Raw genomic sequence first — 119,918 nt, forward strand, 5'->3', positions numbered from 1 at the left:
ACCAACTGAAATGAAATAAAATGAAACTAAACGTGTTTATTGGTAGCATTTTAATTTAATTTTGTAACAACCACATTCCTTGGTTTGCTTCTCACTAAAATTTGTGCTTTCAAAACTATCTAATGGTTTTTGCAGCTGTGATGAGAGAAAGATAGAATACCAGCAGTTTGGAAACCTGCTACAACATTGTAGTATTCCTTGACATAAAGATGTCATGTTGAAAGTAAGCTTCGGTTCTTTGCAGCATAAATTCAACTTTTGTGATAACATAACTTGTGCATTCCTATGGCAATTGCGTCGTCATGACCCATTCAGGTTTATGCCATCGTTCTTGTGAAATCTACAAAAAGCGATGACATAAATTTACATTTGAGTGTGTTAAAAATGGAGAAACTTGTAACATGCCAATGGTAATCCAATTTTTGTGTTTCTATTCTTGATATTTTGAAAACTGCCAATGCGCAATGTATTGCCAGCTTCACACTTTTTTTACCACAAGCCTACACGTCCATGTCATTGAGGGGGGGGGGGGGGGGGGTTAACTCTACTTACTTTAGCTAAATGAACACAGTTGGAAAATAGCATATCAATTTTTGTTGTTGGCTCCCTATATTTGTCCCGAAAATCAACGTTTGAACACGTCATGTTGATTTTGGTATCGACATCATTCATGGGTGCACGATGCACGTTTTGTGATTTGATTAAAAATTAGTGGAATGTTTCTCAGAATAACATTTACAGATTTTGATCAAGTTTGGTACGCAGGCATGATTTGTATGATCTGTTCCATTTTTATCGAAAAAAAAATGTAAAATCACAATGCAGTCTGAAACGGGAACTTGTGGATTTACCTCACTGCATGTTTTTGACTCCTGTGTGCAAAGCACAAAAAGGGAATCTTTGCAGTGTGTGTGTGTCTGTCTGTTCCACTGATATCTCAAGAACCATACATTGATTTTTGATGAAACTTGGTGCATAGATGCTCTGGGGCCAATGTGCAAATTTGATTAGGTTTTGGTAAAAATCCATGCATATTAATTACCTAATTTGCATGATAATTAGCTGATTTTTAGCTTTTCCAGGACTGTTCCACTGATATCAAAAGAACCACTCATTGGATTTTGATGAAACTTGGCACATATATGCTCCAAATTAATGCACAGATTTGATTAGTTTTGGGAAAAAATCTGCAATATTTATTACCTAATTTGCATAATGATTAATCAATTTTCTGCTTTTCCCACTGATATCTCAAGTACTAATCATCACATTTCAATAAAGCTTGGTACATAGATGTCATGGGACACTGCACAGACCTGATAGTTTTTAGGGTAATATCAGTACATATTAATTACCTAATTTGCATAATCAATTTTCGGCTTTTGATATCTCAAGTACTAATCATCACATTTCAATAAAGCTTGGTACATAGATATCATAGGGCACTGCACAGACCTGATAGTTTTTAGGGTAATACGAGTACATATTTATTACCTAATTTGCATAATGTTTAATCAATTTTCGGCTTTTGAATATCTCAAGTACTAATCACATTTCAATAAAGCTTGGTACACAGATGTCATAGGGCACTGCACAAACCTGATAGTTTTTAGGGTAATATCAGTATATATTAATTACCTAATTTGCATAATTAATTTTCAGTTTTCGATATTTCAAGTGGTAATCATCACATTTCAATGAAATTTGGTACATAGTTACTTAAGGACTGTGCAGACCCCTGATTAGTTTTTGGGTAATTATTTGTGCATATTAATTACCTTATTAGCATAATTGGTTAATTTTCAGATTTTTGCCTGATATCTCCAGTACTGATCATATTTCAATGAGACTTGCTACATGGATCTAGGACTATGCAGAGACCTGATTAGTTTTAATTGGATATTAATTACCTAATTTGCATAATGTTCCACTGATATATAAAGATCCACGAATTGGATTTTAATGAAACTTTTAAAGAGAACTATGCAGAGACCCAATTAATTTTTGGTAAATATTTTTGCTTCTTAATCACCAAATTAATATAATTAACACTGATATCTCAATTACTGATCATCACATTTGAATAAAATTTGGTACATAAATGCTCTAGGACAATAGACAGGCCTAATTAATTTTGGGTTAAAATTTGTTCATATTAATTCTTAATTAGCATAATAATTCATAATTTTTTTGTTCTGTTCATATTAGTTACCTGATTTACATAATTAGTTTTCAGCTTTTCCATCAATTCCTCGTGTACAAGTAATTTTGAATTAATTTTTAAAGGGAACCTCAATCCAAACAACATAATGGCCTCTAAAGAAAAAGCTCCACAAATGTATGAGAATGCAATTTATAGTTTTTTTGTATCAGTTTTCATTCTCTGGATATTCAACTTTTCATCATTATGTCGTCAGCCATCTTGATTCTCAAGCAAAGGATTATGGGTAAAGTATGACATAGAATCTGTTGTCAGAAATTGAGAAAATTATTTCATCTATAACATGAGAAATACTGATGCGAATTAGTTCAAAAATTATTACAAGGTGAAGATATTGTTAAAAACATAAAAAAAATAAAAATCAATATTTTAGTTATGAAATATAGAATGTCACTTTTTGTCCCCTTTTTGCACTCAACATGTAATATATCACCTATATAACCTACTCACATTGGTAAATTGTATACAATATAAGGAAATTTTAGCATTTGGTAGAAAAACATAAAAATTAATATTTTCAGTTCTGTTTCCATAACAACTATTTTATGGATGGCACCAGTACATGTATGCTACCACTTTCAGCCAATTTGAAGTTTAACTTTTGAAGTTATAGAAGAAATCATTTTCTCAATTTCTAACAACAGATTCTATGATGTCGTCATACTTTACCCATAATCCTTTGCTTGAAAGTCAAGATGGCTGACTACATAATACTGATGAAAAGTGGAATATCTAGAGAATGAAAAGTGATACAAAAAAACTATAAATTGCATTCTCCTACATTTGTGGAGCTTTTTCTTTAGGGGTCATTATTAGTCCCCGTTCGGACGCAGTCCGAAAACGGGGACTTATGTTTTGCCTTGTGTGCGTCCGTCCGTCCGTGCGTCCGTGATCACCTGTATCTCGAACATGCATGGACCGATTAAGTTCAAACTTCACTCATACATCACACATTATATGGGACATATGCACATGCATTTCTTTCATGATCCGATTAACGATAGCCGAATAGCGGCCATTTTAAGGCCGAAAATGCATCAAAATCGCACATTTTCACCATTCCGGACCCGGATCTCAGTTATGCATAGACGGATTTTGTTCAAATTTGGTACATACATTAAACATAATAGGACCTTGATGCACGTCATTTTTTTTTTGGATCGGGTTCGAAATGGCCGACTGGCGGCCATTTTGTTTTAAAGAATTCAGTTCTGGATCCGTATCTGAGACATACTTGAATTGATCGAGTTCAAACTTCACACACACAAGGTACATCATGTCACAAATATGTATGTGCATTTGTTTCATGATCTCATTAACGATAGCCAAATGGCGGCCGCTTTAAGGCCGAAAATGCATTGAAATCGCACATTTTCACCATTCCGGACCCGGATCTCAGTTATGCATGGACGGATTTCATTCAAATTTGGTACATACATTAAACATAATAGGACCTTGATGCACGTCATTTTTTTTTTCGGATCAAGTTCGAAATAGCCGACTGGCGGCCATTTTATTTTAAAGAATTCAGTTCTGGATCCGTATCCGAGACATGTCTGGATTGATCAAGTTCAAACTTCACACACACAAGGTACATCATGTCACAAATATGTATGTGCATTTGTTTCATGATCTCATTAACGATAGCCGAATAGCGGCCATTTTAAGGCCGAAAATGCATCAAAATCGCACATTTTCACCATTCCGGACCCGGATCTCAGTTATGCATGGACGGATTTCATTCAAATTTGGTACATACATTAAACATAATAGGACCTTGATGCACGTCATTTTTTTTTCGGATCAAGTTCGAAATAGCCGACTGGCGGCCATTTTGTTTTAAAGAATTCAGTTCTGGATCCGTATCCGAGACGTGTCTGGATTGATCAAGTTCAAACTTCACACACACAAGGTACATCATGTCACAAATATGTATGTGCATTTGTTTCATGATCTCATTAACGATAGCCAAATGGGGGCCGCTTTAAGGCCGAAAATGCATTGAAATCGCACATTTTCACCATTCCGGACCCGTATCTCAGTTATGCATGGATGGATTTTGTTCAAATTTGGTACATACATTAAACATAATAGGACCTTGATGCACGTCTTTTTTTTTTTCGGATCAAGTTCGAAATGGCCGACTGGCGGCCATTTTGTTAAAGAATTCAGTTCTGGATCCGTATCCAAGACATGTCTGGATTGATCAAGTTCAAACTTCACACACACATGGTACATCATGTCACAAATAGATATGTGCATTTGTTTCATGATCTGCTTAACAATAGCGGAATGATGGCCATTTTAAGGCCGAAAATGCATCAAAATCACATATTTTCACAATTGCAGAACCGGATCTCAGTCATGCATGGATGGATTTTGTTCAGATTTAGCACAATGTGTTGTACATATGCAGGTGCATTTCGGTCATGATCTGCTTTGAATGTATATGTCACTCAAATATGAACGGAACGGGGACGTGTCATTGACAATGACTTGTTTTGTTTGGGTTGAGGTTTCCTTTCATGTGTCGTCAATACTCTCAGCACACAGTTCTTTCTAAGCTTTCTTTGATTCTACTTGTATCTCGGACATGCCTGGACCGATCACATTGAAACTTCATACATAAATCATGTCAGTATACCTTGCAAGTTCACAATCTGATTCAAGATGGCTGAGTGGAAGCCATTTCAAAGCTAAAATTCATAAAATCAAAACATTTCTGCCATTCCTGAAGCAAACCTTATTGCCAGTCATTTTTACCTTGCCCGTACCATCAAAGATGGAAGGGAAAGGTATATTAAGGGAAAAATGTTGTCCGGCGTTGTCGTTGTTGTTGTCGTTAATAATTGTTATTGTGTGCATAATAACTTTACTAATTCTATTCCAAACTTTATCAAACTTGGTCACCTTATTCATCAGTATAAAGTCTTCCCTGAGTTTGAACAACAGATGTCCTGTATGAAAATATCATGCAAAAATTGAGAAAATCTGATAAAATATTTTGACTGTTTCTACTTGACTGATCACTGGTGATACACATCAAAGGTCACTGATCTCAGTGGAAATATGCATTGTTGTATGTGTTCAATGAAGCAAATCATTTATCTTGTAATAATATCCTTCGTAATGTATCTCAGAATCCCATACTGGGTTTCAAAACCAACTCATGGAGAGATTGCACAGTCTGATACACATTTGCAAACCTACCAATAAAATCTTTACAGAAAACAAGATGTCAGAAAATCAATATAAGCACTCCTATGAACTGGGTGCCTAACTTTGATCAAGATCTGAAGCTAATAGAAAATCTGTTTAGCTCAAAGTTATCAAATCAAAAACAATACATAAAAAATACATTAAAAGCAAAACATTTCATCCACATTTTAAAAAGAAAAATATTCTAAAATATATGTATTCTGTATTTGACAAACAGTTCATTCAACAAATGAAAACTCACAGGAATATGTTTCAGCTATTAGAACAGAATGATAGAGTTTTTATAATACTAGTTATAAAAACGCACTTCAAAGATTACAGTGTTTGAAGATGTAGATTCTCAGGAGGCAACAGTACTGTTGACTTCTCCCTCCACTGGACACCAACTAAGTATTTAAGTTGATTTGCATACAAAGCAGAGCTTGCAACATGATAGCTAATATAATAAGGCAGTTCATATTTGTCTCAGTGAATCATTATTTTTTGACAGACACCTGTACAAAATACTTGGACTAAAGCCAGCTAAATTTTTCTGTTATCTTGCATGTTTTATGAATCTATTCACATCTAAATGCATCACTTTTTTTTGCAATGAGACATTTGTTTTTATTCTAAAATATCTGAATTACTTTGAATAAAGCTGGAAATTATGTTCCTTAAAATAATTAAACAAATAAGGCATGTTTTTGTAAGATATTTACATCTTTTAATGACATCCGGTAGACTGATTCCCCACTGTTGGTTCAACCCCAAAACTTGTTTGTATTCAAAATTAATTATGACAATGCATATTTATATTGAAACAAACTATGATAAAGGGAATTATATTATATAACAAAGGGCAAGGTCACCAGAGTTCAACTATGAGTTTTTTTAAATTTGATTCAAAATGGCTGGATATCCGTCTTGCACAGATGTTGTACATGGACATTGATGCAAGTCCAAAATAATTTGTTTTGGTGTTTGCTTGTTCGTGTCCATCATCCCATACCTGAACCAATTTTGCTCAGTCATAAAGGGATACATTATGCACTGGTAGCCAAGCTGGAAATTATGTCCCTTAAAATAATTAAACAAATTAGGCACCAATGTTTTTGTAAGATATTTATCAAGGATATTCAGTAGACTGATTCCCCACTGTTAGTTCAATCCCAAAACTTGTTTGTATTCAAAATTAATTATGACAATGCATATTTATATTGAAAACAAACTATGATAAAGGGAATAATATTATATAACAAAGGGCAAGGTCACCAGAGTTAAACTATGTTTATTTTATTGGTAACGAAAGTATATTTTCGCTGGAATTAATTTTCGCTGAAAAGGCTTTTGGGTCATTTTTTATGGAATTTATTTTCATGGATTTTTGATGAGTTTAATGTGAAATATAGGAAAAAAAGTATATTCGCTGGATTTTATTTTCACGCAATCATCCCTTCAGCGAAAATAAATTCCAAGCGAAAATAAAGTATTCTACAGTACATATATTTTAGAAAAATGTTCCTTTCAAAATGTGGATGCAACGTTTTGCTTTTTATGTATTTTTTATGTATTGTTTTTGATTAGCTCCGCTGTCGACTTTGTCGAGCGGAGCTTATCATATGAGTGATTGTCCGTCGTCGTCCGGTGTCCGTGTCAATGTTTTACATTTTCGACTTCTTGAAAACTACAAGTCTGAATGCTTTGATACTTGGTGTATATGTACCTTGGGTAGACCTCTCTCAAATTTGTTCATTTCATGATCATATCTTCAATTCTCTAATTTTGGTAAATATTTTTGTCATTTTTGGTAAAAAGTGATATTTTCAACTTCTTGTTAAAAACGACAAGTCCAATTGCTTTGATATTACATATATAGGTACTACATGTGAATCTCTCTCAGATTTGTTCATTTCATAATGATATTTTTAATTTTCTAATTTTGATGAATATTTTTGTCATTTTTGGTAAAAAGTGATATTTTCTTCTTGTTAAAAACCACAATCATTTATGGTCAAACATGATATTTTTGAATTCTTGTTGAAAACAGCAAGTCCATATGCATTGATACTATGCATATTGTTCATTTTCTATTGATATCTTCTGTTCTTTAATCGAAATGTGCATTACTAACAGCAGAGCTATCTCAGCCGAGAGGCTGCTTGTTTGATTTTCTATTAGCTTCAGATCTTGATCAAAGTTTGGCACCCAGTTCATAGGAGTGCTTATATTGATTTTCTGACATCTTGTTTTCTGTAAAGATTTTATTGGTAGGTTTGCAAATGTGTATCAGACTGTACAAAAAATCTCTCCATGAGTTGGTTTTGAAACCCAGTATAGTATTCCCATGAGATTTGGGAGATACATTACCACCAATATTATTACAAGATAAATGATTTGCTTCATTGAACACATACAACAATGCATATTTCCACTGAGATCAGTGACCTTTGATGCGTATCACCAGTGATCAGTCAAGTTTCTCATTTTTTGCATGATATTTTCATACAGGACATCTGTTGTTCAAACTCAGGGAAGACTTTATACTGATGAATAAGGTGATGAAGTTTGGAATAGAATTAGTAAAGTTATTGTGCACACAATAACAATTATTAACGACAACAACGATGACGCTGGACAAATTTGTTCCCTTAAAGTGTAACTGAATTGGGCCAATTGACTTTTTTGTGTGCAAAATTTATTTATAAACAAGTGAAAAGGGTATATAAATTGGGTAAACAGTCAATGAAATTCCAAAACCAGGCCACGCCCCCCTCTCCCGTCACCTTCGAGTTTTTTCGGCATTACGAGTGTTGCCGAAATGGCACCACCAACGGGAGATTGCTAGCAGACAAGATTGATTACCATTTTCCATACGCAAGCAATTAGTAAACCAGCATACAGTATAGTTCTCGCGAAAGCTTTGGCTGCTTCATTGTGACATCAGCTTCGCATCATTGAAAATTGAAGCTGTGCTCGCCTCGCTCATTTTGTGGCATGATCATGGTCTCAGCTTCGCAGTCTCATGGCATCAACATGGCATCAGCTTCAAAGTATTGTGACATGAGTAAAATGACATTTTACTAAAAAGATATCTTTTTGAATTATTTTAGTGTTGCGAGTATTGGGCACCAAAAACTTTGTGAAGTACATTACAATCGGCAAGGTGACAAGTGTCGTATTGACTGCAAGGAAAATTGTGATAAATTTAAATCACACGATGAAATAGTCGTTCGGATACAACAAAATTTGCTATATACGAAATGAAACTGTCCTCGTTATAAAATTACCTTTTTTTCGCTCATTTTATTTTCTGGTAAGAAAACCGATCCCATGGCCAGACTACTAATACATGCACAACACACGTACGCTGCCTGGTGCGTCGGTGTTGTTGCCTGTCATCTTGATACAAAGTTCCAAAACAAGTGCATACATTTCTAACTATGATTGGATGGTTGTGATGGCTTCGGTCTGGTAAAATTTGACATCCAATTTTCAAAATTAAGTCTTGATCTGACCTTGATCTATACCTACTTTAAAAGTATTCTCACAAAAAATATTTTCAAATAAAAACCACATGCCCTGTAAAAAATCGAATAGCGCTTGACATGCAGAAATAATTTATTGGTCTTCAGAAGAAAAACGTGTCCATTTAGTTGTAGCTGTAAATATTTGGTGACCAGCCGATGAACAATTTGAAAATCAAAGAAAGCTTAGAAAGAACTCCCATGTGCTGAGAGTATTGGAGACACATTAAATATAATTCGAAATTACTTAGCTGAAAACTAATTATGCAAATCAGAAAATTAATATGACCAGATTTGAGTGTAAAACTAATGAGGTCTGCGCAATGTAACAGAAAATCTATGTCTCCAAGTTTAATTGAAATGTGATTAGAACCAAAAAATTATGAATTATTATGCTTATTAGGGAATTAATATGAACAGATTTTTACCCCAAACTAATTAGGTTTGTACATTGTCCTAGAGCATCTTTATACTAAGTTTCATTGAAATGGAATAATTAGTACCGTGAAAACTCCAAAATTTCGACCCTCTGAAAATTCGGCCGCCTATTTATTTGCCGGTTTCTGTGTTTTATTTACCTACAAATTTTCGACTCCACTAAAAATTGCCGACTCATTCTTATTCGAAAATTGCGACCAGTTTTAGTTTTCCCCCAAACGAAAAAAAAACACGATGTGAGCGTTCAAACGGGACCTTCCTCGAAGGCATGAATCCGGGTTTCTGATTGACTGAGAGATTTTTATTTTATTGGTAACGAAAATATATTCTAAATAAACGAAGTTTCAAATAAAAACGAACACAAAAATCTCGGCATGCTGCGTTTCTGAATTGTTGATTATTACTGTACTCAGTAGTGATTATAATAATGTACACAAAATAAATTTGTTGAATGGTTATGAAATACAAATAAAAGTCAACTTAGTTTCATCGTAAGCGAATGATTCCGGTCTCGTATAAACGTTTGATGCTGTAGGATATCCGCCATGTTCTCTTAGGTCAAATAGGTCAAATCGCTAATTAACCAATCAAAAAGCTGGATGATGCCAACGTGTTCAAATTACCATAGCTTATTTAAATATGTTAATGTTATTGAACGCAATGCGAAGAGATTGATGTTGTAGTACGATATTTTGGCTTGGATTTTGATGCGAAAACGGCATGATTTTTTTTAAATAAAAAAATTAGTTGTTTTTAAAAAATAAACTGGTCATCTGAAGAATAATTTAACATTGTTCACAGTGATAACAGCTCATTCTCGAAAGGAAGCTTACCCGCTCACGCTAGTCACGATAAAAATCATACACGTGTACTCTTGAATAGACAAACGTCAATGACTACGGTAAAACTCTATTTTAGCCGGCAGGATTGATTGAAATGTATGAAAAATGACGCCAAAATACACCTTAAAAGTCCCATTTTATTTTCTTAAATCCCATTTTATTTTTTAATCCAAGGGCGAATTTACGGCAGAATTTGGTCCCTCAAATAAGGGACACGTGAGCTTTGATTCTAACCGGATACATTGCACTGGGTCGGGGAGATAGTTTGCTAAACTTCCATGCATCTTTTGTCCAATGGGTACCTGTACTTCGAACATTCGCAAGTTTTTCTAGGTAGTGCGAGACAGCTTTGTCTTTTGACCTATTAGTTTTGTGCTGACCTCTTCTCCGCGTCTTGATGTTTTGTTTTGCTTGTCATAATACTCACTGATTGATGACTTTGTTTAGATTTTGAGTTACAACTCTGCCACGACCTTTGCTTTTACCGTGAAACATGAGGAAGTTTACGTCAATTGACGGACATTGCATTTTTTAAAAACTAATGAAGCACACTGTCTATCATTCCCATTTTTTCATTTGCTGATTTCTATTCTGAAAAATTCGACCGTCCGAAAATGCACCTTAATTTTGACTATAAAAACACGTCACATATCGAACACCAATTATTTAAAACCGGTCGAAATTTTGGAGTTTTTACGGTACTTTAGATATCAGTGTGAAAGCTTAAAATTGGTTAATTATGCAAATTAGGTAATTAATATGTACAGATTTTAACCCACAATTATTCAGGTCTGTCTATTGTCCTACAGCATCCATGTACATTCATTGATATGTGATGTATAGTACCTGAGATATCAGTGTGAAAGTTGGTTAATTATGCAAATTAGGTGATTAATATGCACAAATATTTACCGGAAACTAATTGGGTCTGCATAATTCTAGATTCATTGAAATGTGATGATTAGTACTTTAGATATCAGTAGAAAAGCTGAAAATTAATTATGCAAATTAGGTAATTAATATGCACAATTATTTACCCTAAAACTAATCAGGTCTCTGCATAGTCCTAAAGGATCTATGTACCAAGTTTCATTGAAATGCGATGATTAGTACTTGAGATACCTGTGGAAAAGCTGAAAATTAACTAATTATGCAAATTAGGTGATTAATATGCACAAATATTTATCGAAAACAATCAATCTCTGCATAGTCCTTGAGTATGTAAGTAAATTAACGAGCATGGATTTTTACCAAAACCTAATCAAATCTGCGCATTGGCCCAGAGCATCTATGCACCAAGTTTCATCAAAAACCGATGTATGGTTCTTGAGATAGCAGTGGAACAGTCGGACACACATACACACACACACACACACACACACACATACACACACACATACAGACACACTAACTGCAAAGACTCCCATTTTGTGCTTCGCACATGGGAGTCAATCATGATTCACATGGAAGTCCATCGATACTGAAAATCGTCGACTTCAGTCTGGTTTACCTTATTTCCCAACTTGCAAAACTGATTTGTATCTCAGCCCTGTTTTTTTTTAACTGATGGTACGGGCAAGGTAAAAATGTATTTGGAAATATGACATTGGGTGACATTGTAATGAAATTTCAGGCGGTCTACTTTTTAATTCAGCAAGAAAAAAAAATTTATAACATTTTAGATTAGTTTCTGCAATACTGTCTTTCGTCTTGGGTGGCCCAACTGACGGCGTTGAAAGTCTGTGTAGCTGAAGTCCCCAAAATATTTTTGATGATTATGTTTCGAAATTTTGAACCCCAAATAACCCCACCATCCGTGAATTCGCCCAGGGCGATTTTTCGGATGGGCGAATTTACAGCAGAATCCGGTACATGTAATTGAGAATTAGAATAAATTTTTTTTTTTATGTAATTCCTAATTCATTGTCCGTGTACATTTTTAGTCTTAATTTTTCCCACTAAAATGTAGCCACTATTTTCCTAAATATATTTTTGTGTTGTTTCTGGCCTTTTATACTTAGATGGTACAAGGCAGCAAGTGCATCATTAATCTATCCATTCATTTATTTGATCAAGGTTGTAATAGTTATGCTATGTTTGAATATATCGGCATAACCAAGCATGCAAAACACTCACTAAATATACCATTAATGAACAACACTCAATTATGTATTGGAAAAATGATTTTATCTGAAAATGTTACTTGAGAACATCAACAATATGAGGATTGCATGTATACACATACAATAAATAAACAAGTAACTTCATTGGTAATATCTTTATGCTTCAGACAGCTTAGCAATAACAATAGGAGCTGTGGAAAGAACAAATGAGGAAATTAACAAGGCAAAGACTTTGGGCATCAAGGCAATATTACCTTATTCTATACTTGTGTGCAGTCCATACATACATTTGGACTCGTAAATAAATAAAACATTCCCTAGAAAACAGTTTTGTTAAGTTTACGACATTGTCATTCATAAGATACGCACACGGTAGCACCAAAGCAGCAGCAGTTAACATGTACTATTAGAAGCACATCTCCATTGCATTTGGTGTATGAACTAAACCATTAAAATATTTACAAGTGTATGCACAAATAATAGAGCAAATATGGTATGTGCATATATGGGCAGCAAATCTGATGTGTATGTTCTTATGGATATAGCAATGTTAACATGTGTATATGAATGAGCATGAAGGACCTATAGTTGTGTTCCCGCACAGCTCCTTAGCACGGGCTAAGAGGTCAAATTCCTTAGCCCGTGCTAAGAAAATGTGCGTGAACGCTTAGCACAGGCTAAGGAATGCTAAGTACGGGTTAAATCTGATCCGAATTTAAGACGCGGTCTAGACCTTAGCACGGGCTAACGAAGTATGCGCGAACGCTTAGCCCAGGGCTAAGCGCCCTCTGCGGCGACCTTTGGGTGTGAAAATTGTCCCATGTTCGTATAACGACACTATTCCACCAGTCATTACTCTGTGCTTGCTTCCACACTAATCGGGTCACTGTAGTATAGCGTACAGCAGCTCCAATCGTAGACAAAATAAATTTGGTTTGCTGTATACGACATGCATTAATAAAACTCTGTATTCTGTTACGCCCGTTGTATACTGTTTATGTGCATCCAAATAAGTGGTCAGTCTTCTCTCGCGTTCCTGTGCACGTCGCTTCAAAATTAGAACGAAACATGCCAGTAGCAGAAATAGAACCTCGCGCGTGTCATCCATTTTTCGTTCGTAAATAGCGGCTTACCAAAGGTCACTGACTAATGGCATCCCTTAGCCCGTGCTAACGACTGGCCCTCCCTGTGCATGGACGCAATTGGGTCTAGCCGAAATGCAAATATGCTAGATAAGCCTAAATCAGCTTAAATCTTAGCCCGTACTTCGTGTAACGTGAACAACAACTTATGTTGCCAGCATGTGCATATACATGGGGGGGGGGGGGGGGGCAAATACTCACTAAGTCTTAATACAGCAACAAAACCAATAAACATTTTAACTGAACTCCATACAGCTGCTCGTTGTTTTCCTTGTTCTTCTGCCAAATCTACTTTATCTACCTCTTTTCCTCCTGCAGGTGCCAGTCGCATCATAGTGTATCTGTAAATAACCAATCCTAATGAGAACCTTTTATTTATTAGATTGCACAGGTCAAACTAGCAACCTCCATACAGAAAAATACAATATGGAGACCAGTAAACAAGTCATTGGCTCACAACTTTGCTGGTTTTCCTTGCATGACAAAACTGAAAAGTTCTGAAACTGTAAATAACATATCTAAACGTGAATAATTCTGACTGTAGATATTTTATGGTATTCTTATTGTGCACTGCTCAGTCCCTGTTGTTTATTTGTTGTTTTTGTATTGTTTGTTGTAAATTGAGTAATATATAACAAATATTGGTATGTACAAAACAAGCATTTACAATGCTAAGTCTCTTTTCTGTATTCCATCACTAGCAGGGATCTACAAGTATGGGTATACATATGGTTAGATGCTGCTGTGATGCAATCAGTCATTACTGACAATGTACTGTAATTGGCTGAACATATTTGGTTAAATCACTAAAATATGTAATGTTCAACCAAAATCCAGTAATCCAAGTTTGAACAAAATTATGCAGCCATCACAAACATCAGTTTTTAAAATGATGAGCATCCATGACCCAGTATGTATGAAATTCTGGACACAACTGATCACTATTTTAGGAATTTAGACAAAGTTAATTATTAATTTTGGCAAAGTTCAAGCACTGCTGATGAATGTGTGAAGTTAAAACTTGATGGTTCAATAGTAAACAGAACTGAAAAGCCATTTTGAATCATAACATGAAATGACTGACATGATATTCAATGAAGTTGTAAAGTTGTTATTGCGATAATTCAGAGACATAAAAAAAACATTATTGTTCAATTATATACCAAGATGGACAATAGCTGTCTATGTATAACCAAGATCTGGGTCTGTTCGGCCATCTTAAATCTGATGGTCAAACAAATACATGTATGGATATGAAAGCATGAATGGATGCACAGATGTATACAAACATACAGAGGTCACCCCCTGTTTTCAAAACTAAATTAGCTAATACATGTAACATGAAAAAATCCAAAAAAAAGGTAGTACAGCAACATATCTAAGCATATGTTGGTAACAAAAATAATAGCCAACGAGGTATGTGTGAGGCTCGAAATCGGTACTCTGCGCCACCAAAATAAGCATTATGCACCACCTAGTTGTGCCACCATTCTGCGCCATCGAGAAAATTCATACTGTGCCCCATGTGGGGTTCAAAATGAAGTTACGGCAATGATTTTCAATCCTGTTTATCAATGCAATCGGGATGGTGTTGTGTGAAATACTGTACATTTGTAGGGGCATCGAAAAGTACAAAATTATTGGAAACTAACAAATCATTCTGCTCTCATCATTTGCATACAAACTATTTTTGTATTCAATCTAGGTCAATTGTAACAAAGTTTAAACAATTTTCCATTCTTGATGATTAATTTTACAGTCCTTTTTTTTATCAAAATTGCCCACTAGTTTGGCTGTCATTCTGCGGCATCAAAAAGCATTGTGATGTTGTTTTATATAGCGCAATCTAGGTCTACCGTTACATAGTTGAAACAATGTTTTCACTTCATTGTACTCATTCCACCGGCCACTTCTTTTGTATTTCATCATGGAATTTTATGAAGTTCCGATGCCAACAAAATCCAACTCCACCACACTTGTGTGTCTTTGCACTGTCTATTAATTTACAAAAACAGACGTGCTCATAGCTTCACACACACTACTGTAATTCGCACGGTTTCATACTCGTAGTCACGCGATGAGTGCAACCCAACAAAACGTAATTGTAATAATAAATGTAATTGCTTTGTCAGGTGTTGATGTTGGTTTGCTTGTGAAGCTACCAACAAAATTGTAGCTTTCTGGTTTGCTACAATAAACATTGTTTTGAAACATTCCTGACGCATCCAGACTTCAAGTCACCGAAGCTACTATAATCCACTTACATTCATTTTCATGGTTTTGTGACCTTAGAATTAACCGTTGAAATCCTGTGTTAACAGGGCTATGTCTCTGACACTGAGTCTCCTCCTTGTTTGTTTCACAGATTATTCATTTGCGTGTCAATATGTCCGACTCAATGTTATTGTGGGGCGCGATACGTTGCGGTTATGGAAATGTAACGAAATATAGTATGCAAAATTATCTGCTACACAATCAGCACCAATCACCACAGAAGAACAACTTAATGAAAACTCAGAATTTATTCACTAACGGAAAACCCGCTGGAAATCCGGAGACTTACAACTCGATATCAACGATATAACACAAATTGTAAGAATGATACAGAATTGGCAGTATGCCCTTGATATACATCGATAAACTCTTGACCGTGTAAGAAAATTAGTGGGAAAACTTCTAATTGGATGAATATAAAAATTGAAACAAAAGAACACACTGCGGTGGTTTCTACCACGTTCGCATTCATGTCGTCGTCTCACTTCAGAATCCGTATTTTGCAACAATGTACAAGTCAGAATACAGTATTATTGAACTTGTATAAAATGAAATGAATAAAGCGATTAACAAATATTGCATGTTTCAATTACAATGCTTCACAGATAAATGATTCAGAAATTACTCCGACAGTTGTGCTTCCCATGGAGCTAAAAAAAAAAGATCTTTTTTTAGCTCCGTGCGCTACCCCTTTGGAAATTTGCTTGTTTCCAATAGCTCCGTACTTATTTCCCAGAAATCTCATATAACAGTATTTCATGCAAATCATCCAGATTGCGTTGATAAACAGGCTTGAAAATCATTGCCGTCTACGAGTCTATGATTTTACATTTTTAAAAAGCTTGAATTGGGGCACAGTATGAATTTTCTCGATGGCGCAGAATGAGGAGCACAGAATACGGTGCAGAATGGTGGGAAATGCGCCGGTGCATTTCGGTGGCGCAGAGTATCGATTTCGAGCCTCACACATACCTCAGCCAACACGATTCTCAATTAATAATATGGCTCGGCTTCGACTGGCTTCCATATGAGGTAGTATTCTTGTGTTCTGTTTTTTCTGTTCTTGATATAGAGAAGTTGCTATTTATGTTTTTAACGTCTTTCATATCTTGTCTTGTAAGAGTGTCCAGTCCGTGATTTGAACTTGCAATCTTTGAGTTCCCAGCGCACTGTCTTGTCCACTGTACCACGAGTGTCTTCACACATATTTAGCTTTATTGCAAATTAGTGTTTGCGAGAACAGACGGGCAGACGTGGGAATTGAACCCCTGTCCTCCTGATCACTATGTAGAATACTGACCCACAAAGACCACGATGGATTGACTGGTTGTGTTTGCATTTGATGAGACTATATACTGTAGAGGGGGTAATTATTCACTGGGTTTTAATTTAGCTTATTTCGCTGACTGGAAAAATGCGCTAAATTAAAACACAGTGAATATGTAAAATTTAGCATAGAACACATTATCTAAATGACGAAACCGTGAATTTAAAACCCACTGAATATGCCCGAATTGGTAAATCAGTGAAATTTAAACCCAGTGAAAATTAGTCATTTTACAGTAGTGTGTATATATTTAGAAATACAACATATTTCTATTATTGACTTACAATTGTCCAATTTGCATTGCCCATACCTGACCTAACCCTAACCCTAATGCCAAGACATGTTCCTGTTAATAATTCCATTGCCCATACCTGACCCGACCCTAACCCTAATGCCAAGACACGTTCCTGTTAATAATTCCGTTGCCCATACCTGACCTAACCCTAACCCTAATGCCAAGACATGTTCCTGTTAATAATTCCATTGCCCATACCTGACCCGACCCTAACCCTAATGCCAAGACACGTTCCTGTTAATAATTCCGTTGCCAATACCTGACCTGACCCTAACCCTAATGCCAAGACACGTTCCTGTTAATAATTCCGTTGCCCATACCTGACCCGACCCTAACCCTAATGTCAAGACACGTTCCTGTTAATAATTACGTTGCCCATACCTGACCTGACCCTAACCCTAATGCCAAGACATGTTCCTGTTAATAATTTCGTTGCCCATACCTGACCCGACCCTAACCCTAACATGTTCCTGTTAATAATTACGTTGCCCATACCTGACCTGACCCTAACCCTAATGCCAAGACATGTTCCTGTTAATAATTTCGTTGCCCATACCTGACCCGACCCTAACCCTAACCCTAACATGTTCCTGTTAATAATTCCGTTGCCCATACCTGACCTAACCCTAACCCTAATGCCAAGACATGTTCCTGTTAATAATTCCGTTGCCCATACCTGACCCGACCCTAACCCTAATGTCAAGACACGTTCCTGTTAATAATTCCGTTGCCATACCTGACCCGACCCTAACCCTAATGCCAAGACACGTTCCTGTTAATAATTCCGTTGCCCATACCTGACCCGACCCTAACCCTAATGCCAAGACACGTTCCTGTTAATAATTCCGTTGCCCATACCTGACCTAACCCTAACCCTAATGCCAAGACACGTTCCTGTTAATAATTCCATTGCCCATACCTGACCCGACCCTAACCCTAATGCCAAGACATGTTCCTGTTAATAATTCCATTGCCCATACCTGACCTGACCCTAACCCTAATGCCAAGACACGTTCCTGTTAATAATTCCATTGCCCATACCTGACCTAACCCTAACCCTAATGCCAAGACATGTTCCTGTTAATAATTCCGTTGCCCATACCTGACCTGACCCTAACCCTAATGCCAAGACATGTTCCTGTTAATAATTCCGTTGCCCATACCTGACCTAACCCTAACCCTAATGCCAAGACATGTTCCTGTTAATAATTCCGTTGCCCATACCTGACCTGACCCTAACCCTAATCCCAAGACACGTTCCTGTTAATAATTCCGTTGCCCATACCTGACCTAACCCTAACCCTAACCCTATACCTGACCCGACCCTAACCCTAATCCCAAGACACGTTCCTGTTAATAATTCCGTTGCCCATACCTGACCTAACCCTAACCCTAACCCTAACCCTAACCCTAACCCTAACCCTAACCCTAACCCTAACCCTAACCCTAACCCTAACCCTATACCTGACCCGACCCTAACCCTAATCCCAAGACATGTTCCTGTTAATAATTTCGTTGCCAATACCTGACCTGACCCTAACCCTAATGCCAAGACATGTTCCTGTTAATAATTCCGTTGCCCATACCTGACCTGACCCTAACCCTAATGCCAAGACATGTTCCTGTTAATAATTCCGTTGCCCATACCTGACCTTAACCCTAATGCCAAGACACGTTCCTGTTAATAATTCTGTTGCCAATACCTGACCTGACCCTAACCCTAATCCCAAGACACGTTCCTGTTAATAATTCCGTTGCCCATACCTGACCTAACCCTAACCCTAACCCTATACCTGACCCGACCCTAACCCTAATCCCAAGACACGTTCCTGTTAATAATTCCGTTGCCCATACCTGACCTAACCCTAACCCTAACCCTAACCCTAACCCTAACCCTAACCCTAACCCTAACCCTAACCCTAACCCTAACCCTAACCCTAACCCTAACCCTAACCCTAACCCTATACCTGACCCGACCCTAACCCTAATCCCAAGACATGTTCCTGTTAATAATTTCGTTGCCAATACCTGACCTGACCCTAACCCTAATGCCAAGACATGTTCCTGTTAATAATTCCGTTGCCCATACCTGACCTGACCCTAACCCTAATGCCAAGACATGTTCCTGTTAATAATTCTGTTGCCAATACCTGACCTGACCCTAACCCTAATCCCAAGACACGTTCCTGTTAATAATTCCGTTGCCCATACCTGACCTGACCCTAACCCTAATGCCAAGACATGTTCCTGTTAATAATTCCGTTGCCCATACCTGACCTGACCCTAACCCTAATGCCAAGACACGTTCCTGTTAATAATTCTGTTGCCCATACCTGACCCGACCCTAACCCTAATGCCAAGACATGTTCCTGTTAATAATTCCGTTGCCCATACCTGACCTGACCCTAACCCTAATGCCAAGACACGTTCCTGTTAATAATTCTGTTGCCCATACCTGACCCGACCCTAACCCTAATGCCAAGACACGTTCCTGTTAATAATCCCGTTGCCAATACCTGACCCGACCCTAACCCTAATGCCAAGACATGTTCCTGTTAATAATTCCGTTGCCCATACCTGACCTGACCCTAACCCTAATGCCAAGACACGTTCCTGTTAATAATTCTGTTGCCCATACCTGACCCGACCCTAACCCTAATGCCAAGACATGTTCCTGTTAATAATTCCGTTGCCCATACCTGACCTGACCCTAACCCTAATGCCAAGACACGTTCCTGTTAATAATTCTGTTGCCCATACCTGACCCGACCCTAACCCTAATGCCAAGACACGTTCCTGTTAATAATCCCGTTGCCAATACCTGACCCGACCCTAACCCTAATGCCAAGACATGTTCCTGTTAATAATTCCATTGCCCATACCTGACCTAACCCTAACCCTAATGCCAAGACATGTTCCTGTTAATAATTCCGTTGCCCATACCTGACCTGACCCTAACCCTAATCCCAAGACACGTTCCTGTTAATAATTCCGTTGCCCATACCTGACCTGACCCTAACCCTAATGCCAAGACATGTTCCTGTTAATAATTCCGTTGCCCATACCTGACCTGACCCTAACCCTAATGCCAAGACATGTTCCTGTTAATAATTCCGTTGCCCATACCTGACCCGACCCTAACCCTAATGCCAAGACATGTTCCTGTTAATAATTCCGTTGCCCATACCTGACCTAACCCTAACCCTAATGCCAAGACACGTTCCTGTTAATAATTCCGTTGCCCATACCTGACCCGACCCTAACCCTAATCCCAAGACACGTTCCTGTTAATAATTCCGTTGCCCATACCTGACCTAACCCTAACCCTAATGCCAAGACACGTTCCTGTTAATAATTCCGTTGCCCATACCTGACCCTAACCCTAATCCCAAGACACGTTCCTGTTAATAATTCCGTTGCCCATACCTAACCCGACCCTAACCTTAATGCCAAGACATGTTCCTGTTAATAATTCCGTTGCCCATACCTGACCTGACCCTAACCCTAATGCCAAGACATGTTCCTGTTAATAATTTCGTTGCCCATACCTGACCTGACCCTAACCCTAATGCCAAGACATGTTCCTGTTTATAATTCCGTTGCCCATACCTGACCCGACCCTAACCCTAATGCCAAGACATGTTCCTGTTAATAATTCCGTTGCCTATACCTGACCCGACCCTAACCCTAATGCCAAGACATGTTCCTGTTAATAATTTCGTTGCCCATACCTGACCTAACCCTAACCCTAATGCCAAGACATGTTCCTGTTAATAATTCCATTGCCCATACCTGACCTGACCCTAACCCTAATGCCAAGACACGTTCCTGTTAATAATTTCGTTGCCCATACCTGACCTAACCCTAACCCTAATGCCAAGACATGTTCCTGTTAATAATTCCATTGCCCATACCTGACCCGACCCTAACCCTAATGCCAAGACACGTTCCTGTTAATAATTTCGTTGCCCATACCTGACCTAACCCTAACCCTAATGCCAAGACATGTTCCTGTTAATAATTCCATTGCCCATACCTGACCCGACCCTAACCCTAATGCCAAGACACGTTCCTGTTAATAATTCCATTGCCCATACCTGACCTGACCCTAACCCTAATGCCAAGACACGTTCCTGTTAATAATTCCGTTGCCCATACCTGACCCGACCCTAACCCTAATGCCAAGACACGTTCCTGTTAATAATTCTGTTGCCCATACCTGACCCGACCCTAACCCTAATGCCAAGACACGTTCCTGTTAATAATTCCGTTGCCCATACCTGACCTGACCCTAACCCTAATGCCAAGACACGTTCCTGTTAATAATTCTGTTGCCAATACCTGACCTAACCCTAACCCTAATGCCAAGACATGTTCCTGTTAATAATTCCGTTGCCCATACCTGACCTGACCCTAACCCTAATGCCAAGACATGTTCCTGTTAATAATTCCGTTGCCCATACCTGACCTGACCCTAACCCTAATGCCAAGACACGTTCCTGTTAATAATTCCGTTGCCCATACCTGACCTGACCCTAACCCTAATGCCAAGACATGTTCCTGTTAATAATTCCGTTGCCCATACCTGACCTGACCCTAACCCTAATGCCAAGACACGTTCCTGTTAATAATCCCGTTGCCAATACCTGACCTGACCCTAACCCTAATGCCAAGACACGTTCCTGTTAATAATTCCGTTGCCCATACCTGACCTGACCCTAACCCTAATGCCAAGACACGTTCCTGTTAATAATTCCGTTGCCCATACCTGACCTAACCCTAACCCTAATGCCAAGACATGTTCCTGTTAATAATTCCGTTGCCCATACCTGACCCGACCCTAACCCCAATGCCAAGACACGTTCCTGTTAATAATTCCGTTGCCCATACCTGACCCGACCCTAATCCTAAGACACGTTCCTGTTAATAATTGCTCAATAATGATACTCTGTTGTGCACTGTTTGGGGGTAAGTTGCATTGATGTCAACTGATTAAAAAACTCTCGTTTAATTATTTTACACTGTTACAAGTTGTTAAATTGAGAGAATAAATGTGTGGACAAATATTTGAGACTTATTTTGGTGTAGACAACTGTCGTTTAATAATTTTACACCATTACAAGTTGTTAAATTGAGAGAATAAATGTGTGGACAATTATTTGAGGCTTATTTTGGTGTAGAAAAGTCACGTTTAATTAACTTCCACCAATTACAAGTTGTTAAAGTGCCTGTGCAATGCCCACCCACACGCTTTCCATTTTAGACCTGTGCCCCACTGTAATGGGCAATTATTGATTTTTTTGCTGAAAATGATTACTCGTATCCAAGTAAATTTGAGATATTTCCCGTGCTGTAGCCACGCCCACCTATCCTTAAACGGTCGACTGTTTCCGGATTTCTGACTCTCGCCGAAAGTGTGCCACTAAATGCTAAAATATGAGAAGAAGCCATACCCCTGGGCCGTACTTTTATATCACTGTGTCATTCAACGTACAACTGTACTTTTAAACGATATACATTTTTTAATCGGCGTTTCTTTTTTTTTTGTCTATTTTATTTTATTTTTGAGAGAGCGAATTTTCAGAAGTTGTTTTCATAACAAACTTTTATGATGGTTAAACGTTGTGTTGTGGGCGGTTGCAGTAATGCGTATAGTCATAGTGTAAGTATTTACACGTTTCCAATCGATCCGAAGGTGCGAAATCAGTGGACAAAAGCCGTGAAAATAACAGGGAAAGGTTGGGGTGGACAGCGTCATATGCAGTGTCCACTTCACCTCAGATTCATTTTTTTTTGAAAAACTGTCCTTGTCCATGACAAAACAACTAGATTTTAACGAGAAACGCCGACAATACAAAACGTTTTCGAAAAAATAGATTTCGGACCAGCCCATGATCACTGAGACGAATTTCAGAAGGGAGAAAGACGTCGAGTATGTGTTTCAAATGATTTGATTTTTTTGCGATCCTGATTATCGATTTATAGAGACCACCTGTGTTATGTAAAAGGTAGCAGTAATTTTGATAATGACACGAAAACGAAGCATCGGACAAACAGGAAATTACGCAGCCCTCAGGCTGTTTTCATTTTCGCAGGCTAAAAGTGTCTGAATTGTTCGGTTATTGGTGTTGAATATCGAATTCACACCTTTGTTGCCTTTACTTGCAGCTTGATCGGCATAATAATTTACGGAATAAGAATCTGGGCTTGAGCTGTCAATGTATTTTTTTAATATGATGTCATAATTATGAAAATCATGCTAAATCCACTCTGAATTTGTCTGTATGTGGAGTCACTCTCAATTATTTTTATTATCCAATTAAACGCCGCCATTCACACACTTGTCCCCCTCATGACCCAACGCGTTCACAACGCGGCAGTCATTTATTTAGTAACTGGGTTTTGTCGTTTTTTTTTAACTATTTCTCTATTTTATAAATCAACAGTGTCTAGTAACCTGCTAAATAACAAGACGATTCCGGCGTCAAATTTGATTTTGTCCAATGCCAGAGTCCAGCGACAGTGTACAAACGTGCTCCGGTGACTAGCTACACCAGACCGGACATATTTCGCATCTGACTCAACCCCATGCAACAAACTTGATAATATGTATTCATTATGGTCCATTCTTCCTCGACGAACAAGTACACAAGTTGCAATTTAGTCAAAGATGAGAAAACAGCACAAGAAATTTGCTTTATTTACACGTATCGGCAATGCAAGCTACTCAGCAACTTCCCCTGCTGACGTCACAGGGGGAATTTCTGTATGCAAATAAGAAGCTAATGAGAAGTCTCAGTTTAAAATACACAAAAAAAAAGTTGCCGTAGACCGAGTTTAAAACGCATTTTTTCACATAAAAAAAATAATTTATGCTTAAAAACATAAAAATTAATAATATTATGTATCAAAGGATAATTTTAGGTGTGAAAATAACAGCCATTTCACAGGCACTTTAAATTGAGTGACTAAATGTCTCAACAAATATTTAATACTTATTTTGGTGTAAACAACTCGAGTTTGATTAATTCCCACAATTACAAAGTGTTAAATTAAGAGAATAAATGTGTGGACAAATATTTGAGACTTATTTTGGTGTAGACAACTGTCGTTTAATTAACTTTCACCATTACAAGTTGTTAAATTGTGAAAATAATTGTGTGGACAAATATTTGAGACTTATTTTTGTGTAGACAACTTTCATTTAATAATTTTACACTATTACAAGTTGTTAAATTGAGAGAATAAATGTGTGGACAAATATTTGAGACTTATTTTGGTGTAGACAACTCAGTCTCGTTTAAATATTTTACACCATTACAAGTTGTTAAATTGAGAGAATAAATGTGTGGACAAATATTTGAGACTTATTTTGGTGTAGACAACTCAGTCTCGTTTAAATATTTACACCATTACAAGTTGTTAAATTGAGAGAATAAATGTTTTGACAAGTATTTGAACCTTATTTTGGTGTAAACAACTCGCGTTTGATTAATTCACACAATTACAAGTTGTTAAAATAATGAAATAAATATACTGGTATCATTGGATATTTGATTTAATTGTGAAACTTTCTAACAACATGTTAACTACTGACTTTGAACCCTCAATCAACAATTCCGCAGACACAGTATAAATTCCACAACACCACAGAAGATATTGGTCTATTGCCTGAATTGTTTTGCGTAATATAGGGAACGCCATCGACACTTTAACAAAACTTACCTTGACTTGGGTCTTGTTTATCTCTTGTCACAACCTGGAAACTGTTGAACAAATTGCGCGTCGTCCAGTTTAAGACGCAAGTTATTTTATTTGTATTCATTCAGTTTTGCATGGTGGAGTTTTGAGAGGTTTATTATTTTTTTTGCGACGTTTTTAGTTTATTTGTTACGGTTTGAGGGATTTCATTTTATTTGATTAACGTTTTTAAGGTAGCTCTGAGCAGGACTCGAACCCACTGTCTTTTCACGCTTATTTTGTTTTATCTCGATGGCACGCTTGTGTACCATGCCATGACGTTGGTCGTTGAGTGGTGTTCATTTTTCTAACTACTCCAATGTACCGATGAGTTGAACGGGAAAGCCAAAACGATTGTTGGTTTCTGATTGCTTCGGTTCTGGTGAGTGTGTATCTAGTGTGATTCGAACCCATGTTGTTTGTATTGGGCGTTTTTTTATTTCCCATGTTGGCTATGCCGTAATATGCAACCACTTCCCCGTTTTATTGTGCTTTTGTGATTGTTTAATGATATCTTCCTCACCCGTCACGCCATGACCCAGTTTCAACCACACGGCCATTTTGCAATGAAGTGCGTGACCCTTGGCGTGACCCGACTGACTATATGATTGTTCTGTTCAACTGTTAAGCTAGGATTTATTACCGTTATTATCATTATATTGTCACGTGATTTGTTTTACCTTATGTGTAATGTCTTAAGTATCTTTATTGTAATTTGTATTTACCAATTCGTATATACATGTACCAAGGAAACGACCCCGATTGAAGGTCATGTATTTTATGACGTCACCAATTCGTGTGTAGGTACAGCTTCTAGAACCGTGCCAATTATACACATACTCTATTAATCTAAATTTCCCTTATAGTGTAAAATAACATAATGCCCTAAGTAGATTGTCTGAATTAAAAATTGGGATGGGACAATTTATCCTGAACTCCAAGATTCGGGTAATTTGTTTGACTTGAATACAACATTAAAGTTTATGAAGAGCATTAGTAAATAATGTTGTCCATATTTGAGTATTTCATTTGATGGAAAGAGTTCCTTTTGCACTCCTACACTCCAGCACTGCCCAATTTACTTGTATGTGATATATGCTCCTCCTTAGAACACGTAGAGGGAGCTTATACAATTGAATTGTGAATGGTGCAAAAGGAACTTTTTCCGTAAACTGTAGATACATGCACACGTACATGTATGCTGAAATTCCTATTGATAACGACACCCTGCACAAAATCGTAAGGCTTCGATTTGCACTACAATGCCATAGGCCTGGGTTTGGGTACACTGATGTAACATACATATCATGGAGGTAAAATAATATATAAATATAAAGTGTACTTACCAACAATACTTCCAACTTACACAATACTTTAAATACGCACATGCACTCCGCAAATGTTAGTGCTCAGCTGATCTATCAGAAACAACTCTTCGTATTGGGTGAGACGGTACGCATTCTTTGACAATTAGCCAATTACAACACATTTCTCATCATGCTTTTGGTCGAATACAAGACTGCCTAAGTTACTGTAGACAGATTAATTGTTGTTTTATCTCAAATAAATATTTCTAGTCAGTTTTTCACCTTTTCGGCTTGACTGCGAACTCCCGTCTATCGCAACAAAAGAAATCCCCGACTTTGTCAGTCAGCTAAAAACCTGCACCATATTTACCAATGACCAGAAAATTGTCGTTGGGGGCGATGTTCGAGAAATTTTTTGCACTAGGTCGCTCCTCAATGGGTAGGTTAGAGGGCCCGATGATTATTTACATACCGAGGGTAGAGACCACTGCTGAAGTTTACGTTCTGTCTATTAAACTCAGTATCTGTTCAAGGTGAGCACGTTTTAATTTATATCTATGTATGTTATAGGCAGATATAGAATGAATGCTGAAGTCGTACAGAGGGATTTGAATGAACTTTTCAATCAATTGAATTTATTTAATATATGTTTTAAAGTTCCAAACTGGCAATGATACTAGTCTGAAAGAGGCCAAGTCTGGGGGATCAGAAAAATGAACAATTATATCTCTCTTTTTTTGTGTCTGTGGTTTTGTCTCAGAATCACTTAAAATCTTTGCTAACTTAAGTTGCATTTATTTAAATAGATATACATAAATTAGTTGTGTACAAGGTAAAGAGAATAATGATTCAGTATAAGTGTGAGCGGAAACATTGGAGACTGCAGATTCATGTGGGCATTTTTTTTTTGCTCTTTCTTACTCAGACAGTCTTACAATTCAAATCTCTCCCAATAGGTCATTAGTGGAACATACTGAAAAAACAGTGATCACAAAGTCACAAACATTCTCTTTTGAATGCTTAGAATGATTTATACAAGGCTTTACATAAGTACTAAAAGGAAAACAAAATATTGATGTTAGAATCCCTATATTATGTGTACTATATTGTAACTTTTTACAAAACGATAATTGGTTTAAATTTGTAGCTGTTAGTGTAACAACCAATTCACTACGTTCAATTACCCACCATGACCTCAAGCTTCCCTTTCCTTACGTCACAAACCACACAAACCATGTGACCGAGGCCATATGGTAGCGCCATTAATGGCTAGGCAATCACTCTTCTAACATCCTTGTCCTCGTCGGGAATGATTCTGAGCGGCTCTGCCTGGCTCGTTTGCTTTTTCCTGTCTGGGTTTTTAGCATGGGTTATTGCTACAGCCGCGGCATTCGACATTCTAGCTGGTAGGATAAGTTTTTGACTCCCATGTGCGAAGCACAAAATGGGAGTCTTTGCAGTTAGTGTGTCTGTATGTGTGTGTGTACTGTATGTGTGTATGTGTGTATGTGTGTCCGACTGTTCCACTGCTATCTCAAGAACCCTACATCGGTTTTTGATGAAACTTGGTGCATAGATGCTCTGAACATATGCACAGATTTGATTAGTTTTTGGTAAAAATCCGTGCATATTAATTACCTAATTTGCATGATAATTAGCTATTTTTTAGTGGTTCCATGACTGTTCCACTGATATCTAAACAACCACTCATTGGATTTTGATGAAACTTGGTACATAGATGCTCTGAACTAATGCTAGGTTTTGATTAGTTTTTGCTAATAATCCGTGGATACTAATTACCTAATTTGCATAATGATTAGTCAATATTCGGTTTTTCCACTGATATCTCAAGTACTAATCATCACATTTCAATGAAACTTGGTACATAGATGTCACATATGACACTGCACAGACCTGATAGTTTTTATGGTAATATCAGTACATATAATTACCTAATTTGCATAATTAATTAATTTTCAGCTTTTGATATAAGTAGGAAGCATTACATTTCAATGAAACTTGGTACTTACATACTCAAGGACTATGCAGAGATTGATTGTTTCGGATAAATATTTGTGCATATTAATCACCTAATTTGCATAATTAGTTAATTTTCAGCTTTTCCATGGGTATCTCAAGTACTAATCATCGCATTTCAATGAAACTTGGTACATATATCCTTTAGGACTATGCAGAGACCTGATTAGTTTCAGGGTAAATAATTGTGCATATTAATTACCTAATTTGCATAATTAATTCTCAGCTTTTCTACTGATATCTGAAGTACTAATCATCACATTTCAATGAATCTAGAATTATGCAGAGACCCAATTAGTTTTTGGTAAATATTTGTGCATATTAATCACCTAATTTGCATAATTAACCAATTTCCAACTTTCACACTGATATCTCAGGTACTAATCATCACATATCAATGAATGTTTATACATGGATGCTGTAGGACAATAGACAGACCTGGATAATTGTGGGTTAAAATCTGTACATATTAATTACCCAATTTACATAATTAACCAATTTTAAGCTTTCACACTGATATCTAAAGTACTAATTTCCATTTTAATGAAACTTAGTACAAAGATGCTCGAGGACAATGTACAAACCTACCGGTAATTAGTTTGGGGTAAAACTCTGTTCATATTATTTCCCTAATTAGCATAATAATTCATAATTTTTTGGTTCTAATCAATTAAACTTGGTACATTTTGTACATAGAGTTTTTGTTACATTGCGCAGACCTCATTAGTTTTACAATCAAATCTGTTCATGTTAATTTTCTGATTTGCATAATTAGTTTTCAGCTAAGTAATTTCAAATTATATTTAATGTGTCTCCAATACTCTCAGCACATGGGAGTTCTTTCTAAGCTTTCTTTGATTTTGTCTTTGTGTGTAATATTTTTTCACAACAAAGAAATTAAAACCCGGCACCTTTTACAACTGTATTTCGTTTCCCTCATGCCGGGTAGACCAGATGCAGTCGGAGCGAGCGGTCTCCACTGTGGCCTCTCAGTCAGCAAGCAGGAAGAAACACAGGAAGCACCACTCGCATTCTAGACATGTCTCTTCTGGGGAACCCCCCGTTCCCAGCCGTGACAACCCCCCTGATGGGGGAGGGGGGGCTCAGGCTAGTGGCATCGGGTCTCCTCTGGGACTCTGACACAGAACACCAACGGGAATGCTGGCAGCCAAGGCTCCGATCTCTGGGCAGGGCTTTCGGGACAGGGCACACATTGCACAGACACACACACACCGCTTTCAACCAGCCAAGGTTTCCTGCGCGGTACTGGTCTCAATAATTCAAGTCCAAGCTCCGCTGTGGGTTTCGACTCCCTTCTCGCCGACCAACAGACCTTCCCAGAGCGGAACCGACCCTGTCATGAGACGCACTCTCGAAGACGTTCTCGCCCACATATTTAAGTTGAGAGGAGGCAGTTCGTCCGCGTCGGATACAGTGGGTACCTCGGACGGTCTCTCAGAGTCTTCCATGCGTAATGATTCAGTGAGCCACGCCGTTGGGGTGATGTGGAATATTATCAATCCAGGTGACACGATGTATATTCCCCCACCCTGGATCCTAAAGCAACCACTCACGGCTGCTTCTACGTTTATGGGATCGCAGACGCCGGGATCCAGATCGACCCCGCCCACACGTCTCCCCTGGTCCAGCAGAGTGCTGAGCATGGCGGATGGCGCGCAGACGGTGCTGAGGGGCGGCCGTTGGTCAGCCACGGAGGAGGTAACGCCAAAGGTCCCTGCCTCGAGTAATCTTTTGCTGGACCAAACGCTACCCTATCGGGTCAGATTCGGATCCCAACTCGTGGGACGAAACCAGATGCCCCGACCGGACCCCAAGGCTCCTTCCCCAGACCCCGGTACCACGAATTTCTGTTTTGCTAACTGGGTAAAGGTGGACGGCCGCATTCCATGGTCATTCTCACCGACTCAGTCTGAAACTATCCAACACGCCCTGAGGGCAGAATAGCGACCCATCAATTTTCTAGAATTCGTGGGCGCCAGAGGCCTCAGAGGCAGAACGCACCCGCCTCCTAGACCAGGCGACACAGTTAATGGTAGGCCATCGCACGGCTATGTGCGATATCCTCCAGTGTCATATGGCTCACTTACCCGGGGCTACTACAGTGCAGCGAGACGCGGTTTTAGACGCGTGTGTTTTTGGCGGCAAACTGAGACAGAGGGTACGCCACCGCCTCAGTTATGCAGACTGGACATCGGCCACCCTCTTTGATTGGGAGATAGCGGATGCAGTCGCAAAGCTTCGGGGTGTAAAGAACCAAATGGTCCAAGTCGGATCCGCTAGCCAGTTGGTTGCTGCAAAGGGTAAACGGAGGGCGCCCCAGCACAGAAAACGCAACGCCCTAAGACTAACTCTGTTAGCCAGAGTCAGCCAGGAGGCAAGCACAAGAGCTAACCGCATACCACCTTCCAGGGATGAGGAACAGTCTGGCAGACGCTCTTTCGAGGTGGTTCCGTCTCCAGAACATGGAGTGGCAGATACCCCAGTGGGTAGCCTCCAGGCTGTTTCGGCTGTGGGACGGTCCAAAGATACTGTGGAATACTTTATTTTCGCTGGAATTAATTTTTGCTAAAAATGCTTTTTGAGGGTTTTGTATGGAATTTATTTTCACTGATTTTTGATGAGTATATTGCTGGATTTTATTTTCATGGAATCATCCCTTCAGCGAAAATAAATTCCAAGTGAAAATAAAGTCAGGTCTTAAAATTAATACAGAAAAAAGTGAAGGCATGTGGTTAGGTAAATTTAAGCATAACAAATCTAAACCGTTGGGTATTGTATGGCCAAATGACATAATTAAAATTGTTGGTGTGTTCTTCTCATACAACTCAGGTGCATCATTGAAATTAAATCTGGCGAACGTAACGGAAAATTTGAAGAAAACACTCAATTTCTGGAAATCTAGAGACCTTACACTCTTGGGTAAGACCCAAATTATTAAAACTATGGCAATTTCAAGACTTCAATACATTATTAATCTAGTGGACATCCCAACCAAATATCTGAAAAAAATTAACACAATGTTATTTATATTTCTGTGGAGGGGCCCAGATAAGATTGCAAGGAATACAGTTATAGGTGACACAGACAAGGGTGGTTTTTCAATGTCAGACATCTATGCCATTTATGCAGCCCAAAGAATTAACTGGTTGAGACGACTGAGTGACAATAAAGTGTCACATCCATGGAAAACTATCATTTTAGACAAATTGAAACCAATTGGTGGACTCTCAGTTTTATTGAATTGTAACTTTGACCCTAAAGTCCTGCCAGTGAGGTTACCACTGTTCTTTTCAAATATTTTACAAATTTGGGTAAGACTGAATTCAGACGTAAGCCCAGCAAATGAAAAAGCATTTCATGAGCAAATAATTTGGAATAACAAACTGATTCTTCTGGGAGGGAAATCAGTCTTCATTCACGATTTTGTTGATGCTGAAATTTTGTTTGTTAAACAAATGTATGGGGAAACTGGGAAACTACAGGCATGGGAGGAGATTCAGAGTAAAGGAGTACCTGGGTCATGCTTTCTAAAATGGTATGGCCTGATACAGTGCATACCTCACAAACTAAACAACTCTGATTTTGACGAGAATGTTAACCCTTTGGATAAACCAGTTAAATTTAAACACGGCAGTACATCGGTTGATTTACAAAATTGTACTACAAAAACCACGGCTAAGGGTATTGTGAACAACAAATTTATCTCGCCTAGATCTGAGACCTATTTTACTGTATTATTGAATATCGCACTTGATGTTTTGGTTGCCAATCTACCAATTACCCTTTCGTACTACAATTGATACTCGTCTCAGAGAATTTCAACTCAAAATAATCCATAATATTCTGAACACAAACAAAACATTATTCAAGATAAACCCTCCCATTGTGATCTGTGTACTTTCTGTTCATCATGCTCTGAATCTCTTATCCATTTGTTTTACCAATGTCAATGCACCCAAGATTTTTGGGAATCACTGTACATGCTTGGGGGGGGGGTAAGCTTGGCTGAGGGCATTCCCGAATGCACAACAAATCCTTCTTGGGGATGAAAACATTACATGTTTAGTCAACTTCCTCTTTCTGGTAGCAAAAAAATATATTTAATTGTGTAGACATAAAAATCAAAAGCCAGAGAATTAATGGCATACAAAGATATGTAAAATATTTCCTGGAGATAGAGTACTTTATTGCTCTCCGACGGAATAGGTTGACTTCTCATAACAAGAAATAGGGATATTTTATGAAAAATGTTACCCAGTCCACTTCCCATTATGTAGATTAATTGCAACTTGTAATGTACAAACAAGGTATGTAAGATGTTAATTTCAGTGCAAACTCCAACAAACCTAAGTCCTGGTTATGTACAAAGACCTGAATTAACAAAGAAGTCAAGTTATTAAAGATACATCAAGGTTTACTCAGATTTATGATGCCGTTTCTTGAGCATGTATGAGACATAGTTTGGTTGCACTTGTGTACTCTGGGATTTTGGACATGGGTCAATGGAAGTTTTCAGTTATCAGTACAATACTAAATTAAGGGAAATCACTTTATGATGAGTTGTACCCACATAGCGTACATATTAATTCACCTGACGGGGACTGTGACATTCATGTCTTATTTAGCCTGTATTTTCTGTGGAAAATTGTTAGATACAATTTAATATATTATTGCATTGTTTTAGCACTTTTACTCACCTTTGCTATGCAAAGAAAAAGATATTGATTGGTTAATTTGTTATCAATCCATACTTTTGTTATATAATTAGGTAATTTCGTTGACTCCCTACATTTTAACATAGTTTTTTGAGTATTTCTCACTTTTGTCTGGGTAAGAAAAACAACAAAAATTGCCCATAATTAGGGTTTGTTTTTTACTCACATTTTCTTTTGTAAAATTTAAATATGTATTTTGTCACAAAAACATGTTTACTGGTTACTCTTTCTCTGTGTTTTTAGCTCCGAAGTCAACTTTGTTGAGTGTAGCTTATCATTGATTGTTCGACATCGGCAAGTCCGGGGCTAATCTGCACTGGCTCGGAAGGTTGTAAATGATTAGCTAGTTTGAATTTGCATAACAATACTGACAATGAACGTGCATTCAACGCCACAAGTTTTTTGTTTTTTTAGCCAATCAGAATTCATCTTCCGAGCCAGTGCAGATCAGCCGCAAGTCCGATTGCCTCGATATTACATATATAGGTACTACATGTGGACCTCTCTCAGATTTGTTTATTTTGTAATGATATATTCAGTTTTCTAATGTTGGTGAATATTTTTGTCATTTTTGGTAAAAGTGATATTTTCGACTTCTTGTTAAAAACCGCAAGTCCAATTGCTTTGATATTACATATATAGGTACTACATGTGTACCTCTCTCAGATTTGTTCATTTTGTGATGATATCTTTAATTTTCTAATTTTGGTGAATATTTTTGTAATTTTGGTTAAAAAGTGATATTTTCTACTTCTTGTTGAAAACTGCAAGTCCAATTGCTTTGATATTGTACATATAGCTACTGCATGAGGACCTCTTTCAGATTTGTTCATTTCATGATGATATTTTAAATTCTATTATTTTGATGATTATTTTTTGTAATTTTTAGTGAAAAGTGATATTTTGAACTTCATGTTGAAAACCGCAAGTCCAATTGCTTTGATATTACATATATTGGTACTACATGTGTACCTCTCTCAGATTTGTTCATTTTGTGATGATATCTTCAACTTTCTAATTTTGGTGAATATTTTTGTAATTTTTGCTAAAAAGTGATATTTTCTACTTCTTGTTTAAAAGCGCAAGTCCAATTGCTTTGATATTACATATATACCCGGTAAGTACTAAATGTAGACCTCTTTCAGATTTGTTCATTTTGTAATGATATCTTTAATTCTCTAATTTTGGTGAATATTTTTGTCATTTTTGGTAAAAAGTGATATTTTGGACTTCTTGTTAAAAACCGTAATTCCAATTGCTTTGATACTACATATATAGGTACTACATGTGGACTTCTCTCAGATTTGTTCATTTTGTGATGATGTCTTCAATTCTCTAATTTTGGTGAATATTTTTGTAATTTTTGGTAAAAAGTGATATTTTCGACTTCTTGTTAAAAACCAATAGTTCAATTGCTTTGATATTACATTTATAGATACTACATGTAGACCTTTCTCAGATTTGTTCATTTCGTGATGATATCTTCGATTCTTTAATTTTGGTGAATATTTTTGTCATTTTTGGTGAAAAGTGATATTTTTGAATTCTTGTTGAAAAGAGCAAGTCCTGTTGCTTTGATACTATACATATTGTTCATTTTCTAATGATATCTTCTGTTCTTTAATTGCAATGTGCATTGCTAACAGTGGAGCTATCTCAGCCGATAGGCTGCTTGTTGTAATTATTATTATTATGGTTTTATTTCAGACATAGTCCATATATAAAGAAAAAGATACAAACAAATATGTAATAAAATAAAATGACAAACCATACAGCTGTGATAGTAAACTCAGTAGACTACTTTTGTCCAATGCTGCACTAAGGTAGACTTCCATTTCACATCACTATTGAGCAAGGCACACACAAGTGTATTGTTTGATGTTCGTAATCGATCCATAAAAGCATAAATTAGCTTTCTATATAAACTGGTAAATGTGTTTGTGCGGTTTTCAATGAACATAGTGCTTGCGCTACAGTCACGGGCGTACCCCCACAGTTTACGGAAAGCATTATTATAACTGACCCGAAGGGCATTAACGGTAGATTTTCTATATATACACCATAATTGGCAGCAATACAAACCAGAACAGAATGTTTTAAATAGCAAAAGTTTGACTTCGTTGCTGCAGTTCTTAAATTTACGTAGCATAATGTTTGCCCTCACACAGAATAAACCGGTCCTACTATTTAACGCCCGGACACGCGAGGGAGTGTCCGGGCACGCGCGGAGGCGAACAGGGGGGAATACCTAACGCGCGGGGCAGCGGCAGCAATCCTTGTACTGTATAATATTCGTTTATGCTCAAAATTTGAACCGGAGTGGCGAATTCAAGCAGCTATCCACACTTTTTATGATCGACGCCCGGGCATTCCGGCGAGTCGAGTCCGCCATGTTGTTTACTAATTTTGGTTAGCGTTTAACAATAGGACAATACCATTCGATCCATGGGGGTGACAGTCCTACGAATGTGCCGACATTGTCGAAGGACAAGGACAGGACAAGTTTGTGCAAGTGTGGCGAGACTCCCGTAGTATTGTTTAGTAAGATTCATTTAAAAATGACCATGTAAGACGTCTGTTACGCAGAAATTATTCACCCCATGTTGTTTTCTCATTGTTATGTGTCCCCGTAAACACAGCATTGTATGCAGGTGACAATGCTACGTACACTTGCAATGAAGTCGGTAGCCTAAGAATATCGTAACGTCTTTGTGTTTCCTGTTGCAGTGCAAGTTTGTATACGGTAAATATCGTGAACGGTACAGAGTTCGGTAAATCTCGTGTACGGCACAGAGGGGATATTTTCGTCCAATGTTTTTATACTTTGTAATGTAATTCAAACAAATAAAAAACGTATATTCGTAGCCATGGACAAGATTTAAAATGTAATCAACCGTTGTATTCATCCATGATTTGTACAAAGATCGTATATTTTGTAAGTGTATAAAGCATTTTCCACATTAAGCTTTCAATATAGATTCTTAAACACAAAATATCAAATATATCTTTAAGTGTAAAAATCGATTTTTTTATTGTAAATGGTAACTTCCTGTAAAAACTCAAGATGCATTTTTTATTTCCTGTACCAGTCACCCACCCCATGTCCCCACTTTTACAGCATGCGGTAAATTTCTTATTGTACACGCAGTTTACGGTAAACCTGGTTTATACCTCTTGTCGAAAACACAGAGTTTGGTCAATCTCGTGCACAGTATAGCGTACGGAATATATTACGTTTCGTCCACATATTTCAAAGGTTGACGCCACGACACGTATTCAGCTGTGATTGACACTCTATTGTACAACTACAACAGAGAGGGGAACATACACTGTCCCTAATTCAGTTCAACCACGGTCACTATTTTTTAGTAATCGTGGTTCAACCCAAGCAAGGCACGTTTTTTTTTTTCAAATAAACATGACATACCAAATATGATGAACTTGTGTAATTCAGAAAAAAAAGGTTGTCATTTGTTCCGGCTTGGAGCCTGGTGGTAAGGGAAAACATTTACATAACCTGGGCGAGTTTCGTCGAGAGACAAAGCATTTGTTGTTTCTGTCTGGAGCTATAACAGGTAACAAAAGGTCTTGAATAAATTAATGGCGTGATAAACTCCACTTGTATTTCTATTTTATGGAATCTCTTGTAGTTTGTTTGTGCAGTGTATAGTTACAGTAGCATATTTACAAGCTGATCCCAGACCAATGTGTAACGGCCGGGCTCGTAACACGGACCACATGGTCCCCGAGCAGGGTGTGAGTCCGGTATGTGAACTACTATAAAATCGCGATGCGACGGCTATGACCTCTATTCGCACACATGCTTCCGGTGCGCTAGTGTAACCTGCCGTTAACAATGAAACTGAAACTGAATGACGTTCCCACTTTTATTAAATATAGGTAGTTATAAAGAGAGTATCACAACGCCTTGGAAGCGACACATCGAAAGGTCAAGTTTAGTTCATCGCCCGCTGTACGAATTCACGTTTGCGAATGAATGACCACGACCACTTGACGCGATGGAGAGATCCCAAGCCCAGTTGGCGTATACGCGTTTTCTGTATACGCGCCCCGTGATCGATCTTTTCCAAACCCGTGTGCTATCGGCGTTTTTTTTTTTAAATCAGTGTATGACGTTGCTTTTAGTTTGAACAATTTAACTTGCCGACATGATAACACCTTCTTTTCAGAACTATTACAGAGTTATGACATTGTCTTCGGTGTGGACGATTGAACTTGCCGACATGTTAATGTTTTTTTTCAGAACTATTACAGAGTTATGCCATTGTCTTAGGTGTGAACGATTGAACTTGCCGACGTGATAATGCCGTTCTTTGGAACTAATGGGAGGCATGCACAATTGTACTTCCCCGTTAATATTTTAACTTGGAGTTCTGATACTGCATTATAGCGACAACGAAAAACACGTTTATCATAGCATTGTCAATTTCGAATAATTTTGAATAAAAATATTTTCCACAAGGGCGGGGTGTCTGTCTATTTACTATACATGTTTTAATTTTCGTTTTAGTTGACTTGTACTTTGAATAATTTTGAATAAAAATATTTTCCACTAGGGTGGGGTGTCTGTCTATTTAAAACGAAAATTAAAACATGTATAGTAGTTGACTTGTACTTATTTTTAATAAAAATATTTTCTAAAAGGGCGGTTTGTTAACTATACATGTTTTACAGTGGGCGCAAACAAAGCGAGACTTTCTTAGCGGCACTGTTTTGAAAACGATTTGCTACATTTTGCGACAATCTCACTTTTTCTTGCAACACTCGATTATCGACAAATTATGTTTGGTCTCGATACGTACTACTAGTATTATGGCTGAGTGGTTGTCTGTTTTCACATTGTAACATTATAACACAACCACGAAGCTCTTGGATGCTAGCCCTGAATACAGTGCTGTGTGTACGGGAGCGCGTTTGGTTGATAGACGACCCCACCACAGCCCGGCGTACCTCCATAGACTGTACGCAGGACTACCTAGATCCATGATACGATACAATATAGCACAACAATGAGAAACATGCTTTTTTTCACATGAGGTAAATAATTTCCGCGTAACTACGGGAGTCTCGCCACACTTGCACAAACTTTTCCTGTCCTTGTCCTTCGACAATGTCGGCACATTCGTAGGACTGTCACCCCCATGGATCGAATGGTATTGTCCTATTGTTAAACGCTAACCAAAATTAGTAAACAACATGGCGGACTCGACTCGCCGGAATGCCCGGGCGTCGATCATAAAAAGTGTGGATAGCTGCTCGAATTCGCCACTCCGGTTCAAATTTTGAGCATAAACAAATATTATACAGTACAAGGATTGCTGCCGCTGCCCCGCGCGTTAGGTATTCCCCCCTGTTCGCCTCCGCGCGTGCCCGGACACTCCCTCGCGTGTCCGGGCGTTAAATAGTAGGACCCGAATAAACGTTTCTGACAATCAATGTCCGCATCGTCTTTCAGGTCACGAGTTATTTTATGTCCTAGATAATTAAACTGGTCAACAAATTCAACATTATTATTATATAAATACAGTGGAGGGCAAATGTCCATGCAATTACGACCATAGAAATGCATAGATTTAGACTTGGTTGAGTTGTAGGTAATGTCATGCTCTTCAGCGTATAACTCACAAATATGTAACATTTTGCGCAAACCTTTAATAGAGGGCGCAATTACACACATATCATCTGCGTAGCTCAAATTGTTTATAATTTTATCGCCAATAAGACAGCCACAAGGCATGCTATTGAGTGATACACTGAGATTATCCATATAAATACTAAACAGTGCTGGGGACATTACTCCTCCCTGTCGAACTCCATTAGAAACATTAAAAAATTGTGAGATAGTACTTCCCCATCTAACACAGTACAACTGGTTGCAATACCAATTTACAAGAACACGAATGATATACGCTGGAACATTACGTTCAATACACTTGTTAAATAACGTCCAATGGTTAACTTTGTCGAACGCCTTGGACGCGTCAAGAAAACACACAAATACACTGCTACCAAGGCTATTATACTGGCGAATGGTTTCTTTTAAGAGCAGAATACAGAGATCTGTGGAATGTTTCTTTTTAAAACCAAACTGGTTGTCTGTAGTTTCAAAAAACTTATCACACCTCTTGAGTAATATATGTTCAAAAACTTTTGACAAAACAGATGTTATTGCAATAGGACGATAATTGTCTGTGCTGGTAATATCTCCAGTTTTATTTTTCAAGAGTGGCACTATAACAACTTCCATCATAGAGCGAGGGAGTGTGCCGTGCACAAAGAATGACGACATACACATTGACAAATGCGTACTAACACTGGGAGCCGCATACTTCAAGTGTTCTGCACATAAACCATCCATACCACTAGATTTCTCTAGTGGCAGGTTTTTAATAATCCCATCAATTTCCACAGAGGACACAGAATGAGCATTTTCGTGAATTTCAGTAATATTATTTAGCACCTTGGACTTATATGTGTCATTCGTGATGGAGTTCAGAGATGATTCAAAATATTTCGCCCACATTTTTGTAATGTCCGTCTCACCAGACGCATTCCCAACAACGGACGGAATGAAAGTGGCGTATGATTTCGTGACTTCTTTCCAGAACGAGCGTTCATCTTTATTTAAAAGGTGAGTGGCTAATTTGTCTGCAGTCATACGAGAATGTGCAGATTTGCAGTTGCGCAGTGTAAGTTTGAATTTGGCCCTCGCTGACCTCATTGTGTCATGAACCGCGCCCTCTCTTGGTTTGCCAGCAAGACGCCACAACCAAAAGCACTCACGTGCAAAGCTATGCGCATCCTTAACAATGTCATTCCATCCGGGGACTGGTTTAAAAGACGCAAAAGCCTTCTTGCGTACGAATGTTAAGTCCGTCGCTTTTTTAAGAGAGTTGACAATATTCATCAGTATATGATCAGTATTCTGACAGTTAACATGCGTACAACCCAGGGCGTCCACTGGTAAAACAATATTATGCAGGCCAATATCTGTGTTGTGAGCGTATTGGTTCATTTGTTCCGTCGTGATGTTGGACCAGTCAAGACGTATTGATCGCTCCTTACAATTCCCAATTATTAAGTCGCATGATTTCATGCTACTACACTGGAAGGCAATGGTCATAAGCATATGATCTGATGCAACATAGTCATACATAATGTTAATACCAATTATTGCACAATATGCAGTATTAGAAGCAATGCAGTGATCTAGCCATGAGGTCGTGTGATGTGCTTCACTCACATATGTAAAGTTGTCACCTGAATTGTCTAGCATTTCAATGTCCGCGATTCGTAATTCGGCAGCATTGCAGAAATCACGTAACTCGTTACCGAAATAGGACTTCGAACGAGGATCAGTATTCCAATCACCAATAACAAGAATATTAGGCGTACCACTTTCCTGAATGATGGCGTTAATTTTTGCTAGATAGTCCACAAAGTCGTCTCGGTTTTCAACATTATTCGTTGGAAGATAAACACACAAAATGAAAAGCCTATTGTTGTCCTCCAGAGTGATTGCCGCACCAAGTAATCTGGGGTCATTAAATGTTCTAATTTTAAGCGCACTTCCAAGTGTTTTATTCCATAATATAGCTGTCCCTCCATAAGGCCGACCAGAAAGTATATCACTGCTTGTATCAATGGTCGAAACACCAAATGCATAAAAATCACTGTGAATCGTAGATAAGTACCCTAGGTCGTCATTTGTTAGCCAGTGTTCCTGAATTAGACAAATATCACATTCATCACATAGCTTATTGACAATTGGTCTACTAGACTTTATAGACCTACAGTTATACGTTACGATGTTAAGGTTCTGCATTAGTTACGACGAGGAAAGTACTTGCGCACCAACACTCCTTCCGGCCAGGCACTCGCATCCATGATTTTCTGAAAATTAGGCACTGTAGTTGTAATACAAAATGATGAATATGTACTAAACTTAGTATCAAGACGATCACATTTAATATCGCTGACGTTCATGTTGGTTGATATATATTTATCTAGCATTTCAGCTGTAGTATCTGGACCCAGTCTGGACACGAAAACACTCATTCTTTTATGAACTACAGTCATCTGGTCGGCGGATTTACGAGTACCAATCAAAACTTTACGGCAACTTGGCGTATGTTCGCACGACTATCAGCGGTCTGCTCATTAGACTTATGTGGGTATTTTCGTAGCTTAGGGAATGAGTCCGGGTCTGCAGATGAATCATGTATATGTATATCTGGATTCGTTGTTCCGTCGACAAGTGCACGTGCATAGCTACGGTGTCTATATCGGTGACGACGACTGCGTTGTATTGTGAAACCGTGTGAACCATCATCATGTTGATCATCATTTACCAGTGTTTGGGTGCACTCCTGGCTATCAGTAATTACATGTACCTCATTACGTAACTGGTCGTTAACATTAGGTCGAGTTGGCGGCAAGGTAGCTTGAGTTTCAGGCTGACAGTCAGGATAATGCGAATTTGGATTGGTGGACACTGACAGACACAGCTTGTTTTTTATATCACGAATATCATTAAAGACATCCATGAAACACTTGTTGATCACACCTACAGATTGCTTAAGTGCCTGAATATCACACTTCGACTGGCTATTGTCTTTCAGCAACAACGAGAAATCTACGTGATCCATAGTAATAGGCGGTAATTTCGACAAGTTTCTAGCAACAAAACATGGTATATTGCTAGGATCGATCTCCTGGAGCAAAACAATAATATCTTGTACATTGTTGAGTGATTTCTTAGCACCCTGTCGTCTGATCAAACGACGAGAGCTGTGGCATCCACAGTGTTCAAACAAAAGGCATTTTGCATTGTCAATTTCAGACTCACCAAACGTATCCAAGCACAAGTTTACAATAACATCATTTGGCAAGATATCCATTTTATCGACAATAAAACAGAGCATTTCATTTATCACTGGTATAGATGTTGTGGCAGTGTCATTGCTGTCACGGCTCGATCCAGTAGCATCGAAGGCCAGGGTAGAGTCAATTTGGCCATTGTCTTCGGAGATACTCATGGTCAACGTAGTTTTGAATCGCTTATTTCTACACGGTCCACATAAATCAAGATCACCTTGACAAAGAGAAACTCCATTAAATGTTCCACAATCACAGCAGCGAATATCATTCATCGTAGACTAAGTCGAGTACAATGTGCATTGCTAACAGCGGAGCTATCTCAGCTGACAGGCTGCTTGTTGCAATGTGCATTGCTAACAGCGGAGCTATCTCAGCTGACAGGCTGCTTGTTGCAATGTGCATTGCTAACAGTGGAGCTATCTCAGCCGACTGGCTGCTTGTTATTTTTATTTTGAATGTGTTTTTTTACTCAGAAAATCGATGAAATAAAACAGTGTAGTGACGTGCCTAGTAACCTGCTAAATTACAAGATGATTCAGGCGTCAAATTTGATTTTGTCCAGTGCCGGAGTCCAGCGACAGTGTACAAACGTCCGCCGGTGACTGTGACGACCACGGTGACCATCTACACCAGACCAGACATATTTCGTATCTGACTCAACCCCATGCAACAAACTTGATACTATGTGTTCATTATGGTCAAATTTTCTTTGATGAACAAGTACATGATTGGCAATTTAGTCAAAGACGAGAAAACAGCACAAGAAATTTGCTTTATTTACACGTATCGGCAATGCAAGCTACTCAGCAACTTCCCCTTCTGACGTCACAGGGGGAATTTCTGTATGCAAATAAGAAGCTAATGAGGAGCCTCGTTTTAAAATACACAAAAAAAAAGTTGCCGTAGACCGAGTTTAAAACGCATTTTTTCACTTAAAAAAATAATTTATGCTTAGAAACATAAAAATGAATAATATTTATGTATCAATGGATAATTTTAGGCGTGAAAATAGCAGCCATTTCACAGGCATTTTAATTTACCTTTCCATCCCCTGGACAAGTTGTCAGGGCAACACTCACTCCATATTCTCCTGGTTGGGTTCTGGAGGAAAAAATTAATTTTGGTATGCTAACATTAAGGATTTTTTGGGAAGGGCTGATGGTCGGGAAAGTACGGCAATAGTATATTAGTTAATGATGATGAAATAAGAAGGTATAGTGGTTACAATGTCTGACATCTTTGCCAGCGTTGTCGTCACTAATACTTCTTGTGGCAAGGATAATTTTTGTTGACTCTTTCTCAAACTTTAAAATATCATAAATCAATGTTTTCATTTGAGTGCAGTTTTAGGTTTGGTGTGACTGGCTAGTATATTTTGAAGATATTGATGAATATGTGCCTCATTAGCTTAAACAGCAGTTAGTAATCAATTGTAACTAATTTCTGTCTCTGAGTGGAAACTTGGAACCAACACAAGTGTAATTGAATGCAATTGGATACTTATTTTTCTATTCTTTGGTTTTGTTTTATTATAGTTAGTAAGATTGCAAAAGATGCAGTCCTTGGTTACATTTGGTGTCTTTCTTGTCATGGCAACAATATTACTGTCATTAGGTAAGTGACATATACCATATGAGGGTTTTTTACAGAATGCAACTTTTCATCAAAAAGAACACTGTTATCTTCAGCATTTGTTTGTACATTCTGTCTGCCTTCTCTTTGGAATTTGCTTTTGTCTGCAAATGCTTACTAGTTTTGGACCAAATTTTAAATTCTTGTTTGCTCTAAGAATTGATCAGCATTTAAATATGGGAAAATGATGCAGTTTTATTTGGCTTAATTGTTTAATGTTAGTTAGCAATAACTAATAAATGAATACCTTCATTGCATAGTATCCGCTCAAGACTGTGATACTGAGTGGTCTGGGTGCAACATAGATGGTCAAATCTGTAAATGTGATATCATCAAGTCATGTGATAATCCCTTCAAATACAACGATAAAACCAAATGTCAAATGAGCATGTATGGTAAGTTTACATATTGTAGTACTGTAAAAATAGTCTCTATTAATTGGCACACCCAGTTAAACAAAGCTTTCAGTTGCATAATTCTGAATTTCTCAATTGATCTAAATATATTATAGATTTTTTAGAGAAAAACAAGAGTATCGTACCTAGTTTTTCAAATGTCCAGTTTTGGGGTCACACAGGGTTTATGGCAGATGTGCATCTGTCTGTATCTATATTCATCTGATAAAAACACAAATCACTGTTTATTGAATCAATTAAAAATTATTCTATTATTTCACACACACAACATTTTCAATTTTTATCCTATTAATTCCTGCTTCAGAAAAAAACAAATATTTTTACTACCGGAAATTAATAGTTTCATCTGTAATAGTGGAGGAATCATGTTAGTTTTATTACACTGGTACAGCATATACACTACCATATTTGCATTTGACATCACAACCTGTGTTGTTTGTAATAAGAGGATCAAAGACTGACAATTAATGAATAGTGCACTTTAATTTTTTGTTTAATGGAATCACTAAATCAATTAACTTGAATGTGTAAGGAGTTGCCGAGTGTTCACACACAACAATTCATAACATGTTTTGTATTATATTCAATGCAACACACTGCCTTAGTCGTCTATAAACTATTTAATATGAGAATTGTGTTTTCAGCTGATGTATGTGAACCCAGTTCCTGTCAAAATAATGGAATTTGTCTACAGTTGAAAAATCAAGAATATATCTGTCAATGTAGTGGTACCGGATACTATGGAAAACACTGTGAAAATAGTAAGTAACTATATTAATGTATTAGAATACACTGTCAACTTACATTGTACTAGATAACTAAGAGAATTTAACTGATCAAAATCACCTTGTTAGGAAATCAGCACACTATTAACACCTGGATAGGTCAGCATATTCATCAGAAATCAGCACACTATGAACACCTTGATAAGCCAGCATATTCATCAGAAATCAGCACACTATGAACACCTTGATAAGCCAGCATATTTATCAGAAATCAGCACACTATGAACAACTTGATAAGCCAGCATATTCAACAGAAATCAGCACACTATGAACACCTTGATAAGCCAGCATATTCATCAGAAATCAGCACACTATGAACACCTTGATAAGCCAGCATATTCAACAGAAATCAGCACACTATGAACACCTTGATAAGCCAGCATATTCTTCAGAAATCAGCACACTATGAACACCATGGTAAGCCAGCACACTGTGAACACCACGATAAGGCAGCATATTCAACAGAGATCAGCACACTATGAACATCTTGATAAGTCAGCATATTCATCAGAAATCAGCACACCATGAACACCTTGGTGAGCCAGCATATTCTTCAGAAATCAGCACAATATGAACACCATGGTAAGTCAGCATATTCTTCAGAAATCAGCACACTATGAACACCATGGTAAGGCAGCATATTCTTCAGAAATCAGCACACTATGAACACCATGGTAAGGCAGCATATTCTTCAGAAATCAGCACACTATGAACACCATGGTAAGACAGCATATTCTTCAGCACTCAGCACACTATGAACACCTTGGTAAGCCAGCATATTCTTCAGAAATCAGCACACTATGAACACCCTTGGTAAGCCAGCATATTCTTCAGAAATCAGCACACTATGAACACCTTGATAAGCCAGCATATTCTTCAGAAATCAGCACACTATGAACACCTTGATAAGCCAGCATATTCTTCAGAAATCAGCACACTATGAACAACTTGAGAAGCCAGCATATTCATCAGAAATCAGCACACTATGAACACCATGGTAAGACAGCATATTCTTCAGAAATCAGCACACAATGAAATTCCTGGTAAGCCAGCATATACATCAGAAATCAGCACACTACGAACACCATGGTAAGACAGCATATTCTTCAGAAATCAGCACACAATGAAATTCCTGGTAAGCCAGCATATTCTTCAGAAATCAGCACACTATGAACACTTTGATAAGCCAGCATATTCTTCAGAAATCAGCACACAATGAAATTCCTGGTAAGCCAGCATATTCTTCAGAAATCAGCACACTATGAACACCATGGTGAGCCAGCATATTCTTCAGAAATCAGCACACTATGAACACCTTGATAAGTCAGCATATTCTTCAGAAATCAGCACACTATGAACACCCTTGGTAAGCCAGCATATTCATCAGAAATCAGCACACTATGAACACCCTTGGTAAGCCAGCATATTCATCAGAAATCAGCACACTATGAACACCTTGGTAAGCCAGCATATTCTTCAGAAATCAGCACACTATGAATGCCATGGTAAGCCAGCATATTCTTCAGAAATCAGCACACTATGAACACCCTTGGTAAGCCAGCATATTCATCAGAAATCAGCACACTATGAACACCATGGTAAGACAGCATATTCTTCAGAAATCAGCACACAATGAAATTCCTGGTAAGCCAGCATATTCATCAGAAATCAGCACACTACGAACACCATGGTAAGACAGCATATTCTTCAGAAATCAGCACACAATGAAATTCCTGGTAAGCCAGCATATTCTTCAGAAATCAGCACACTATGAACACCCTTGGTAAGCCAGCATATTCATCAGAAATCAGCACACTATGAACACCATGGTAAGACAGCATATTCTTCAGAAATCAGCACACTATGAACACCTTGATAAGCCAGCATATTCTTCAGAAATCAGCACACTATGAATGCCATGGTAAGCCAGCATATTCTTCAGAAATCAGCACACTATGAACACCCTTGGTAAGCCAGCATATTCATCAGAAATCAGCACACTATGAACACCATGGTAAGACAGCATATTCTTCAGAAATCAGCACACAATGAAATTCCTGGTAAGCCAGCATATTCATCAGAAATCAGCACACTACGAACACCATGGTAAGACAGCATATTCTTCAGAAATCAGCACACAATGAAATTCCTGGTAAGCCAGCATATTCTTCAGAAATCAGCACACTATGAACACCCTTGGTAAGCCAGCATATTCATCAGAAATCAGCACACTATGAACACCCTTGGTAAGCCAGCATATTCTTCAGAAATCAGCACACTATGAACACCTTGATAAGCCAGCATATTCTTCAGAAATCAGCACACTATGAATGCCATGGTAAGCCAGCATATTCTTCAGAAATCAGCACACTATGAACACCCTTGGTAAGCCAGCATATTCATCAGAAATCAGCACACTATGAACACCATGGTAAGACAGCATATTCTTCAGAAATCAGCACACAATGAAATTCCTGGTAAGCCAGCATATTCATCAGAAATCAGCACACTACGAACACCATGGTAAGACAGCATATTCTTCAGAAATCAGCACACAATGAAATTCCTGGTAAGCCAGCATATTCTTCAGAAATCAGCACACTATGAACACCATGGTAAGACAGCATATTCTTCAGAAATCAGCACACAATGAAATTCCTGGTAAGCCAGCATATTCATCAGAAATCAGCACACTACGAACACCATGGTAAGACAGCATATTCTTCTGAAATCAGCACACAATGAAATTCCTGGTAAGCCAGCATATTCTTCAGAAATCAGCACACTATGAACACCCTTGGTAAGCCAGCATATTCATCAGAAATCAGCACACTATGAACACCATGGTAAGACAGCATATTCTTCAGAAATCAGCACACTATGAACACCTTGATAAGCCAGCATATTCTTCAGAAATCAGCACACTATGAATGCCATGGTAAGCCAGCATATTCTTCAGAAATCAGCACACTATGAACACCCTTGGTAAGCCAGCATATTCATCAGAAATCAGCACACTATGAACACCATGGTAAGACAGCATATTCTTCAGAAATCAGCACACAATGAAATTCCTGGTAAGCCAGCATATTCATCAGAAATCAGCACACTACGAACACCATGGTAAGACAGCATATTCTTCAGAAATCAGCACACAATGAAATTCCTGGTAAGCCAGCATATTCTTCAGAAATCAGCACACTATGAACACCCTTGGTAAGCCAGCATATTCATCAGAAATCAGCACACTATGAACACCCTTGGTAAGCCAGCATATTCTTCAGAAATCAGCACACTATGAACACCTTGATAAGCCAGCATATTCTTCAGAAATCAGCACACTATGAATGCCATGGTAAGCCAGCATATTCTTCAGAAATCAGCACACTATGAACACCCTTGGTAAGCCAGCATATTCATCAGAAATCAGCACACTATGAACACCATGGTAAGACAGCATATTCTTCAGAAATCAGCACACAATGAAATTCCTGGTAAGCCAGCATATTCATCAGAAATCAGCACACTACGAACACCATGGTAAGACAGCATATTCTTCAGAAATCAGCACACAATGAAATTCCTGGTAAGCCAGCATATTCTTCAGAAATCAGCACACTATGAACACCTTGATAAGTCAGCATATTCTTCAGAAATCAGCACACTATGAACAACTTGATAAGCCAGCATATTCATCAGAAATCAGCACACTATGAACACCCTTGGTAAGCCAGCATATTCATCAGAAATCAGCACACTATGAACACCTTGGTAAGCCAGCATATTCTTCAGAAATCAGCACACTATGAATACCATGGTAAGCCAGCATATTCTTCAGAAATCAGCACACTATGAATACCATGGTAAGCCAGCATATTCTTCAGAAATCAGCACACTATGAACACCTTGGTAAGCCAGCATATTCTTCAGAAATCTGTACACTATGAACACCTTGATAAGCCAGCATATTCAACAGAAATTAGCACACTATAAAATTCCTGGTAAGCCAGCATATTCTTCAGAAATCAGCACACTATGAACACCTTGATAAGCCAGCATATTCTACTGAAATCAGCACACTATGAACACCATGGTAAGCCAGCATATTCATCAGAAATCAGCACACTATGAACACCTTGGTAAGCCAGCATATTCTTCAGAAATCTGCACACTATGAACACCTTGATAAGCCAGCATATTCAACAGAAATTAGCACACTATAAAATTCCTGGTAAGCCAGCATATTATTCAGAAATCAGCACACTATGAACACCATGGTGAGCCAGCATATTCTACTGAAATCGGCACACTATGAACACCATGGTAAGCCAGCATATTATTTAGAAATCAGCACACTATGAACACCTTGATAAGCCAGCATATTCTACTGAAATCATCACACTATGAACACCATGGTAAGCCAGCATATTCTACTGAAATCATCACACTATGAACACCATGGTAAGCCAGCATATTCATCAGAAATCAGCACACTATGACCACCTCGGTAAGCCAGCATATTTATCAGAAATCTAAACACTATGAACACCTTGGTAAGCCAGCATATTTATCAGAAATCTAAACACTATGAACACTTTGTACAGGACGACGAAGCTGAAATATCCAGGTACTCTAAATATTCAAACATATTTTAGTTTAAGGTAGTAATCATTTTTCCTTGCCAAAATTGCACACAACTTTGAAGGTGACCCAGGTATTGTTACTGCTGGGATAATTGCACACAACTTTGAAGGTGACCCAGGTATTGTTACTGCTGGGATAATTGCACACAACTTTGAAGGTGACCCAGGTATTGTTACTGCTGGGATAATTGCACACAACTTTGAAGGTGACCCAGGTATTGTTACTGCTGGGATAATTGCACACAACTTTGAAGGTGACCCAGGTATTGTTACTGCTGGGATAATTGCACACAACTTTGAAGGTGACCCAGGTATTGTTACTGCTGGGATAATTGCACACAACTTTGAAGGTGACCCAGGTATTGTTACTGCTGGGATAATTGCACACAACTTTGAAGGTGACCCAGGTATTGTTACTGCTGGGATAATTGCACACAACTTTGAAGGTGACCCAGGTATTGTTACTGCTGGGATAATTGCACACAACTTTGAAGGTGACCCAGGTATTGTTACTGCTGGGATAATTGCACACAACTTTGAAGGTGACCCAGGTATTGTTACTGCTGGGATAATTGCACACAACTTTGAAGGTGACCCAGGTATTGTTACTGCTGGGATAATTGCACACAACTTTGAAGGTGACCCAGGTATTGTTACTGCTGGGATAATTGCACACAACTTTGAAGGTGACCCAGGTATTGTTACTGCTGGGATAATTGCACACAACTTTGAAGGTGACCCAGGTATTGTTACTGCTGGGATAATTGCACACAACTTTGAAGGTGACCCAGGTATTGTTACTGCTGGGATAATTGCACACAACTTTGAAGGTGACCCAGGTATTGTTACTGCTGGGATAATTGCACACAACTTTGAAGGTGACCCAGGTATTGTTACTGCTGGGATAATTGCACACAACTTTGAAGGTGACCCAGGTATTGTTACTGCTGGGATAATTGCACACAACTTTGAAGGTGACCCAGGTATTGTTACTGCTGGGATAATTGCACACAACTTTGAAGGTGACCCAGGTATTGTTACTGCTGGGATAATTGCACACAACTTTGAAGGTGACCCAGGTATTGTTACTGCTGGGATAATTGCACACAACTTTGAAGGTGACCCAGGTATTGTTACTGCTGGGATAATTGCACACAACTTTGAAGGTGACCCAGGTATTGTTACTGCTGGGATAATTGCACACAACTTTGAAGGTGACCCAGGTATTGTTACTGCTGGGATAATTGCACACAACTTTGAAGGTGACCCAGGTATTGTTACTGCTGGGATAATTGCACACAACTTTGAAGGTGACCCAGGTATTGTTACTGCTGGGATAATTGCACACAACTTTGAAGGTGACCCAGGTATTGTTACTGCTGGGATAATTGCACACAACTTTGAAGGTGACCCAGGTATTGTTACTGCTGGGATAATTGCACACAACTTTGAAGGTGACCCAGGTATTGTTACTGCTGGGATAATTGCACACAACTTTGAAGGTGACCCAGGTATTGTTACTGCTGGGATAATTGCACACAACTTTGAAGGTGACCCAGGTATTGTTACTGCTGGGATAATTGCACACAACTTTGAAGGTGACCCAGGTATTGTTACTGCTGGGATAATTGCACACAACTTTGAAGGTGACCCAGGTATTGTTACTGCTGGGATAATTGCACACAACTTTGAAGGTGACCCAGGTATTGTTACTGCTGGGATGATTGCACACAACTTTGAAGGTGACCCAGGTATTGTTACTGCTGGGATGATTGCACACAACTTTGAAGGTGACCCAGGTATTGTTACTGCTGGGATAATTGCACACAACTTTGAAGGTGACCCAGGTATTGTTACTGCTGGGATAATTGCACACAACTTTGAAGGTGACCCAGGTATTGTTACTGCTGGGATAATTGCACACAACTTTGAAGGTGACCCAGGTATTGTTACTGCTGGGATAATTGCACACAACTTTGAAGGTGACCCAGGTATTGTTACTGCTGGGATAATTGCACACAACTTTGAAGGTGACCCAGGTATTGTTACTGCTGGGATAATTGCACACAACTTTGAAGGTGACCCAGGTATTGTTACTGCTGGGATAATTGCACACAACTTTGAAGGTGACCCAGGTATTGTTACTGCTGGGATAATTGCACACAACTTTGAAGGTGACCCAGGTATTGTTACTGCTGGGATAATTGCACACAACTTTGAAGGTGACCCAGGTATTGTTACTGCTGGGATAATTGCACACAACTTTGAAGGTGACCCAGGTATTGTTACTGCTGGGATGATTGCACACAACTTTGAAGGTGACCCAGGTATTGTTACTGCTGGGATGATTGCACACAACTTTGAAGGTGACCCAGGTATTGTTACTGCTGGGATGATTGCACACAACTTTGAAGGTGACCCAGGTATTGTTACTGCTGGGATGATTGCACACAACTTTGAAGGTGACCCAGGTATTGTTACTGCTGGGATGATTGCACACAACTTTGAAGGTGACCCAGGTATTGTTACTGCTGGGATGATTGCACACAACTTTGAAGGTGACCCAGGTATTGTTACTGCTGGGATAATTGCACACAACTTTGAAGGTGACCCAGGTATTGTTACTGCTGGGATAATTGCACACAACTTTGAAGGTGACCCAGGTATTGTTACTGCTGGGATAATTGCACACAACTTTGAAGGTGACCCAGGTATTGTTACTGCTGGGATAATTGCACACAACTTTGAAGGTGACCCAGGTATTGTTACTGCTGGGATAATTGCACACAACTTTGAAGGTGACCCAGGTATTGTTACTGCTGGGATAATTGCACACAACTTTGAAGGTGACCCAGGTATTGTTACTGCTGGGATAATTGCACACAACTTTGAAGGTGACCCAGGTATTGTTACTGCTGGGATAATTGCACACAACTTTGAAGGTGACCCAGGTATTGTTACTGCTGGGATAATTGCACACAACTTTGAAGGTGACCCAGGTATTGTTACTGCTGGGATAATTGCACACAACTTTGAAGGTGACCCAGGTATTGTTACTGCTGGGATAATTGCACACAACTTTGAAGGTGACCCAGGTATTGTTACTGCTGGGATAATTGCACACAACTTTGAAGGTGACCCAGGTATTGTTACTGCTGGGATAATTGCACACAACTTTGAAGGTGACCCAGGTATTGTTACTGCTGGGATAATTGCACACAACTTTGAAGGTGACCCAGGTATTGTTACTGCTGGGATAATTGCACACAACTTTGAAGGTGACCCAGGTATTGTTACTGCTGGGATAATTGCACACAACTTTGAAGGTGACCCAGGTATTGTTACTGCTGGGATAATTGCACACAACTTTGAAGGTGACCCAGGTATTGTTACTGCTGGGATAATTGCACACAACTTTGAAGGTGACCCAGGTATTGTTACTGCTGGGATAATTGCACACAACTTTGAAGGTGACCCAGGTATTGTTACTGCTGGGATAATTGCACACAACTTTGAAGGTGACCCAGGTATTGTTACTGCTGGGATAATTGCACACAACTTTGAAGGTGACCCAGGTATTGTTACTGCTGGGATAATTGCACACAACTTTGAAGGTGACCCAGGTATTGTTACTGCTGGGATAATTGCACACAACTTTGAAGGTGACCCAGGTATTGTTACTGCTGGGATAATTGCACACAACTTTGAAGGTGACCCAGGTATTGTTACTGCTGGGATAATTGCACACAACTTTGAAGGTGACCCAGGTATTGTTACTGCTGGGATAATTGCACACAACTTTGAAGGTGACCCAGGTATTGTTACTGCTGGGATAATTGCACACAACTTTGAAGGTGACCCAGGTATTGTTACTGCTGGGATAATTGCACACAACTTTGAAGGTGACCCAGGTATTGTTACTGCTGGGATAATTGCACACAACTTTGAAGGTGACCCAGGTATTGTTACTGCTGGGATAATTGCACACAACTTTGAAGGTGACCCAGGTATTGTTACTGCTGGGATAATTGCACACAACTTTGAAGGTGACCCAGGTATTGTTACTGCTGGGATAATTGCACACAACTTTGAAGGTGACCCAGGTATTGTTACTGCTGGGATAATTGCACACAACTTTGAAGGTGACCCAGGTATTGTTACTGCTGGGATAATTGCACACAACTTTGAAGGTGACCCAGGTATTGTTACTGCTGGGATAATTGCACACAACTTTGAAGGTGACCCAGGTATTGTTACTGCTGGGATAATTGCACACAACTTTGAAGGTGACCCAGGTATTGTTACTGCTGGGATAATTGCACACAACTTTGAAGGTGACCCAGGTATTGTTACTGCTGGGATAATTGCACACAACTTTGAAGGTGACCCAGGTATTGTTACTGCTGGGATAATTGCACACAACTTTGAAGGTGACCCAGGTATTGTTACTGCTGGGATAATTGCACACAACTTTGAAGGTGACCCAGGTATTGTTACTGCTGGGATAATTGCACACAACTTTGAAGGTGACCCAGGTATTGTTACTGCTGGGATAATTGCACACAACTTTGAAGGTGACCCAGGTATTGTTACTGCTGGGATAATTGCACACAACTTTGAAGGTGACCCAGGTATTGTTACTGCTGGGATAATTGCACACAACTTTGAAGGTGACCCAGGTATTGTTACTGCTGGGATAATTGCACACAACTTTGAAGGTGACCCAGGTATTGTTACTGCTGGGATAATTGCACACAACTTTGAAGGTGACCCAGGTATTGTTACTGCTGGGATAATTGCACACAACTTTGAAGGTGACCCAGGTATTGTTACTGCTGGGATAATTGCACACAACTTTGAAGGTGACCCAGGTATTGTTACTGCTGGGATAATTGCACACAACTTTGAAGGTGACCCAGGTATTGTTACTGCTGGGATAATTGCACACAACTTTGAAGGTGACCCAGGTATTGTTACTGCTGGGATAATTGCACACAACTTTGAAGGTGACCCAGGTATTGTTACTGCTGGGATAATTGCACACAACTTTGAAGGTGACCCAGGTATTGTTACTGCTGGGATAATTGCACACAACTTTGAAGGTGACCCAGGTATTGTTACTGCTGGGATAATTGCACACAACTTTGAAGGTGACCCAGGTATTGTTACTGCTGGGATAATTGCACACAACTTTGAAGGTGACCCAGGTATTGTTACTGCTGGGATAATTGCACACAACTTTGAAGGTGACCCAGGTATTGTTACTGCTGGGATAATTGCACACAACTTTGAAGGTGACCCAGGTATTGTTACTGCTGGGATAATTGCACACAACTTTGAAGGTGACCCAGGTATTGTTACTGCTGGGATAATTGCACACAACTTTGAAGGTGACCCAGGTATTGTTACTGCTGGGATAATTGCACACAACTTTGAAGGTGACCCAGGTATTGTTACTGCTGGGATAATTGCACACAACTTTGAAGGTGACCCAGGTATTGTTACTGCTGGGATAATTGCACACAACTTTGAAGGTGACCCAGGTATTGTTACTGCTGGGATAATTGCACACAACTTTGAAGGTGACCCAGGTATTGTTACTGCTGGGATAATTGCACACAACTTTGAAGGTGACCCAGGTATTGTTACTGCTGGGATAATTGCACACAACTTTGAAGGTGACCCAGGTATTGTTACTGCTGGGATAATTGCACACAACTTTGAAGGTGACCCAGGTATTGTTACTGCTGGGATAATTGCACACAACTTTGAAGGTGACCCAGGTATTGTTACTGCTGGGATAATTGCACACAACTTTGAAGGTGACCCAGGTATTGTTACTGCTGGGATAATTGCACACAACTTTGAAGGTGACCCAGGTATTGTTACTGCTGGGATAATTGCACACAACTTTGAAGGTGACCCAGGTATTGTTACTGCTGGGATAATTGCACACAACTTTGAAGGTGACCCAGGTATTGTTACTGCTGGGATAATTGCACACAACTTTGAAGGTGACCCAGGTATTGTTACTGCTGGGATAATTGCACACAACTTTGAAGGTGACCCAGGTATTGTTACTGCTGGGATAATTGCACACAACTTTGAAGGTGACCCAGGTATTGTTACTGCTGGGATAATTGCACACAACTTTGAAGGTGACCCAGGTATTGTTACTGCTGGGATAATTGCACACAACTTTGAAGGTGACCCAGGTATTGTTACTGCTGGGATAATTGCACACAACTTTGAAGGTGACCCAGGTATTGTTACTGCTGGGATAATTGCACACAACTTTGAAGGTGACCCAGGTATTGTTACTGCTGGGATAATTGCACACAACTTTGAAGGTGACCCAGGTATTGTTACTGCTGGGATAATTGCACACAACTTTGAAGGTGACCCAGGTATTGTTACTGCTGGGATAATTGCACACAACTTTGAAGGTGACCCAGGTATTGTTACTGCTGGGATAATTGCACACAACTTTGAAGGTGACCCAGGTATTGTTACTGCTGGGATAATTGCACACAACTTTGAAGGTGACCCAGGTATTGTTACTGCTGGGATAATTGCACACAACTTTGAAGGTGACCCAGGTATTGTTACTGCTGGGATAATTGCACACAACTTTGAAGGTGACCCAGGTATTGTTACTGCTGGGATAATTGCACACAACTTTGAAGGTGACCCAGGTATTGTTACTGCTGGGATGATTGCACACAACTTTGAAGGTGACCCAGGTATTGTTACTGCTGGGATGATTGCACACAACTTTGAAGGTGACCCAGGTATTGTTACTGCTGGGATGATTGCACACAACTTTGAAGGTGACCCAGGTATTGTTACTGCTGGGATGATTGCACACAACTTTGAAGGTGACCCAGGTATTGTTACTGCTGGGATAATTGCACACAACTTTGAAGGTGACCCAGGTATTGTTACTGCTGGGATAATTGCACACAACTTTGAAGGTGACCCAGGTATTGTTACTGCTGGGATAATTGCACACAACTTTGAAGGTGACCCAGGTATTGTTACTGCTGGGATAATTGCACACAACTTTGAAGGTGACCCAGGTATTGTTACTGCTGGGATAATTGCACACAACTTTGAAGGTGACCCAGGTATTGTTACTGCTGGGATAATTGCACACAACTTTGAAGGTGACCCAGGTATTGTTACTGCTGGGATAATTGCACACAACTTTGAAGGTGACCCAGGTATTGTTACTGCTGGGATAATTGCACACAACTTTGAAGGTGACCCAGGTATTGTTACTGCTGGGATAATTGCACACAACTTTGAAGGTGACCCAGGTATTGTTACTGCTGGGATGATTGCACACAACTTTGAAGGTGACCCAGGTATTGTTACTGCTGGGATGATTGCACACAACTTTGAAGGTGACCCAGGTATTGTTACTGCTGGGATGATTGCACACAACTTTGAAGGTGACCCAGGTATTGTTACTGCTGGGATGATTGCACACAACTTTGAAGGTGACCCAGGTATTGTTACTGCTGGGATGATTGCACACAACTTTGAAGGTGACCCAGGTATTGTTACTGCTGGGATGATTGCACACAACTTTGAAGGTGACCCAGGTATTGTTACTGCTGGGATAATTGCACACAACTTTGAAGGTGACCCAGGTATTGTTACTGCTGGGATAATTGCACACAACTTTGAAGGTGACCCAGGTATTGTTACTGCTGGGATAATTGCACACAACTTTGAAGGTGACCCAGGTATTGTTACTGCTGGGATAATTGCACACAACTTTGAAGGTGACCCAGGTATTGTTACTGCTGGGATAATTGCACACAACTTTGAAGGTGACCCAGGTATTGTTACTGCTGGGATAATTGCACACAACTTTGAAGGTGACCCAGGTATTGTTACTGCTGGGATAATTGCACACAACTTTGAAGGTGACCCAGGTATTGTTACTGCTGGGATAATTGCACACAACTTTGAAGGTGACCCAGGTATTGTTACTGCTGGGATAATTGCACACAACTTTGAAGGTGACCCAGGTATTGTTACTGCTGGGATAATTGCACACAACTTTGAAGGTGACCCAGGTATTGTTACTGCTGGGATAATTGCACACAACTTTGAAGGTGACCCAGGTATTGTTACTGCTGGGATAATTGCACACAACTTTGAAGGTGACCCAGGTATTGTTACTGCTGGGATAATTGCACACAACTTTGAAGGTGACCCAGGTATTGTTACTGCTGGGATAATTGCACACAACTTTGAAGGTGACCCAGGTATTGTTACTGCTGGGATAATTGCACACAACTTTGAAGGTGACCCAGGTATTGTTACTGCTGGGATAATTGCACACAACTTTGAAGGTGACCCAGGTATTGTTACTGCTGGGATAATTGCACACAACTTTGAAGGTGACCCAGGTATTGTTACTGCTGGGATAATTGCACACAACTTTGAAGGTGACCCAGGTATTGTTACTGCTGGGATAATTGCACACAACTTTGAAGGTGACCCAGGTATTGTTACTGCTGGGATAATTGCACACAACTTTGAAGGTGACCCAGGTATTGTTACTGCTGGGATAATTGCACACAACTTTGAAGGTGACCCAGGTATTGTTACTGCTGGGATAATTGCACACAACTTTGAAGGTGACCCAGGTATTGTTACTGCTGGGATAATTGCACACAACTTTGAAGGTGACCCAGGTATTGTTACTGCTGGGATAATTGCACACAACTTTGAAGGTGACCCAGGTATTGTTACTGCTGGGATAATTGCACACAACTTTGAAGGTGACCCAGGTATTGTTACTGCTGGGATAATTGCACACAACTTTGAAGGTGACCCAGGTATTGTTACTGCTGGGATAATTGCACACAACTTTGAAGGTGACCCAGGTATTGTTACTGCTGGGATAATTGCACACAACTTTGAAGGTGACCCAGGTATTGTTACTGCTGGGATAATTGCACACAACTTTGAAGGTGACCCAGGTATTGTTACTGCTGGGATAATTGCACACAACTTTGAAGGTGACCCAGGTATTGTTACTGCTGGGATAATTGCACACAACTTTGAAGGTGACCCAGGTATTGTTACTGCTGGGATAATTGCACACAACTTTGAAGGTGACCCAGGTATTGTTACTGCTGGGATAATTGCACACAACTTTGAAGGTGACCCAGGTATTGTTACTGCTGGGATAATTGCACACAACTTTGAAGGTGACCCAGGTATTGTTACTGCTGGGATAATTGCACACAACTTTGAAGGTGACCCAGGTATTGTTACTGCTGGGATAATTGCACACAACTTTGAAGGTGACCCAGGTATTGTTACTGCTGGGATAATTGCACACAACTTTGAAGGTGACCCAGGTATTGTTACTGCTGGGATAATTGCACACAACTTTGAAGGTGACCCAGGTATTGTTACTGCTGGGATAATTGCACACAACTTTGAAGGTGACCCAGGTATTGTTACTGCTGGGATAATTGCACACAACTTTGAAGGTGACCCAGGTATTGTTACTGCTGGGATAATTGCACACAACTTTGAAGGTGACCCAGGTATTGTTACTGCTGGGATAATTGCACACAACTTTGAAGGTGACCCAGGTATTGTTACTGCTGGGATAATTGCACACAACTTTGAAGGTGACCCAGGTATTGTTACTGCTGGGATAATTGCACACAACTTTGAAGGTGACCCAGGTATTGTTACTGCTGGGATAATTGCACACAACTTTGAAGGTGACCCAGGTATTGTTACTGCTGGGATAATTGCACACAACTTTGAAGGTGACCCAGGTATTGTTACTGCTGGGATGGCTACGAATGCTGTGTTGTCTTGCTAGAATTGGCTAGAATATCGACGAGGTGATTTTGATCATTTGCCAAGGTCAATGTTAGAGGTCAGGGTTAAAAACTTAATAACAATAATTCAAGTACATTATAAAATTTGTGTTTTGTTTCAGAATGCACTTCTAATAATGGTAAAGAAGACAGTGCGTGTATATTTTAAGGTGTTCTCATTCCTATACACGTTGTGAGTTAGAATAAGCACAATGAGCAGGCACCCGAAAAGACTAATCAGATAAACCACTCCATATCTGCATATCGATTCCCCCAGGATTATTACTAGTGGTGCTTATTTTGACTTAAGCACATTCTACACTTCCTGGACATAACTATTAGAATAATATGTAATGATTTAAAATAAAGGCTGATGTTGAACCAAAGAAATATGTGAAATATGAAAATGATGAATTATTTGATCCTACTAACATTCTTCATTTAACACTTTGAATTATTATTTGATCACAAATATAATACAATTTTATGCATTCCTCGTCAAATATTGTTATCATATGAGTGATTGTCTGTCATCGTCTGTGTCAATGTTTTACTTTTTTAACTTCTTCTTGAAAACTATAAGCCTGAATGCTTTGATACTTGGTACCTTGAGTAGACCTCTCTTTCATGATGATATCTTCAATTCTTCTTGTTGAAAACCGCAAGTTCAATTGCTTTGATATTACATATATAGGTACTACATGTGGACCTCTCTCAGATGTGTTCATTTCGTGATGATATCTTTAATTCTCTAATTTTAGTGAATATTTTTGTTAAAAAGTGATATTTTCGACTTCTTGTTAAAAACCACAATTCCAATTGCTTTGATATTACATATATAGGTACTACATGTGGAACTCTTTCAGATTTGTTCATTTTGTGGTGATATCTTCAATTATCTAATTTTGATGATTATTTTTGTAATTTTTGGTGAAAAGTGATATTTTTGAATTCTTGTTGAAAACAGCAAGTCTACATATTGTTAATTTTCTAATGATATTTTCTGTTCTTTAATTGAAATGTGCACTGCTAACAGCGGAGCTATCTCAGCCGACAGGCTGCTTGTTTTTTATATTCAAATGAGTAATAGTGATAGTTTCCAACGATTGAAGGCTAAGTTGTAACAAACATCACTTATAATGTTCCTAGAGAGATTGATAGGAAGAAAGTGGTTTTCATGTGAATTTATTTTGACACGGACTGCAAATCCTGTCATGTTTATTGTCAAGAGGTACACATAACAATGTATGTGGTATGCATTCATCAATCCAGAATTTGATTTGAGGTTTCTTTGTGGAAAGAAAAAGAAAGTATAAAAAAAATCGTCAAAATCTCCAGTTTGTAGGTGTTCATATAACCATTCCACAGAACTCCAGGATCTGCCACTGGACAATTACATTGTAAAATGGATGCATGAAATAAAAGTGGTTATCACTGATGTCACAAATTGTCAAAGGTTTGTAAAAACTGTATTCACACTTGTGTTAGTAAAAATGCTTTCCTATTTGTCTTTGTTGTCTTCACATTATTCATATTTTAATGAAGCCAGCATACCTACTAATCACAATGCTATATCTACTTACTACTAAACTTTTAGTGATAGTTTCAATATATATTGTATTTATTTTTATTATCATAACTATTTTAATGTTCTAAATAAGATATTGTAGATAACTAAACTAGCTATTGACTATGAAATATTATGTGTCGTGTACCAAATAGAAATGGTAGGTTGTTCAGAAGATATCCAAGCTGACAGTTTCTGGGCATCTCCGGGTGTGATTAGTGTTTTGAAGATTATAGCCTAGTTTCACACAGTTGTATGAAGGCTACACTACAATTCCTGTACAGTCATTGGAGTGACTAATTTATTTGCAAAGCACACAATGGGAGTCTTTGCAGTTACCCTGTCTGTCTGTCTGTCTGTCTGTATGTATGTGTGTGCGTGTCCGTCCATTCCACTGATATCTCAAGAACCGTATGTTGGTTTTTAATGAAACTTGGTGTATAGATGCTCTGGGCTAATGCGCAGATTTGATTAGGTTTTGGTTGAAACCCATGCAAATTAATTAACTGATTTGCATGATAATTAGCTAATTTTTAGCTGTTCCACTGATATCTAAAGAGCCATTCATTAGATTTTGATGAAACGTGGTACATAGATGCTCTAGACTAACGTACAGATGTGATTAGTTTTGGGTAAAAATCCATGCATATAATAAACCTAATTTGCATAACAATTAGTCAATTTTTGGCTTTTCCACCAATATCTCGGGTACTAATCATCACATTTCAATGAAACTTACAGAGATACATAGAACGATCCACAGACAGACATGTGAAATATTAATTACCTAATTTGCATAATTAATCAATTTTCAGCTTTTGATATTTCAAGTACTATTACTTCATTACTTTTGATACATAGATGCTCTAGAACAATCCAAAGACCTGATCAGTTTTAAGTAAAAATGTGTGCTTATTAATCAACTAATTTGCACAGGACAATGCACAGACCTGATTAGTTTTGGGTTAGAATCAGTGCATATTAATCAACTAATTTGCATAATTAGTCAATTTTCAGCTTTTACACTGATATCACATGTACTAATTATTTCATTTCAATGAAACTTTGTACATTGATGCTCCAGAACAATGCACAGACCCACTCAGTTTTGAATTAAAATCAGATCATATTAATTACCTAATTTGCATAATAAATCATAATTTTGGTTATAATGACATTTCTTCGTATATAGATGGTCTGTGACAGTATTATCTTAATTCAATGAATCTTTGTACGTATATACTCTATATACCGGTACTCTAATTAGTTTTAGGTTTATATACATCTATAATAATTAGCTAATTTGCATAATAATAAATTTTTCAGCTTTCCACTAATTTAGTTATGATTAATCATCACATTATAATGAAACTTTGTACATGTGCACCCTGAAACAATATACAGACCTAAATCTACGCATAATAATTCATTTGGTTCATTGAGGTAATCCACACACATGACTAGTTTAATGTTGATGAACATGCATATTGATTATCTATTATTAGCCCATCTAAAAAAAATTAAATTTAAATTGAATTCATGCATGAAAAATCAAATGTATGTATTATTATAAATTTTGATTTTTCATCTCAAATAGCAGACAAAAATTAGTTGCCAAGTTTCTTGTTTGAAAAGCAAATCTTAAAGTTTGAATTAATTTTAATGTGTCGCCATTACTCTCAGCACACAGGAGTTCTTTCTAAGCTTTCTTTGATTCTTTTTTTGACTTCTTCTTGGAAATTTATGTTTTCCCCTCTCAAAAATAATCAACCTCTGTCTGTTTAATAAAATGTTGTATTGCTATCGTGCATACTGTGTTACAGGTGCACATCACATGTTTTTGGAGATTCAAACAAAATGGCCCAACTAGTGGTCGTTTATATGCGTCTATGAACTTCCAGTCATATAAAAGATTGAGATCGTCTACCAATAATACAAAATCTAGGAGTAGGCATTGTCAGTGCTTGGCATGTTTAGTTTTAAAATATAATAATAGTATATTTTATATATCTTTATACTTTTATATCACTAATGAACTTATTTTAAAAATAAAATATATTCACCAATGTTAATGACTGTATTATTGTGTTTTATGGACAAACAGAAAGACAAAATTTTGTTGAAATCTGTACACAGCAGAAAAATTGTATGACGAGTCACAAACAGGAGCTGATCTACAAGACCTTGTTTTCTGCTATGTATGAACAAATGGCTGTCAACTGGTGGTCAGATTTCAATGAAACTTGGTAGAATGTTAGAATAGATTTATTTTACCAGAAAAAAATTGTACAACTTTATCTGAATGAATATTAAATATATATATTTTTTCTGGTGGGGACCAGAGAGGTAGTACTAGAAGAACTAATCTAGTCCCTGGCCCCAAAACCATACTCAACTGTTAAAATGTATGTTGTTGTGATTAGTGATACACAAAACAAATTATATTGTTAAGTTAAAAATAAGTAAATAAAGAGACTACAAACTCTCATTAATAATAATAATGAAGAAAACAAAAATAGACAATACTAATGCATATAATGCAAGTATTTATACATTAGTTAAAAGATATTTTTTAATGCAGTTTCGAACGTGTTTCATAAAGTTAATGTTTTTAACGAAGCTGGGAGCTCATTTCAATGTTTTACAAGAGAAAATGTCAGACTTTTCTTAGTTGAACTTGAATTAATTTGTGGTGTGACAAGTTTCTCAGTGGTTACTGATCGTGTATTGTATGGATGTGATATTGAAGAGGCATAATGATCCAGAGAGTGTGCATGGCGGCCATTTTTCAAATCGTATGCAAATAAACATGTATTGTATTTACATAATTTATACACATCAAGAATGCCAAGTTGCAGGAAAAGTGGTGTGGTACTTGCTCGGAAATGAGAGAAAGAAATTAATCTGACAAACTTTTTGTGTAATTTAAAAATTGGATCAATATATGTGCTAAAAGAGTGTCCCCATATTTCTATACAATAAGCAATGTGTGGGAGAATCAATGAGTTGTAAAGTAATATCATAATGGATTTTGGTAAATAATGCCTCAAGTATGAGATTATCCCAATTGTTTTACTGATTTTTTAGCTCCGCTGTCGACTTTGTCGAGCGGAGCTTATCATATGAGTGATTGTCCGGCGTCGTCCGTGTCAATGTTTTACTTTTTTGACTTCTTCTTGAAAACTACAAGCCTGAATGCTTTGATACTTGGTGTATATGTACCTTGGGTAGACCTCTCTCAGATTTGTTCATTTTGTAATGATATCTTTAATTCTCTAATTTTGGAGAATATTTTTGTCATTTTTAGTAAAAAGTGATATTTTCGACTTCTTGTTAAAAACCGCAAGTCCAATTGCTTTGATATTACATATATAGGTACTACATGTGGAACTCTCTCAGATTTGTTCATTTTGTAATGATATCTTTAGTTCTCTAATTTTGGTGAATATTTTTGTCATTTTTAGTAAAAAGTGATATTTTCGACTTCTTGTTAAAAACCGCAAGTTCAATTGCTTTGATATTACATATATAGGTACTACATGTGGACCTCTCTCAGATTTGTTCATTTTGTAATGATATCTTCAATTCTCTAATTTTGGTAAATATTTTTGTCATTTTTGGTAAAAAGTGATATTTTCAACTTCTTGTTAAAAACCGCAAGTCCAATTGCTTTGATATTACATACATAGGTACTACATGTGGACCTCTCTCAGATTTGTTCATTTTGTAATGATATCTTTAATTTTGGTGAATATTTTTGTCATTTTTGGTAAAAAGTGAGATTTTCGACTTCTTGTTAAAAACCGCAAGTCTGATTGCTTTTATATTACATATATAGGTATTACATGTGGACCTTGTTAATTTCGTGGTGATATCTTCAATTACTTAATTTTGATGATTATTTTTGGTGAAAAGTGATATTTTTGAATTCTTGTTGAAAACAGCAAGGTCCTTTGCTTTGATACTATACATATTGTTCATTTTCTAATGATATCTTCAGTTCTTTAATTGAAATGTGCATTGCTAACAGCGGAGCTATCTCAGCCGACAGGCTGCTTGTTTAACAATGGTAGCGATATGGGGTCTCCAACAAAGTGTTGAGTCAAGCGTGACACCTAAATAAACAGCTGACGACACCCATGTACTTGGCAAATTTTGCCATCACACGTCGGCCTTTACCGATCACTCTTCCGGCGATCACAATTTTCCTGTTTACTTGGAACTCTTTTTCTTGTTTTTCAAAAGACGTGAAAATTCTCTCGGCTGAGGAAAAATAACATTCGGAATTTGAACATTTAATTTCGAAGTGGGGTCCCCAGCCGTGCCGTGTGTCTTCCTCCAATGTCAAATCCCTATGTTGCAACTTGAGCACCGCAATGGCGCCAAAAAAGTTCGCTATTTAAAATGTAGACATCGATCAGTCTCAGCGATCCATCTGCGTCAGCCATGTGACGATAATTTCCTTTCTTATGCACTTCTTGACACTTTTTCTAGTTCTTCAATTCTGAGCTACATGTAGATAAATGTTGCACCGTCACAGCAGTATCGTCGGAGTCCGAACTTTCCGAACCGCGATGGATGTTATTTTTTCTGAGACGAAGTTTTGCTTCTTCGGACATTGGAGTCATATTCTTCCTTTTTTGTCCCTTCCTTCTCCTAATTTCTAATCATAATTCTGATAACAATTTTAAAGAGCGCTAATTTTTTGATGTGTCACACACGGTGTACTAATATAGAACGATCACAGAGACAGGGCTTGCATGCGTTGTTTCCGTTGCTAAGTAGGCCAACTTATGCAAATTAGGTCAATATTTATTATTTGCGCTCAAAGCCGATTATTCTGAAATCAAAGTGAGCGGTCTGCTGTTATAAACACATATCCTAACCTTTTTGTTAAAAATGTCTTTTTTGGGTGTACTGGTTACTATTTTGAGTGGGAAACACATCCATTGCATGCAGATAGACAAATGCCACCAAAATAGACAATAAACAAAAAATGTATAAAATAGTGACTGTTACGTCTACTACATCCTTAATGACAAATCATCAATTGACAATACGCCCTCAATAGTTGTTTTTCTTTGAGCTGTCTGAAAAATCATGAAATTTGTTTTGTCAATGTTTATAGTTAACTATTTGATTTACACCAGGTAGAAACTTTATTAAATTCAATATTGAGTGTGTGAAGGTTTACAGAACAGTCTTTTACGGAATAAAATAGACTGGTGTCATCAGCAAATAGTCTGAATGAAAAATGGGGGGATGATCTAGAAATGTCATTAATATAAACTAAAAAAAGAAGAGGGCCTACGATTGACCCTTGTGGTACCCCTGTGGAAATAGTTTCACAGTCAGAATCATTGTTTTTAGTACTGACATATTGTTGCCGACCGTCCAAAAAAGTTTTAAACCAGTTCAAAGTTCACCCTCTAATCCCATATTGTTGTAGTTTAGCTAGCAAAATACTGTGATCAATGGTATCGAAAGCTTTTCTCAAGTCTATAAAAGCACCAAGTGTGACAAAACCTTCATCAATTCTTTTTGAGATTTCAGCTGTGAGATCAGCTAATGCGAGTATAGTGCTATATTGCTTTCGGAACCCGTACTGATTTTCTGAAATAATTTTAAATTTGTCCATAAAGGCACACAACTGTTTATTGGCGAATGATTCGAATAGTTTGCTAAAGACAGGTAAAACGGAGATCGGCCTGTAGTTTCCAACTTCATAAGCACACCCTTTCTTGAAAATGGGAGTCACCCGTGCTTTTTTCAGTTTGTCAGGGAATACACCTTTCGACAAGGAACAATTTATAATATAGGCGATTGGTTCGGCAATATATTCAGCAGCCACTTTCACAAGTTTTGGGTGAATACCGTCATAACCAACGGATTTACGAATGTCAAATTTGTCAATTTCATTTAAGACATCGTGTGCACAGACAGGGCGAAAGAAAAATGACTGATTGTCTGTTGCCAAGGTAGTCATTAAAATTGGTGTTACAGGTGATCTCCGAAGCAAGCTTTGGTCCAATGTTAACCAAATAAGAATTGAACAAATGTGCAATATCCTTACTGTTTGTAACAAATTCATCTGGTTTGGAGGTTGATTTTAATTTTTGAGGGGTCCCAGCTTTGCACATGTTTCCATTCATTATTTCATTAATGCCCTGCCATGTTTTATTATTATTGCCAGCAGAGGTGCAAAATCTGCCACGAAAATACGACTTTTTGGCAGTTTTCAACAGTTTACAGAGAATATTACGGTACTTTTTATATTGATTATGTACTGTTGAGCTGACAGAATGTCGTTTTGTTTTAGAAAATAGTTTGTGTTTATTTTTAATGGAGACAAGCAGTCCCTTAGTAATCCAGGGCTTTTTGAGTGATTTGGGCGAAAAACAAGTTTTAATCCTTGGGACATGTTTAGCGACTATGGTTATTAAACAGTTTGTAAAAGGCGTCGTAGGCCAAATTTGGATCTGATATTTCATAAATTGGCATCCATGACGTTTTTGCAACATCCGCTTTGAATAATTCAGGATTAAACAAAGAAAAGTCATGTTTGTAACTATTTGTTGGATTTGTGTTAAATATATGACGTAAATTTTTAAAAACAGCAAAAATTGGAAAATGATCACTAAGATCGGTCTCTAGGGTACCGGCTTCAATAAAGTAATCAAAAAAATTCATAAGACAGTGATCTATTGTTGTAGATGTTGATTTGGTATATCACCTATATATTACCTCCAGAACACACAGACCATATTATCGCCACTGAATATATCGGGTACCAATGAAACTTTGTACATAGATGCAGTCACTGCACAGACCTGATTATTAGTCCCCGTTCGGACGAAGTCCGAAAACGGGGACTTATAATTCGGTCTCCGTCCGTTCGTGTGTCCGTGCGTCCGTCCGGAGTCATATCTCAGAATCCCTTGGACCGATTCCGTTCATTCTTTGCATGTGCCTAGTACTTTATATGGGACATATGCACATGCAGTGGTTTAGCGATTCGATTCAAAATGGCTGACTGGCAGCCATCTTGTTTTTTGAAAATGTTGTATTTTGGACATGCTTTGTCAGTTTTCATTCAAACTTGGTACATAGATTATACATGTTAGGATACATGTCCATGATGATTTATTTCACAATTGGATCAAAGATGGCCGACTGGCAGCCATCTTGATTTTTGAAAATGTCGTATTTTGGACATGCTTTGTCAGTTTTCATTCAAATTTAGTACATAGATCATACATGTTAGGATACATGTCCCCGACAGTCCGTGAATTCCTGAGTCTGTCCGTCCGACCGTCCGTGTGTCAGTCTATCCAACGTCATATTTCAGAATCCTGTGGACCGATTCCGTTCATTCTTTTGCATGTGCCTAGTACCTTATGTGGGACATATGCACAGGCAGTGGTTTAGCGATTCAATTCAAAATGGCCGACTGGCAGCCATCTTGTTTTTTGAAAATGTTGTATTTTGGACATGCTTTGTCAGTTGTCATTCAAACTTGGTACATGGATTATACATGTTAGGATACATGTCCATGACGATTTATTTCGCAATTGGATCAAAGATGGTCGACTAGCAGGCATCTTGTTTTTGTTTTTTTATGCGGTATCTTGGACGTGCTCTGTCAGTTTTCATTCAAATTTGGCACATACATGTACTTTATACATGTTAGGATGCATGTCCATGACGATTTGTTTCAAAATCTGGTCAAGGATGGCCGATTGACAGCCATCTGACTTTTTGGCCTTACTACTATATTTCCACAATTTATGTACCATTTTCATTCGTATTTGGCACATACATCATACATATCAGTGTGTTTCATAATCAGATCAAAGATGGCTGAATAATGGCTGTTCTTATTTTGGCCATATTACTATGACACGAAACACGTGTTTTGATGTAAATAAACAATCTGTTGTATACGCCACTTGGAACTCAAGTTTCAAGGACACGCTCGCGACAACCCCTCCGCTTTAATATGACGAGCACAAAGAGAACTTAACGGGGACTGTGTCATTTTCAATGACTTGTTTTTGTTAAAATCTGCATATTAATTGCCTAATTTGCATAATTGATCATTTTTACCTTGCCTGTACCATCAGAGATGGAAGGGAAAGGTAATAAGGTAAAAAATTTCTGTCCGGCACTGTCGTCGTCGTTAATTGTGTGCACAATAACTTTATTAATTCTATTCCAAACTTGATCACCTTATTCATCAGTATAAAGTCTTCCTCAGAGTATGAACAACAGATGTCCTGAATGAAAATATCATGCAAAAATTGAGAAAATCTGGTAAAATATTTTAACTTTACTGATCACTGGTGATGCACATTCAAAGGTCACTGATCGCAGTGGAAATATGCATTGTTGTAGTGTTCAATGAGGCAAATCTTGTAATAATATCATTCGTAATGTATCTCCTAAAGCCCATGGGAATACTAGACTGGGTTTCAAAACTGGTTTTTTTTTTACTTTTCAAATAATACAGTCGTCACACAATGAATAAAATAAGGCAGTTCATATTTGTCTCAGTGAATCATTAATTTTTGACAAACACCTGTACAAAATACTTCGACAAAAGCCAGCAAAGATTTTCTGTTATCGTGCATGTTTTATGAATCTTCATGTGTAAATGCAGCACTTTTTTTCTGAGATGAGACATTTGTTTTTATTCTAAAATATCTGAATTACTTTGAATAAAGCTGGAAATTATGTCCCTTAAAATAATTAAACAAATTAGGCACCAATTGCATCTATTAATGACATTCGGTAGACTGATTCCCCCCTGTTGTTTCAACCCCCAAACTAGTTTGTATTCAAAATTAATGACAATGCATATTGAAACAAACTATGATAAAGGGAATAATATTATATAACAAAGGGCAAGGTCACCAGAGTTCAACTATGTTTTAAATTTCAAGTAGTAATCTTGCTAGTATTTTAGTGAATTTTGGTATAAAAATGCTCTAGGACAATGCACAGACCTGATTAGTTTCAGGTAAAACCATGAATTTTATTTACCTACTTTGCATAAAGGTCAATTTTCTGTTTATCTCTAATACTAAGCACAATTCAATGTACCTTTGTACTTGGATGCTCTGACATTGCAGACAACTTATGTTGAAATCTGTACGTAACAAGCCATGCATGGCATAGTCCCAGTTAGTTATCAAATATTTAGTTTTGTTTATAGTAATATAGTTAGAACATAAACATCAGAGATATGGATCCAGAAGCTGATGCTTGATTATGATTTTTTAACATTAAAATGATTGACATTCAGTCATCTTGTATCTGATACTCTTACTTGTACAAGATACAAGTACTCATCCATATTGAGAGAAATTGCTCTGGAACAGCATTCATAAAAACAAAATCAGTGCTACTCTCCCATATCAGACCTGATCTGAAATACAAGTTGATGTGCATCTAGGTCCCATGATGTCCAATGTACCAAGATTAAATCTGTAAACAGCCAAGATCCGGTGCCAGAAATGCTCGATTATGATGATTTTTTTAGCACAAAGGTGGCTGCCATTTGGTCATCTTGATGTGCACATGTATAATATTACGCACGATTGTAATTGGCCCAGGCATGTCTAACATATTGGTCCAGAAGTATGCACAAACTTAATTGGTTTAATGTTGAAAACCATGCATATCTAATTATTACGGTAGCAGCCAATTTCTGATATCTCAAAAAATCAGATTTAAATTGAACTTTGTGGTACAGGTGCAATCTTAAACAGGCTTCTTGCTTGAAAGGCTAATCTTAATTTTTCAATTAATTTTAAATAAGCCTTCAATTCATTTTCATTGATAGTTGCTATGGAACTTTATACCACTGTCATTTCAAACACATCGGTTTGAATTTGTTTGGCTGGAAAAAGTATCTTGCATCTACAGTTATGTACAAAATATCAAACATAGGGAAAATTTATTTTTGTACATATTAATATGGGGCAATAATATTAATTTTATTGCTGCATCAACATTCACTCATTACAATTGACCACCAAAGTGGTCATATTTATAAAACAAATAAGTTGAAAATAAGCTGGGACATGTACACATTCAGGCAATGTTGGGAGAATCATGCCACAGATACATTGTAAAGGTATGGGGCAGATCACATGTACATACTACAAAGGGTGGTCATATAGCAAAACAAGTACCATTCTTTCTTGTATATACAAGCACACCAGAGAAATCCAAGTTTTCAGAAGAGTTTCAGATCATGTCTATGAAATTAATACAAAAGAGAAGTGAAGTGAAATTTAGTTTGAGGTACGCATGGGCCTCACAATGTAAATACATACTCTTGGTATTGACGAATCAGTGCAAAAATGTAAATACCTGCAATCAACAGACTTAAGATGCAGCCCTTTCTGCACAACGTCATGTTGAAATGCATCCAAGACCTTGCTGTCTATTGTGCTTTATTAATACCAATATTGGTCTGTATTCATAGTGGACTTTAAAATGAAGAAATGTGCAGAAGTATTGCCACAACAGATGCAAAACTGCAGGACGTGTACAAGCCCAATGTTAAGTGTATATACTTGTATAAACACAAGACAAATAACTTAAAAAATAGTTTATTTTAGCGACTTTCAAAACAAATGCAATGGTAAAATTGAATGAACAGGCGTGTACATGCAATACTGAATAGATGGCAAACAAACCAGCATTTTTAGCAGCCAATTATCACAAATTATTTTGTCGAGAAATTTACATTAGATAATTCCATACAAAATCTTCATTCAATCCAAGATGAATAAAATGTTAAATTAAAAATTGTTAAAGGACAAGAGACTTGCATCATTTCTTCCTTAGAACTAGTGCTAAAAATACATTTCAGGTCTAAATCTGTTTAGTTTTGCTTTACATAAATTCAACACAAACCACACCTTTGAAACTGACCAACACAGTCAACCAGAAAATTCTTTGGCATTAAGACAAACATGAAGACGTGTATTCAGCATAAAAGCACTAACTTAATCAACATCTAGCACTACATGTATTCTCAACTAGTATACAAATAACAGTTGTAATTTGTCTAATCCAGTAATCTTAAATATGAGCTCAATGTCAAAAACAAATTTTCAGCAAGATCAAAAGAAAACCACATTGCAAAGTGCATTATGGATACATTTGATAGAAAAGGCTGTCCAGCATTTTAGGGAAACATGCTGGCAAACTTGATGTAGTATACCGGGGTACACCAATATGGACTGGGGGGAGGGAGGATTTATAAGTACTTTTTATCATCACTTTGCTTGAATGGTCACTTTCCAATTAATAGAGGCAGCTCCATTTTCACAAATAGATCAAGTTTGCACTTATTGTCAATTTTCTATTGTGTTGACCGACCAACATGCCACCAGTTGCTATTGTTTTATGGAGGTGGTGCAATAACTGCTAGTTCAAAGTTGTACAGATCACTGATGCCAATTTACAAGACAATATAATGGAAAGTATGGGATATGAAAACAATTGGCTTAGTACTCAGAAACACAAACTACGTACAGATTAGTAGCTTTTGCAGACCACAATTCCCATCTCAATATCCTTTCTGCAATGTTTTAAAGATGTTTACCACATCCCAGGCAATAATATGCTTGAACTATGCAGGTCACATGCACATCTTGGAACAGTTAAAAACAAATGTTGAATAAATAGAGTGAAGGCAATAGTCAAACAATAAATACAACACCCAAACTTATGATGCAAACATTAATACAAGATAAATTATGGGGGAAGTCTATAAAATGATTTGTTTATAGAGGCACATGACTGAAGAGATACGACACCGATTCGCCATTGTGTGTTCTTCTGATTGCTTCGGCGAGGATCATGGAAATGTCAATTGTCTACAAAGAAGAAAAATGCTTGTTAGATATTTACATGCAAGTACAAAAACACTACCGAATATTCAACATTACACCCCCCAAGCATGAAACTGTCAAAAGTGGTTACATGATTTGATAAACATCGACTTTTGAGTCTGACGTCATGGGTTACCGACTGATATAACATTGGTGGTACCATGGAGGTAAAAAGAGAAGGAGTCGCAGCCAAGCTTATATCAAAGGTACCAGGATAGTCGCCGCTGTTTAGACATAGATCAGGGATTTTATTTGCCAAACAGATCAAGGACAGCATACTACGAACGCCTTTGGCAGCACTGTGATGTTTGTGACAATTCTGTCAAATTCTTATAAACAAATATGGCGATGATCGATAACGCGTATGAGTTTGACTACGATGCTGAAACTGCTATGTCCTTAAATTCAGAAGACGTAAACGAAATCGAAGAGCACATTACAGACAAAAAATTGTTTTCTATATGCTGTGAACAAAATGATTGCTCGAAAACAAAAAATGCAGCGAATTTCTTGTTGACGCACTGCCGTAGGACATACAAGGGATATAAACTGAAAAAAAGCGTCATTTCGAACCTCAAAATTCAGTCTCTGGTACAACGCGGTGCGGTCCATGCCATGCACCATTGCAAAGATCATTAAACGAGCTTTATTGTGGACTAAAAACAGTACTAGCAAGGTTTCGAAACATTACAATATTGCTGATTCAAAAATACAACGGAAAATGTGCTGAAAATTACATAAACTTAACAAGAAATTCTCTGATTTTCAAAATTCCAACTTTCCCGTTCTCACAAACACGATTCCTCTACGTATAAAAGATCTGCGCATGCTTTATGTCCTTTGACATTTACTGCGACACCATAAAACAAGACCTTGGAATGTGTACTGTGCGCAGCAATGCTTGAGAGTAAATGACGCGTCGGCGACGATCCTGGGGTGAAAGGACGATAAGACAAAGGGAATTATGGGATTCAACATGTCTAAAACAAAAGAAGTTTAGGAGGATTATTTTGGCTGTGACTCCTCTTTTTACCTCCATGGTGGTACTTAGACTTGCTGACAAAGCTATTATCCATTAAAATCAACAGCTTCTTAGGTCCCATAACTTTTCATACTTGTGTACATTTCACAGCATTATCAATTATTTTAGCAAGTTTCTGTAATAATTAGCAATACACAATAGAAATTTACAACTTACATTTATTTTATTGCAGTGTTTCATGTTGGTATCCTGTGGTATTGTATTTGTTACAACAACATTTTCCATTTGGCTGTTATTAATACGTGATATGGCAGGTCCAGAAAATATTCCGTGTGTCAGGATAGCGTACACTTTAGAAGCACCAGCAGCAAGTAATCTAAAACCAAAAAAGTTATTGTAAATGATCTAGTGTAAAACACAATTTTGGCAGATGTGACCTCCATACAAAAATTAACAGGACTTTAATTTGGGTAATATACCAACAATCTCATCACGAGAATACATTTTAAATTAGCAACAAGTCATTGAAAATGACACAGTTCCCGTTAAATTTTTGAAAGTTCTCTGTTCATCATACTAAAGCTGAGGGGTTGTCGCGAACATGTCCTTGAAACTTGAGTTCCAAGTGGCATATACAACAGATTGTTTACATCAAAACCTGTGTTCCGTGTAGTAGTAATATGGCCAAAAATAAAAACAGCAGTTACTCTGCCATCTTTGATCTGATTATGAAACACTGATATGTATGATGCATGTGCCAAATATGAATGAAAATGGTACATTGTGGAAATATAGTAGCAAGGCCAAAAAGTCAGATGGCTGTCAATCGGCCATCCTTGACCAGATTTTGAAACAAATTGTCATAGACATGCATACTAACATGTATAAAGTACATGTATGTGCCAAATTTGAATGAAAAGTGATACCGCATATAAAATCAAAGAAAGCTTAGAAAGAACTGTGTGCTGAGAGTATTGAAAACACATTAAAAATTAATTCAAAATTACTTGTACATGAGATATTGATGGAAAAGCTGAAAACTAATTATGTAAATCAGGTAACTAATAGAACAGAACAGAACAAAAAAATTATGAATTATTATGTTAATTAGAGAATTAATATGAACAAATTTTAACCCAAAATTAATCAGGCCTGTCTATTGTTCTAGAGCATTTAGGTACCAAATTTTATTCAAATGTGATGATCAGTAATTGAGATATCAGTGTTAATTAATTATGTTAATTAGGAGATTAATAAGCATAAATATTTACCAAAAACTAATTGGGTTTCTGCATAGTTCTCTTTAAAAGTTTCATTAAAGTCCAATTTGTGGTTCTTTATATATCAGTGGAACATTATGCAAATTAGGGAATTAATATCCAATTAAAACTAATCAGGTCTCTGCATAATCCTAGAAGATCTATGTAGCAAGTCTCATTGAAATATGATGATTACTACTTGATATATCAAAAGCTGAAAATTAATTAATTATGCTAATTAGGTAATTAATATGTACTCATATTACCCTAAAAACTATCAGGTCTGTGCAGTGTCCTATGACATCTATGTACCAAGTGTCATTGAAATGTGATGATTACTACTTGAAATATCAAAAGTTGAAAATTAATTAATTATGCAAATTAGCTAATTAATATATACTGATATTACCCTAAAAACTATCAGGTCTGTGCAGTGTCCTATGACATCTATGTACAAAATTTCATTGAAATGTGATGATTACTACTTGAAATAGCAAAAGCTGAAAATTAATTATGCTAATTAGGTAATTAAAATCCAATTAAAACTAATCAGGTCTCTGCATAATCCTAGAAGATCTATGTAGCAAGTCTCATTGAAATGTGATGATTAGTACTTGAAATATCAAAAGCTGAAAATTAATTAATTATGCTAATTAGGTAATTAATATGTTCTCATATTACCTTAAAAACTATCAGGTCTGTGCAGTGTCCTATGACATCTATGTACCAAGTTTCATTGAAATGTGATGATTACTACTTAAAATATCAAAAGCTGAAAATTAATTATGCTAATTAGGTAATTAATATCTACTGATATTACCCAAAAAACTATCAGGTCTGTGCAGTGTCCTATGACATCTATGTACCAAATTTCATTGAAATGTGATGATTAGTACTTGAGATATCAGTGGAAAAGCCGAAAATTGATTAATCATTATGCAAATTAGGTAATTAATATTGCACAGATTTTTACCCAAAACTAATCAAATCTGCGCATTAGTTTGGAGCATCTATGTGCCAAGTTTCATCAAAATCCAATGAGTGGTTCTTTAGATATCAGTGGAACAGTCATGAAACAGCCAAAAATCAGCTAATTATCATGCAAATTAGGTAATTAATATGCATGGATTTTTACCAAAACCTAATCAAATCTGCGCATTGGTCCAAAGCATCTATGCACCAAGTTTCATCAAAAACTGATGTATGGTTCTTGAGATATCAGTGGAACAGACGGACACACATACATACACACACACACACATACACACACATACACTAACTGCAAAGACTCCCTTTTTGTGCTTCGCACACAGGAGTCAAAAACAAGATGGCTGCCACTGCATGTCCCACATGAAGTACTAACCACATGCAAAGAATGAACGGAATCTGTCCAAGGGATTCTGAGATATGACTGGATGAACGCACATAGGCCGAATTACAAGTCCCCGTTTTCAGACTTCGTCCAAACGGGGACAAAAGACTATCAGGAGTCAGCACACTGTCTTAATACGAAAACATAGTTTAACTTAGGTGACTTTGCCCTTTGTTGTATAATATTCCCTTAATCCTAGTTTGTTGAAATATGAATATGCATTGTCATAATTTTGAAACGGCAGTGAGAAAGCAGTTTACCAAAAATATATCTTTCTCGGGAATTATTCTTCATAGTCTGTGACAAGGTATAACGCATCACATATTGGGGACATAAAATTAGCAAAAATTAGTCCCTGTGAATATCTGCAAGATATTTCTGGCTACATACAAATATTTAACAAGCATTTTCCATATAGTTGCAATCACTAAAGTGAGACAATAATAAATAAATCTTACTTCTCTGTAGCATGGCAAATAGTACCACATGTGTCTGCCATGTCATCAACTAAAATAGCAACTCTGTCTTTAACATCACCAACTAGGACCATTGAAGCTACTTCATTAGCTTTTTTTCGTTCTTTATGGATCAAGGCAAAGTCAACATTTAATCTGTCTGCTATTGATGTTACTCTGTGAAAACATTCAAAGGCAAAACATTGTCATTGTCTGCTTTGCACATAAAGCCCTGAATATACATTGTTTTAACCATTGCTGAGTTTGGACAAATTACTACTTGTAAAAGTCTGAATATAAAGCGTGGTTTATATTACAATGTATCAATTTAAAAATTGGGGTCAAAAGCTCAAGTTTGGGGTGCAGTTTATATTATGTACATATTGCAATCACTAAATCGCTTGAATATAGACATCACCCTAATTTAGGCGTCGGGGAAGAGTGAAAGGCCTTACTAAAATAGACTACACGAAATGTTGAAAAATTACAGTAAAAAAAAACTTGTAAAAATTAACATAGTATATTCAATGTAATATGCCTTTATTTAACGGAAAGTATATTCTAACAGAAGTTTCAAATAAAAACAAACGCTAATGCATTGCTTTAGTAGTAAATGATCACAGTACGGTAGCGCAATCCGGTCATGCTTCAGTTCACAAAAGAATAACTTGCTTGTTTTTGAAGTGTTGAAATTGTTGATTATTACTCAATCGTTATTATATCGCACGAAAAATAAACTCGTTGAATTGTTATGAAAGATTGATCGATAATGTAGTGCGATTTTTTGCCTTTGATTTCCATGGGGAAACAAGACGATTTTCCAAAGATAAACTTGGCATTGAAAAATTTACCACTTTTATAGTGGTAACAGCTCATGGTCAAAAACTTGCGAAACCTGGACATAGCCATAAGGACTATTGACAATGGTTGCCACCAGAACAAAAGCAGTTTCACTGCGCGTCTGACATCTTATCGTTGAACAATAGGTGTGAATATTTTTAGGCACATGGTAGAAACAAATGAATAAGATTAGGAACAATCATGGAAGGTACTAATGGAAGGAGCCAAGACTCCTCTCAAGTGGCAACTTAAGCTTCTTATTTTCTTTTGTTTCAACACAAGTTAATCCTGATGAGGACATTGTCTAGCTCATCTTTGATGTCGATGATAGTTTGCGATTGTTTACACAAGTAACGAGTTAGCGGAATATGACACAACCCCGCCGATTTTTAATGTGACCATAAAATATATGCCCATTATGAAACTACGGTCATTACACATGCGCACTTGGTTTGTTTAGGTGTGAAAGGTCAAAATATGCATTTCACAACCGGAAAGTCAACAGATGAACGTTTGACTTCACAGATTTCACATGTTTTAGTTATTAGCAACTGCAAGAACAAGATTTTGAGTGGCTACAACAAAATTTCCTAAGGACTCCTAAAAAATATTATCACAGAAAAAGTGTCAAGGCATGCCCCTCTTTTGATAATATCTTTTATGGTGGTGTTCGCCGATGCCCGGTGGCCAAAATTTCAATTGTTTCGGGCGTCAAACCCACGCAATGACAATAGTTCCATTGAATAATGCAATCGTTATTGTCACTTGGGTTTGTTATGGGTTTGTTATGCGGCGAGCGGAAAAAAAATGATATTTTTTTTAGCAATTTTTCTAGATTTGAAATATTTGTAATCTACCTTTTAGCACCCCCTGCATCAGGTGATACAATACAACTGTTCTTCCATTCTGGGATGTTTTCCCGCACCCATTTCAGTACTGCTGGTTCAGCATACAAATTATCCACTGGAATATCAAAGAAACCCTACCAAAAAATAAACTTGTTAGGATAACAAAACACATTGAAAGTGATAAACGAGTATGCAAATTACCTACTTATTATTTAATATCAATCAGGTCTGGATTTCATCATGAAGTATCTGTACCAAATTGCATTATAATCTACCTAGTGATTATTGAGATATTGTAGAAACAAGATTTGACATGCCAACACCCATCCAAAAAATAAGTGTTTTTGTCGTCAACTAGCAAATCAGAATTTACATTGTATAAACTAAAAACTCAAAGTTTACCTGTATTTGTGAAGCATGTAAATCCATGGTTATGATATGATCAGCTCCTGCCACAGACAACATATTTGCTACCAACTTCGCTGATATCGGTGCACGACTCTGTAATTTGATCATTATCATATCAGCTTTAATAGGAAGCTGATTTGTATGGGATTGGTTTAGTGCATTATTTATTCACTGTTTTCATTTCATTAATTTAATTTTCTCCGACATAATATAACAATTGACATCGCTGTTCAAAATTAACTTGTATTGTATGAAATCGACCTAGTGTGTTTAATTTCAGACCGACTTTCTATTAACCAAGGATTTGTTAACTGGGATGCATCAAGTTTTTTTGATTTTTTTTTCACAGCATAACCTGATTACACTACAATAATCATTTGCTAACAACTAAGCACTGCATTCGTGTTTGTTTTTATTTAGACTAATTTTCGCAACTAACAAAATTAAAACCAATGCTCATTACATTACACATTTAGAACCATAATAAAACTTGTCATTACCTTATCCTTTTTATCTTGTCTTGCATATGGAAATAGAGGTATGACTGCAGTAACACGGGCAGCTGAAGCAATCTTGCATGCATTAATCATAATTAACATTTCCATTAAATTATCATTGATGTCCCCACATCCACTTTGTACAATATAGACATCTTCTCCACGTACACTCTCGCCAATTTCCACACTGCACAAAAAAACAACAAATAAAACAAGCATTTAAGAACAATTCAATTACATAGACCCACATAATCAAATCTAATAGAAGACCACCCAATGTACATTATATATCAAGTCTAAAATCAATTGTACAGGGTTGTTAAGAAAATCAAAAATGTTTGTTAAAATTGGAGAATTGAAGAAATCATTTTGGTAGTAAGCATTTTTACATTGCGACCATTGCGCATTGAAACCAAAGCTAACAATTTCAGACTTGTGAATACTGCAATTGTTACATTTGGTATACAGAACCATGGAGGTAAAAAGGAGTCGCAGCCAAAATGATCCTCCTAAACTTTTGTTTTAGCCAAGTTTAATCCTATAATTCCCTTCGTCTTATTGTCATTTACCCTCAAGCATTGCTGCGTACAGTACACACTCCAGGGTCTTGTTTTACAGTGTCGCAGTAAATGCCAAAGGGCACAACGCATGCACAGATCTTTTATACTTGCAGGAATAGTGTTTGTGAGCACGAGAAAGTTGGAATTTTGAAAATCAGAGAATTTCTTGTTAAGTTTATGTAATTTTTTGTTTTTCAGCATATTTTCACTTGTATTTTTGAATCGGCAATATGGTAATGTTTCGATACCTTGCTAGTACTGATTTTTAGTCCAAAATAAAGCTTGTTTAATGATTTTTGCAATGGTGCATGACATGGGTCGCACCGCGTTGAATTGGAGACTGAATTTTGAGGTTCAAAATGACACTTTTTGAAGTTTATATCCCATGTATGTCCTACTTCAATTTTCTTTATACACCATGTACAAGAAATTCGTTTCTTTTTTTGTTTTCAAGCAATCGTTTCGTTCACAGCATATGCAAAACAATTCTTCGTCTGCAACATGCTCTTCGATTTTGATTTCGTTTACGTCTTCTGAATTGAAGAATATAGCAGTTTCAGCATCGTAGCCAAACTCGTGCGCGTTATCGATATTTGTTTATAAGAATTTGACTAGAATTGTCACGAAAATCACTGAGTGTTGTCGAAGGCGTCCTTAGTATGCTAATGCATCGTAATCCTCACTGCTCTAAGAGGAAACTGTTCTCCGTGGTCCGTTCGGCAAATAAACAACCTGATCTATGTACAAACAGCGGCGACCATCCTGGTACCTTTGATCTAAGCTTGGCTGTGACTCCTCTTTACCTCCATGACAGAACATACTCCATAAAACAAATCCTACAAGCAAACATTTTCATGTAGGAGTTCAAAAATTCAATAAAAATATATTCAGTGGCAGTAGTGTTGAGGTAATTTACAACTGTTCATTGCACAATAGGTTAATAGACTTCAAGCCAAGGACATTTACAACTTGTTACCACAATGTTACCACCACAATGTCACCACAATGTAATTTCGCGGGAAAATGTGTTTAGTGATGTCAAAGTAGACTGCAAATAAATATGAATTGTGGCAAGTTCCGAATATTTTTAAAGATTCGTGCTTAAATAAGTGAACAGTACAAAAAACTATCTGTGCGAAAATACATTTTAAAAAGTTGCTGCAGTTCAACAACTTTCATTTTTTATAAATGTAGTTATTATGGGAACCCTAACACAGCACGCGCAAAAAGTCAGGCGAACAACGAAAATCGACTTGGCAAGAAACAAAGACATCGATAAAACAGTGTTCATGATATGTTAATGTCCACAGAATAAAACTTAAGACTTGTGGTTTCTTCCGTTGTTTCATCGAACAATATGTGAAATAGCCGATTCCATTGGGTGTCTGGAATTGTCAACACATGTCGCGCCAATTTTGTACTTACCAGGTCTCTTGGTTGCTGAATTTCTTGGTAACCACCTTACTGAGCTCAATGCCAAGTCGATCAGCTATCTTCTGGGCTAAATCAGCATGAGAGCTGCCGCTAAAAAGTTTTATGTTTGGCATCTTTGCAGCTGTTTTAGGCTTCGGAAACCAGGTTCTGATGTACCAGAGGACGACTCCACGAAATTGCGCGAAGAGTGGAAGATGGATTAAAAATCACAATTGAGCATGCGTCGTATTTATAACCTTGTTCACAATTAAAATAATTTTAACAAGGTTATCAGACGATCTTATGCAAAGAAAAAATATGAAAAATATTCCTGCAGTATAAATTGCATATAAATGAATACATTTTGTGATATAACTAGAATTACTATTGCCGACCAGCATATAATTTAATTTTAGGCAAAATCAATGCGAACGAGTCAATGAGAGCGCCAACTTCGGCCGTACTTGATATGCGCAGTTTATATGCGCAGTACTGCAGTGAAGTCATTGCTGTAGAAAGTTTTTTCTGTAAATATTGTATTGCAGATGAAAAATAGAGTGCTGCTGTAAACAGTTTTGTTAATTCTGTAACAATGTCTAATATAGCAGCTGCTCGAATACAGCGAGAATTTAAGGAAGTTGTAAAATGTGACGAGGTATGTAATGGGGTCAATGAGAGTCATACGCAAACACAATTTGCCGATCTAAACATTGAAACCACTGTGTAGGTCAAGTTGCACGCAACTTAAATCAAGGCAGTGTTGTTAGGTTTCACCTGACATCAGATGATCATTGTCGCTATGTCACAATGTCGATCAGTTCATGTATAAAACAACCAAGAAAACATTGTTCTATTCCTTGAATTATTCAAATTTATAACATACAAATTCATGTTTAGCGCGATTGACGTCTTTCCTTAACGTCTGAATGAAAACCCGTGTTATTATTTTAAAGGGAGACTGGCATAACTTGAACTTCACTGCCTGGATACCCTTCGATATTCCCTGCATTATTCCTATTTTCTAAAATGTTGTCTTTGAGGTTCCTCTCACGGCTGGGATGTTGTAGTTTATGCATGTTAGGCAGGTTACATGTTACCTTTTCTCATTAGGCAGGTTTCAACACTAATGTTGTCTGGGAGATGTTGTAGTTTATGCATGTTAGGCAGGTCACATGTTATCTTTTCACATAAAGCAGATTTCAGCACTAATGTTGTCTGGGAGATGTTGTAGTTTATGCCATGTTAGGCAGGTTACAACTTACCTTTTCACATTGGCAGATTTCAACACTAATGTTGTCTGGGAGATGTTGTAGTTTATGCATGTTAGGCAGGTCACATGTTATCTTTTCACATAAAGCATATTTCAGCACTAATGTTGTCTGGGAGATGTTGTAGTTTATGCCATGTTAGGCAGGTTACATGTTACCTTTTCACATTAGGCAGGTTTCAACACTAAAGTTGTCTGGGAGGTGTTGTAGTTTATGCCATGTTAGGCAGGTTACAACTTACCTTTTCACATTAGGCAGATTTCAACACTAATGTTGTCTAGGAGGTGTTGTAGTTTATGCATGTTAGGCAGGTTACATGTTACCTTTTCACATTAGGCAGGTTTCAACACTAATGTTGTCTGGGAGATGTTGTAGTTTATGCATGTTAGGTAGGTTACATGTTACCTTTTCACATTAGGCAGATTTCAACACTAATGTTGTCTAGGAGGTGTTGTAGTTTATGCCATGTTAGGCAGGTTACATGTTACCTTTTCACATTAGGCAGGTTTCAACACTAATGTTGTCTGGGAGGTATTGTAGTTTATGCCATGTTAGGCAGGTTACAACTTACCTTTTCACATTAGGCCGGTTTCAACACTAATGTTGTCTGGGAGATGTTGTAGTTTATGCATGTTAGGCAGGTCACATGTTATCTTTTCACATAAAGCAGATTTCAGCACTAATGTTGTCTGGGAGATGTTGTAGTTTATGCATGTTAGGCAGGTTACAACTTACCTTTTCGCATTAGGCAGGTTTCAACACTAATGTTGTCTGGGAGATGTTGTAGTTTATGCATGTTAGGCAGGTTACATGTTACTTTTTCACATTAGGCAGGTTTCAACACTAATGTTGTCTGGGAGATGTTGTAGTTTATGCATGTTAGGCAGGTTACAACTTACCTTTTCACATTAGCAGATTTCAACACTAATGTTGTCTGGGAGATGTTGTAGTTTATGCCATGTTAGGCAGGTTACAACTTACCTTTTCACATTAGGCAGATTTCAACACTAATGTTGTCTGGGAGATGTTGTAGTTTATGCATGTTAGGCAGGTCACATGTTATCTTTTCACATAAAGCAGGTTTCAACACTAATGTTGTCTGGGAGATGTTGTAGTTTATGCATGTTAGGCAGGTTACATGTTACCTTTTCACATTAGGCAGATTTCAACACTAATGTTGTCTGGGAGGTGTTGTAGTTTATGCCATGTTAGGCAGGTTACAACTTACCTTTTCACATTAGGCAGGTTTCAACACTAATGTTGTCTGGGAGGTGTTGTAGTTTATGCATGTTAGGCAGGTTACAACTTACCTTTTCACATTAGGCAGGTTTCAACACTAATGTTGTCTGGGAGATGTTGTAGTTTATGCATGTTAGGCAGGTTACAACTTACCTTTTCACATTAGGCAGGTTTCAACACTAATGTTGTCTGGGAGATGTTGTAGTTTATGCATGTTAGGCAGGTTACAACTTACCTTTTCACATTAGGCAGGTTTCAACACTAATGTTGTCTGGGAGATGTTGTAGTTTATGCATGTTAGGCAGGTTACAACTTACCTTTTCACATTAGGCAGGTTTCAACACTAATGTTGTCTGGGAGATGTTGTAGTTTATGCATGTTAGGCAGGTTACAACTTACCTTTTCACATTAGGCAGGTTTCAACACTAATGTTGTCTGGGAGATGTTGTAGTTTATGCATGTTAGGCAGGTTACAACTTACCTTTTCACATTAGGCAGGTTTCAACACTAATGTTGTCTGGGAGATGTTGTAGTTTATGCATGTTAGGCAGGTTACAACTTACCTTTTCACATTAGGCAGGTTTCAACACTAATGTTGTCTGGGAGATGTTGTAGTTTATGCATGTTAGGCAGGTTACATGTTACTTTTTCACATTAGGCAGGTTTCAACACTAATGTTGTCTGGGAGGTGTTGTAGTTTATGCCATGTTAGGCAGGTTACATGTTATCTTTTCACATTAGGCAGGTTTCAACACTAATGTTGTCTGGGAGGTGTTGTAGTTTATGCATGTTAGGCAGGTTACAACTTACCTTTTCACATTAGGCAGGTTTCAACACTAATGTTGTCTGGGAGGTGTTGTAGTTTATGCCATGTTAGGCAGGTTACATGTTATCTTTTCACATTAGGCAGGTCTCAACACTAATGTTGTCTGGGAGGTGTTGTAGTTTATGCATGTTAGGCAGGTTACATGTTATCTTTTCACATTAGGCAGGTTTCAACACTAATGTTGTCTGGGAGGTGTTGTAGTTTATGCATGTTAGGCAGGTTACATGTTACCTTTTCACATTAGGCAGATTTCAACACTAATGTTGTCTGGGAGATGTTGTAGTTTATGCATGTTAGGCAGGTCACATGTTATCTTTTCACATAAAGCAGATTTCAGCACTAATGTTGTCTGGGAGATGTTGTAGTTTATGCCATGTTAGGCAGGTTACATGTTACCTTTTCACATTAGGCAGGTTTCAACACTAATGTTGTCTGGGAGGTGTTGTAGTTTATGCCATGTTAGGCAGGTTACAACTTACCTTTTCACATTAGGCAGATTTCAACACCAATGTTGTCAGGGAGATGTTGTAGTTTATGCATGTTAGGCAGGTTACATGTTACTTTTTCACATTAGGCAGGTTTCAACACTAATGTTGTCTGGGAGATGTTGTAGTTTATGCCATGTTAGGCAGGTTACAACTTACCTTTTCACATTAGGCAGATTTCAACACCAATGTTGTCAGGGAGATGTTGTAGTTTATGCATGTTAGGCAGGTTACATGTTACTTTTTCACATTAGCAGATTTCAACACTAATGTCTGGGAGATGTTGTAGTTTATGCCATGTTAGGCAGGTTACATGTTACTTTTTCACATTAGGCAGATTTCAACACTAATGTTGTCTGGGAGATGTTGTAGTTTATGCATGTTAGGCAGGTTACATGTTACCTTTTCACATTAGGCAGGTTTCAACACTAATGTTGTCTGGGAGGTGTTGTAGTTTATGCCATGTTAGGCAGGTTACAACTTACCTTTTCACATTAGCAGATTTCAACACTAATGTCTGGGAGATGTTGTAGTTTATGCCATGTTAGGCAGGTTACATGTTACTTTTTCACATTAGGCAGATTTCAACACTAATGTTGTCTGGGAGATGTTGTAGTTTATGCATGTTAGGCAGGTTACATGTTACCTTTTCACATTAGGCAGATTTCAACACTAATGTTGTCTGGGAGATGTTGTAGTTTATGCATGTTAGGCAGGTTACATGTTACTTTTTCACATTAGGCAGGTTTCAACACTAATGTTGTCTGGGAGGTGTTGTAGTTTATGCCATGTTAAGCAGGTTACAACTTACCTTTTCACATTAGCAGATTTCAACACTAATGTCTGGGAGATGTTGTAGTTTATGCCATGTTAGGCAGGTTACATGTTACTTTTTCACATTAGGCAGATTTCAACACTAATGTTGTCTGGGAGATGTTGTAGTTTATGCATGTTAGGCAGGTTACATGTTACCTTTTCACATTAGGCAGATTTCAACACTAATGTTGTCTGGGAGATGTTGTAGTTTATGCATGTTAGGCAGGTTACATGTTACCTTTTCACATTAGACAGATTTCAACACTAATGTTGTCTGTGAGGTGTTGTAGTTTATGCCATGTTAGGCAGGTTACATGTTATCTTTTCACATTAGGCAGGTTTCAACACTAATGTTGTCTGGGAGGTGTTGTAGTTTATGCCATGTTAGGCAGGTTACATGTTATCTTTTCACATTAGGCAGATTTCAGCACTAATGTTGTCTAGGAGGTGTTGTAGTTTATGCATGTTAGGCAGGTTACAACTTACCTTTTCACATTAGGCAGGTTTCAACACTAATGTTGTCTGGGAGGTGTTGTAGTTTATGCCATGTTAGGCAGGTTACAACTTACCTTTTCACATTAGGCAGATTTCAACACCAATGTTGTCTGTGAGGTGTTGTAGTTTATGCATGTTAGGCAGGTTACATGTTACCTTTTCACATTAGACAGATTTCAACACTAATGTTGTCTGTGAGGTGTTGTAGTTTATGCATGTTAGGCAAGTTACATGTTACTTTTTCACATTAGGCAGGTTTCAACACTAATGTTGTCTGGGAGGTGTTGTATGTTGCGTACATTAGACTGGTTAGGCAAGTTAGCTTTTTACATTTGGTAATGATGCTGTCTGGAAGGTGATTGCAGATTAGGCTGGTTATACAGTTCATTTAGGTTAAAGCACATAAATATCACAATCGATAGAATAACTCAAGAATGAATTTTCTTTCTTAAAGGAAAGGTCAATGTCACCAATAATGATGCCTATATACCAGTGTTCATGTACACTTATTAAAAAAGTTATTTAAAAATTTTTAAAAATCTACAATTATTTTATTTTAATATATAAAGCATTGCTACATAGAGTTGCTGCCATTTTAAGGGAGCAAGAAGGGAAATTTAATTTCTTTCATGTTTTTTCAAAAAATAATAAAACAGTTACTTTTGACTGTCATCCCAGCTTTTCAAAAGATTGAAATTTCCGAAAAACGCTGCTCAAATAAGTGTTTTCAAAGCTAACATAAATAACCACAATTGCTGGTTCATGGATATTTGCATAATGTGCATGCATGATCTTTGGGACGGTTTAAATTATATTGATAACACCTTATTTGTACACTCTTTTAATATAACGGGTGATAAGCTTCCTGTCACAAACAATGTGTGTTTATCTGACGTTCATTGTCAGCATTATTGTCAGTCAAGACTTCGTCAGAAAAATATGGTCATTACTTTGCGCAACTCTTTTAAATCTTTTGAAATAAATATTTTACTAACACCATTTTACTAATGCAATGAATGACAAAGATAAAGACGCTGATGACAGTCAAGGCAAATAAATATCTGTGACTCAGTAACACAGGGTCTTATTATGATCAACCTCGCAACCTCGTGGTTCAAAAGATATTTTTTACTACTTATTCGATGATGACACCGATTCTTCAGATGATGAAGTGAATACAGAAAATATGTTGCTTGTCGATATCAGCCAAATAAAACAAAGCCATCGTTTCCATTCACGCAAATAGTGTGCGCCCATATAATTTTCTTTTTCACACTACTGTTTTAGTTTTCTATCACCAGCAGTGGTTTCAATTTATTCACACAGCTTTACATTTTTTCTCTTACAAAATATATTAATAAAACGAAGTTGATTGCCTAGATACACTAGTTTGACCGGTTACATGCTTTGTTTGGAGTTCAAAGTAATGAATGTAGTCATAACAAATTATGCTAATGACAAAGAAAGAACTTAAGGTAGCGAGAAGGGAAATTTTCACTTTTTTCTTGATTTTTCAAAAATTGATAAAACGTTCACTTTAGACCTTGATACATCATCCCAGGTTTACAAAAGATCGAAATTGCGAAATAACGTCGCTCAAATCAGTATTTTAAAACACTAGCAGAAAAGACTACAACTGCCGTTTCGTGGATATTTGCATATTGTTTATCTTTGGAAGGGTTTAAATGATAACATCTTATCTGTATACTCTGTTGTTGACGATTCTGATATAACGGGTGATAAGCTTCCAGTCGCAAACAATGCATGTTTATCTAACGTTCATTGTCAGCATTATTGTCAGTCGAGACTTCGTCGGAGAAACATGGTCATACAGTACCCATTTCGCCCAACCTTCCGCTTTTACATCGACCGCTTAACGCTTAATTTCCGACCATGCGGTCTTGTCCGACCGAAAACCGACCGCATTTTAATCGCGTTTTTTTTGGGGGGGGGACTCCCTCGCTCATTGAAAACACTGACCGCTCATCCAAACACTGATCACTGGCGCAGGAGTGGTCGAAATGGTGGTTTTGATAGTAAAGTGTGAACATACAACTAGTAACTAGTATTAACTATTATTAAATTCTGAACGGCACTTCAAATCTAATAGTTGTATGACACTTGTATCGTGAATGAGATAGTTACGTGAAAAAAACATAGGTAACTCATTTTGACAGAGCAGAGAAACGAGGAAATGTTAATTTTTTTTTTTATATTTAAACAATATTTTTATTTTGTTTCAATAATGGACATACAACACAAAATATGACAGCACAAAATGGAAAAAAAAAGAAAAGAAAAAACTAAGAAAAAAAAAAAAGAAGATCTGGTATAACATCTAAATTTACCCATTATCTAACCAATTAGTTAATGGTTCCCATTTCTGATAATGGATAAGCTCTTTGTTTTTGACTCCCATGTGCGAAGCACAAAATGGGAGTCTTTGCAGTTAGTGTGTCTGTATGTGTGTATGTGTGTATGTGTGTATGTATGTGTGTGTGTATGTGTGTCCGACTGTTCCACTGCTATCTCAAGAACCATACATCGGTTTTTGATGAAACTTGGTGCATAGATGCTCTGGGCCAATGCGCAGATTTGATTAGGTTTTGGTAAAAATCCATGCTCGTTAATTACCTAATTTGCATGATAATTAGCTAATTTTTAGCTGTTCTATGACTGTTCCACTTATATCTAAAGAACCACTCATTGGATTTTGATGAAACTTGGTACATAGATGCTCTGAACATATGCGCAGATTTGATTAATTTTTGGTAAAAATCCGTGCATATTAATTACCTAATTTACATGATAATTAGCTATTTTTTAGTGGTTCCATGACTGTTCCACTGATATCTAAACAACCACTCATTGGATTTTGATGAAACTTGGTACATAGATGCTCTGAACTAATGCTAGGTTTTGATTAGTTTTTGGTAATAATCCGTGGATACTAATTACCTAATTTGCATAATGATTAGTCAATTTTCGGTTTTTCCACTGATATCTCAAGTACTAATCATCACATTTCAAATGAAACTTGGTACATAGATGTCATACGACACTGCACAGACCTGATAGTTTTTATGGTAATATCAGTACATATTAATTACCTAATTTGCATAATTAATTAATTTTCAGCATTTGATATAAGTAGTTAGCATTACATTTCAATGAAACTTGGTACTTACATACTCAAGGACTATGCAGAGATTGATTGTTTTCGATAAATATTTGTGCATATTAATCACCTAATTTGCATAATTAGTTAATTTTCAGCTTTTCCATGGGTATCTCAAGTACTAATCATCGCATTTCAATGAAACTTGGTACATAGATCCTTTAGGACTATGCAGAGACCTGATTAGTTTTAGGGTAAATAATTGTGCATATTAATTACCTAATTTGCATAATTAATTTTCAGCTTTTCTACTGATATCCAAAGTACTAATCATTTACATTTCAATGAATCTAGAATTATGCAGACCCAATTAGTTTCCGGTAAATATTTGTGCATATTAATCACCTAATTTGCATAATTAACCAACTTTCACACTGATATCTCAGGTACTATACATCACATATCAATGAATGTACATGGATGCTGTAGGACAATAGACAAACCTGAATAATTGTGGGTTACAATCTGTACATATTAATTACCTAATTTGCATAATTAACCAATTTTAAGCTTTCACACTGATATCTAAAGTACCGTAAAAACTCCAAAATTTCGACCGGTTTTAAATAATTGGCGTTAGAAATGTGACATGTTTTTAGAATCGTGACCGAGTTGTAACTCAAAATCTAAACAAAGTCATCAATCAGTGAGTATTATGACAAGCAAAACAAAACATCAAGACGCGCAGAAGAGGTCAGCACAAAACTAATAGGTCAAAAGACAAAGCTGTCTCGCACTACCTAGGAAAACTTGCGAATGTTCGAAGTACAGGTACCCATTGGACAAAAGATACATGGAAGTTTAGCAAACTATCTCCCCGACCCAGTGCAATGTATCCGGTTAGAATCAAAGCTCACGTGTCCCTTATTTGAGGGACCAAATTCTGCCGTAAATTCGCCCTTGGATTAAAAAATAAAATGGGATTTAAGAAAATAAAATGGGACTTTTAAGGTGTATTTTGGCGTCATTTTTCGGACATTTCAATCAATCCTGCCGGCTAAAATAGAGTCTAAGTTTTACCGTAGTCATTGACGTCTGTCTATTCAAGAGTACACGTGTATGATTTTTATCGTGACTAGCGTGAGCGGGTAAGCTTCCTTTCGAGAATGAGCTGTTATCACTGTGAACAATGTTAAATTATTCTTCAGATGACCAGTTTATTTTTTAAAAACAACTAATTTTTTTATTTAAAAAAAAATCATGCCGTTTTCGCATCAAAATCCAAGCCAAAATATCGTACTACAACATCAATCTCTTCGCATTGCGTTCAATAACATTAACATATTTAAATAAGCTATGGTAATTTGAACACGTTGGCATCATCCAGCTTTTTGATTGGTTAATTAGCGATTTGACCTATTTGACCTAAGAGAACATGGCGGATATCCTACAGCATCAAACGTTTATACGAGACCGGAATCATTCGCTTACGATGAAACTTAGTTGACTTTTATTTGTATTTCATAACCATTCAACAAATTTATTTTGTGTACATTATTATAATCACTACTGAGTACAGTAATAATCAACAATTCAGAAACGCAGCATGCCGAGATTTTTGTGTTCGTTTTTATTTGAAACTTCGTTTATTTAGAATATATTTTCGTTACCAATAAAATAAAAATCTCTCAGTCAATCAGAAACCCGGATTCATGCCTTCGAGGAAGGTCCCGTTTGAACGCTCACATCGGTTTTTTTTTTTCGTTTGGGGGAAAACTAAAACTGGTCGCAATTTTCGAATAAGAATGAGTCGGCAATTTTTAGTGGAGTCGAAAATTTGGAGGTAAATAAAACACCGAAACCCGGCAAATAAATAGCCAATCGAATTTTTAGAGGGGTCGAAATTTTGGAGTTTTCACGGTACTAATTATTCCATTTCAATGAAACTTAGTACAAAGATGCTCTAGGACAATGTACAAACCTAATTAGTTTGGGGTAAAAATCTGTTCATATTAATTCCCTAATAAGCATAATAATTCATAATTTTTTGGTTCTAATCACATTTCAATTAAACTTGGAGACATAGATTTTCTGTTACATTGCGCAGACCTCATTAGTTTTACACTCAAATCTGGTCATATTAATTTTCTGATTTGCATAATTAGTTTTCAGCTAAGTAATTTCGAATTATATTTAATGTGTCTCCAATACTCTCAGCACATGGGAGTTCTTTCTAAGCTTTCTTTGATTGTTTATTGCGATTTGTAGTTCAATATTTCTATTTTCCCTGATCCAACTTTTATATGCGTATTTTGTTGGATGAACCTTTTGAACCCTACATGTATATACATATTTTTTAAATAATAAAATAAAATGATTTAACAGTATATTTTCCGGTTCACATAGACCTATAATAATATTTTTGACATTACAAACCAAATTGGCAATAAGTTTGCAATCACTTTGCAACAGTCTCCACAGTCTCTTTACAACAATACAGTTAACAAATAGGTGTTCTAATGTTTCTTCTTCTTTTTCACAAAAAGAACAGTGGGGGGAATTGATTATTTTCCATTTATACAGTTTTACGTTAGTTGTTAAAACTCTGTGTAGAATTTTGTATTGGAATGCTCTAAGATCTGTGGAGATTGTTGTCTTGAAAGGTAGTTTGAAAATTACATTTTGTTTCATCCCATACAAATGTTGGAAGTCTATGGCAATATTTGGCTCTTCAATAATGTTTTCACACAAAGACTTGTACACCTTTTTGCTCGTCAGTGTATTAATTGCAACATACTTAGAATTCCATTTGACTTTGTTTTGAAAATCACACCACTCATGGGTATTAGCATGAATGTTCTCTCTCCATTCATCTGGTATTGCAGAGATTAGGCCTTGTATAGTATGGTATTCTGTCAAAGTGATACCTTTTACCTTCCAATATTGCCAGTCATGAAAGTTTCCATAGAAATCGATTAGGTCTATTATTCTTAATACTTTTTTCCTTGCCAAACTTTTCAGATAGACTGTACGAAAGCCAATTTTTAAAAATCTATTGTTCCATAATATTTGTTTATCAATTTCAGATGTTGTTTTTGGAGTGTATGATGTCAGAGATGACCATTCCCGGATGATATCATAATAAAAGGGTGGGATTTGATTTTCAAATTCTGATTCATCATAGTTGCAAAAAAACACAAGGTCCCCAAACTTTTTCAATAGTCCCTTCAATATATCCTTCCATCCGGCTTGTCTATCAGAAACAAACCGTTTCACCCACATAATCTGTTGTGCTTTAAAAAAGGAGTCCACCTCAATCATATTCAATCCACCTCTTTCAATATCTGAAATAAGGATGTTTCTTTTAATTTTATCCTTTCCATTCCAAATAAAATTGTAAATAATACTATTGATTTTTTTTATAATAGATTATGGCACAGAAATCATTGATGCTAAATATATGAATTGGGAAAGACCAAAGGTTTTAAGGATCTGTATTTTACCAATTATTGAGAGTTTTCTTCTAGACCATAATGAGCATACTGACTTCAGACTGTTAATTTTCTTTGAAAAATTTTCTTCAATAGACATGTCAGATGCATATGTGAAAAAAACTCCCAAAATTGTTATTCCATTTGACCATTTAATATTTATTTTCTCTTTTGGTCTGTGACCATACCCCAACAAAAGAGCCTCAGTTTTATCCTTATTTAGATTTAATCCTGAACATTTTCCAAATTTGTAAACTGTATTGAAGAGCGGTATCATTGAGGTGGGCTTAATTGTACAGGTTATGTCGTCTGCATACATTACTAACTTGATAAATTTTTTAAAGGCACCAATACCATTTATAGTTGAATTATTTCGAATACTGATTGCAAGTAATTCCACTACTGTTATAAACAGATAAGGGGAAAAGGGGTCTCCCTGCCGCACACCTTTTGCAATGGGAAAGTAACCAGTTGACTTTCCATGATTCATCACGCAGGAAAAGATGCTACTGTAAAATGTTTTTACCCAATTTATAAAGGAATTACCAAAATTAAATACCTCCAATGTTTTTATCAGAAAATTGTGATCAACAGAATCAAAAGCTTTTTTGAAATCCAATGATATTAACACGCCATGTGTATTTTGATGTCTAGTTAGCCACATTACATCAAAAACTGTGCGAATTGCATCACCTATAAATCTGTCCTTCACAAACGCACATTGGTCTGGGTGAATGATAGTTGGCAGGATGGCATAAATGTTTTATGTTTGCCTTTTTTAGCAATCAGGATTATGACCCCTTGTCTTTGCGACTCTGTTAACTGTCCCTTTCTATGAGAGTAATTTAAGCTATTGAGTAAATGTGAACTAATAATGTTCCAAAATGTTAGATAAAATTCAGCTGACAAGCCATCATTACCAGGTGTTTTATCTTTTGGTAATAAAGTTAAGGCTCTAAAACATTCATTCAAAGTTAGTGCTCCCTCACAAGACTGCTTTGCTTCCTCACCTAGGCAAGGGATGTTAGTACTGTATAAAAATTGTTGAGCGCCCAGTTCTGATTCTGTTAAATGATTTTTCGCATACAAATTTGAGTAGAACTCTTTAATATAGGACATGATGTGATCAGTATTTGTTTCCTCAGTATTGTTAATTTGTAAGCGTTTCACAGTTGTTTTAGTTTTGTTTGATCTCTCCAGATGCAGAAAAAAATTATTACTTTTTTCTCCCAGCTCGTAATGATTACATCTAGATCGTATAATGGAACCCTGTACTTTATCATTCCATATTTTTTCTATTTTCAATTTTGTCTCATGATATTGTTCTGTTTTAATTTCATTATCAAGATTATTTTCCAAGTCCTCAATCAATGATTCCAGTTCATGAAGTTTTTTGTTTTTTTCTTGAGCTTTTGATTTTGAATAGGTCATTGTAAAACGTCTTATTTTATACTTTAGATATTCCCAGGAAATCATTGGGTCTTTGCCTGAAAGCTCAGACTCCCACTGCTTGATTTGATTTGATAGCTTTAGGAAATAATTTCTATCTTTACACAAAGAATTATTAAATTTCCAGTAGGACCGACCATGTCTGCCCCATGATTCACTTTGAATACAGAGAGTAATAGCTGAGTGATCTGAGCAGATGGATGGTTTGATTTCTACTGACTTCACAAGATCTTGTAGGGTATCAGAAATGAACCAATAATCAAGACGACATTGTATGACAGGAGATTTTTGTCTCCATGTGAAGCGTTTGCTGTTTGGATTTTTTATCCGCCAAATGTCCACCAGATCAAAATTAGACAGTTTATCATTCACTTTATCTATTAATCGTTTTTTGTATTTTAGATTCCCTCCTTGTTTATCCAGTGTAGGGTTAAGGCATACATTAAAATCTCCTCCCAAAATTAATTGCTTACCCTCACCTAACATGTTATTAAAACTAGAGCCCCACAAATCATAAAACAGAAGTTGTTCACTGGAGATACTGGGTGCGTAGATGCTTCCCAATACCATTCGTAAATTTTGGATGGTAACATCCAGATACACAAATCTCCCTTCATCATCATTGATGTTATCATGAATTGTAATATTGGCTAATTGTCTAAATAAAATACATACACCCCTACTGTGATTAGTACCATGTGAGAAAAATATTTTGCCATTCCATTGTTTTGTCCACTGCTCTTCAACCTCTTGAGAACTGTAAGTCTCTTGCAGCAAAATAATGTCGCATTTTTTGCGTTTCAACCATGCAAATAATTTGGTTCTCTTTATATTGTTTCTAATACCCCTCACATTAAGTGAGAGTAATTTAATTGGGAGATCATTCATGGCAAACTATATTCAATGCCTTAATTGGTTTACAGTATACCAGATCATAAATAAAAAAACAAAAAAAAACGAGAGAGCGAAAAAGCAGGCGACAAAAGCAACGAGGAAGGAAAAACAAAAAAGGGGGACCAGACCAAACAACAGAAAAGTACAAAAGTTGCAAGTGCCAACAGAAAATGCAAATGACTAACAAAATACCAGTATTGCACAAACAAACAAAACAAAATACTAGACGCTTCTCAGGCATCCAAGCAGATGAACGTTTGGAGGAGCATGCTCGTGTCCCCACCCGAGAGATAAAACACAAATTATGTATTTATATAACTCAATTATTCCCCTTATTGTAGCATAGCAACCTCAAATAGTGTCTGCCCTTTAAGATAATATCCAATAGGCAATTTTCATGACAGCAAAAAAAACCAAACAGAGGTAGATAGAAAACTATACATATACGTATACTAGCTTATGGTTGAGCTATTTCCGGTCTGTAAATATCATCGATACAGTATAACTTAAGCTTTTACCAGTAGACACCCTTGCTTTCAGTGGCAGCAAAAACGACTCTATTCAAATCAAGTATTGACTACATCAGTGTTAGCCGTATATTTTTTACCTTCAATAAATAGTTCACCGTTAATAAATCTTGTACGTTTTCCTTCTTTAAAAGCTGCTTCCATCACAGGCCGTAAGCTTTGTTTAATCTTGTAGTCTGTCATGCACAGGTCTGCCTTAATGAAAATGCCCGTACCTTCTAAAACTGAGCGCCATTTATTCATTAGCATTTTCTTTTGGTAGCGGAGTGGTAGCTTGACAATAATATGTCTTTTATTTGAGTGTCTTTCCCTTCTAGTGTCCGTCTTTTTTTGAGTGAAAGCGCGATGAGCATCGTCCACGAGTAGGTCCGCCATTTTGAACTTGTCCGCCGCTAACTGTTTTACAATGGCCACGCAGTTTTCATTTTTTTCCTCCTGTATTCCTCCTATTCGCAGATTGTAACTACGCGAATAACGTTCAAGGTTCAATGCCGCATTCCACGCAGATGAAAATTCTCTTCTCGATACTTCTTGATTGTGGCGTAATTCAGTTACATGGGATTCTCCTTCTGCCTTTGATGTAGGTCTTCTAGCTCGTCACTGTGGTACTGAATCGATTTTTCAAAATTCGCGGTCTTTGCTTCGATTGATTCTATCTGATTATATAGCTTTCGTTGCTCACTAATTACAGTAGATACCTTCTCCGATATGTTCCCGACATCTTTCTCTAGATTTTGAAGACATTCAGTTAAAATGTGTTTTACGGCTGTCAAAGTAACAGCCTCGGTTGTCTCTTTTCCCTTACTACCATCGGTTTCGGCGCCGCCATTTTGGAAATACTTCGATGTATTTTGGCTTTCAGTTGTCTGACTTCCAACTTGACTTCTTGTTCCACTCGCCATATTACGCAGTTCAAAACACTTCTTTTTGCATAAGAAGAGGAAATGTTAATGATTAATTCCAAAAATAACGATACCGAATCCACGTCGGTCCATGTCTGGTAAAATTTGACATTCAATTTTTAAAATTAAGTCACGATCATTGAATGACTTCGATCTAAACCGTATACGTAAAATTGTTTCCACAAAAATATTTTTGACTAAAAACGGCCACATGCCCTGAAAAATTCGAACAGAGCTTGACATGTATGAATAATTTATTGGGCTTAAAAATTTAGTTATAGCCATAAATATTTGGTGGCCTGTCGATGAACAATTTCGAAACTCAAGATTCACACGGCTGCAAAAGTAGAACATTCCGGAGGCGGTGAAACGGAAGAGCCAAACTTAACGCATAAAAATAGAACGCTTATTTTGACCTCTGTGTGGCCAACCAATGGCTGGATACGAAAACATTTGCGGTCGTTGCCAAAGAACCTCGCGTCCATCGCCTGGCGATGCTCTTCACTCCCTCCGGAATGTTCTACTTTCGCAGCCTAATCGCAGGTTTTCCGAAAAACGTCGAAAAAACACAAGAATTAGTAGAAATGTTCCTGTTTTGGGCGGATTATTGATAGAAAATAATGTCTTTATTACAAAAATGCCGCGAGTTTTTGCCTTAGTTATTTTTTATCAGCGAAAAACTGCGAACTCGGCAAATTTGGTTGCACAACTTCCCTCTATTCACAGTGGAGGGACTGTGCTCTATCATATACACCCAGCGACACCGATGCCAGCTGACTGTGGGAGAAACCAACGGGGATCGATATTCCAAACAAATTATTGGGACACGGTGTACAGACATTCCAAACAATCGAAATTATCAACGAAAGACGAGGTTTTATTTTAGGCTTAGAAATATTTTCTTTCCGTCAGCCCATGCATGGAACTGCCATTTAGCTTCATGGTCCTTCAGCTTGTCTTCGCCTCGGAACACATCGCGAAGACTTAATAATCAGGAAAGAAAACCCAGACAACCATGTTGTACTTGTGTTGAAATACATTTTGTATTTCACATCAGAATATTGTTTAAAATAAAATATTCAGTCCAAGCCAAATTGAGGCCAAAGGGTCAGGTTGCGTGCATATAATTATAGATAGTTAAAACAAAAAGTATTTGAACTTTTGTCAGCTGTTCAACATCTATAAAAACCATAAAGACAATTATAAGACAATGTGAACCTCGGAAATTTTTCTGTTAGTCCGCATTTTAAATGCGTGCGAGCGAGCCGTGATATTTCGGGGTTTGCGCGGTCGAAAATAAAGCGGAAATTGTCAAATTCAACAAGCTGTCAAAAAAGCGAGAAAAAAAGTGATTGGAAAGCGGGAGCGGGCGGGAGGTAGTGCGAAATGAGTACTGTAAATTTGCGCAACTTTCTTTTAAATCGTTTTATTTTCCAAGTCAATATTCTATTTTACTAATACCATGTTTTCTAACGCATTGGCGAAGAAAAGAAAGAAAGCGTTGACAGATGAGGCAAAGAAAAATCTGCCACTCAGTGTCGCACTCTGACACAGCAATTTTTTTTTTCAAACATCGGCCATTTTGTTTTACCATGAAAACCGTTTTATTAGATCACTTATCAGAGACACTTGAAGGATTAGCTTGTTTGTAAACTGTCAGCGTGTACAGTGGGACAGTAATGTTTGTCAGAGGATTATCCCTCGTTGTTCGTTTGCATAACAATGGAAACCCGAACGTTCCTGGAGTGGGGACTCAAATGCCAGCAGTTTTCTTCATTTTTCACGCTCAAGCTTGAAATTATTCATTATCTGACACTCTTTATGAGCTCTATGATATCAGTGGTTAATTTGTTTGGCCATTTTTAGTGTATATTTATAATAATGCAGCAAATCTACAGTGTTTTATTAACCAAGACTGTTTTTCGCGTTTTTCTCGAATTGAAGTTGCGATTGAGTACGACTCATTGGGACCGCCGCCACATCAAGTGCGTTCGGACTATGACATTCAAACTCGCAGTTATCGTTCAAAAGATAATGATGGTGCGAAATATGTCTGGGTTTTTAAAGAAAATGCTTTGTCACAGAATAATAGTCTGTTAAAGGTGCCAAGTATGAAATAATTTGAGGACAAAAAAACAAACCTGCATAGAAATCGGAATAATAGGTCTTTTGATTATCGGAGACGCATTTCAATGGACTTGATTACGGACAATGCATGACGTAAATTTCACCAGGAAATTCTGCAGTGTGCTCTCGCAATCGAGGACTTAGTCATTTTTACAAGATTCGCCATTTTTGATGTCATGTGATAATTATGTAAACAATGACTGTCCAGTTTGTGCGTACTTGTACCTCTATACTATAAATATATATATTTAAGCTAAATTACTCTTCTGAACAAGACAACAGACAGAATGATTTATTCGAAAACGTCACAAAACCCTTCTTGCTACCTTAATATCGATATAGCATAATCAAACTAGGTGATATTTACCCAGCATCTTGTATTTCTTTCACCAATAATTCATGAGCAGTAATTAAAGAAGGGACTGTGTTCCTGCCATTTCTACGGCATCTAGTTATGGTCTTCTTGTCGTAGACTGGCAAATTCGGGACTTCTTTTTTGTTTTACAAAAAGAAATAATTAATTGTTCTTTTATTCCTTTTAGCGTGACCGCTAAAGAAATCCCGACTGGGCGCATCTGCGGGCATTTGACTTACTATTAATTATTCATGATGTCATTGATTATTCATGAGTGGGTGTGTGAAAAAGTAAACGTAACATGTTAAAGGTTGATTTGATTCAATCGCATAGATGGATACTTTAACTTTTATTAAGTGCAATGGTAATACTTTTATCCATGTTCACTGAAAACAAGTTGATTTAAATGTCCAATGTATATAAGTAGTCTTTAACATAGATAAGAGATGACTTGTATAGCTGCACTCTGATTCGTTGTCAATTCTAGTCAACATCTTTAATTAGCCTCATCACCGGAGTGATTCCGCTCCGGTTTTCACTCCAACGCAGGGAGTCGCCTGCAGAGGCGTTCAGTCAGGATTACTTTCGTAGTCACGTTAGTTTTCGCGAGCACGTTAAAAAGGCTAAATTGACAATTAATTACGTTTTTAGTCCCCGTTCGGACGAAGTCCGAAAACGGGGACTTATAATTCGGTCTCCGTCCGTCCGTGTGTCCGTGTGTCCGTGCGTCCGTGCGACCGTCCAGAGTCATATCTCAGAATCCCTTGGACCGATTCCGTTCATTCTTTGCATGTGCCTAGTACTTTATGTGGGACATATGCACATGCAGTGGTTTAGCGATTCGATTTAAAATGGCCGACTGGCAGCCATCTTGTTTTTTGAAAATGTTGTATTTTGGACATGCTTTTCCAGTTTTCATTCAAACTTGGTACATAGATTATATATGTTAAGATACATATCCATGATGATTTATTTCACAAGTGGATCAAAGATGGCCGACTGGCAGCCATCTTGTTTTTTGAAAATGTCGTATTTTGGACATGCTTTGTCAGTTTTCATTCAAATTTAGTACATAGATCATACATGTTAGGATACATGTCCCCGACCGTCTGTGAGTTCCTGAGTCTGTCCATCCAACCGTCCGTGTGTCCGTCTGTCTGTACGTCAGTCTATCCAACGTCATATTTCAGAATCCTGTGGACCGATTCCGTTCATTCTTTGCCTGTGCCTAGTACCTTATGTGGGACATATGCACATGCAGTGGTTTAGCGATTCCATTCAAAATGGCCGACTGGCAGCCATCTTGTTTTTTGAAAATGTTGTATTTTGGACATGCTTTGTCAGTTTTCATTCAAATCTAGTACATAGATCATACATGTTAGGATACATGTCCCCGACCGTCCGTGAGTTCCTGAGTCTGTCTGTCTGACCGTCCGTGTGTCCGTCTGTCCGTGCGTCAGTCTATCCAACGTCATATTTCAGAATCCTGTGGACCGATTCCGTTCATTCTTTGCATGTGCCTAGTACCTTATGTGGGACATATGCACATGCAGTGGTTTAGCGATTCGATTCAAAATGGCCGACTGGCAGCCATCTTGTTTTTTGAAAATGTTGTATTTTGGACATGCTTTGTCAGTTGTCATTCAAACTTGGTACATAGATTATACATGTTAGGATGCATGTCCATGACGATTTATTTCCCAATTGGATCAAAGATGGTCGACTGGCAGGCATCTTGTTTTTGTTTTTTTATGCGGTATCTTGGACGTGCTCTGTCAGTTTTCATTCAAATTTGGCACATACATGTACTTTATACATGTTAGGATGCATGTCCATGACAATTTGTTTCAAAATCTGGTCAAGGATGGCCGATTGACACCCATCTGACTTTTTGGCCTTACTACTATATTTCCACAATTTATGTACCATTTTCATTCGTATTTGGCACATACATCAATACATATCAGTGTGTTTCATAATCAGATCAAAGATGGCTGATTAACGGCTGTTTTTATTTTGGCTATATTACTATGACACGAAACAAGTGTTTTGATGTAAAATGACGAGTTGTAAGCAGGCTGCTTGCAGGAACGAGAATGCTAGTCTCATTGCAGCTATGTACGCAAGGCAACTTGGTGACGCTAAGGTTTGAATATTAAGCAGGATTATGTAAAGCAGAACTTAAATGTCAGGGTTCACAGAAACAATACTAATGTTGTTATATAATGTTATATAATATTGAACTTGATTAAACACTGAATGAATGGCAAAGCAACATGATGTCAAGACATGTTATGGGTTGGCCTAGAGAGGGCAGATGGTCATTCCCCTGCATTAACACCGATTACACTGGTGTGTAATCGTAGTAATAAACAATCTGTTGTATATGCCACTTGGAACTCAAGTTTCAAGGACATGCTCGCGACGACCCCTCCGCTTTAATATGATGAGCACAAAGAGAACTTAATGGGGACTGTGTCATTTTCAATGACTTGTTTTTGTAAAACAAAAAAGAAGTCTCGACTTTGCCAGTCTATTTTTGTCGCAGCAAATTGTTTCTTCAAAGATTGGCCATTTTGTTTCACCAAGATAACAGTTTTATTAGATCAAGTCTTATCAGAGACACAACGGATTAACTTGTTTGTAAACAGTCAGCATGTACAATGGGACAGTAATATTTAGCAGAGGATTATTCCTCGTTGTGGGTTCGAATAACAATGAAAGCCATGTCTCCTGAATGCTCAAGCAGTCCAGGACTCAAAATGCCGACTGTTTTCTTAAATTTTTACACCTGCGCTTGCGCACACTTAATGGGTTTTATGATATTAGTGGTTCATAAGTTTGGTCATTCTTAGTGTATGTTTATAATAATGCAGCAAATCTGCAGTGTTTTATTATCTAAAACTGTTTTTCTCGAGTTTAAGTTTTGGTTCAAAACGACTCATTGGGACCGCCGTCAAATCGAGTGCGTTCAGTCTTGGACATTCAAATTGCACTTATTGTTAACAAGAAAGTGACTGTGCAAAATATGTCTGGGTTTTTAAGGAATTGCATTGTCACAGAATAAAGGTGCTAAGTATGGAATAATTCAGGGACAAAAAAACAAACCTGTGTTGAAATCTGGAAAATAGGTCTCTTGGTTATCAGGGACAAATTTCAAGCGGAAATCATGCAGTGTTCTCTTGCAAGCGGATTTACGGTAGTAATTTTTACAAGGTTCGCCATTTTTGTTGTCACATGGTAATTATTAGTATCTGTTCAGACACAGTCCGAAAACGGGGACTTGTGGATTGTCCTTTGTGCATTTGTTCATGTGTGTGTGTGTGTGTGTGGACCTGTATCTTAGCCATGCCTGAACCAATCACAATCAAACTTCACTTATACATCATACATAATATCGGTACTATACATATAGGCTGTTGCCAGCTAAACCTCCTAATTGAGGGTCAGAATTCAGAAAGTGCAAACTGTGTAAAATGGCTTACCAGTTGTTAAATATTAAACAGTGATATCTCAAGAATTTGTTTTGGGTACAGAAGAGATAGCTTAGAAAACAAGAATAAAATCACAAGCCTATCAATCTAAGGTCTATGATGAACTCTTCGGACGGGACGGGACAGGTATATTACAGAGTTGTGTAGTTATTTAAATAAAATACCAAGACAGCTGACTATTACATTAATAATTGTGCCAGTGGTTTATACATATCATAAAGTGAAAATTATTTGCTAATAATGCTTATGTTACAAAAAATAACTAAGACATTATTACACTTTACCAAGAGAGCACAATTTGCAAACGTACTGTTTAGCATAAAAACGATAACAAATAAAATTCATTCTGTTATGTCATGTAATATAATTTTATGCAATAGGTAGAGTGTAAATATAAAATAAAGTGAATAATGACAACTCAGTAATACTCTAGTAATCTTTCAAATATAAGAGTGAAAAAACTCTTTGGACGGAACACAGACTCTTCGGATGGGACAGCCAGTATGTTTGCTTATTTAAACAAAATCTGGCAGGCTTAATAACTGATACATGTAGTATTAACACTCATATTACATAATAATGCACTTTTTACATTATTATACCAAGTCTGTAAAATCTTATCTCTTTAAGTTGACGATAGTTTACATGTTGTTCCCAACATGACACTAAATTTGTACTCCTAGTACTGACAGACATAAATTTTGATTTGACAATATTCATGAATAAACTGACAAAGGAGTATTCTATATACTATTAAAAATGGGAACCAAAATTCTGCACTGAGAAGTATAACAAATAAGTATGACAAAACTCTTCGGACGGGACATATGTTAGTCAGCTGGGAAAAATCAACTAGTTTGTATGATAAGTACATATATACTGAATTCAGCTAGTTGATTATTATATATAATTACCACTACTTCATGCAGAAATAGTATAAAATGCAACTATATATGCCAAGTATAAACAAACTACTGTATTCATTATGCAATGTACAATTTTTACTCACTTTTCTGGAGTATTAAAAATTTGGAGTTAGGTCATAATCTTCACTTGTTTGTGTAGAACATAGTACATACATGCTTAGTTTCCAGAATTTTCCTAAATATTAAACACTGCTGAATTAACAAATTGTGTAGGCATTTGAAAACATACATACAGCTTTGTATTTCTATGTCAACATTAATTAACACATGTAATATTAACTTGCCAAGACTTTTATAATTTCTAAATTTTACAATTTCTCTTGAATTTCTGCTATTTGAAATAAAATTTCGGTACATGTATTTCAACTTTACTACGCAAATCATCAAAAGAAAACTGTAATCGTTTATTCATTAATGTAGGGGGATTTAGTATACACACATCTTCTATTGGTTGTGTGGAATATTCTTGCTCGTCCATGTCTGGCCACTGGTAGAGGTTTTCCCCTTGTTTCTTCATGTATTTGACCACAACTTTATCCCAGTCGCTGTTAATGACCTCAGCCAGATAAATACGTTTATCTACGTTTCTACGTTTCCTTTATATTGAGCTGCTGACCCATCTGTGAATTTCTGTAACTCTGTGAATTGTACACCTGATGCTCGAAGACTTTCTATCACTTGTGACTTGAAAGAATGAACAGCATGGGCATCATGTTTGGGGGTCATCCGAAATGCATATGAATGAATGTTTCACAACAGTTGGTTTACCATCAATTTCTTCAACATATGCAGTGAAAGTAGGGTGGATAGTGATACGGTCCTGATCCCAATATGCACTTTTAGGTTCATCTTGATAGTTAATAGTGAAATCTTCAGCAAAGTCCATGCACATCAATAACTGGCCAGGTTTGATAGTTGAACAGTATGATTGGAATTGAGAATGCTGCCATACTGCTCGGAACTGATGAGCTGCATAGCCACCTTCAGCTTGCAAAGGTTTATCTAAATCTTCACTGAATTCTGCAAGAAAATCTGCTATCTTTCCTTCTTTTCGTACATTTTTTAGCTTTCTCTTTTCATGGCTGTCAATGGTAACAGATTTGTATTCCCATCTATCCCATTTTAACTCCAAGTCACTGTTGCTATCATTTTGTAGGTTGATGTATTTGATTAGCTTGTTCGTCCCACAATTTTGACAAATGCGATTTAAGCAGGTATGTTCTGGGTAACCTTGATTACTGTGGACTACTTTATTTTCGCTGGAATTAATTTTCGCTGAAAAGGCTTTTTGGGCATTTTGCTTGGAATTTATTTTCACTGATTTTCAATGAGTTTAATGTGAAATATAGGAAAAAAAGTATATTCACTGGATTTTATTTTCACGGAATCATCCCTTCAGCAAAAATAGCGAAAATAAAGTATTCTACAGTATGCTCGTACTCACACGCTGTGTGGCGCGGATCGCGTGGACGGGTTTCATGTTCTCTGCACGTAATAAGCTTGGTTATTAAGCATCCTTTTTTGGGGGTGGCCGAGGGGAAGACGTGTAGTGGCGAGAAGCTAGGCGATTAGGTGCCGTACGCGAGCGCCGGTTCGAGTCATGCACGCAGTACGTGTTTACTATAACTAGACATAGTCTTTACCTTGCCGTTTATTCGGTGTTATTTGCTTACTTTAGGTCAGCAACAGCAGCTTTGGGAATTTTTTGAAAACTGTGAGAATTTGAGAAGGTATTCCAAGCTTCAACTTTGAGGGCTACATTTTGACATACAAGACACAAACAAGATATTCTTGAATTCTCATTTACTTTTCTAACATTGTTTGGTCTAAGACTATCAAAACTGCGTTGACCAATTGACACGCCTGGATTTTGAACCTTGAAAATTTCAAAAGCTTCTTGTTGATTGACCAACATGATTCTTTTGGGTACCAGATCATCCGAATTACTCATAACATCTTTCCTGATTGGAAGAACTCTGCTTATTTCATCACGACAATAGAAATCTGAGGCAAGTAGGCGCGTCTCTTCAGATAAAGCATCTGATCTTCTTTTACGTGGTTTAGGTGCCCACCATTTTTGATTTCCATGTTCACCCAATTCTGCTAATATTTTTTTCCGGCTTATTTTGAATGCCCTTGAAATTCCTGTTTGCTGTCTTTCATACTTCTTTGTTATTTTTCCGCTCAAAACTTTTGCGAATGTAAAATGAGCAATATTTCTTACTTTACATGAGCCTTTTTTCCCCTGGTTTTGTGGTTTTTAGACACAGTTCAAGTCCGTCTCGAATGTGGTCAGCCTGTTGTATTTTCTTTATACTCGATTTCAATAAATGAGAAACAAATGATCTTCCCGGTACTACAACCCTGGCCGCAAAGTTGAGATGCCCAAGAAGGGATAGCAATTCCTGTTTTGTAATTGATTTCTTTACCGTAAACTCTGATATAATGGTTGTAATTCTTTCTTTCTTGTTAGTTGGTAGGAATGCCTGCAAATCTTTAGAGTTGAGCATAATACCCAGGTACTCAAGTTCTTGTGTAGGCCCCAGGGTTTTATGCGCTGCCAAAGGTATGTTCAGTGATTTAAATAACATGGTCATCACTGACATTGAGCGTAAGGCTGTTTCTTCAAACTGATCAATAGTCAGAAAATCATCCAACAGGTGGAGAATAAATTTCACATCAAATTTGTATTCCGCTATCCAGCAGATAGCTTGTGAAAGCTTGTCGAAAATTTTTGGGCTTGATCTAGACCCAAAAACCAGTCTCACAAAGAAATAGTACCTGCCATCCCATTTAATACCATGCAGGTGCCAAATGGATGGGTGTAAGGGTATTTGCTTAAATGCATCCGTGATATCGAATTTATTCATGTGAGCACCGGCACCCAAACGTTTTAGTTGCCCAAATGCATCGTCAATTCGAATGTATGACATGGAAAATGTCTCTTTATCAATTAGCTCGTTTAGGCTAGGAACACCTGGTTTTTCATGAGGTCTACAATCAGACGTAATTTCTTTGAATATTTACTCTGTGCGATGCCTAAAGTGTTCACTCTGAAAACTGGGAACGGTGGATGTTCAAAGGGGCCAATGATGTATCTTTTGTCTAATTCAGTCTGAAGTAAGCGAGTAACGGCATCCGGATTTCTTCTAGTTGTTAACACATTCAAATGAAACAGTGGGGGCATTAACTATGCCAGTCATAAAACCTTGCTTAAGTCCAGTACACAATTCTTCAACAAAGTTTTGATTAGGATGATTTGAAAGATACGCCTGTAATTTGTCCACATCAATTGGTGTACCAGCAGAGCTTGGCAGTCACTGTGGGGTAGCAGATTTATTTCCTTTACTGGAGTTTTGTGATTTTGAACAGTTGTATAAAGGATGGTTGGCTTTGCAAGAAGTGCATAAATGCAGAAAGGGGCATGGATTTCTGGAACAGCCTTTAATACTATCAAAGTTATAGTTGTTGCATACTTCCTTGCCATTCCAAAACACCTTAGGGCGCCCCCGGATGTCACTGCTGGAGTTACCGCGCTGTTGATAAGTTGATTGTGTAAACTGCCTGCGTTGACAAAAATCTGTCATATGCAAGGTACTACTACAAACAAAACAGGCATTAGACTTGCGTCCGGCCGTCAAGCGCATGAAAATATCGGTATCCCTTACAGACCAATCAATTTTAATGTTCTTTTGTAAGAGCCATGCTGCTACCCGGGTGGTAAATTCGACATGATATTCATAAAAAACATTGCCACCAAAGCTAACTGCGATGTCCGTGACGTCCGCCTGGTAACAGTCTAATTCCTAGCGGCGGTGTGGAAAGGCCTCGCAAACAATAGACTTATAACGGTCAAACGCCACTAAAAATTCATTTAGGGTTAAACTCTTGTTAAGTCGGGGATCGGCATTTCCTTTGAGCTTAATCTCATTACCGACGGAATCGACGAGGGAGCGACCTTCAATTGTTTCATGGGCTGGGATCAATAAGACCGCTAAGTTTGTATATGTACCTTGTATAATGTTGCTTTTTAAAGCATCATTAACAGCAACGATTTTTGGCAAATCGTGCGATGCCACGCCAAATCTTCTCCTAGTTGGTGGTGAATTCCGTATTTCCTGGGTCCCAAGACCAGTATTTGGAAGGCTGAGTATGCTGTCCTGTTCTCGCGACATCTGGTGTGTTGTTGAAGGGCCGGCCATGTTGGTTGAACTTAGAATGGCATCAGCCAATGAATGACGTAATTCATTAATAGTTTGCCTCAAATCTTGAACTTCTTGATGTAGATCAGTTGAATGTTCGTCAATATTTCTGCCACTAGTAACCACTCCGTGTTCTGGCGGTGACGAACTGAAGTCGGGGTTGATTGTAGAATTACCGGCAGTTGCGTCGTCATTACTGGCCGCATTCTCTTGCCTGTTAAGTTTGTATATGTTAATTGCCTCTTTCTTGTTCAGAGATGACGGCAAAACAATGCCAATTTCCTGTAATCTCCCACGGACTTCCACTGCCGACCAGTTCGCTGGGTTAGACATATCCTAGAACGTGGTGCAGCCCGATTTCCAGAGTCGGATGAATTGTCTACTCCGGAAACTGTGGCCATCGATGAACTCGCCCGTCCGCGTCCTCTTGTTGTTCTGTGTCCTTGCAAACTTCCTCGAGTACTCGTATTATTTGTAGAATTTCTACTTCTTCTAGGCAGAACTTCAACTTCAGCGTCTGGCGCAGTAACGACAGCACGGCGTTTACGGCCTCTGTGGCTGGTTGTTTGATTCCTTTCCATAATGAAGGGTTGAATTTGTTGGTTATAATCAGAGAAGGTCGAGATGCACGACTTGACTAAAACAAAGAGGCAAGCGAAACTGACCTTGTTCAAAGCACGCGCGATTATGCAAATGTGTTGCGTCATAAATACAGCTTAATGTAAACATTAATCTCCCATTATTTCTGCTGTAGTGATTAAGTTTTTTTCCATAAGAACTTTCTTAGTTTTTGGCGATAACCCGCGCTCGTTTTCTAGGTGTGCCTGGCAGAGCTTCTTTAGCAATTTTAACTGCCCTTTTTTCAGAGCTTTTTTATTTAAATTCTGTTAATGTTGGAGATTTTATATTTCTCTGACGAAAAAGAGCAACTCTTAATTTGTTTGCCTTTCTCCTACATACAGCTTTCTGTTTATCCCGAGTATCCTCTGCTTTCTGTTTATCCTGAGTATCCTCTGCTTTCTGTTTATCCCGAGTATCCTCTGCTTTCTGTTTATCCCGAGTATCCTCTGCTTTCTGTTTATCCCGAGTATCCTCTGCTTTCTGTTTATCCGGAGTATCCTCTGCTTTCTGTTTATCCGGAGTATCCTCTGCTTTCTGTTTATCCGGAGTATCCTCTGCTTTCTGTTTATCCCGAGTATCCTCTGCTTTCTGTTTATCCCGAGTATCCTCTGCTTTCTGTTTATCCCGAGTATCCTCTGCTTTCTGTTTATCCCGAGTATCCTCTGCTTTCTTTTGGTTTTTCTTGCGAGATCTTTTTCTTTAATTTTTCTCTTTTTTTGGGATGACTGACTTAATCTCCATGCTGTAGAGCGTATTACTATCAGTGTTGGCTTGCGAACTTTTAGATGTATGAGAGGTGCTAGCTCTATATTTTTGTTTACGTATACGCTCCTTTTCTCTTATCACTTTCCCTAAATCTGCATCTTTTCCCATCTGTTCTCTTTGTTTTTCTCTTTCTTTTCTTTTACGTTCCCTGTCTTTTTGTTTCGCATCTTGTCTTATTTTTTCTCTGTATTTAATTTGTTCTAATCTACACTGTTTCCTTTTTTTCTCTAGCTCTGTCTGACTTCTCGTACTCCTGTCCTACAATTCTAGACACATACAAGTATTAGAAACATTTTGTTTATTGTACAATGTTTAACTTTATTTAAAAAAATGAAATGTCCCGTCCGAAGAGTTTAACAAGTTTAAATCAGAAAGACATAAATTATAGTTGTACTTTGACATGCCTTGACACCTAGTGTTGTACATTGACATGCCTTGACACCTAGTGTTGTACTTTGACATGCCTTGACACCTAGTGTTGTACTTTGACATGCCTTGACACCTAGTGTTGTACTTTGACATGCCTTGACACCTAGTGTTGTACATTGACATGCCTTGGCACCTAGTGTTGTACATTGACATGCCTTGACACCTAGTGTTGTACATTGACATGCCTTGACACCTAGTGTTGTACATTGACATGCCTTGACACCTAGTGTTGTACATTGACATGCCTTGACACCTAGTGTTGTACTTTGACTTGCCTTGACACCTAGTGTTGTACTTTGACTTGCCTTGACACCTAGTGTTGTACATTGACATGCCTTGACACCTAGTGTTGTACTTTGACATGCCTTGACACCTAGTGTTTTACTTTGACATGCCTTGACACCTAGTGTTGTACATTGACATGCCTTGACACCTAGTGTTGTACATTGACATGCCTTGACACCTAGTGTTGTACTTTGACATGCCTTGACACCTAGTGTTGTACTTTGACATGCCTTGGCACCTAGTGTTGTACTTTGACATGCCTTGGCACCTAGTGTTGTACATTGACATGCCTTGACACCTAGTGTTGTACTTTGACATGCCTTGACACCTAGTGTTGTACTTTGACATGCCTTGACACCTAGTGTTGTACATTGACATGCCTTGACACCTAGTGTTGTACATTGACATGCCTTGACACCTAGTGTTGTACATTGACATGCCTTGACACCTAGTGTTGTACATTGACATGCCTTGACACCTAGTGTTGTACTTTGACATTCCTTGACACCTAGTGTTGTACTTTGACATGCCTTGACACCTAGTGTTGTACATTGACATGCCTTGACACCTAGTGTTGTACATTGACATGCCTTGACACCTAGTGTTGTACATTGACATGCCTTGACACCTAGTGTTGTACTTTGACATGCCTTGACACCTAGTGTTGTACTTTGACATGCCTTGACCTAGTGTTGTACTTTGACATGCCTTGGCACCTAGTGTTGTACTTTGACATGCCTTGGCACCTAGTGTTGTACTTTGACATGCCTTGACACCTAGTGTTGTACTTTGACATGCATTGACACCTAGTGTTGTACTTTGACATGCCTTGACACCTAGTGTTGTACTTTGACATGCCTTGACACCTAGTGTTGTACATTGACATGCCTTGACACCTAGTGTTGTACTTTGACATGCCTTGACACCTAGTGTTGTACTTTGACATGCCTTGACCTAGTGTTGTACTTTGACATGCCTTGGCACCTAGTGTTGTACTTTGACATGCCTTGGCACCTAGTGTTGTACTTTGACATGCCTTGACACCTAGTGTTGTACATTGACATGCCTTGACACCTAGTGTTGTACATTGACATGCCTTGACACCTAGTGTTGTACATTGACATGCCTTGACACCTAGTGTTGTACTTTGACATGCCTTGACACCTAGTGTTGTAGGTGTATAGTTTGATTGCAATGAGTCAAGGCATCAGGTCACACTTGGTGGATGAATATTAGTTTTTTTACTATCGAACAATGGAAACCAGAATTCACAGTTGATTCTTTTTTTTTAGCTTCGCTGTCATCGAAGATGACCGAGCGAAGCTCATTAGTTGACCAATCTGTCGTCATCTGTATGTCAGTTGTCCACTTTTTTCATTCAAACGACTTCTTCTTCAAAACCGTCAGCTAGATTGCCTTGCTATTCATACCACACCTACCTATATCATAACGTCACATGTAAACCTCTATTTTGGGGGGATATTTTTGTCAATTAGGGTTAAAAATGATTTTTGTCCACAACCGCTTGTCAGATTGCTTTGCAATTTGGCATGAATGTTGTTGACATGAATTACACTCAGACCTATTATAGTGATGCTTAATAGTGAGGGTGGGAGGGACTATAACACCTCCAAAAAATCTTCAAGCTGGCTCAGGGTCATCTCAAGGTCACGTGTTGATTGCATGTGTGTTGGGGGATAGGACGTCACCCCTCTATCAAGATCTTTCAAGGAAAGATCAAGGTCAATATCACATGTTACTTTGCCATATTGTTTAACTTTGTCATTCTTAATTCAGTCGCATGTACAGTAACTAAATAATGCAAAGATATATTCTGGTAATAGTGACAACAACTTCATGGTTCAACTTTAGATTCCTGCACATCCACATCATCAAACACAAATACGAATTAGGAAGATATCCTACTTCTGCAAGGTACTTCTGCACCTATATTCTGTGCTTCAGATTGTTATGTTATATTTGAATAGATGACCCCATAGTCACCCCATTATTACTAGTATGTGATAACATGGCTCACACATGGATGGTCACTTATGTGAGAACAGGGCTCACACATGGATGGTCACTTATGTGATAACATGGCTCACACATGGATGGTCACTTATGTGAGAACAGGGCTCACACATGGATGGTCACTTATGTGAGAACAGGGCTCACACATGGATGGTCACTTATGTGAGAACAGGGCTCACACATGGATGGTCACTTATGTGAGAACAGGGCTCACACATGGATGGTCACTTATGTGAGAACAGGGCTCACACATGGATGGTCACTTATGTGAGAACAGGGCTCACACATGGATGGTCACTTATGTGAGAACAGGGCTCACACATGGATGGTCACTTATATGATAACAGGGCTCACACATGGATGGTCACTTATGTGATAACATGGCTCGGACGTGGATGGTCACTTATGTGACAACAGGGCTCGGACGTGGATGGTCACTTATGTGACAACAGGGCTCGGACGTGGATGGTCACTTATGTGACAACAGGGCTCGGACGTGAATGGTCACTTATGTGACAACAGGGCTCGGACGTGGATAGTCACTTATATGATAACATGGCTCACGCATGGATGGTCACTTTTGTGATAACATGGCTCACACATGGATGGTCACTTATGTGATAACATGGCTCACACATGGATGGTCACTTATGTGATAACTGTCTCACCTACTATTGTGCTCTTTTCCTGTTATTAGTCACAGTCAAAAAACAGTAACTTTTGACCTCTGTGTGTGCATCTGTGTGTCTCCATCTGTATCTCAGACATGCCTGGTTGATTGCATTCAAACTTCTTAAATGCATCATATATCTTGAAATGTTGAAAATTCATCAAGCATTCCTGCCATTTTGATTTGGTTCAAACATTGCTCATGCATTAGACATTATGGGACCTTTTTGTACATCATTTTTACCTCCGCTGTCGACTTTGTCGAGCGGAGCTTATCATATGAGTGATTGTCCGTCGTCGTCGTCCGTGTCAATGTTTTACTTTTTCGACTTCTTCTTGAAAACTACAAGCCTAAATGCTTTGATACTTGGTGTATATGTACCTTGGGTAGACCTCTCTTAGGTTTGTTCATTTCATGTTGATATCTTCAATTCTCTAATTTTGGTGAATATTTTTGTCATTTTTGGTAAAAAGTGATATTTTCAACTTCTTGTTAAAAACCAAAAGTTCAATTGCTTTGATATTACATATATAGATACTACATGTAGACCTTTCTCAGATTTGTTCATTTCGTGATGATATCTTCAATTCTCTAATTTTGGTGAATATTTTTGTCATTTTTGGTAGAAAGTGATATTTTCGACTTCTTGTTAAAAACTGTAAGTGCGATTGCTTTAATACTATACATATTGTTCATTTTCTAATGATGTCTTCAGTTCTTTAATTGAAATGTGCATTGCTAACAGTGGAGCTATCTCAGCCGATAGGCTGCTTGTTAGTGATGTCATGACCTTGATCTGATTCAGTGACAGATGGGTTGTACCATTACCAGTCTCAGTGGGAAATGTTGAGGGGTGTCGGGGCTACATTTTGATGGGAATTATAGTGGTGATAATGAAACAAACCCAGGTCCTGGTAATATACAAAGACCTGAATTAACAAAGAAGTCAAGTTGTTATTGTAGATACATCAAGGTTTAGTCAGATTTATAAATGCAGTTTCTTGAGCATGTAATAATAATATTTAATAGACGCATAAAATCCTTAGAAAAGAATAAAAAGGGTCTTGCAAAACGAAATTTAAAAACTATAATCTAAAAAGCAAAAAAATATTCTAAAAATATAAAACAAATCAAAAACAAATGTGAATAAACATTAAAGACACTTTGCAACCAATGGTGAATACAGAATATAGAATGAACACAAATTATAACCTAATACACTGATAGTTGTTTTGTTCCATAGACAGCTATGAGACATAGTTTGGTTGCACTTTGGACCCGAGTCAATGAAAGTAGTGTAAATATTAATTCAATTGTTTGCAGATGTTCCATGTATTTTTTTAACATGAGTATTTTAAAATTAAATAACTGGGACTGTGACATTCAGGTTTACATTATCATGTGATGGTCTAATTCTGATTGTGGTATGAAGTTCTTTGTTTCAAATATTGACTTCTTTATGCTATTCTTACCATCTTTTATATGTTATGTTTCAGGCAGCAAAATGTGCCATAAAGGTTGAAATGGTAGATAGTGATTGTATGGAATTACGCGGAGAGATAGCTGGCCCTCCTGATACCCCCTATGAAGGTGGCAATTTTATACTGGAAATAAAAATACCAGAAACGTATCCATTTAATCCTCCAAAGGTGAGATACAGTGATGTGTCTGTACATACCTGGGTACTGGAGTAAATCAATCTGTATTCATGTCAACAAACTTTTAAAACTAAAACTTTTTACAGAGATTCGATGCACTGTTTATTACCCCAAGAACCGTGCAGTAACACAAAAACAAAATGGCATAACAATTGCAATTGGCAAAATTATATAGATACATTGTATGATTTGAAAACTACATGTTTCGTTTTGTTTTTTATAGATAAGGTGCAAATCTGGCATATACCATATATTTTATTACAGGTACGTTTTGTAACAAAAATATGGCATCCTAATATAAGTTCTAAAACTGGTGCTATTTGTTTGGATATATTAAAAGATCAGTGGGCAGCAGCTATGACATTGCGTACAGTTCTACTATCATTACAAGCATTATTAGCAGCTGCAGAACCAGATGATCCACAGGATGCAGTCGTCGCAAAACAGGTATGGCCCAATTTACACATTGTCTTGTTTCATTAATACATTATTAGCAGCTGCAGAACCAGATGATCCACAGGATGCAGTCGTTGCAAAACAGGTATGGCCCAATTTACACATTGTCTTGTTTCATTAATACATTATTAGCAGCTGCAGAACCAGATGATCCACAGGATGCAGTCGTCGCAAAACAGGTATGGCCCAATTTACACATTGTCTTGTTTCATTAATACATTATTAGCAGCTGCAGAACCAGATGATCCACAGGATGCAGTCGTTGCAAAACAGGTATGGCCCAATTTACACATTGTCTTGTTTCATTAATACATTATTAGCAGCTGCAGAACCAGATGATCCACAGGATGCAGTCGTCGCAAAACAGGTATGGCCCAATTTACACATTGTCTTGTTTCATTAATACATTATTAGCAGCTGCAGAACCAGATGATCCACAGGATGCAGTCGTCGCAAAACAGGTATGGCCCAATTTACACATTGTCTTGTTTCATTAATACGTACATTATTAGCAGATGCACACTTTTGTAGAGTTTAATTATCTACATGATGCAGTCATAGCTAAAATAAGGGTGGGCCATTTTTTGGTCTAGAATGTAGGTGCTGATATTCACTGCCACTATATCTATCCATTATCCTAACCTGTAGAATCATTGCAACTATATCTGCATGACTACCTGTGCACACACACTGAAATCAACTGAAAGCATTTTATTTACATTTCTAAAATGGTGGTGTGGGTGTTATGGTACAATTAATTTTTATGTTGTTTTGGCTTAGTACAAAGAAGATCCACAAGCATTTGAAGACACAGCTAGACATTGGGCACAGGTATATGCACAAGCACCATGTAATAATCCTGGATGTTCTGCCAAAGTTAATCAACTTGTAGATATGGGATTTACTGAGGTAAGAAAAAATATAACAGTTCAAATTTTTAGTTTTATTTGCAAGTCCATGTTCCTGTCTGTATCATAAACACACGCTGAGTGATTCTGCACAATACAACAGGGTTCTCTCCAGGCTCAGACCACTAATAAACAGGCTGGCAACACAGGTATTTTTTTTTATCTAACAAGTGTCTTGTGTTTACTTTTGAGATAACGTTTTAATCTTATAAACAACTGGGGGAGATGAGAAAATGTCCACAAAGTCACATGATAACACATGACTTCGCGAGAAACTGCGGCTTTTCAAAAGGTCAGAATGAAGTTTCATATTTCCCTGACGTTAGTGATTCTCGCGAACCCACAGACATTAATAAAACAGGTTCAGGTAACAATAAAACAGAAAGTATAATTTTCAGTTGCAGGTCAAACTAAATAGCAATAGAAATAAATCAGGTGGAAGTAAGTAATAAGTGTTTTCTCGTTGCGACGTTGCTAAACACATCTACAAAATCAAAACATTGTGTCAGTACTATTTTCTGAGTAGCACATTTTCAAAGGGTTTATATTACATGATCGACGAATTATAGTAACATAAGACCAGCTTTGTTGTAAACTTAGCGATGTGAACTATCCTTGCTTAATTTACTTTAATTTGCTTAACAATCAAGAAAAAATTGCCGATAAAAGTTGTTCCTTTTTCTTAATTATACATTCAAGAACATTACTATGAAGATAGTCCAATTTAGCGAAGCTTGAGCCAACAGCATAGCCGACATACACGTTTGGCGGGGATAAGGCCGATTGATGCCTCTAAACAACGGCGTTACCAGACTGTTCATTAGTGACCTGAGCCTAATTAACATAATACATTGTTATGCAAATTAACCAATACATCATGGCTGTTGACCAATGTTTTTTGTACTCCATACCTAAACAAAATGGAACCTTGATGCACCTTTCAGTGTCAGTGACATGCCTAGACAAATTAAGCATCTTGTGAATTCCTGATTTGTGATAATGTTTGTGTATGCTTGTACATTGTGATACTATAGATATGTAAGGTATGTGATGTTGTCATTGTGTTCTGTTTTCAGACTGCATCCAGAGAAGCGTTATCCATGCATAGTTGGGATGTTGAAAAAGCTGTAGAGTATCTTATGAGCTGAAGTACATTTTGTATAAAGTTCACTGTAAATACTGACTGTACCAATCAACACAGTATAGTTAAAAACAATTGTACAGCCTAGTTGTGCTTTGAAATATGGACCGTGGTTATTGATCCACATTTTGTAATGAACTTAGATATTAGATTAGTTTCAGTTATATATGATATGATGCCCACCTGAATAGGTGTGTTCTTGCAGGTAAGATAATGTGCAATGCTGGCGTGTACACTCTATGTAACTTATTAAACGTAGCAACAGGGGAATACATAAATAATTTTTGAGATAGTCACTGGTGTAAGTTTCAAACGATGCAACTATATCATTGTATATATTTCTTTGCAGTGGGGATGTATGTAGGTGAATATGACATACACATGTACTTGTGTCTTATTTGTTAGTCCCTGTTCAGACACAGCATAAAAACAGCACTGCTGCTGTCTTCTCATATTAATCAAACTTTGCATGTAATATTTTAATTTGTTATATTTCATTATTTAGTAAATCAGTTCATTCATGGCCTATAGACAAAATATCCCACATTATTTTCTCAAAAATCGTTGATTGTACTTTGGATTGACAGTTGGTTTTAGAAGTTCTGCAATATTTTTTTCAAATGTGTGTATTCAAAATTTGTTTTCATGATTTATTGAATTGACTAAACCCGTTAACAACAATCAAAGTAAAAATTGTTCATAGTAGTCACCACATTTACAAAATGTCAATAAAATAGGATGTGGCAAAAGTTAACTGAAAACCACTTGTAAATACTTTATCAGTCTGCATTCTTTTGAGTCTGGGACAAAAGAGGAGAGTTCTCCAAAAGAAAGCATTTAGTTACTAATTTGATTACACCAATAGCATGATGCAATGTTTCTATCATAGACCACCTTAGGCTATGTGGGTTTACTCTGGAAATGTCAACAAGCGTGGGTATCTAGCAGTGTTTCTTTATTTACAAAGTTGCAAAATCATCTGAAAACCTATATTGCACTTAAAATGCTTAAACTGTGGTGCATTTTGCTACCAGTTGTATTATCTAGCTATTTGTGGCCATGAAACTATATACTCCATAAATGTGCTTTCTTCTGTTTACCCTGAATTATTGAGACTGCATCATTGTTCGTGTCTCCATTGATAAATAATATCAACACAGCCAGGTATTTTCCTCTTGTGGTGTTCCTGGGGTTATAAAATACAGAGCAATATGGCTTCACTATTTAGTGTTTTCCAGAACACTGTCTCTACCATATTTCATGAACAGATCACAATAATTCGGCAGACTGAGAAGTGGCAATCTAAAATTATCAAAAGCTGGTTATAAGTTTCATTCCAAATACTGTACTAGATTCCTGCATGAATATGTAATGCATAAATTTGTGTATATGAACTTTTGCAAACCTTCATGTATGTCATAACAAATTAAACTTTATAAATACTTAAGTATACAATATTGCATCCAGATATGCTGCTGTTCACATAATGAGATGCATCGAGCATCTCCATAAATATCAGCATTCATTTAAAGTGTTTTTATGTGATTTAAACTTTTTAATCTCACATCATTTCTCGTATATTCTTTGTCCACTTTTGTTCCACGTTAGTACAAGTATAACCATGCACATCATTTTTTAGCTCCGCCGTCGACTTTGTCGAACGAAGCTTATCATATGAGTGATTGTCTGTCGTCGTTGGCGTCCGTGTCTATGTTTTACTTTTTCGACTTCTTCTTAAAAACTACAAGCCTGAATGCTTTGATACTTGGTGTATATGTACCTTGGGTAGACCTCTCTCAGATTTGTTCATTTCATGATGATATCTTCATTTCTCTAATTTTGATGAATATTTTTGTCATTTTTGGTAAAAAGTGATATTTTCGACTTCTTGTTAAAAACCGCAAGTCCAGTTGCTTTGATATTACATGTATAGGTACTACATGTGGACCTCTCTCAGATTTGTTCATTTTGTGATGATATCTTTAATTCTCTAATTTTTGTGAATATTTTTGTTATTTTTGGTAAAAAGTGATATTTTCGACTTCTTGTTAAAAACTGCATGTCCAATTGCTTTGATATTACATATATAGGTACTACATGTGGACCTCTCTCAGATTTGTTCATTTTGTGATGATATCTTAATTCTTTAATTTTAGTGAATATTTTTGTCATTTTTGGTAAAAAGTGATATTTTCGACTTCTTGTTGAAAACCACAAGTTCGATTGCTTTTATAATACATATATAGATACTACATGTGGACCTCTTTCAGATTTGTTAATTTCGTTGTGAAATCTTCAATTACTTAATTTTGATGATTATTTTTGTCATTTTTGGTGAAATGTGATATTTTTGACTTATTGTTGAAAACTGCAAGTCCGATTGCTTATAATTACATATATACATACTACGTGTGGACTTCTTTCAGATTTGTCCCGATACTTTTTATATATATATATTGTTCATTTTCTAATGATGTCTTCAGTTCTTTAATTGTAATGTGCATTGCTAACAACGAAACTATCTCAGCCGAGAGGCTGCTTGTTTTACTTTCCATTTGACTGGCGTTCATTTCCTCCCTAAAAAATGCAAAATATTCAATATAAGTTTTACTAGGTGTCTACCCCTTTTCGGATTAATTTATAAATTAATCTCCTCAGTTATTTTGGTATGCAAACAAATTTAACTGATGTGCAGCCAAAAGTTTCTTTCCTAAGGCATGCATGGGCTGATTTTATTTCATACTTGGTATGAACATTTTTTGTGGTGGCCATGTTGGTTTTTA

The 119,918-nt window shown here is 37.3% G+C and overlaps 3 protein-coding genes and 1 long non-coding RNA gene across 4 annotated transcripts; 2 read left to right on the forward strand and 2 right to left on the reverse strand.

Moving 5' to 3' along the window:
• Positions 1 to 12,391: 12,391 nt before the first annotated feature.
• Positions 12,392 to 26,599, reverse strand: LOC146747421 (uncharacterized). Its single transcript, XR_014929237.1, has 3 exons — positions 26,474 to 26,599; positions 13,693 to 13,832; positions 12,392 to 12,540 (listed from the first exon to the last, which is right to left on the reverse strand). It is a non-coding gene; the product is annotated as an uncharacterized LOC146747421 (long non-coding RNA).
• A 281-nt stretch (positions 26,600 to 26,880) lies between these two features.
• LOC102801929 (uncharacterized) lies at positions 26,881 to 60,950 on the forward strand. The gene is made up of 6 exons (XM_085498182.1): positions 26,881 to 26,967; positions 34,288 to 34,324; positions 43,644 to 43,722; positions 44,001 to 44,135; positions 44,801 to 44,917; positions 59,567 to 60,950. Exons 1-6 carry the CDS (start codon positions 26,891 to 26,893, stop codon positions 59,611 to 59,613), a joined length of 492 nt encoding a protein of 163 aa, XP_085354308.1. The 5' UTR covers positions 26,881 to 26,890; the 3' UTR covers positions 59,614 to 60,950.
• Positions 60,951 to 72,754: 11,804 nt separating this feature from the next.
• Positions 72,755 to 81,783, reverse strand: LOC100371548 (ribose-phosphate pyrophosphokinase 1). The gene is made up of 7 exons (XM_002730426.4): positions 81,567 to 81,783; positions 79,585 to 79,768; positions 79,079 to 79,177; positions 78,686 to 78,810; positions 76,992 to 77,165; positions 74,119 to 74,278; positions 72,755 to 72,905 (listed from the first exon to the last, which is right to left on the reverse strand). Exons 1-7 carry the CDS (start codon positions 81,686 to 81,688, stop codon positions 72,813 to 72,815), a joined length of 957 nt encoding a protein of 318 aa, XP_002730472.1. The 5' UTR covers positions 81,689 to 81,783; the 3' UTR covers positions 72,755 to 72,812.
• Positions 81,784 to 82,052: 269 nt separating this feature from the next.
• Positions 82,053 to 117,268, forward strand: LOC100371392 (ubiquitin-conjugating enzyme E2 K-like). The gene is made up of 5 exons (XM_002730425.4): positions 82,053 to 82,209; positions 114,469 to 114,621; positions 114,895 to 115,077; positions 115,867 to 115,995; positions 117,071 to 117,268. Exons 1-5 carry the CDS (start codon positions 82,147 to 82,149, stop codon positions 117,140 to 117,142), a joined length of 600 nt encoding a protein of 199 aa, XP_002730471.1. The 5' UTR covers positions 82,053 to 82,146; the 3' UTR covers positions 117,143 to 117,268.
• The last annotated feature ends 2,650 nt before the right edge of the window (positions 117,269 to 119,918 follow it).

This window comes from Saccoglossus kowalevskii, chromosome 4 (genome assembly GCF_978046115.1).
Source record: "Saccoglossus kowalevskii chromosome 4, keSacKowa6.1, whole genome shotgun sequence".
NCBI classification, from domain to species: Eukaryota; Metazoa; Hemichordata; class Enteropneusta; family Harrimaniidae; genus Saccoglossus; species Saccoglossus kowalevskii.

Excerpts from the sequence above, each read along its gene's own strand:
- LOC100371548 (XM_002730426.4), bottom strand. The coding sequence starts at position 81,688 with ATGCCAAACATAAAACTTTTTAGCGGCAGCTCTCATGCTGATTTAGCC. Across the intron at positions 79,178-79,584 it reads GACAAGATAAAAAGGATAAG|AGTCGTGCACCGATATCAGC; the intron begins GTAATGACAAGT and ends ATCAAATTACAG. Across the intron at positions 78,811-79,078 it reads TACATGCTTCACAAATACAG|GGTTTCTTTGATATTCCAGT; the intron begins GTAAACTTTGAG and ends ATTTTTTGGTAG.
- LOC100371392 (XM_002730425.4), top strand. The coding sequence starts at position 82,147 with ATGTCTAATATAGCAGCTGCTCGAATACAGCGAGAATTTAAGGAAGTT. Across the intron at positions 114,622-114,894 it reads ATCCATTTAATCCTCCAAAG|GTACGTTTTGTAACAAAAAT; the intron begins GTGAGATACAGT and ends ATTTTATTACAG. Across the intron at positions 115,996-117,070 it reads TAGATATGGGATTTACTGAG|ACTGCATCCAGAGAAGCGTT; the intron begins GTAAGAAAAAAT and ends TTCTGTTTTCAG.
- LOC102801929 (XM_085498182.1), top strand. The coding sequence starts at position 26,891 with ATGATTATTTACATACCGAGGGTAGAGACCACTGCTGAAGTTTACGTT. Across the intron at positions 34,325-43,643 it reads TGATATTACATATATACCCG|TTAGTAAGATTGCAAAAGAT; the intron begins GTAAGTACTAAA and ends GTTTTATTATAG. Across the intron at positions 43,723-44,000 it reads AACAATATTACTGTCATTAG|TATCCGCTCAAGACTGTGAT; the intron begins GTAAGTGACATA and ends TTCATTGCATAG.